This window comes from Mercenaria mercenaria, chromosome 10 (genome assembly GCF_021730395.1).
Source record: "Mercenaria mercenaria strain notata chromosome 10, MADL_Memer_1, whole genome shotgun sequence".
Lineage (NCBI taxonomy): Eukaryota > Metazoa > Mollusca > Bivalvia > Venerida > Veneridae > Mercenaria > Mercenaria mercenaria.
In genome coordinates, this window is record NC_069370.1 from 63,253,113 (window position 1) to 63,397,291 (window position 144,179).

A 144,179-nucleotide genomic window follows, 5' to 3' on the forward strand; every position below is an offset into this window, starting at 1 on the left:
TTCTACCTGTCATCAGAAACACATTATATACAGAAGCAAATCATGTTTAGCTTCCAATAAAATGTACATATACATACATTCAAAGCAAATCAGTCACTTTAAAATGCTGTTTTTCAGCTTTTAGCTGTAAGTTTATTGTTTTTATCATCGCAAGAGGAAGAGGGAATACAGTCGTTTATAGTGTGTGATAATGACCTTGGTAAATTTGAAATGGCCCTCCGTTAATTGAATCAAGGGGTGGAAAGTATTTTGCATTTTCCTGCTTTTTTAGGCGAGAAAAATGCTGTTTGCAGTTCAATAGGCGTTATTTGTTTACTTTTTGACCAAACAGGGGAAACATTTTTCAGTAGTAAGTAGTTTATGATATAAAAATTTTCAAACGATAACGTCCAGTCGGTAGCCATTTAATTTATCTTTCACTCAGCTTTCGGTATTATATGTTTATCGTTGTTTGTTAAAAAATATCGAAGGGGACAGTGGCAGTTTAAGTGACGAAAAAATCGTAGCCGTGCGTGAAATGTAATTTCTGTACAAAACGTTTCACTTTTTCGGGATGTTAATTGATTTGCACATAAACATAAATTTATACAGTAATTTAAGAGTTTTAACTTCTAAAACATCCCATTGCAAAAATATTTTGGTAAAAACAACATTTCGTTGTTTGATGTTATATACACGACGATTTTGTTGTTTGATTCTTCTACCGAGATGCCCTCTTGAACTTTTCAATCCAATATAAAGATTGGCAACTAGAAATATTTAAAAGTGAATATATATATACCAGAAATAATTTTATTAATCACTCCTTTCTTAATAATTATTCTTTTTCTAGTAATGAATATGCATGAGTCCAAGATGGGCCCGGGGCCCTACTGGGAAATTTAGATGTCTTTGATGATACCCTTGTATCCATTACCTGCTCAGTCAATTGAGACATGTTCACCATAATTGTTCCTTCCCTTGAGAAGGGACAATAAAAATACGACAAAAAATTTATAAAATGGGATATACAAAAAATTACCAATATCAGCAACTTTTAGCAACAAAATAGAAATGTTAAAATCTCATTGAAAAAAAAAAAGAAAATAGGTAACACCTACATACAAGAAAATATATATTAAATTCTAATGTATTTATTTTGCTATATTTAGACACACTGATAGCCATTCACGCGAACTACTTGTGACTTTTCAATCAAAATTTAAGAAAATCTTAGCGGGGGTGTGAAAAAACTAGAAATAAAATTTGTTAAAAATAGAAACAAGATGAATAGCGCAGACAGTATGTGACTATAAAAACAATATAATAAAACAAAAGAACAAAAATAGTTATTAAGAAAGAAGTGATCTCAATAAACGTATTAAATCAAAAATCGAAAATATTAGAAAAAAAAATTTGACGTAAATATGCAAGAATTTTATACAAGCTAAACGTTTATATGAATATTTTAATTATTGTGCGACACGGGGTTTTGACGAACATCTGATTGATAAAAAAGGATCTCTCTGGGACACCGCAGTAAAGTTATGAGCTAAAAGTGCAGACACGCCTCGATGATCTATATTATATGCAGGGGCTCGCTGTGTTAATCACTTAACATACGGATGAAACACTCTTACGCTAGAATGTGTCACGTTAACGTACGGGGACGTCAATGGTTTAAAGAGCGCTACTATATTTTTCTAGTGTTTTTATATTTAAAGGCAATATAGCATTGGGAAAAAGTTCATGCCAAAGCCGTATTTAACACTATTTTTACACTCGGTGGGCCCTCGTGAAATTATTACGCCAGAGTACGCCCACGTGCATAAATACACCATTTGCTATAAATTATTTCTTAAATCAGATCGAGTCATGTTAGAATGAGTGGTCCATTTAAAGATTTCATCTTTGGACATCAAAGTCGTTCATTAGGATAGTCTTACAAATCTGACGCGATCTTAGGGTATTGGAGGGTTCTTTTTTGTACAGGGCAAAAGATCCACATTTCCCGTCAGGGAATAATATTATGTGTCATTTATTTGGCATGAAACAAGCGCATATGTATTTATTAGCCAAACATTTTTATTTTAACATAGAAGAAGCATTTTTAAAGATGTTCTATTCATTAGGAGGATGTGACCTTTTCAGAGAAAGCATTAAGATTGTATATAGAAAGCAAACCCACAGATATTCGATAATACTTGTAGCTGAAAAAAATAAACATTTTTTAAATGATAAAACTTTCTAAAATTGTAGATTTTATTAAAACTTCTTTTCAACGTTTTGAATTAATGATATATAAATTGGAATATATGGCCAACTTAAATGTATATTTCTATGTGCTTTTTTTAAATGTTATGAAAATATACGACTAAATTCATGTAAAATTTTATAACATAATTTTGGAATCATTTCATTTTTCAACATTTAACATTTACACTGTTACATAAAAGTGACAATTACAATTATTATACACATGAAAACCAATAATTCATACATAGATTTTTTATCATTATTACAGGTCTAGGCTATATTTTATGTTATTCAGAACAAGGAAGTTACTTTATAATTTTCGGTAAAAAATTGTGCAAAAACTAGTGCTTAAAATTGTTCATTTGCATATACCCATACCTTTTTAACTGAATTAAAGGCACATTTATAAAAAAAAATGCAATTTTACAACGGTACCCAGGCATTGTCTTGTAATTGAAAATGTGTCCCAAAAAATTATAATTGATTAGCAATGGATTTAACTAGCTAGGACTACGTCAATAAAAATGTATAAAACAACAACCAGATAAATAATGAATAAATGAAATTTAATACATGTTTTATTTTAAAATCACGTTCACATTCTTTTCGGTCACTTTTGGAAAAGGGGCCCAGAAAGTCAAAAAAACGGGTACAATAAAACAAATTTGTCATATTCAAATGTGTTTTCACTAAAAAAGTATCACAAAGATTACAAATATATAATTACACGCTTTTACCAATTTTTGCCTTGAGTTTTTTTTAACTTTCCTTATATGGAACTTCTCTGGTCAAATAATGCTCCACGGGAAAATTTTTTAAAGACTTGCACATGGCATATTGTCATGCAACATTTGTCACAACATGAATTTGCTGCTTTTAGCTCCGCTAGTTATCACAGGGTACTTGTTTATTTCAAGGGCAAACACCGCAGACTCCATCTGTAGTAAATGCCATACAAGCATACATAAGTATATAAACAGACAGACAGGCAGAAAAACAAAGACAGATACATAACTGACAGACCAAACGACACACAAAACGACACCCAATGTATAGATAAATATAGAGAGAGCATTTTAAGACATGGCCTATTCTCAACTGATCAGAAACTCAAGTCTACGTCATTTACATTTTTTTTTGGAAATAGAACTCATTAATAATAATTGCGATTTGGGGGGTTATTTATTTCTACCAGTAGTGTGAAAATGTAAAAGAAAAAGGGATCAAAAATGGCCAAGGAAGGGTCGAAATGGCCAAGGAACCCCCGTAAGTTGGGGTTGAAATGTATCGGGGTGGAATTTACGGTCTCCTAGAAATGTCTTTCAAACGTTTGCGCAAGTCAAACCGGAAGACGAAATTACGATATAAAATATCGTGTTTTCGCGTTATGCATAAAAAACATCGTGTTTTCGCCTTTGTGTGAAAACGCGAAAAAACGATACTTTCACACGAAAACACGAAGCAAAAATATCGCTTTTTTCGCGCTATCAATATCGTGTTTTCGCGTTTTCGTCCTATTACCCCGAAAGGGGAAAACACGAAAAGACGACGGCAATTTAGGGCGAAAACGCGAAAATACGATAATTAAGAACGCGAAACGCGATATCTTTTTGTTTCGGGTTTTCGCTTTATAGCTTCGTGTTTTCGCGTGAAGTATCGCGTTTTCGCGTTAAAAATCGCGTTTTCGCGATTTCGCCCCTAGGACGACAACGCGAAACTGCGATGGCCCCAACGGAACACCGTAAAAAACAGTGAATTTCTCTCAGCTGTAGTGCAATGCACAATACTACTCAATAGACACCAGACTATACACCTATATTCTAATAGCCCAATCAATCTGAACTTTTATTCTCAGCATCTATGTGTGTGTTTCTATGTAGCAATGTAAAAGAAATGGGAAATAAGATAATACTATTAAAACTGAAGAGCCAGGACAATAAAAGTGATCTGTGCAATACACATGGTTAGGTACTTAACCATGCATTCTTAACAAAAGCATCTTCTAGGGGTAACTAAGGTAGATCTACTTTACAATATAATGTTTTATTCCAGAAAAATAAAAGTGATTTGCTTTATACTACATAAAAAACAACAACAAAAACAATAGTCAATTTAGTAAGTTCCTCGCACATGATAGATAGGCGAATTAGTACGCGCAAAGTTACCTCCCTTAGATTAAATTTTGCCATTTGTAAGGAAACGCGGATCTGACTGCATGGTGTTTACACTGTTTATTTTAGAAACTAAATGACGTGCGCGGTTAAATTCTTGATGACAAGTTGATTCATTAGCAGGTCGACCAGTTCAGTGTAGTTATCCTCTATGAGCTCGAGGATGAACATGTATACAACAGTATATTACATGTGCATAGCCAGTGTATTTTCTGGAAAGGGGTGCGAATACGAGCCAGTTAAAAAAGGCGAGTGAGGGTAGATGGGGAGAGGGGCTTTCCCTTCGGCAGATGTAGGTATGTGGGCCTCTCTTCTACAATTTTGTATTCTGAAGATGATGCAAATGACAGTTTTGTGACGGTGGGTGAAAATTCTACAGAATTATATTCTGAACGGCATTCAGATTTTATTTCAGACTTTAGTTTGAGTGGTAAGTCAGATCTTTTTTCAGATTTAAGTTCGAGTGGTAGATCTAACTTGAATAGTTTGAGTGGAAATTCTTCTTGTTCATTTGAATTTAGCAATACACGGGTAAGCAGGGTTTTCCCTCGGGTTTTTTATTTGGGAGTCCATGGACTCCCATGGCTGCTAATTTAAGGGTCCCTAATAATTTTTAGGGGTCCACAAATTATTGATCTTGAAAATGGACATTATAACTAAAAAAAAATTATCCTAAAACCGAATGAACTTGTATCTTTTTAATTTAGATAGCAGCTGATTCAGTATTTCGGAATGGTATCTTTCAAAATGGCATGAGCTTCTCAATTCAGACTGATAACAAAAGGTGTGACAGTCTTTTTGTTATGATCAAATAGCCAGTAATTACCGGCAATTAAGTGTCAACTCGTGTCAATTATGTTGTTCACAGTTTGATCTTAGTTAAAGATAATACTCGATCCTTAATTAGTATCATAATTTTTGTGATTTATTAATATTTTTTCATCAAAATACTTTAAATTTATATGAAATTAATTTTGTTTAATAGAAAAATAAACCATTCGATCTTTTACGGAACGTAACGGCAATCTTAGATTTTAGCGGTGTCAGTTAGCGCGGAGAGTAGTTTCCCTTTACCAGAATGGCGAACATCGGTAACAAAACTTGTTTTGAAGTTGGAAAATCGTCTATACCTGTGTATAATGAGCACCCACGATTCGGGGATGGTCCCAGTGGTAAAAAACTGTGCATTTTACATGGGTATCTGCGCAAAGGAAGCTTCAGTGCAAAGGAGTTTCGTGACCGATTTTGCGGGTCCAGTGGACGCAGAGGCACTACAAAATGCGAGTCCAAAGCAGTCAAAGCGCGTCAGGGACGCAGAAAACCTGCGTCCGGGAAAACCCTGGGTAAGTGAACTCAGTCTTTATTATACGAATGCAGATTATCTGTTAAATAAAATCGATGAACTGGAGATACTGGTTTCCTTGAATAATTTTGACATTGTTGTGGTAACTGAGGTTTTCCTGAAAAACGTAAAACCAACCATCATTGACTATCATGAATATGCTTTGAAAAATTATCAGTGTTTCATTTCGAACATTCACGAGGGTAGTCGTGGAGTAGTAATTTATATCAAAGACAGTATCCCTGCTGAGTATTGTAAGGTTCTGCAAGGAAATGATTTTTCTGAATCAGTATGGTGTGTAGTAAGAATGTCAAATTCACAAAAACTGTTTGGAGGAATTTACAAATTTCCGTCTTCTGATATTGAAAATCATCGGAAACTGAACATGTTATAAAATCAGCAAGGTATCTTCATTGAAATATGATCATTTAGTAATTGCAGGAGACTTTAACTTTCCAGAGATAGACTGGAGTATGTGGTCTGTAAATAGAACTAAAACACATCCGGCTTTCTTATTTGTAGAATGTTTGAGGGACAATTTTCTTATGCAGCATGTAAATTCATATACAAGGTATAGGGAGGGTCAAGACCCCAGTTGTTTGAACTTAATATTAACTGACAGTATGACAAATATTGATAAAATGAAGATAATTGGTAATTTAGGTGCCTCTGATCATATGGGTATTTTATTTGAATTTCTCAGCCCTGTTGAAGAAAATTGTGAAAAAGTTCCAATCTTGACCTAAATTTTACAAAGGAAATTATGATAATATAAGAAATTACTTGTACAAAGTTTCATGGGAAGTTATAAATGATTTGGATGTTCAAGAAGCATGGAATTTCATGTTGAAGTATATAAGACACTGTATAGAAACTTACATACCAAAAACTAGTGACAGTAAGTCTAAAGTTTAAGAAACCAAAGTGGATGGGCTCGTACTGTGTTAGGAAAGTAAAAAAGAAGTATCATGCATGGAAACATTTCACGTTTAGCCATAGTTACCGGGACTATCAGGCATTCGCAAACACCGTAATATTGCGACAAGTGCTATACGTCCATTCTACAGATAGAGGAGCAACTCCAATCTAAACATGTCGGTGCAGTTCAACTTTTTATACTGTTTGGTATTATCATTATTTTGCTTTCAAAATGAAGGAGGCATGTTTTATACTGTCTAAAATCACACTGAAATGTCACTAGAGATAACTAATTTTCGAAATCAGACGTTAAATACATGCACATGAGATCAAAAATCTGTCGGCGATCTAGGGTTAAATTAAATTGCATGGTACTGAAATTTAAATATCGGGACTATTTCTAAACTGTTATGCTCAAATGATTAGTTAATGATACATATCTTGAACAAAATATCGCCTTTTTCAGTATGTGTCAATCATGTGTACATTGACCGCGTACCTTTTGTGTCGGCAATTTGGACAACAGATACGTTACAACATCTATTCACTTTAAACACTCAGGTGCATAATGCATGTTCTGGAACGACTATTGACAGTTTGAATGTTTAATGATATGATTATCAAAATAACATTTATTTATTAATGAAATAAATATATTGTAGAAAATAAAATAAGATGATGTTCAACTGCCACTGTGTTTCAATTTGTTTTTAACAGATACGTTACCAAGTGTTTCATTCAGCATACATTTATATTGCATTTATCTAGAAAAGTTACTGGACAGTATAGTAGAACACGTGTTTAACTTTGTATCCGAGTTAAAGTGTTTATCTTTTAGTCCAGATTTCATATTTTTCACTTGAGAAAACATACTAAAAACAGATACGTTACAAACAACAGATACGTTATACGACTTTGCTATAAAAGTGTAAAAATGTTTGAATTGTTTCAATAATCATCACCTTAACTATCATAAATATTGAATAAAACAGATACGTTACAATTTCTATTTTTTATGTTAGATGTTCAAATTAAAGTTTTTCTATACAATCTGATTATATTTGGGAACATCAGATGTGGGGACATTTTTGCTGTCCAAGTTGCTCCTCTATCTGTAGAATGGACGTATACGTTTTGCTAAAAAGAAATATCAAAAAGGAGTAGCTGAAAATTCTAAAACTTCTCCTAAGTCCTTTTGGAGCTTTGTAAGGTCTGAAACCAAAAGCAAGGATGGGATTGCAGACTTAGTAGATGAAAATGGTAACACTGTAACAGATATTTTTGGGAAAGCAAATACACTTAAATAATTTTTTGCATCAGTTTTTACTGAGGAAGGACAAGCTGATTTGCCAGATTTTGAGGAGAAAATTGATAGAGATAGTTTTATTTCTGAAATTGTAATTTCACCTGAAAGTGTGTTTAAACATTTGAAAAATTTGAATGTATCAAAGGCTTGTGGCCCAGATGATTGTCACCCTATGTTTTTAAGACAATGTGCAGAGCAGTTGTATAAACCTTTTAAGTGATTTTTTTCAAAAATCTGTATCTACAGGGGTGTTACCTGAAGACTGGAAGGTTGCAAATGTTACTTGCATTTTTAAGAAGGGGGATAAATCTTCACCAGGAAATTATAGACCGGTATCTTTAACATCAATTGTTTGTAAAATTCTTGAAAAGCTTATAAGAGAAGTAATACGAAATCATCTGACAGAACACAACTTGAAATCTGATTGTCAGTTTGGCTTTAGGAAAAATTGTAATACTTTTTAGCTCACCTGTCACAAAGTGTCAAGGTGAGCTTTTGTGATCGCGCAGCGTCCGTCGTCCGTCCGTCAGTCCGTGCGTAAACTTTTGCTTGTGGCCACTCTAGAGGTCACATTTTTCATGGGGTCTTTATGAAAATTGGTCAGAATGTTCATCTTGATGATATCTAGGTCAAGTTCGAAACTGGGTCACGTGCGGTCAAAAACTAGGTCAGTAGGTCTAAAAATAGAAAAACATTGTGACCTCTCTAGAGGCCATATATTTCACAAGATCTTCATGAAAATTGGTCAGAATGTTCATCTTGATGATATTTAGGTCAAGTTCGAATCTGGGTTACGTATCATCAAAAACTAGGTCAGTAGGTCAAATAATAGAAAAACTTTATGACCACTCCAGAGGTCACATTTTTCATGGGGTCTTTATGAAAATTGGTCAGAACATTCACCTTGATGATATCTAGGTCAAGTTCGAAACTGGGTCACGTGCGGTCAAAACCTAGGTCAGTAGGTCTAAAAATAGAAAAACCTTGTGACCTCTCTAGAGGTCATATATTTCAAAAGATCTTCATGAAAATTGGTCAGAATGTTCATGTTGCTGATATCTAGGTCAAGTTTGAAACTGAGTCATGTGCCTTCAAAAACTAGGTCAGTAGGTCAAATTAAAAAAAAACCTTGTGACCTCTCTAGAGGCCATACTTTTCATGGGATCTGTATGAAAGTTGGTCTGAATGTTCATCTTGATGATATCTATTCAAGTTTGAAACTGGGTCAACTGCGGTCAAAAACTAGGTCAATAGGTCTAAAATTAGAAAAATCTTTTGACCTCTCTAGAGGCCATATTTTTCAATAGATCTTCATGAAAATTAGTCTGAATGTTCACCTTGATGGTATCTAGGTAAGTTTCGAAACTGGGTCACATGCGGTCAAAAACTAGGCCAGTAGGTATAAAAATAGAAAAACCTTGTGACCTCTCTAGAGGTCATATTTTTCATGAAATCTTCATGAAAATTAGTGAGAATGTTCACCTTGATGATCTCTAGGTCAAGTTCAAAAACAGGGTCACGTACTGTTGAAAATGAGGTCAATAGGTCAAATAATAGAAAAACCTTGTGACCTCTCTAGAGGCCATATTTTTCCATGGATCTTCATGAAAATTGGTCAGATTTTTTATCTTGATGATATCTAGATCAGATTCAAAACTGGGTCACATGAGCTCAAAAACTAGGTCACTATGTCAAATAATAGAAAAAAGGACGTCATACTCAAAACTGGGTCATGTGGGAACAGGTGAGCGATTCAGGACCATCATGGTCCTCTTGTTTACAACTGTTATCTGTATATGAAGATTGGACGGAGGCTGTAGATAATGATACTCAGGTTGACACAATATACTTAGACTTCCGAAAAGCATTTGACAGTGTTCCCCATCGTCGTTTACTTAAAAAGGTGGAAGCTTATGGTATAACCCTTACAGAAGAAAAAGGCCTGCTGCGTACTCTTGCTGTGTACATACAGCGTATATGATGCGTACATGATGTGTACTGAAATCAAGGGCTTTAAATAGTACGCAGGATATACACCGCACATACACCGATAGTACGTTTGTAGTACACTTTTGACATGCAAATGAGCTCTGCCGCGTACTACTTGCTGCGTACATGCTGTGGACTACATAGTACACAGGATGTACGCTGGAGGAATTTAGTATGCGGGAAATAGTACGCAGCATGTACGCGGCACATACACTTTTCACATGCAAATGAGCCTGCGGTGTACTACCCCTGCGGCGTACATGCTGTGTACTCCTGCGGCATACATGCTGTGTACTCCTGTGGCGTACATTCTGTGTACTCCTGGCCCGAGTCCTGCGGCGTACATGCTGTGTACTCCTGCTGCATACATGCTGTGTACTCTTGTGGCGAAACTGCTGTGATAATGTAAATTCCTTACCCCACCAACTTTCTTATGCAAATGCTGATCATTTGGACAGAAAAAAAAAGAAAAAAGATTAGTGACATGCATCAATAAGTATTTACCCTTACCAAAATAATGTAGATTGATGTTATCAAATAAATTAGTATGCTTTTCTTCATCCACTTTTCAATGAAATAAATCAATTTTTGTAGCATGTAATTTGGTAAACATCTGAAGAAAGTGGCGTAACTGCATCAAGGGGAAACAACTTTAATGCAACTAAATATAAGTGTTATAAATTTCGAAGTATCTGCGGTGTACATGCAGTGTACTATTTTCTTGTACAAGTCCCTCCTGCATACATGCAGTGTACTCCTTAAATTTTCAGAGTCTGTGCTGCGTACTTGAAGTGTACTAGTGACCTCCTGCGTACATGCTGTGTACTCGTCGAAATAGTACGCGGCATGTACGCGGCATGCGGTGTATGTAAAATGTACTCCTCTGGCGTACTACTGTGTTCGCGGCATATACACAGCAAATACGCAGCATGTACGCCACAGAGGCTTGCTTCTGTAAGGGAACAGGTAACATTTTGAACTGGCTTAAAGTTTTTTAGAATGGTCGAAGACAATGAGTAGTATTAAATGGACATAATTCTAATTGGAACTCAGTAGTATCTGGTATTCCACAGAGATCCATATTAGGGCCAATTTTGGTTATTATATTTGTGAATGATCTGCCAGATGTAGTTGGATCTGTATGTAAGATGTTTGCAGATGACTGTGAATTATATCGTAACATAATGTCAAGGCAAGATCAGCTAGACCTGCAAGATGATATTGCAAATTTATGTGCCTGGAGTAAAGACTGGTTATTAAAATTCAATATTCAAAAATATAAAATCGTTTCATATGGAAATGAAAAAATTTGAAATGACTATACTATGCCTGATGCAACTGGAGTAGAGCATAAACTGACAAGAAATAATTTTGTGAAGGATTTGGGAGTATTGTTTACCAGTAAACTGAACTTCGAGCAACATATAAACAGTTTAGTGAATAAAGGGAAAAAAATACTTGGTCTTGTGAAAAAGAAATTTACGTACATGGATAAATCATTGTTTTTGACATTGTATAAGGCGTAAGTTCACTCCCATATTGATTATGGTAACCTAGTGTATTATCCAGTTAGAAAAAATGTAAACAGCTGGTTGAAAATCTACAAAGACGGGCAACAGCACTAGTTCCTGACATTAGACATCTTTCTTATTGTGAGAGGTTAAAGGAATTAAATCTTCCTTCTTTGGACTATCGGTAGAAATAGATTTGATATGATCCAGGTATTTAAAATAATACACATGTCAAGATAGATGATGTAAACACGAACACTTTCTTCAGTTTTGCTGGAAATAGCGGTACAAGAGGTCATAATTTGAAACTCTACAGACCAAAAGCCAAAAAATCAATACAGTGAAACTCCTTTGGACATGGCACTATAACAGTATGGAATAACTTACCAAAGGGATTAGTCAACAGTGACACTGTAACTTCATTCAAATTAAAACTGGATAAATACTGGATATCTAAACGATACAATATTTCTCAAGTTTATTAGGTTTAGACTAGACCGGAGGCGGAGAACAGTTTTTATGACGTAGTTCAAGGCGGCTTATTTTAGTTAAAGGGTTATGGAGTGTCCCCAGAAGGCAAAAGGTAGTGTGAGAACTTACTTGATTAGGGTAGTCATTGCCATGTTGCTTGCATGAAACCAGTTTTGACAGAATCTTTAACAGCATTAAATTTCAAATATATTTCTCAGATGCAGCAGATCATCTGTGAAATGAGCTCTACTTAATTAAGTGAGTGATGTTTGCTTCATAAAAGTCCCACAATTGTTCCTAATAAAGAATCATCTTTGAATAGAAATCAATTTTAGTGTATATCTAGTCTAAATAATGAGACCTTGTGTAGACCGATTTTACATTCTGATATATCATGTTGTCTACCTAGAGGGGGATATCGACCAGTCAAAAAAATATCATGATATTCAAGTCTTGAGTACAGTTATTTGGACTAAGTATATATCTTTCTAGTTGTCAATGTTTTAAATGTTGTCACGACTCGTGAAATGGATAAAGTAATAGCTGCAAGGGCGTAGCGCCCATTACGCACGGTACGCATGTGCGTAATGTAAAAACTTCCAGGTAGATCTATATTAAATTTTGTTGCCAAAACAAAAGTTGCTAAATATATAAAGCATCTTTAATTCAAGCCGGCATTTTATGCTGAGCTTGAAATGTGGAGGTACCAAAATAGGAAACGGAGCTGTCTTTGAAAAGCTTGTAGAGGCTGTTGATGCCAGCTATCATTTGCATCCGAACATCTATGCAGTACTTTAAAGTGCTTTTAACCATGCCGGTATCAGCAGCAGCCAGTTTATTATGTGGATAAGGTTCTTGAAGATAGCCCCTCATCATTCTGCAAAGATATTTGTACTGAAGTGAAACAACTTGCTGAGCGCCAACGCTGTATATATGATATGTAAATGAATGTGGCAATGTGTATGTTATTCTGAGCAAGAAGTTTAAAATATTTGAGTATATGTATCTTGTATTGTACAGGACAATATTATATAATCATTGCTTCTCTCAGTAAAAAGGAAAAAAAGCTATCACCATCATAAGCTGACCCTGTACAGCAAGAAACATAACTCCATCCTGCTTTTTGCAAGATTTATGGCCCCTTTTGGACTTAGAAAATATCAGATTTCTTGGTTAAGTTTTATGTTTAGGTCAATTTTTTCTCTTAAACTATCAAAGCTATTGCTTTGAAACTTGCAGCACTTGTTCACCATCATAAGCTGACCCTGTACAGCAAGCAACATAACTCCATCCTGCTTTTTGCAATAATTATTGCCCCTTTTGGACTTAGAAAATCATTTTCTTGGTTGAATATTATGTTTAAGTCAACTTTTCTCATAAACTATCAAAGCTATTGCTTTAAAACTTGCAACAGTTTTTCACCATCATAAGCTGACACTATACATCAAGAAACATAACTCCATCCTGCTTTTTGCAAGAATGATGGCCCTTTTTAGACTTAGAAAATCATGGGTAGGACAATATTTCTATTATACAAAAAAAATCAGATGAGCTTCAGCACCCGCAAGGCGATGCTCTTGTTTATGATTTGTTATGACTGTAAAATCACAAACTTTTGTCTTTTTATAGTACAGAGATATAATTAAAGTACATGTGTGTGGTATATGTAAACAGTATTTAAAAAATATCCTATTGATTTACATTTGTTGATTAGAATAATTACTTGTTGTGCAGTTATTTACCCAACCTGATCACTACAGTATAACTTTGACTAGATTTTATCTTTGTACAATTTTGATACTCGCATATTATAATCTTGTACTGTATTTTACTAGAGCTGTTCTACTCCCCTCCGCATTTACTAGAGCTGTTCTACTCCCCTCCGCATCTACTTGAGCTGTTCATCTCTCCTCAGCATCTATTAGAGCTGTTCTACCCTCTGCATCTACTAGAGCTGTTCTACTCCCCTCCGCATCTACTAGAGCTGTTCTACTCCCCTCCGCATCTACTAGAGCTGTTCTACTCCCCTCCGCATCTACTAGAGCTGTTCTACTCCCCTCCGCATCTACTAGAGCTGTTCTACTCCCCTTCACATCTACTAGAGCTGTTCTACTCCCCTTCGCATCTACTAGAGCTGTTCTACTCCCCTCCGCATCTACTAGAGCTGTTCATCTCTCCTCAGCATCTATTAGAGCTGTTCTACCCTCTGCATCTACTAGAGCTGTTCTACTCCCCTCCGCATCTACTAGAGCTGTTCTACTCCCCTTCGCATCTACTAGAGCTGTTCTACTCCCCTCCGCATCTACTAGAGCCGTTCTACTCCCCTCTGCATTAGCGTCACACCTTACAACTACTTTCTACAATGCTTTCTGGTGATGAACTTTAAGTTACTGAAATGACCAAAGTTTATAGCTCTTGAATTTAGTGTACATTATGGCCATTTCGACTATACCTTGATAGTTAAGTTGAAACAGAAGCCTGTAACTTAAAAACATGCTTGATCATGTTTAAAAATTCACTGGCAAATTAATTTTTTAAATAACGTTTTAAAGGATCAACAATTATTTCTTTGGATTAACTTAACATTTTGAAAATGTCACTTCTTTTATAGTGAAATCTGACAAGTAACAGAACAGCAGAATGACTATAGACCATGAACGTCAGACGTACAGAGATGCAAGTGTTTGTTTTAAGAGGAAGCATGGTGTGCAAGATGGACTGAGAAAGTTAATTTGCAGTTGGCCAGTCTGACAGGTATAATGTAAGAGCCTGTACTCTAAAAGTAGAACATCTATCTTGTCAGATGGAACTGTAACTGGCTTTTAAGATGAAAAATGTCTCAAAAGCAATGTTAGGTCATGAATTTTTTAATATATGATCAAATGGTGACAATAACAAAAAAAAAAAACAATAAGTAAACGTATCTGTTTTTATGCCCCCGAAGGGAGGCATATAGTTTTTGAACCGTCTGTCTGTCTGTCGGTCTGTCAGTCTGTCGGTCTGTCCGCAATTTTCGTGTCCGGTCCATATCTTTGTCATCGATGGATGGATTTTCAAATAACTTGGCATGAATGTGTACCACAGTAAGACGACGTGCAGTGCGCAAGACTCAGATCCGTAGCTCAAAGATCAAGGTCACACTTAGACGTTAAAGGGTAGTGCATTGATGGGCGTGTCCGGTCCATATCTTTGTCATCGATGGATGGATTTTCAAATAACTTGGCATGAATGTGTACCACAGTAAGACGACGTGCAGTGCGCAAGACCCAGGTCCCTAGCTCAAAGGTTAAGGTCACACTTAGACGTTAAAGGATAGTGCATTGATGGGCGTGTCCGGTCCATATCTTTGTCATCGATGGATGGATTTTCAAATAACTTGGCATGAATGTGTACCACAGTAAGACGACGTGCAGTGCGCAAGACCCAGGTCCGTAGCTCAAAGGTCAAGGTCACACTTAGACGTTAAAGGATAGTGCATTGATGGGCGTGTCCGGTCCATATCTTTGTCATCGATGGATGGATTTTCAAATAACTTGGCATGAATGTGTACCACAGTAAGACGACGTGCAGTGCGCAAGACCCAGGTCCGTAGCTCAAAGGTCAAGGTCACACTTAGACGTTAAAGATCATTTTTCATGATAGTGCATTGATGGGCATGTCCAGTCCTTATCTTTGTCATTCATGCATGGATTTTAAAATAACAATGCATGAATGTGTGACACAGTAAGACGATGTGTCGCGCGCAAGACCCAGCTCCGTAGGTCAAAGGTCCTAAACTCTAACATTGGCCATAACTATTCATTCAAAGTGCCATCGGGGGCATGTGTCATCCTACGGAGACAGCTCTTGTTCGAATAATTTTCCACAAATCTAGATTGTCGGTGCAGGTTTAATATTAGAAACATTTTGATATCAGTTGAAGGGAGGTAACTCAATGTGAGAAAATGAACCCTAAATGCCCTTGCTTAGTACTATTTTGATACCTGTATAGGTTCCTTACTGAAATATTCACTTATATTTTTAAAGAGACTGACAATTACCTTACCTTACAAGCAGAAATGTATTTAACTTTTAACCTGCTGCAGGCTGATCATGGTCTGCATTGTTTGCTACTCAGTCAGTAATTTTTTGTGAACACCTCTTTTAGATAGTAAATAGTATCGGGAACTGCCCAAATTGGAAGGACCAGTCCATTGTAGAAATTTAGCAGGCTCAAGGTTAACATCACTTGATCCACTTGTCTTTTATTTAGGGTTCTGTTTTTATGCCCCCACTTTGGGGGTGGGTGGGGGGGCATATAGATTTGCCCTTGTCCGTCCGTCCTTCCGAGAATGTTGTGTCGTGCCTGGCTCTAAAAGTATTTGACGTAGAGTCACAAAACATTACAGGAATGTTGGTCAGCATGTAGTTGTGCACCTGGGGTTTTGCGTCCGGATTCATTCAGTCATGTGCGAGTTATGGCCCCTGACTTTGTAAAAATTGGTCATTTTAGTGTTGTGTCGCGCCTAGCTCCAAAAGTATTTGACGTAGATTCAACAAAGTTTACAGGAATGTTGGTCAGTATGTGCAGTTGTGCATCTGGGGTTTCGCGTCCGGATTCATTCAGGTGCGTAGGAGTTATGGCCCCTGACTTAGTTAAAAATTGGTCATTTTAATGTTGTGTTGCGCGTAGCTCCAAAAGTATTTGACTTAGAGTCACCAAAGTTTACAGGAATCTTGGTCAGCATGTGCAGTTGTGCATCTGGGGTTTCACGTCCGGATTCATTCAGTATTGTAGGAGTTATGGCCCTGACCTAGGAAAAATTTGTCATTTTAATGTTTTCTTTCGCGTATTGTTTTCCCAAAGTTAATCTGTGTCCTTTGTCATGTAGTGGGGGCATCTGTATCCCATGGACACATTTCTAGTTTTCCCATAATTATATGCTTGTGTTGTGACTATCTGTAAGAATATCACTTTTTTAATCTGGTCAACATTTAATAAGGCAGTTTTCTTAAATTATTACTGTGTGTTAAATGAGATTATGTAGTATTATGTTTACGGAATTAACTGCGTAACCATGGAAACATTTGTCTGTTGTTATATATTATGTCTTAAAAAAAACATTGTTTGAAGAACTCTTTTCAGTGGTGCATTTTTTAAAATTTTTACATGTAATGGTAAATGCTGAAAGTGTTCTACAATAACTTAGCAAAAACGTCATTGTTGTCTCATTGAAGCATATATTGCAACTCAATTGTAACCATAGCAACATAAATATATTGTATTATTTATGAATAATGATCTTCACAAACAAATCACATATGTTATTTTTCTTAAAGAATAGCCTAAATTGGTTTTATTCCATAAAAATCAGACATAGCAAATATTCTCATTTTTATCTCCGTTTCCATGGCAACCATATATTTTTTTGCCTCAAATTATAGGCGTTGCTTAGGGTTATATCTTAGCATATCTGAATGTTAATTATACGTTCTGATGTAATTGTTATAAGAGATTTTCGTGTTTCCATAAAGAAAATCAATCGGTTGCCATGGCAACAGCACAATTTCAAATGAATTAAAATATGAGATTTTGCATTCTGAGTTGTTGATCATTCATTATAATAATATTTCAACAACATTTGATGTTGTGCCATTTTAACCTATAAGTGAACCAAGCCCTTTGCAGTACATTCATGGATTCAAATAACAGTGTTTACAATGACAAGGGGACAGAAGTAAACAATTTTAGGTATTTTTTTCCTGAATCTTAAACTTTTTGTATACTTGGAAGTTGGAGAGACATTGCATAAAACTTCACTATAAAAAATAAGAAATATTCCAGTCCTCTCTAGTTCAAAGAGGTGAAACATTGCAGCTGATTTTTATTAATTTCTATAAAAAACATTTTAAATATGCATCTAGAACTTTTGTGGATATACTAGACATTGTGAAAAATGTGTCTTCTTATGTAGAGAAATCTATGAAGTTACAGAATGGCTATAAACACAAAGTTCAGAAGTGAAGAGGCACAAGTCTTTGGTGTGTGATGGGAACTCAAATGGTGATGGATGTTTGGATGTTATGGCAGTTACAGAAAATATTTAATAAGTAAACAGATCATTTGTATTTAGAATCATTTTCTACAGAATATATTTAATAAGTAAACAGATCATTTGTATTTAGAAACATTTTCTACAGAAAATATTCAATAAGTAAACAGATCATTTGTATTTAGAAACATTTTCTTCTAATCAAGTTTAGAAGAGTAAACAATATTTGCGTTTTTTATTATTTATGTATAAACTAGTATTTAACATTTGAGATAACTCGGTTTGAAAAAGAACACTAGAAAATCCTTGTTTTATAGCTTACCTGAGCAGGAATTGCTTGGGGTGAGCTATTGTGACCACTCACTTCTGGTTGTCCAACCATTCTTCGTCTGTCAGCATTTTCCCTTGAAACATAAGAAAGACTTTTAAAGTCTGCTTCATCAAAACAGCAAGTTTGTTATTTAACATTATCTAGTGGTTCCTTATCTTTATACAAACATGTCCCTTTGGTCCAAATTGGCCCAACCCAGGCATTCACTTGTTTTACATTGACTTACATTGGAAAATTTCAGAAAACCTTCATTTAAAACTGTAATGTCTTGAGCTGAAATAATTGGCAGGTAGCAGATTTTTTGAAATCAGCCCATAAAACCACAAGGCCTTGAGCTTAGCTATTTAGCATGTAGCTTTGTATAGTGACCTTTTACCATTGTTGTCAACATTGGCTCCACATGTAGGTTACTTTTTTATATAAGAAAAACTTTAAAAATCTTCTTCTTCTTCTTAGGTATTTGGCATGACGCATTGTGTAGTGGTTCTCTACTGATTTTGTTCAAATCATGCCTCTGTGGCTAGCATTGGCTCTCATTTAGTTTTTACATAGAAAAACATGAAAAATCTTCTTGTCTCAATCTGCAAGACCCAGAGCTTAAACATTTGGTATGTAGCATCCTTCAACTGGTAGTTCTCTTCCAAGTTAGATCAAACTGTGCCCAGTGACCAAAATTGACCTTGCCCAAGGGGGGATCGCTTGCTTTATTTAGTCTTCTATAAGAAACACTTAAACGTCTAAAACCTCAGGGCATGGAGCTTAGAAGTTTAGCAAATAGAATTCTGTAGAGGTCCTATACCAAGAAATCATTTACCCATTCTGAGTAATGTGAGTGATATAGGGCCAATATGGTTCATTTACCCATTTGAGTAATGTGAGTGATATAGGGCCAATATGGTCCTATTGTTTTATTTTTGTAAACTACAGTTTCTTTTACAGAAATATTCATGTAAGGTAGTGAAACAGTGATGACACTCGGCAAGTCAGGTCACCACACAACTATAAATAATCAAACCATTATTTTTACTGTATATTTACACTTCTGTTTCTCTATATATAGTAAACCTGATAAAGGTTTAAAACAATGTCTCAGCCCACCTGCTTAGCTCAATAGAGAGAGCGTTGCTCTACAGGTCGCGGGGTCGCAAGTTTGAAACCTGGGCGGGACGTATGTACTCTGTGACGATTTGATAAAAGACATTGTGTCTGAAATCATTTGTTCTCCATCTCTGATAATTCATGTAGGGAAGTTGGCAGTTACATGCGGAGAACAGGTTTGTACTGGTACAGAATCCAGGAACACTGGTTAGGTTAACTGCCTGTCGTTACATGACTGAAATACGACTGAAAAACGGCATTAAACCTAAAACAAAACAAAAACAAAAAATGTATCTTCATTTCTAGAGAAGTAACAGGCAAAGCAGAATGGCTACAGTGAAGGTCATGAACTTCAGAAATAAAGAGATGCAGGTCTTTGTTCTACATGGTGTACGAGGGAAATGTAATGGATGACAGCTGTAGAAAACATATAAAAAGTAAACAGATCATTTGTATTGTAGAAACATTTTTAAACTGCTCTAAGAGTTATAGAAATGCTGAATAATATGCTAACAAAATCAAAATTTATGAAATTTTTACAGCTCAAGGGAGGTAACTTAATTTAATAAAAGAACACTATAATGCCCTTGTTCATACTTAAGGAGGTAGGTTACCTTCATATTTGTATGTGCGCATGTCCAACCGGAAGCTAACGTGACGATTTACGACGACGTTTACGACAAACTAAATGTGTTTGTATATTCATTCTTCTGAAAACAAGTCATGAACCTGTCTTCGATCTGATGCTTTATGGTTTAATAATGCAGAAATAATGAATAAATTGGCACAGAAACGCTTCAAAACAATGTTGCCTTAAAATGACGTCATTGACGTCATGACGTTACGTGTCAGTTACCGCGCAAAATTAATAGCTTTTATCTTGAAAGTACGTAATTCTGTGCATTTTCTTTATTTTAACTATTTTCAAATAACCATTATTTGCTTAAATATTTTTTATGAGTCTTTTGCTCTGAATAATAATCAATATTTTGCTTCTTTTATGTAGTTATATTGAAATGTTATGCGGAATGTAAGAAAATGGGTGATGATAAGTAATTTATTTGGAATATAGTTGGGTGAAAGGTTACTTGTTACGGCCATTTTCAAATAGAAAATCTAGCAGTTTGATTTGTAATACCTATTTTTAAGGTTCCGTTGATAATTTGTTACTTATGTACTAAAACTAAGATCTAAACTTGTTCAAATTTCAGTAGAAAATTGTGGTTTCTTGAATTGAATTGATGTTACCATGGAAACGAAGCCCGTGACCTATGTATCTAAATGTAAAATTTAAAAGCGTTGACACTGGTCTATTTAAGAAACACAGCTTCGGCTTTTTATTTTCATTTCAACAATATCCATGAGAATAATAGCAGCATGCTGAACGATTTTTCCATGAAAAATTCCAGACGAGGGGTACTGCTGTAAGTATATTAAGCTGTGAAATTTGTTTGAATAAATGCAAATAACACGAAAATATAACTTACGTTAGAAATAATATGTTTTAAAGCTACATCAACTAGAAAGATAATCTTATTCAATACTTTTTATAAGAAATTACGACAAAAAGCAAGATATAAGCTATTTTAAACATCTCTGTTGCCATGGTTACTTTAAACTTTAAGAAAAATAGGGTACCATGTAAAGTGCTTGGTATTTTGCTAATAATATTACCCAAACATTCCATGTTGGTCATTATCAGAATGGCACTGAAGCCGTCGAAAACCCCTATTTTTATGCATAGTTGTTTAAAAATGAGAGAAAATGCGTTACCACGGAAACACTAGCCCCGCGACATATACATTTTAAGCTTATATTAGAAAGCTAACGTGCATATTAGTAAAATTATCAATTATGCAGACTTCTACGGATATCAATGAAATCAAAATACATTGAAAAGTGTTAAATATCCGTATTTTCCTTCTTCTTTCAATAGGAAATACCTTTGGAGGGTCATGTTCTTCAAACCTGGATAAAAAATGAACTTGAAGGGACAGAGACAAACGAAATTGAGATTGTAGCAGTTAAAACTTCATATTACACGAAATACAAAAGAATGCTACGGTTCAACTAATTTGAATTTACCCTTGTAACAAGGTAACCTACCTCCTTAATGATTTCCTATACAGATATGTCTACTTAAACATTTATTTCAGAAACAAACTACAGTTCTGATTTGAATATGAACTACATCAGCAAGATTTACAACTGTAAAGAAACAAACAAACTGTTATTCATGCAATAAAATTCATACTGGTAGTTCTTTCTGTCAGCCTTTTATCTTCCGATCAACATGTCAGATTATAGAATTTTTTAAATGATTATCATTTAATTGTTTGATAACTTCTGATATGTCTATCTAGTATTCCTGTGTGTTTTCTAAACATTTTAAATTGACTTCTTTTTATAGTATGAAGTAACAGTAAAGAAGAATGGCTACAGACCTTGAAGAGCTTCAGGTTTTTGATCTACATGGTGTATTGGGGAAACAGTGGATATCATTTGATAAGTAAATGTATCATTTGAATGTGTTTTCTGTTGTTGTTTTTTTCCATTAATTATGTTGGATCATTGGAGACTGCATGCCACAATACTGATCATGAACACAGCAGTGTGTTTCATTCCATTGATTTACTATATATACCTTATATTTCTATCAGGGATTTAATTGGAAAATCTGAAAACTCCATCCGTCCAAGATGAAATCATGTTGTATTGCACTTCATTTGGCACTACCACACCCACCATGTTTATACAAAGTACTACATTCATAAAATACAGTTACAAAATATTAGTTTACCCCTATTATGCTTAACACGATTGATTCTGCCATTGCAACCAGTGCAGATCACGATCAGCCTGCACATCTGGTGCTGCATTTGGAGTCTTTTATTATAAACAGCTTCATAGGCTCTACATTTGGAGTCTTTTATTATAAACAGCTTCATAGGCTCTACATTTGGAGTCTGTTATTATAAACAGCTTCATAGGCGCTACATTTGGAGTCTTTTATTATAAACAGCTTCATAGGCGCTACATTTGGAGTCCTGTATTATAAACAGCTTCATAGGCGCTACATTTGGAGTCTGTTATTATAAACAGCTTCATAGGCGCTACATTTGGAGTCTTTTATTATAAACAGCTTCATAGGCGCTACATTTGGAGTCTTTTATTATAAACAGCTTCATAGGCTCTACATTTGGAGTCTGTTATTAGTCCCCTACTGGTTGAAAACCAGTTTCGGGGACTATAGGAATGCGCTTTTCCGTCATTCCGTCATTCTGTCATTCCGTCATTCTGTCATTCCGTCCGTCCGCAATTTCGTGTCCGGTCCATAACTCTTTTATCCATGAAGGGATTTTAATATTACTTGGCACAAATGTTCCCCATGATGAGACGACGTGTCATGCGCAAAACCCGGACCCCTAGCTTAAAGGTCAAGGTCACAATTGGAGGTCAAAGGTCAACAGGGCTTTTTTCCTGTCCGGTCCATAACTCTCCCATCCATGAAGGGATTTTAATATCACATGGCACAATTGTACCTCATAATAAGATGATGTGTCATGCACAACTTTCAGACCCCTAGCTCAAAGGTCAAGGTCACACTTAGCAGTCAAATGTTAACATGGCATGAACAGGGTCTGTTTCGTGTCCGGTCCATAACTCTTTCATCCATGAAGGGATTTTATTATTACTTGGCAAAAATGTTCCCCATGATGAGGCGATGTGTCGTGCGCAAAACCCGCACCCCTAGCTCAAAGGTCAAGGTCACAATTTGAGGTCAAAGGTCAACAGGGCTTTTTTCCTGTCCGGTCCATAACTCTCCCATCTATGAAGGGAATTTAATATCAGTTGGCATAATTGAACCTCATAATAAGATGATGTGTCGTGCACAACTTTCAGACCCCTAGCTCAAAGGTCAAGGTCACACTTAGCAGTCAAATGTTAACATGGCATGAACAGGGTCTGTTTCCTGTCCGGTCTATAACTCTGTCATCCATGAAGGGATTTTGATATTACTTGGCACAAATGTTCCCCATTATGAGGCAACATGTCATGTGCAAAACCCGGACCCCTAGCTCAAAGGTCAAGGTAACAATTGGAGGCCAAAGGTCAATAGGGTTTTTTTCCTGTCCGCTCCAGAACTTTGTCATCCATCAAAGGATTACAATATTACTTGGCATAAATGTTCCCCATGATGAGACGACGTGTCATGCGCAACACCCAGAACCCTAGCTTAAAGGTCAAGGTCACACTTTGAGATCAAAGGTCAATAAGATTTTTTTCCTGTCCGGTCTATAACTTTGTCATGCAAAACAGGATTTAAATATCAGTTGGCACAAACATTTCCCTGGATGAGACAACATGTTGTGCGCAAAGCCCCGGCTCTAGGTCTAAGGTCAAGGTCATACTTAGAGGTCAAAGGTCAAATTCAAGAATGACTTTGTCTAGAGCATTTCTTCTTTATGCATTGAGGGATTGTAATGTAACTTGGCACAAATGTTCACCACCATGAGACGAATTGTCGCACGCCAGAACCAGGTCCCTAGGTCTAAGGTCAAGGTCATACTTAGAGGTTAAAGGTCAAATTCAAGAATGAGTTTGTCCAGAGCATTTCTTCTTCATGCATGGAGGGATTTTGATGTAACTTGGTAGAAATGTTCACCACTATGAGGCACACTTTTTTTAGAATTATGTCCCTTTGTTGTTACTATAAATAGATTATATTGTAACTTTTTTATTACTGGCCGTAGGGAAAAATTGAGACCACTTTTCTGTGGTACAACATGCACGGTACATCCAAATTTTAGGTGTATTTTGATCTATCTGTACCTGGTAAAGAGTTTCTTGTGGATTTAAATTTTATAGATTTTTTTTTTTTTTTTTTAGGGTTTATTTCACTTTGTTGTTACTATAAATAACTTTTATGATAATTTTTTGTATAATCGACCAAAAAAAAAATCCAAATGAAAACAACTGTACGTTTTTATATACGCTAATTTTAATCCAAGTGCTTTGTTATATTATATTGTATATATAATACAATATTGTTTATACATCATTGACAGATATCAGTTCATTATGTTATACTGCAGTAGAGAAAATTAGGTGCCTTCCAGTAGGGGACTTTGTATTGCATGGCAATACTTCATTCACTTGTTATAAATAGCTTCATAGGCTCTACATTTGGAGTCTTTTATTATAAACAGCTTCATAGGCGCTACATTTGGAGTCTGTTATTATAAACAGCTTCATAGGCTCTACATTTGGAGTCTTTTATTATAAACAGCTTCATAGGCTCTACATTTGGAGTCTGTTATTATAAACAGCTTCATAGGCGCTACATTTGGAGTCTGCTTCATAGGCGCTACATTTGGAGTCTTTTATGATAAACAGCTTCATAGGCGCTACATTTGGAGTCTGTTATTATAAACAGCTTCATAGGCTCTACATTTGGAGTCTTTTATTATAAACAGCTTCATAGGCGCTACATTTGGAGTCTTTTATGATAAACAGCTTCATAGGCTCTACATTTGGAGTCTTTTATGATAAACAGCTTCATAGGCGCTACATTTGGAGTTTTTATTATAAACAGCTTCATAGGCTCTACATTTGGAGCTTTTATTATAAGCAGCTAAATTATGATTGTTTATACCACATTTTGAATGAAGATTGTTCATTTCAATAAAATAAAACAGAAAAAAAACACTGAAGAAAGGTTAAAGTCCCAATTGCTTTTATTCTAGCATGTAAGTATTTCTAACTTTAATTATTTATGATGTTGATTGTCCACAGCTGTATGGAAAGGACATCGATGGCAGCCATAGACCTCCCGCTAGGACAGCTACAGCATTTGATGATGAATCGGTTAAATGTGACCAAAGGAACAAGGATATTCTGAAAGCAGTAAAAGCAAGAGGTCCAGTTACTTCTTCCAAGAGTGGCAAGCAATGGATGGTCTATTCTGCTTTTCAGGGTCCTTGGGAACAGGTAACACATTCACGCTATAGGTAGAGAAATTATGTCTCCCCTCCCCTCTCCCCACTCCCTATAGGTGAGAGACATATTGTTTTTGCCTTCGCTCTCCGTCCATCCACATTAAGTTGGCGGGCTTTCACAGGTCGAACTACTGGCCAAATTTCAAAGAAACTACACAGGAGTGATCAGTACCAAGCTTTGTGCATATCACCGGCACATTCTGCTAAAATGCACCAAATGGCCGCCAGAGCTAAAAATAGAAAAATCTTGTCCAGCTTTCACTGGTCAAACTGCTTGCTGGATGTCTACAAAACTTCACTGGAATGATCAATACCAAGCAAAGTTATGCATATCACCGGCATGTTGTGCTTCGCAGCACCAAATGGTCGCCAGTGCTAAAGATAGAAAAATCTTGTCAGGCTTTCGCAGGTCAAACTATTGGCTAGATTTTGACGAAATTTCACAGGAGCGGTCAGCACCAAGCCTAGTTGTGCATATCATTGGCACGTTCTGCTTCGATGCACAAAATGTCCGACATAGCTGAAAGTAAAATCTTGTTCGGCTTTCACAGGTCAAACTGCTGGCTGGATTTTGAAGACACATCACAGGAGTGATCAGTACCAAGCCTAGTTGTGCATAATGTCAGCATGTTACACTTTGCTTTACAAAATGGCGGCCAGAGCTAAAATTAGAAAAATCTTCTCCAGCTTTCACAGGTTAAACTGCTGGCTGGATTTCGACGAAACGTCACAGGAGTGATCAGTACCAATCCTAGTTATGCATATTGCCGGCATGTTCAGCTTTCTGCACAAAATGTCTGCCAGAGCTAAAAATATAAAAATCTTGTCTGGCTTTCACAGGTCAAACAGCTTGCTTGATTTGGACAAATGTCACAGGAGTGATCAGTATTAAAGTTGCACATACCGCCGACATGTTCCGCTTAGCTTCACAAAATGGCCACCAGAGCTAAAAGTAGAAAAATCTTCTCCGGCTTTCACAAGTCAGACTGGACAGATTTTGACAAAACTTCACAGGAGTGATTAGTGCTAAACCTAGTTGTGTATATCACTGACATGTTCCGCTTCACTGCACAAAATGGCCACCAGAGCTAAAGGTAGACATAGGGGTGAGACATGTGTTTTTGTGACAAAAAAATCTTCTAGTTTAAGCTGTCCTTTTGTTTTGGCCACTCAGGCAATGTCTGCTTTTGAATTAATTTCTTTTTAGCTCACCTGTCACATAGTGACAAGGTGAGCTTTTGTGATCACCCTTCGTCCGTCGTCCGTTGTCAGTCCCTGCGTCCGTCTGTGCGCGCGTGCGAGCATCAACAATTTCATGTCTGCACGATAGTGGTTTCATTTATGATTTTATTTTAACCAAACTTGCACACAACTTGTATCACCATAAGATCACGGTTCCTTTCTTGAACTGGCCAGATCCCATTATGGGTTCCAGAGTTATGGCCCCTGGAAGGGCCAAAATTAGCTATTTTGACCTTGTCTGCACAATAGCAGCTTTATTTATGATTTGATTTTTACCAAACTGGCACACAACTTGTATCACCATAAGATCTTGGTTCCTTGAACTGGCCAGATTCCAATATGGGTCCAGAGTTATGGCCCCTGAAAGGGCCAAAATTAGCTATTTTGACCTTGTCTGCACAATAGCAGCTTTATTTATGATTTGATTTTTACCAAACTGGCACACAACTTGTATCACTATAAGATCTTAGTTCCTTTCTTGAACTGGCCAGATTCCAATATGGGTTCCAGAGTTATGGCCCCTGAAAGGACCAGAATTAGCTATTTTGACCTTGTCTGCACAATAGCAGCTTCATTTATGATTTTATTTTAACCAAACTTGCACACAACTTGTATCACCATCAGATCTCGGTTCCTTTCTTGAAATGGTGAGATTCCATTATGAGTTCCAGAGTGATGGCCCCTGAAAGGGCCAGAATTAGCTATTTTGACCTTGTCTGCACAATAGCAGCTTCATTTATGATTTGAATTTAATCAAGCTTGCACAAAACTTGTGTCACCATAAGATCTCGATTCCTTACTTGAACCTGCCAGATCCCATAATGGGTTCCAGAGTTATGGCCCCTGAAAGGGCCAAAATTATGTATTTTTGGCCTTGTCTGCACAATAGCAGCTTCATTTATGATTTGATTTTAGCCAAACTTGCACACAACTTGTATCACCACAAGATCTTGGTCCCTTTCTTGAACTGGCCAGATTCCTTCATGGGTTCCAGAGATATGGCCCCTTAAAGGTCCAAAATTGGCTATTTTGGCTTTTGCAGCTATATAGAGACTTCTTTTATGGTTTTATTTGATACAAACTTCCAAAATATCTTCAACAACAATAATCCTTGGATTCCATGACAAATCAGATCCAATCGTAGGTTCCAGAGTTATTTTATATCTGATTACCTCCCCTGATTGTAATCAAAATGGATTTATATCAGTAAGTACTTACATTTCATTATTGTTATTAGTTGGACTGAGACAATCAGGGTAGATAACTATGGACTGATTTTATGTCAAATTACCTCCCTTTATTTCAAATAAAATTGTTATATCTCCATAACTAATGAAGATACTGATCTGAAATTTCATTTATGTCAACAGATTTATTTGGCAGATCCTACTTTTGTCCACTTACAATATATTTTTTTTTAATTACTTCCCTTTTACGTTACTATAAATAGCTTATTTTTAGCAACTTTTTTATTATTGGCCATAGGGAAAACACGAGACCAGTTTTCTGTGGTACAACATGGACGTTACATCCAATATTTAGGTATATTTTAACATATCTATACCTTGTAAGTTTTTTTTTCTTTTTGGTTAAATTTCTTCCCTTTGTTGTTCCTGTCCTTTGGACTTAGAAATTTTTAGGACCTTCTTGTCCTCAAGTGCAATGATAACGGGTGAGCGATATAGGGCCATCATGGCCATCTTGTTTTGTATTTTTAGCTCACTTGAGCACAAAGTGCTCAAAGTTCAGCTTTTGTGATCGCCCTGTGTCTGTCGTCCGTCAGCAGCGGTGGCGGCGTTAACAATTTGACTGTTAACACTCTAGAGGTCACAATTTTGGCCCAATCTTAATGAAATTTGGTCAGAATGTTACTCTCAATAAAATCTTGGACAAGTTCGATATTGGGTCATCTGGGGTCAAAAACTAGGTCACCAGGTCAAACCAAAGGAAAAGCTTGTTAAAACTCTAGAGGTCAAAATTTTGGCCCAATCTTAATGAAACTTGGTCAGAATGTTACCCTCAATAAAATCTTGGACGAGTTTGATATTGGGTCATCTGGGGTCAAAAACTAGGTCACCAGGTCAAATCAAAGGAAAAGCTTGTTAACACTCTAGAGGTCACAATTTTGGCCCAATCATAATGAAAATTGGATAGATTGTTACCTTCAATAAAATCTTGGATGAGAATGATATTTGGTCATCTGGGGTCAAAAACCAGATCACCAGGTCAAATCAAAGGAAAACCTTGTTAACACTCTTAGAGGTCACAATTTGGGCCCAATCTTCATGAAACTTGGTCAGAATGTTACCCTCAATAAAATCTGGGGCGAGTTTGATATTGATCATCTGGGGTCAAAAACTAGGTCACCAGGTCAGATCAAAGGAAAAGCTTTTTAACACTGTAGAGGCCACATTTATGACTGTATCCTCATGAAACTTGGTCAGAATATTAATCTTGATGATGTTTAGGTCAGGTTCAAATCTGGGTCATGTAGGATCAAAAACTAGGTCACCAGGTCAAATGAAAGGAAAAACTAGTTAACACTCTGTAAGCCACATTTACAACCTTATCTTAATGAAACTATGTCAGAATGTAAATCTTGATGATCTTTAGGTCAGATTTAAATCTGGGTCATGTGGGGTTAAAAACTAGGTCGCCAGGTCAAATCAAATGTAAAGCTTGTTAAAACTCTAGAAACCACATTTATGGTAATATCTCTATGAAACTTGGTCAGAATGTTAATCGTGATGATCTTTAGGTCAGATTCAAATCTAGGTCAAGTGGGGTCAGAAACTAGGTCACCAGGTCAAATCAAAGGTAAAGCTTGTTAACACTCTACAGGCCACATTTATGACTTCATCTTAATGAAACTTGGTCAGAATGTTAACCTTGTTGATCTTTAGGTCAGGTTCAAATCTGGGTCAGGTGGGGTCAAAAACTAGGTCACCAGGTCAAATGAAAGGAAAAGCTAGTTAACACTCTATAAGCCACATTTATGACCTTATCTTAATGAAACTTGGTCAGAATGTTAATCTTGATGATCTTTAGGTCAAATTTTAATCTGGGTCAGGTGGGTTGAAAAACTAGGTCACTAGGTCAAATCAAAGGAAAAGCTTGTTAGCACTCTAGAGGCCACATTTATGACTATATCTTCATGAAACTTAGTCAGAATGTTAATCTTGATGATCTTTAGGTCAAGTTTGAATCTGGGTCATGTGGGGTCAAAAACTAGGTCACCGGGTCAAAACAAATGAAAAGCTAGTTAACACTTTAGAGGCCACATTTATGACCATATCTTAATGTAACTTGGTCAGAATGTTTATCTTTATGATCTTTAGGTCAATAGGTCAGGTGAGCGATACAGGGCCTTCATGGCCCTCTTGTTATAACACTTTTTTAGCTCACCTGAGCACAAAGTGCTCAAAGGTGAGCTTTTGTGATTGCCCTGTGTCCGTCGTCGTCGTCCGTCTGTCTTCAGTCGTCCGTCATCAACAATTTGACTGTTAACACTCTAGAGAACACAATTTTACCCCAAACTTAATGAAACTTGGTCAGAATGTTACCCTCAATAAATTCTTGGACGAGTTTGATATTTGGTCATCTGGGGTCAAAAACTAGGTCACCAGGTCAAATCAAAGGAAAAGCTTGTTAACACTCTAGAGGTCCAAATTTGGTCCAATCTTAATGAAACTTGGTCAGAATGTTACTCTCAATAAAATCTTGGACGAGTATGATATTGGGTCAACCAGGGTCAAAAACTAGGTCACCAGGTCAAATCAAAGGAAAAGCTTTTTAACACTATAGAGGCCAGATTTATGACTGTATCTTCATGAAACTTGGTAAGAATGTTAATCTTGATGATCTATAGGTCAAGTTCAAATCTGAGTCAGGTGGGGTAAAAAACTAGGTCACTAGGTCAAATCAAAGGGAAAGCTTGTTAACACTCCAGAGGCCACATTTATGACCGTATCTTCATGAAACTTAGTGATAATGTTAATCTTAATGATCTCAAGGTCCAGTTTGAATCTGGATCATGTAGGGTAAAAAACTAGGTCACCAGGTCAAATCAAAGGAGAAGCAAGTTTACACTGTAGAGGCCACATTTATGACGATATGTTAATGAAACTTGGTCTGTATGTTAATCTTGATAATCTATAAGTCAAGTAATCTAGGTCAGGTGGGGTCAAAAACTAAGGAAAAGCTTGTTAACACTCTAGAGGCCACATTTATGACTGTATATTCATGAAACATAGTCAGAATGTTAATCTTGATGATCTTTAGGTCAAGTTCGAATCTGGGTCATGTAGGGTCAAAAACTAGGTCACCAGGTCAAATCAAAGGAAAAACTATTAACACTTCAGAGGCCACATTTATGACCATATCTTAATGAAACTTGGCCAGAATGTTAATCTTAATGATCTTTAGGTCAATAGGTCAGGTGAGCGATACAGGGCCTTCATGGCCCTCTTGTTTCTCATACTTATGTTACAGATGTCAGTTAATTTTATTTATGTTCCAGGATTTGTTTCCAGTATTAACAGTATGTAATCATGTGTTTGAGACACAAGTTACTACCCTTTCGTTATTTAGAGATTATTAACCGTAAATGTTGTGAATTAAGTGAAAGTAAGTAACAGTTAAAGGACAAATATGAGTGCATTATAGCAAATATCATGGCATTGGGTGCAGTCAGTGGTTTTCCTGCTGAGGTAGTAATTGAGGTCTTTGACTGTGAAGAATGTTACCATGTATACCACAATGATAAGATCAATGCAATAACTTGAACCACTTTTTACTCATAAAGCATTGCTACAATGTATATCAAAAGGCAGTTGGTGCAGTTATTAGATCCAGTGAATGATATCAAATATAGATTAGACTGTTCCTCAGCATTTTAAAATTGCTACAGGTCATTGAGGATACCAATCGTGTGAATTTTATTTTGAAATAATATCTCAGAATCTGTGTGTCACTTTGTTCCTAGTCTAGTTAGGTCATCTGTCTGTCTGTCACAAAATTGTGTCTCTTCCATACCATCTTTTTAAACCCAAGAAAATGTTCAAATAATGTCACACAGATGTCAACTATAATGACATGACCTTCAAAATGCAATGTGTCATGTTCATCTCTTTACTGTAGCTATATTTGATATTGTGAAAAAACACAACTCATTGCATTTATAATTTTGTTATTTCTTTGTAATCAAATGTCAGTAACACTATCTACCATATTTACAGTTAGGATGCAGCATGGTGTTTAACAGAGGAGGAAATTACAGTGACAGTTTTGAAGAGTTTGGGCTTGTAACAAAACAGAATCCGTCTTGTGCCTAGAAATTGAACTTACATATTATGGACAAGGGGTGAGATCTTTCCTACAACCATGCTGTATGTACTGTGGAGATAAAGAACACCTGCTTGAGGATACAGATCTGACCTACCACCATGCTGTATGTACTGTGGAGATAAAGAACACCTGCTTGAGGATACAGATCCGTATATTACAAAATTTAATGAGAACTTTTCATGCGTATGACCTCTGTGTACAATATGTCGAGCAAATGGTCAAGAAAACTTGGGGTCATAAATATTTCAAGAAACAAAAAAGGTGTTAATTATGAGATATGTGGGAATTGTTCACTAAATTCATGAATGTTGTGCAAACACATGCGGGACCTCCGTGGCCGAATGGTTAAGGTCCCTGACTTCAAATCACTTGCCCCTCATTGATGTGGGTTCGAGCCTCACTTGGGGCATTGAATTCTTCATGTGAGGAAGCCATCCAGCTGGCTTACGGAAGGTCGGTGGTTCTACCCAGGTGCCCGCTCGTGATGAAATAATGCACTGAGGGGCACCTGGGGTCTTCCTCCACCATCAAAAGCTGGAAAGTCGCCTTATTACCTATAATTGTGTCGGTGCGATGTTAAACCCAACAAAAAATAAATAAATAAAAAATGCCCTAGTATGCTTAATTCACATTCTGACATAGCTTACATTTTTGATGTTGTGGAAAATTCATAAACTCTCATTGTATATTAGTAAGTGTATAAATTTCTTAAAAATATTAACACACATATTGATTGGTATGTTGCATGATTTGCATAAGTTTTGTGACATAAAACATTTGAATGAAATCCGTCGTTGATTTTATTACCTCGACTATTAAAAGAATAGTCAGCAGCTATACTACTCACCCTGGCGTCGGCGTCACACCTTGGTTAAAGTTTTGCATGCAAATACATATAGCTATCATTTAAAGTCATATAGCTTTGAAACTTATTTTTTCTTTTTCTAGGTCAATTACCAACATCACTGGGTCAAGTCCCATAACTCTGACATGTATTTTGGCCAAATTATGCCCCCCTTTTGACTTAAATATCCTGGTTAAAGTTTTACATGCAAGTTACTATCTCCAGAACTAATGGAGATATTGAATTAAAACTTCACATGTGTCTTCGGGGTCATTAAACTAGGTGATAGCATCAAGAGCCATAACTCTGACATGCATTTTGGCCAAATTATGCCCCATTATGGACTTAGAAAATTGTGGTTAAAGTTTTGCGTGCAAATACATATAGCTATCATTTAAAAGCATACAGCTTTGAAACTTCTTTTTTTCTTTTTTTAGGTCAATTACCAACCTCATTGGGTCAAGTCCCATAACTCTGACATGTATTTTGGCCAAATTATGCCCCCTTTTGGACTTAGAAAATCCTGGTTAAAGTTTTACCTGCAAGTTATTATCTCCAAAACTAATGCAGATATTGAATGGAAACTTCACTTGTGTCTTCGGAGTCATAAAACTAGGTGATAGTATCAAGTCCCAGAACTCTGACCTGCATTTTGGCCAAATTATGCCCCCTTTTGGACTTAGAAAGTCTTGGTTAAAGTTTTGCATTCAAGTACATATAGCTATTACTTAAAGGCATATAGCTCTGTAACTTATTGTTTCTTTTCTAGGTCAATTACCAACCTCACTGGGTCAAGTCCATAACTCTAACATGTATTTTTGGCAGTTAATGCCCCCCTCTGGACTAAGTTAAAGTTGTGCATGCAAGTTACTGTCTCCAAATCAAATGCAGATATTGAATTTAAACTTTACTGTATCTTCAGGGTTATAAAACTAGTTTATAGTATCAAGTCCCATAACTCTGACATGCATTTTGGCCATATTATGTCCCCTGTGAACTTAAAACTTCTTGTTGAAGTTTTGCCTCCAAAACTAATGCAGATACTGGATTGAAACTCTATAGATACTCTCACATTAAGGGTAATATTCCTGCTTCTGGGACAACAATTCGAATAGTCGAGCATTTGCTGTCTTACGGACAGCTCTTGTTCTAATTTGAATTATTGTTGAGATATAAAATTTTCAAACTAGTTTTTTGTCAGTTTTTCAGTTAAGTTTGTTTTATCTAGAGCCAAAGTTTTGAGTTATTGTTGAGATATAAAATTTTCAAACTAATTTTTATGTCAGTTTTTCAGTTCAGTTTGTTTTATCTAGAACAAAAGTGTTAGCCATGCATTTTAGCTCACCTGAGCCAAATGCTCAGGGTGAGCTTTTGTGATCGCTTACCCTCCGTAGTCCATCCATCCATTCACGCTTTCCTTTAAACAACATCTCTTAAACCATCAGGTCAATTTTCATAAAACTTCACAGGGATGTTCAAAGAATTGAATTCCATATAGAACTCTCGTTGACATGGCAACCAAAAGGAAAAACTTTAAAAATCTTCTTGTCCAAAACCACAGGTCATAGGGCTTTTATATTTAATATGTAGCATCTTCTAGTGGTCCTCTACCAAGGTTGTTCAAATTATTCCCCTAGGGTCAAATATGGCCCCGCCCTGGGGGTCACATGGTTTACATAGACTTATACAGGGAAAACTTTGAAAATTTTCTTGTCCAAAACCTCAAGGCATAGAGCCTCAATATTTGGCGTGTGACATCATCTAATGGACATCTGGGGTGAAAAGAGGCCCAGTCCCGGGGGTCCAAGGTTTTACATAGACGTATATAGGAAAAAAACTTAAAAAATCTTCTTGTCTGAAACCAAAAGACCTAGGCCTTTGATCTTTGTTATGTAGCGTTGCCTTTTGGTTTCCTACCAAAATTTTTCAAATTATGCCCCTGGGGTGAAAAGAGGCCCCACACCGGGTGTCCCAAGTTTTACATAGACTTATATAGGAATTTTTTTTTAAAATCTTCTTGTCTGAAACTGCAGTGCCTAGGCTTTTGATTTTTGGTATGTTTCTATTGCCTAGTGGTGCTTTACCAAGATTGTTCAAATTACGCCTCTGGGGTAAAAAAAAGGTCCTGCCCTGGGGGTCCCAAGTTTTACATAGACTTACATAGGAAAAAACATTAAAAAGTTTTCTTGACTGAATGTTCAAGGCCTAATAATATTATTATTGTAACCTCAATTTTCCCGGTCTCCATTTTAATTGCATGTTTTGACTAAGAAGTAAATAAAAAAAAATCAACAACATACCTACCCAACTCTAAAACTCTGGGTCAGTGGAAGCACAGCAAGCAAATATTTTTAAGGATGGCCATATCTGGATCATTCTTTGTTTGTCTGGTATCATTTTTGCTTGAACTGAACCTCTATCACAAAAACTTGAGCCAGTCTAATTTGTTAAAATATTATGTCCCATGGGATTTGGGCTTTTATTTCTATGTCCCAACTCTGGTCTCATAGGTCGAGTGGTTAAAGAGTTGAATTACTTTCCCTTAACCTCTGTAGGTTTGAGTTGCATTCGGTATATAAGATGTCCATAAATCAAAGCTGTCTGTGTGGGTTTGAGAATGTCTGTGGTTCTATACTGAAGCCCGTCTTATCCTAAATATGGTTGTGTACCAAAGCCCGTCTTACCCAGAATATGGTTCTTTACTGAAGCCCGTCTTATCACAAATATGGTTCTGTACCGATGCCCATCTTATCCTAAGTATGGTTTTATACCGAAGCCTGTCTTATTCTAAATATGGAGGAACGTGAGGAAGCCATCCAGCTGGCTTATGGAAGGTCAGTGGTTCTACCCAGGTGCCCGCTCGTGATGAAAGTATGCACGGAGGGGCACCTGGGGTCTTCCGTCACCATTAAAGCTGGAAAGTGGCCATATGACCTAAAATTGTGTCGGTGCGACGTTAAACCTAACAAAAAAAAAATAATAATAATGGTTCTGTACAGATGCTCGTCTTATCCTAAATATGGTTCTATACTGATGCTGTCTTATTCTTAATATGGTTCTATACTGAAGCCACTCTTATCCTAAATATGGTTCTATACCGATGCCCCTTTTACCCAAAATATGGCTCTATACTGAAGCCACTCTTATCCTAAATATGCTTCTGTACCGATGACTGTCTTACCCAAAATATGGTTCTATACAAAAGCCACTCTTACTCTAAATATGGTTCTATACCGAAGCCTGTCTTATCCTAAATATGGCTCTATACCAAAGCCACTCTTATCCTAAATATGGTTCTATACCGAAGCCCGTCTTATCGTAAATATGGTTCTATACCGAAGCCCGTCTTATCGTAAATATGGTTCTATACCAAAGCCTGTCTTATCCTAAATATGGTTCTATACCGAAGCCCATCTTATCCTTAATATGGTTCTATACTGAAGCCCATCTTCTTCTAAATATGGTTCTATACCAGTGCCCATCTTATCCTCAATATGGTTCTATACCGAAGCCACACTTGTCCTAAATTTGGTTCTATACCGATGCCCGTCTTATCCTAAATATGGTTCTATACCGAAGCCCGTCTTATCCTAAATATGGTTCTATACCGAAGCCACTCTTATCCTAAATATGGTTCTATACGGATGCCCGTCTTGCCAAAAATATGGTTTTATGCCGAAGACACTCTTATCCAAAATATGGTTCTATACCGATGCCCATCTTACCCAAAATATTGTTCTATACCAAAGCCACTCTTACCTTAAATATGGTTCTATACCGAAGCCACTCTTATCCTAAATATGGTTCAGTACCGATGCCCATCTTACCCAAAATATGGTTCTATACCGAAGCCTGTCTTATACTAAATATTCCTCATCCTCTGCTGTTAAAGAGGCATACCCTCAGATTAATGTACAAAAATCGTTGTATATGAAAAAAACAGTGATTGAATTAGTTGCATGAAGGATTTATTTATAAAAACACTCCAGTAGTTGTCTAATCTGTTGAAAAAAAACTAATCACACAGTTAAATTTTGGTTACTATGTTATTTTTATAGAAATGTTCATTTTATGTAATATCATGCCAAGTTGAGGAAAAACATGCTCAATTTATGTAAAATTTAACAGCCTCTAAAAAGTGTTATTTTAGAAAAAAATAAACAAAAACTTTTGCTTGCTTGATCTACCTAAAATAAGTTATCATTATTTTATTACTCAAAATAAAAACCAATTATCTCATACAACACTCTTTATTCATCAAGAATATGCATTGATACTTACAACGATAGTTAAACATACGCATAATACATTTTGTAATAATTTAATTAAATTCAGTAAAAGTATATTGACAATATTGGGAGTTGATTGGCCGCTCATGACTCAACAAGGGTCTCACCGTGTAGAGTCGTTAAAAGCACAGCAAAATCCGTCGACCGAGAGGAGAACAGACGCACCAACCCAAGGCTTGCAAAAACAACGCAACTGCGCAATAAATCGAACTTCGAATTGTGAATCCAACCCAGCCCGGGTGTCACCGGGATGCGGTCAAATGCACAACCCTAGCCAATGTAAAGCGAGGCAATATAACACAACGGACCACAAGGCAAAGCAATGCAAGACACTTTGTACTTTGTAACAGGTATCACTCAAACAACGCAAAGTAACGCAAGACACTTTGTACTTTGTAACAGGTGTCACTCAAAGGCAAAGCAACACAAGACACTTTGCACTTTATAACAGGTATCACTCAAATGCAAACACACAACAATTTCAATTGAACATCGAGCTACCATTCCACCCATTTCGGGTTTCACCGAGAATGAGCGAAACCGCAACACGAGTCAATGAAAGGCAAGGCAAGGCAAGGCAAAGTGACACCACTGAGAGCAACGCAACATACGCAACACACGCAACACTAGGAATTGCCAAGTACTAGGGCAAAACCTTTTACTATCCAGTTAACACAAACTGGTAAACATATGATACCCCAAAGTACGCAACTTGAATGCAAACATACAGACACTGTATCCGCTCACCTCACGGCCGACAGAACTTTACCGCCAACATACTATGAGCGACAATATCCATCAAGCCAGTATTATAAATAAACACCTTTTACTTATAGTATTATGACAAGATGAAGAAAAACTAATATTAAGGTCTATCAAATGTCACAGTTAAAAAGCCAGTGTCCTACATAATAATTGTTACCACAAATAATAGCAGAATTTTCTTAGTGATATCCAACTGTGATCACAAAGTTTTTAAGTTCACATGAAATAATATTTACGACAGTCAATACTTCCTATAATTATTTTCCTGTCCTTGAATTTCATGTCAATACGACACATTTAACTTAAAAAGTGAAACTTATTCTAATAATTTTATTACTTCACTATTGTCTTCTTGTACATTTAGTTTATATATTTTAATACTAGAAATACGTATATTAATATCAATCAACTATCCCGTGCCTTTTTAAAGAAGTATAAAACTTTTCAAATTATACTGGAGAGTCTTATACAAATATAGTCACGCCCATGCTGAACCGTTTTCTTAAATAACAAAATTTATATACACTGCATCAAAATGTCTCAGTTTTTTCTTCATAACACGGTATGAACATCTCGCATTTGGAAGTCCTTGGTCACTTAACAAGATGACATCTAGCCCCGTCATACATTTTGATGGCTGGATGTGTTATCTCCTGCAGTGTTATTGCTCTCCGGTATATCACCCTCATCAATTTACTTTGGCACGGTTTAACCCTGCAATTGTAAGTAAAAAGACGGCAGTACCTAACAACTCAGTCGTCAAGACCGGGTGGACAATAACAATTAACTTGAACTAGAACATCAACGTTAGCTATTGTTAAATAGATGGACTTTATGCAAATTTCCTTTACAACTTTGAACCAATTTCATAAAACATTCCACAGATGATGTAAGATCAACATAAATAGATCAGTAAAGTGTATATAAAATACTGACAAAGTATTCTAGCAAGTTGTTAAAACTACAATACTAGCCCGAAATTAAAGATGCAAAACTCTATGTTTCGAAAGTTTCCTATAAATACAGGGTGTGGCGGGCAGGTAGTTTTGACGTTACCGACGGTGTAGCTAGCAAAATGTGAGAGAACTGCACGAGATATTGGTATTTATATTATATCGACTGGGTACCAGTATCAATAGGAACCAGTTCAGATCAGCCAAGTGTAACAATATCGATGACACGTTTATCTACGAAAACAGACGACAATTTAATAAACTAGCAGACGGTAATTAACGAGCAACAATTTGAGAAAAAATAAATTAAATTATTTTAATTCTAAAATAATTTCCATTATAATGCACATACAATTTATTGTACCATGCATCAAGATAAAATAGCAGTACAGTAAGTTGATATATGTTTTGTATTAGGCAAAAATGAACAGTGATATATGTTAGTATTTTAATATCCAGCAAATTGATATATGTTAAGTTTTTTTAGATGGACACTGATGTGTGTTGGTTTTATAGTGTCAGGCAAAAAATAGATAATGATGTTTTTGGTATTGAAATATCAGACAGTTAATAGAGAATAATATTTGTTGGTACAAATGTATTGTAATATCAGACAAGAAACGGAGAATGGTTGTTTTTGGTAGTATCAGACAAAACATTTACAATGATATAATTATGATGTTATTCTAATATCGGGCAATAAATAGAGAATGATATTGATTAGTTGTTGAGTTTTGACATGTACATTATGTATGATATTTAACAGTAACAGAGTAATTTTGTAATGCTGTGTTATTTAAGTCCTGTGTTTTATGTTACATAGGTTTATTTGATTATGTTAAGCTGTTCAAAAGTTTTTATCATATTGAAGTGATGTGTGTTCTAAACTGAGAGTCAGTTTTTATCTGTCTGTGGATTTGAATTTTGCAAGTTTAAATACACTTCTTCTTGTAAGGTAAGGTAATTGCCAGTTTATAACCATTTTAAACATGCCCAAGTATTTCATACTGAAACTGTTAAACTGTGGTTTTCTTTTTAGGTCTCCTGAGCCAAATTTAGGTCAGGGTGAGCTATTGTGATTGCTCACCGTCCGTCCAGTGTCCACCGTCCACACTTTCCTTTAAACAACATTTCCTCCTAAACCACCTGGCCAGTTTTGATGAAACTTAACAGGAATGTTCCTTGGATGGTCTTTAAAATTGTTCAAAGAATTGAATTCCATACAGAACTCTGGTTGCCATGGCAACTGAAAGGAAAAACTTTAAAAATCTTCTTGTCCAAAACCAGAGGTCTTAGGGCTTTAATATTTGGCATGTAGCTACATCAAGTGGTCCTCTACCAAGATTGTTCAAATTACCCCCTGGGGTCAAATATGGCCCCATCCTGGGGGGTCGCATGGTTTACATTGACTTATATAGGGAAAATCTTTTGTCCAAAACCACAAAGCATAGAGCCTCAATATTTGGCATGTGACATCATCTAATGGTTCTCTATAAAGTTTGTTCAAATTATGACCCTGGGGTGAAAAGAGGCCCTGCCCCCGGGGTCCCAAGTTTTACATAGATTCATACAGGGCAAAAATATTTAAAATCTCCTTTTCTGAAACCAAAAGATCTAGGCCTTTGATGTTTGGTATGTAGCATTGCCTTGTGGTCCTGAGACTACCAAGATTGTTCAAATTATGCCCCTGGGGTGAAAAGAGGCCCCGCCCTGGGGTCCCATGTTTTAAACCGACATATATAGGGAAAAAAATAAAAACCTTGTCTGAAACTGCAAGGCCTAGGCTTTGGATATTTGGTATGTTGCATTGCCTAGTGGTCCTCTACCAAGACTGTTCAAATTGTGCCTTTAGGATAAAAAGAGGCCCGCCCTAGGGGTCCCAACTTTTGCATAGACTAATTTTATTGGAAAAAAACTCTAAAATCTTCTTGACTGAACGTTCAAGGCATAGGCTTTTGGTATTTGGTATGTAGCATTGCCTAGTGGTTCTCTTGCAAGATTGTTCAAATTATGCCCCTGGGGTGAAAAGAGGCCCTGCCCCGAGGGTGGCTTAGTTTTTATAGGAGTTATGTAGGAAAAAATACTTCAAAAATTATCTGATATTTCCTATACTGTTTGGTTATAATTACTTGATGACTCCAAGTAATTAGGGGTCACTGTGACCTTGTCTTACAGACCTACTTCTTGTTTTTTTAAGATACAACCTTGAAATTTGAATGACCTACTCAGTTTTGCACACCAATGTTAGAACTGACTTTTAGTGACCATGAATGTCACCTACTTACCTACTTTCTTAATACATGTATTTTAGTATCAGTTTGACATTTGAAATATGTTGCTCATATTACTCAGGAGAGTGATCCAGGGTCATCATGACCCTCTTGTGCATTAAAAGTATAAGTGAACATTTCAGTAAAGAACTTACATTGGTATCAAACTACCACTAAGCAAGGGCATTTAGGGTTCTTTTTTTTAGCTCACCTGTCACAAAGTGACAAAGTGAGCTTTTGTGATCGCGCGGTGTCCGTCCGTGCGTGCGTCCGTAAACTTTTGCTTGTGACCACACTAGAGGTCACATTTTTCATGGGATCTTTATGAAAGTTGGTCAGAATGTTCATCTTGATGATATCTAGGTCAAGTTCGAAACTGGGTCACATGCCATCAAAAACTAGGTCAGTAGGTCTAAAAATAGAAAAACCTTGTGACCTCTCTAGAGGCCATATATTTCATAAGATCTTCATGAAAATTGGTCAGAACATTCACCTTGATGATATCTAGGTCAGATTCGAAACTGGGTCACGTGCCGTCAAAAACTAGGTCAGTAGGTCAAATAATAGAAAAACCTTGTGACCTCTCTAAAGGCCATATTTTTCATGGGATCTGTATGAAAGTTGGTCTGAATGTTCATCATGATGATATCTAGGTCAAGTTTTAAACTGGGTCACGTGCGGTCAAAAACTAGGTCAGTAGGTCTAAAAATAGAAAAACTTTGTTACCTCTCTGGAGGCCATATTTTTCATGAGATCTTCATGAAAATTTGTCAGAACATTCACCTTGATGATATCTAGGTCAAGTTCGAAACTGGGTCACGTGCCTTCAAAAACTAGGTCAGTAGGTCAAATAATAGAAAAACCTTGTGACCTCTCTAGAGGCCATATTTTTCATGGGATCTGTATGAAAGTTGGTCTGAACGTTCGTCTTGATGATATCTAGGTCAAGTTTGAAAGTGGGTCACGTGCCATCAAAAACTAGGTCAGTAGGTCAAATAATGGAAAAACCTTGTGACCTCTCTAAAGGCCATATTTTTCATGGGATCTGTATGAAAATTGGTCTGAATGTTCATCTTGATGATATCTAGATCAAGTTCGAAACAGGGTTATGTACGGGCAAAAATAAAGTCAGTAGGTCTAAAAATAGAAAAACCTTGTGACCTCTCTAGAGGCCATACTTTTGAATGGATCTCCATAAAAATTGGTCAGAATGTTCACCTTGATGATATCTAGGTCAAGTTTGAAACTGGGTCACGTGCCATAAAAAACTAGGTCAGTAGGTCAAATAATAAAAAAACCTTGTGACCTCTCTAGAGGCCATACTTTTCATGGGATCTGTATGAAAGTTGGTCTGAATGTTCATCTTGATGATATCTAGGTCAAGTTTGAAACTGGGTCAACTGCAATCAAAAACTAGGTCAGTAGGTCTAAAATTATTAAAATCTTTTGACCTCTCTAGAGGCCATATTTTTCAATGGATCTTCATGAAAATTGATCTGAATGTTCACCTTGATGATATCTAGGTCAGTTTCGAAACTGGGTCATGTGCGGTCAAAAACTAGGCCAGTAGGTATAAAAATAGAAAAACCTTGTGACCTCTCTAGAGGCCATATTTTTCATGAGATCTTCATGAAAATTAGTGAGAATGTTCACTTGATGATATCTAGGTAAATTTCAAAACAGGGTCATGTACCTTCGAAAACTAGGTCAATAGGTCAAATAATAGAAAAACCTTGTGACCTCTCTAGAGACCATATTTTTCAATGGCTCTTCATGAAAATTGGTCAGAATTTTTATCTTGATAATATCTAGGCCAAATTCAAAACTGGGTCACATGAGCTGAAAAACTAGGTCACTATGTCAAATAATAGAAAAAACGACGTCATACTCAAAACTGGGTCATTTGGGAAGAGGTGAGCGATTCAGGACCATGATGGTCCTCTTGTTTAGAAGAGTTACCTCCCTTCAACTGATAACAAAATGTCTGCACTGACACTCAAGATTTGTGGAAAATTATTCGAAATACAAATATGTTTACTAATTATAAAATAAAGTGGGGGAGACATACCGGTTTTGCCATTGCTGTCTGTCTGTCTGTCTGTCCATCCAAGCAACTTAAAAGAAAGAGAAGGCTATCTTACTGTAAAGAACACGAAAGAGAACAATAGCTTCAGTCTGTTAACAATAGATAATATGGCCGGGGCCCCCTATACAACAAAAGAAATGGGTCTTCCTTCATTTCCGTGGCACTTCTGCCCGTCAGTCCGCATTAAGCTTGTCCGGCTTTCACAGGTCAAATTGCTGGCCGGATTTCAACGAAACTTCTCAGGAGTGATCAGCACCAACCCTAGTTATGCATGTCACCGTCACATTCCTCTTCGCTGCACAGAATGGCTGCTAGAGCTAAAAATAGAAAAATCTTGTCTGGCTTTCACAGGTCAAACTGCTGGCTGCATTTCAACAAAACTTCACAGGAGTGATCAGTACCAAACGTAATTGTGCATATCGCTGGCACGTTCCACTTTGCTGCACAAAATGGCCACCAGAGCTTAAAATGGAAAAATCTTGTCCCGCTTTCACAGGTCAAACCGCAAGGCTTGATTTTGACAAAACTTCACCTGAGTGATCAGTACCAAGCCTAGCTATGCATATCACCAGCATGTTCCAATTCACTGCCAAAATGGCCGCTAGAGCTAAATATAGAAAATCTTGTCTGGCTTTTGCAGGTCAAACTGCTTGCTGGATTTCGATGAAACTTCACAGGAGTGATCAGTACCAAGCCTAGTTGTGCATAGCGCTGGTATGTTCTGCTTCACTGCACAAAATTGCCACCAGAGCTAAAAAAATCGAAAAATCTTGTCCAGCTTTCACAAGTCAAGCTGCTGGACAGATTTCAACAAAACTTCACAAGAATGATCAGTACCAAGCCTAGTTTTGCATAGATTGTTCTAGATATGAATGTGTTGTGGTCATTGCTTCCATTGATTTTTATTGTTTGTCAGGATAAACTGTATTGTTTGTAAACATAATTTGCAAAAATAAAAACTGGATGATTTATAATATGTTGTCTTATCTTTAAAAAGCCAGTTGATTAAACAATATGAATTTCTGCCTTACTTTAGAACAATCGGAAAGCATGTGACAGGACTATAGATTGACAAATTGATGCCTTAGATCATTTTGAAAGAGAAAAGTAGAATTTTGGAATTGATTAAAGTTATAACCTTGTATTTGCTCAAGCCATATGACTGAAGTAGTTGTGTTTTTTGAGGTATAAAACTGGAAATATGGGATCACCTACTGCAACAGGAACCGTATTCTTACTGTAAGAGTTCTTATTATATCCAATGTTTACCAAACTTCATTATTAAAATGGTAATAATATCTCGGCCAAGTTTGATCAGCTGGATAATCTGTCTCTATAGAGTTATTGCACTTGAATTACTCAAAATTGCAAAACATTACAGTGTCCCCTTAATAAATCAACACTTCTTTCATTGAATGTTCACAAAACTGAGTCAGATCTTTATAAGCATTTCATTATACCCTCAAATACGAAAAATGTTTAAGCTGTGTTGGAGTAATGCATGTCTGTCCTTCCTCCACTCCACTCCATATCTTCTAAACCACCTGAAGGATTTTCATACGACTAGCCTCAAATATTGACCTCACCAAGAGGGTGTGCAGCGCATGCAACCCAGGTCAATAGGTCCAAGGTCAAGGTCACATTTAGAGGTCGAAGATCAAATAGTTCGACTGTCTGTATGACAGCTCCATTTCTTCTTGACCACATGAATGATTTTCATAAAGCTAGCATTAATTGTGAACCTGCAGATCCCACAACCCAGGTTACTAGGTTCAAGGTCAAGGTCAAGGTCACATTAAGAAGTCAAAGATAAAGTAGCTTAATTTGTGTCCACTTCATATCTTGTAAACCACTGACATGAAATGCATGAATTAATACAATCTGAACAACAGTACAGTACACAAACCAGGTCATCAGGAAGGTCAAGGTCACACTTAAAAGATTACGATCATAACGTTCTACCTTCCTTGTATCAGAGTGGCGTCAGGGGTTATTACTCACCTTTAGTAATAGCTCTAGTATTGGCACGAACCAGCAAGATAGTCTGTGTTGCTTTAGAGTTAGACAATTAAATCAGAAGATACAGAGAAACATGTCTGGTCAATAAGTGCAGTTTAAAAGTAAAGAGTTACTTGCTGTGATGACCGTATGTTTTTACAGTACAGCACTTTTGTTTACCACTGACTCAGTTGCTGTATTCAGGCATGGTTGTGCCTACTGAAAACAACTGCTGTATTCAGGCATTGCTTTAACTGATGACACAAATACTGTATTCATGCATTGATGTAGCTACTGAACAGATTGCTGCGTTTAGGTATTGCTATATCTACTCAACTGATCATTGTATTCAGGAGAGCCTCACTCGCAATGTTGAATTCTTCATGTGAGGAAGCCATCCAGCTGGCTTGCGGAGGTCGGTGGTTCTACCCAGATGTCCGTTCATGATGAAATAATGCACGAAATGGGCACCTGGGGTCTTCCTTCATCATCAAAGCTGGAAAGTCGCCATATGATCTATAATTGTGTAGGTGCGGCGTTAAACCCAACAAAATCAAATAAACGGTATTCAGGCATCGCTGTAGCTACCGAACCGATTGCTTGTATTCAGGCATTGTAGCTACTAACTCAGTTGCTGTATTTAGGCATGGTTTTACCTACTGAGACAACTGCCTTATTCAGGAACTGGCTTTTTGCGCGTGGTCGCAAAAAGGCGTGTTCACGAGCAGTTTTCAAATTTGACAGGGAGCGGACAGGGACCAGGCGGCGCCCATACAGACTATAAGGAAACTGGACGGACACGTTTTAAGTCTTGCGACGCAGGTCGTATACAAGGCGGTGACCGGCGATTATATTTAGGGCTTCCGCAAAGTCGGCGTCTTTTATGCATTACGCGAGCCGTCCCGGGAGTCTAGACTGGAAGAGAAAATGTTTAGGATGCTGTGGTGGAACAACTTGTCGTCTTCTCTGTTGATCAGATGAAGAATGAAGCAAAATGTACATGTGTTAAACTTATACTGTAAATGCATTTATTTTCGTGGGGTTTTGGTCAAAACGGCAATTTCGTTGGGCTATGAATTCACGGATTTCAACTTTGGAATATAAAATGAATGGGAATTTTAGTTGTTCGTTGGGATTAAATTTCGTGGATTGACTCAACCACGAAATCCATAAAAATTAGACCCCAACGAATATTAATAATTTCACAGTATAGTGAAGTTATATGGTGCACCAAAGTGTGCTGTCCGGGTGCAGGCGGAAAGAATTCACTCCGCGCGGCAAAAGTCAACGCCGTCCCGGGCGATGACCCGAAACTTATCATGGCACCGTCCAATTTCACCTTGCAGGAGGTTTAGCCCGATTGTTCATCAAAAACTCGCAGTCCGGCGGCAGTTTGCCATTTAGTTTAAACAGTATTTATTTTGCTACTAAACATTACAGAAAAAAGCATTGTAACAGATGCAGCTAAGATAAGGGAAAAAGTTAAAAAGTAACTTAAATTATCTGAATCCTTTTCCTAAAACATTTATATCCATTGTTATGACAGATTGCTAAATGATTATAGGACTGTTAATAAAATTAGAAGTTCGCCATTTGTGGCTGTGGCTTACCATTAAGACGACTACATGAAATGTCCCGGCATGGGTCAGTCGCGGCGTCCATGTTCAGCAGATGAAATTTTTTAAAGACCCGGTTGTTTAACAAGTGTTGCGTAAGAAGGCATATCACATGTTTGACGTCGCGGGAGTGTTAATAAAGCCATTACATAAAATGATAATTACATTAATGTAATAAAGATTTGAAAAAGTATGGGAGGCGTTGGTCAAATTTACTTGTTTATAATGGTCAAAGAAAGTAGTTCGGAGGTTTCGACAGAAAAAGCTGACATATGATAACAAGAATATTACATTTGTGACTTTCCACATTGAATTTATTAAAACTCGTTGAATAAAATTGATAAATGCCCGAGCCTCGCATTTTATTATTTTATTCGACTCATTTAATAAATTCAATACACGTGTAATATCCTCTATATGTTTATGTGCAATGTATACAACAATAACCGGTTTCGGACTTCACAATCCATTCACCACATTTTGACGTATTCATAAGTGCCTTGTATGGAAAGATTAGCGGTTTACATTCTTTCAACACCCGTAAAATGCGTGCAAAATGTCGTATTCACCAACGTGTATCTGTTACGCGAAATATATTTGATCCACGTGTCTACACTATGAACATCCGCATCACCCCACTTCTTTTTGCACTATCTATGCTGTGCAGTTTGAAATATTTCAGCATGTATATAGTTTATTTTATTTTATATGTATATATAATGATATACTCTCTCGTATACACGCATGTATGTACAGTGTATGTGACGATGAACTTTTATGTTCAAGGCAAGTTGTCAATAAAATTTCTGTTCTGTTCTGTTCTGTTCTGTTCTATGCTGTTAAATATGGTTAAGCACAGCAGTTCTTTTTCCGTGACTTATCAACATAGCAACGCAATCTCTTGTCTGTCCAACAAACATCAGTCTGTTCAATCACATCCCGATTGAATTTTAATTATTAACCGGCACGTAAATATAATGTTTGTTTTTATTCACTTTTTTGAAAACATTAACTAGTAAAACAAATTAATTTCTTGGTCATTGGATTTTTTTCCAAAAAAAAAAAGGAGTGGGCGAGCGACATAAAAATAAAAATATTTTTATTTGGATTTCACCTATTTTTGGAGCGGGCGAGGAGCGATTTGAAGGAAAAAGAACCTTGTCACAAGACTCAACACCCATTGCGAAAACATATCAAAAAGGCTTGAAAATACATAAAAGAACCAAAGATCCTTAGATATTGAAGGTTAAATGACAAACTGCATCGAAAATACATGGCAGCCACTCGACACCCGACTTCTATATATCTTTATGTTTACCAGTACGCTTTACATTGCCAAGGCGAATACAAGAAAATCTGGCAGTTTAGGGTGAAATGCGCCTAAGTTCTTGGGTTTCGTTTCGAAATTTTGTTCAACATAAAATTCAGCATATTCTTCATAAAATGTGTATTACAGTTTTGATATTTCTGTAACCTTTTTCTCTACAAACCTTCAAACATGACCATTGACGTCCATTTTTGATGAACCATGATTTCACGTCCGTCAGATTGTTTTCTAAAATCGTTTTATCCTGACAACAAGTATCGATTTGCTTGTTTCTCATCATATTTTTATTTAAAAATATCTTTGAAATGGTGTATGATTTCTCATCTTCAGTTTCTTTTTGATAAATATATCTGATGATACCCAGTAAACAAATCAGAAAAAAATCTATAAACGGTAACGTAATATTTTTGTATTTCAACTCTACAGTACTCGAAAAATAAAAAAGTAAGCATTTAGTGCATGTTTTCTTGGACTAAGAATTTGTAAGCTCCATGATTCCTTTGCCCTAATTAAGTTCCATCCGCTGGAAAATGTGTTCATAAAATATAGCTGATAGAAGCAATGTACCATTCCTTATCAGCAATACTTTATTTATTTCAAGTTATGAGGGTAAACAGCAGGACAAGCATAAAATATCTTATGCCTCTTTCTCAATCGATGAATGTGCGGATGTCAAAGGCTTGAACCCTAAATACACTCTAAAACATGTATTTTTAAAAATGTCAGAGTGTAACACACAAACACATGAATGTAATTCCACTTCCCTTATTATATTTGTCCTATGATGCGCAAACAGACTAAGCAATAGGCTTATTCATTTTTTACCGCATGTTTTACCCATTTTTGGTCTTAAGGTAAGGTCTGCACATCATGGATTCATGGACAGGGTAGGTAAAAGAACTGAATTTTTCCCATGTGTACAAAAAGTATTAAAATTGCCGAAATGGGAATTCACTCGAGACCAGTAATAATTTTGATGGGCAATATGATGAACAATTTAGAATGGACAAATCATGTGAGAATATTAAGAAACTGTATTAGATACGAGTCTTTTTTACAACTAAGAGATTTAGCGAAATTTGCAGTTTAGGGATAATACCTACTGTCCTCTTACTGAAGATCTAACTGGATCATGTGAAATCAACAAATTTCTGATGATGGAATCGTTACTACCATAGCTGCCTTAAACAATTACTGATATATCACACATACAGTGATGTAAAACTGGATGTGTAGCCCAAATTGAATTATACCGCCTGTTCATTATTTAACTGCTACCCAGTTATTGTTGATATGTGTGTACAATTTTAAGGTTCGCAGCAAAACTGCTACCCAGTTATTGTTGATATGTGTGTACAATTTTAAGGTTCGCAGCAAAACTTTTGTTCTTATCACCAATTATTATTAGACGACACTGTTTTAAATAATGAGATATTGATGTTCATCTTGTGCGAAAACGCTCCAAGATTTTTTACGCAATCTATCTGTCATATCGGCTGTTAACTTTGCGTACTGGTGCAATGCAGAACCTGAAACATGTTCTCCTGGTGTTTTAATGGACAAAAATGATTAAAAGTATTAAATTTTATGAATTCCTGTCGCTTCACAGTGAAAAAGGTCCCTTAAAAGTGAAAAAAGGCTCGCTCTGAAATTTTAAAATCGTTCTACAAAAACAAAAGCGAGGGGAAGCTGATTTTCAAAACAGATTTTTTGTTTTTTGATTCTGAGAAAAAAATGGAGCAGGAAATCCTTTCACCAAGCATGTATATATGTTTTGGGACAAGGCGACAATTCGACAATTATTGCATAGTCGCGTGTTGGTGAGGTGAGAATTAAAGTGGCACGAACAGGATTCCGTTACAACTTTCCCGTATCTCGCAAGGCTATGCTACTGTAATCGTAAATGTATTAGCCAGCAATCCAAAATAGTCGTAAATATATTAGCCGATAAATCTATTTACAGTTTAACATGTTTATCATTGTTTCCGCATGCAGAAGTTTTGTTTCATTTTCATTTGATTACTTTTTGTACAACAAAAAGTCCCGCGGTCGAACGCATTTATAAAATATTCACGTTTCCCAACGCTACTATATTCCAGTCCCTGCTTTCTTTCATGCCTAAAAAGTCTTTACCATAATTTTGTTTAGCATTTTTAATCTTGCTTTGCACGATATTTTCATGATTAAACGCCAATGTATAGTATTTAAAACTTGCATTACAACAGTGTTACAAGCGTTCTACTTGTGGCAAGGATTTGACACCAGAAAATTTTTTCTTACTATTATATCGCGGGAAAATTCTCTACGTAGGGAAAATTCAGAGAGAGTCTCGACAAGAAGTTGTGGAAGAACTGAACAACAGCCAAACAATTCGAGAGTTTTAAGGGATTCGGAGTGGACAGCCTCTTCTGCAACAAAATAGGTAAAGCGTTATTCATTCTTGTCGTTCAAAAACATTTCTAACAAGAAACAAATTTGAGTTTAACTTTTCTGTATTAGACATGGTTGACAAATAGAGAAACTGTGTCGTATCGAGACGCTGCCGCTAAAGCCCTTTAATTTGTGAAAGAGGTCAGTGTAAGAATGACCAGATGGCCGATAGTTCCGACTCTGGCTGGGCTACCATTACCAGGTCTAGGATTTCGCCCTTTTTACAAATACCCTATAAATATATGGACATTCCATAAATTTAATGATTTTTTCAGTCTACAAATTTACAGACTGGGTATATTAAATTTGTTAAAATCACAATTTTGTATTCTGTTTATTGTTGTATTTTTTGTGAATAATTGATTTACCCACGAGTTAAAGTGAGTAATGGTCGATAACCTGGGTTATTGGGTTTTTTTTTAAATTTAATACTGACTGTCTGTTATTTCATAGAGGTTACCCACAGACAAACCATAAAGGAGGCCATGTAAAATTATCAAAATTCAGAGACCGGGACACATGCGCGGATCCAGCCAATTTTGTCAGAGGGGGTCCGCGAACTATGCTTAATGTGTTTTTATTGTAGAGGTTAGCCATTTACAAGTACATGGTTGTTAATAATTTTTTGTTGAAGAGACTGAAAAAAAAAAAAACAACAATTAGCCGCCCAGCTAGGGGAGTCCGGGGGCATACCCCCCTGAAAAATTTTGAAATTCAGTGCTTCATTTCCTGCATTCTGGGCCATTTTAGAAGCATTTAAGGACACCTTTTCCACTGCAGTTTTATATGTTATATACCCCTTATTTTCACATTTTTATGAGCTAACCTGTTAAATTTTGGAAAAATAATAATATCAAGTTTTCTTAACGGTAATATTCTTAGTTTCTTTGAGATAATTAACAAAAATATGAATTATGTCGGGGTCGTATCAAACAGCTACTTTGGTCGTAGTATACTTCTTTGGTCGTATGTAGTAGCAGTCACATACACTTTAAATGCGGTCCTATAATGTTGCCTTACCGAAAAGCCATTTCCTTTCCCTTTTTTTTTTATTTTCCATAGGGGGTCCGGACCCCCGGACCCTCACCCCTCTGGATCCGCTCGAGCCGGGACAGACCATTTCCATGGGTCTTAAAAAACCCTGACACCATACAAGTGGCATTTAGAGTGCTTAACAAATAGTCGGGTTTCACAATCGGGTTTCACAATTTCGTTCTGAGAAAATAAACGGTGTTCAATAAACAAATGAAACAATTATCTCAAAAGAAACAAAGAAACTGATTGAAACAAGATGCATGGACACATGTCATATATGGTCTCAACAACTAAGAGTGCGCGTAGCAGCTTTGGATTAAGCAGGAAGGTCTAATACGTATCAGTTGTTCCAGGATTAAGTAATCTCTATCATTCAGGTGACCTTGGGTCAATTTCTTCCCGCAAAAACCTTGTAATCTGATTGGTTTAGCCATCTTCCGCAAAAACCTTGTAATCTGATTGGTTTAGGCACCTCCCGCAAAAACCTTGTAATCTGATTGGTTTAGGCATCTCCCGCAGAAAATCTTGTATTCTGATTGGTTTAGGCTTCCAATGACCAATATCTCACTACCTGGAAAGTTTTCATACTGTGTACATGTTGTCTAAGTCATTTTAGATTTTTTTTGAATTTAATGGATGGATTTATTAGTCAGCGGTTAGTTCATTTATTTTTTAAGGTACCAATTAGTTTTGCTTCTCATATAAAGTGATAATGATTTTAACCTTTACAGTTTTAGGACTTTTCTGATTTAGACAAAAGAAGTATAAAATATTTTTTCATAGCTCTTTGTTAAGGCAGATTATTGTATTTTGAGTAAAGTTTGTTTCTTAAATGGCAGATTGCCTCATTCTTTAATTTACAATTTTAACGATATATTTTATCATTTGCAGACCCTTTAACCTGCGTCGATGCTTCAGAGCGGGCGCTGTAGAAGATCGCCGTTGTGCTGCTGTGGATGCTTGGTGTTGTTCATGCATTTTTAGAAGTCCACAACTCGGTAAGCTTGACTATGTTTGTAATGTATAGGCATAGGAAATAGAGATCAATATAATTTCACCTTTATTAATCCTACCTGTTCTGTATGACAAAAGTGCTTCTATTATGACATTTTGATACAAGCGCAACTGTATTTTCTGCATAATTGAGTACTTACTGGTATTTCATTTTATTATACTTTGGTTATTTTTAAGGTTAAAGATTTTCAGCAACCTTTGTTTTTCTCTCATATCTTTGTTACAATTGCTTATATTTTACTGTAAATTCAAATAAACATTATCCAGCAAACAAACATAGTATCTGCAGAGGCTGTGTCCATTACACCCAAAGTCAAGGTCACCAATTTGTTATACTATGAATTATTTTCGGACATTAAAGGAATCTGACACACCGTAATGCGTTGCAACTACGTCCGCCACCCACTGGGTTGGAATCATTTTTGGTCAATGAATGATGTTTGATAGTGTCATACTTATGTATACGCTGTAATTCAAACTTAATCAAGGGCCGTTTTGTATATAATATCTACAACTTTGATCTAAATTCTATAAAATCAGCACGGTATGCCTATAAAACTGTACAGGCGTGTTTACATGAATGGTAAACTGTACCTTGTATACTCATATTGATGATGGATATCAAATTGCATTTGAATTGGATAGAAGCCGTAACAGAAGTTGATAGAGTTGGGATTTCATGTCAGTCCGTTAAAAAGCTCGTAGTCTGCAAGACTTAAAATTATTAAAACTTATCTGATCTTATTTAATGTCAGTTTTTTGTGTTTTCCATTTCTTTTGGCTATATACTTAATACTATCAAGCATTTTCAAAGAAATTTAACTAAGACTCAGCGTATCGATATTATACTTCTCAGCAACTAGCGCTCATGATAGGAACATTAGTTCGCGCAAAGTTACGTCCCTTACATTGAATTCGATCATTTGTAATGAAAAAAAGTGGATCTTGTACTAAATAGGTAAATTTGGTAAACAGTCAAAGCATTCAAGAAGCACTTCCGGGATAAAGAAAAAATTCTCATTTTTTTGCCAGTTAATCTGGCAATCTTATGTAAGCCAGTTACTGTTTTATTGTGGAGCTATACTGACATTTTATATACATGTATCTTCGTTAAGTGCTTAACTCCCCTTTCGGGTATTATTAGCAGATGCGCAGTCAGTGCAAGAGAAATGTTTGTACGAAAGTATTGACAGTGAGCTGTAAAAGTGGGAAAGTGAGACTGGAAAAAGTTCAAAATGTTAGATTTACAGACAAGAGTAGTAAAATCAGGTTAAAACACACTTATTAATGTCAAAACAACTGCACTTATTTTCTGGTGATTTAAACCTGTGTATGTACTGTACACGATTAATGTTTACTGACCGTCTACACGACAATATGCGCAAGAGATAAAACCAGTAACTTTCATCATGACTGTACTGTTATTCATCTTCCATTATTTTGGTCCTTCAAAGTTTTGATGTAGATTGCTCATCACAAGTATAAAACAATCTGAATGTCAAATTATTTTGATTAAACTTAAAGCATGTAAAGCATTGGCAGCGATGAAAATTTCATCGGAAAATTTCCTCCACTATTTTGGTCTTTTGAGTGTTTGACAGAAGTGGAGATATTGCCCATATGAAAAAATTATCTCAATATTTCTTAGGATCAAGTCAAATTAGTTGACTAAAAATGTACTTTGCTACAACTACATACTGCATGTATGTTGGCATATTGCTAGTTGCAATGCAGACCGATTTCACAGATTGACATTTACCATATATCTGCCTCTACATCTGAAGTAGTTTGGATCAAAACTGTGGTGGAAATTGATGCAATCGATTTAAACTTCTATGATTTATAGTTTTACATACACATCAAGCGAGTGAGATTTGAAAATGAACCAGTCGATACACACATGGCTTTACATGACTGAGGTAGAAATTTAATGGTGATAGCGGAAAACATGCTGACATACATGGAGTTTTAAAGACTTAGTGTTTTGCCTATATAACTGAGGTTTTCTAATTAATTAGGACATATAGAGATTGTATTTGGAATGAGCTTTCCAGACATGTAATTTTTAGTATGGAAAATTAGGTTTAAATAATTTATCTGAAGCCTCTAAAGTTAGCGATGCAATTTGCTCCACAGGTTATATACCCATAGAAGGAAAAACTTTCTGCATTGTTTTGAGTGGTAAATGAGTTGTGCGCTGAGGACATTGTAGTCTCTATATATCAAAGAGCCTTGTGCGCACAATTATTTTGGCTAGCATACTGCCTGATTGAAATATTTAAGCCTAGGCAGGAGAACAATTTCAGATGAGAGGTTATTCCATAAGACCAGAGTAGCAATAAAATTGACTAGATTCTATTTTGCTGCAGTTTTGATATTTGCATATTATAATCTGGCATTAGAAATAAGTCATTTAGACCATTTTGGGCTATCATCCAAGCACAGGTTGACTTCTCATTAAATCTTTTTCTCTTACATGTGTATTTATATTGGATTTTTAGCTCACCTATTTGATATTCTTCTCACCTGGACAGCACCATGCCTTGCAATAAACTATAAAGCTGTATATCTCAGTATCCCAGTTATAACTAAATGTATAGGACTGAAACTTTCCACAATGCTTCCCAGTCATGAACCTACTGAAGTAACCAAGTTGTAATTTAATGTAAATCATAACCTCTGTAGTCATAACTTGATAGTGCAGCAGTTACTGAACCTTAAGCCTTAACTTAAAAACATGCCAGATCATTTAAAAAAAAATCATGTACAAATTTATTTGTTTGATAACTTTTCTCTGGATTTTCTCTGGGTTAACTTTTGAAAATTATCTCTTTTCTAGTGAAATGACACGGCAAAGTAACAGAACAGCAAAATGACTAAAGAGATGCAAGTGTTTGTTCTATGAGGAAGCATGGTATACAATATGGACTTAAAAAGTTAATTTGCAGCTGGACAGTCTGACAGGTACTACGTATGATGTAAGAGCCTGTACGCTAAAAGCTATACATTTATCTTGGTGGAATTATGACTCATTTAAGATGATAAATGTCCCAAAAGCTATATGATTTTTCCTTCATTGTTCATTACTGTTAGTATTTGACAGCAAGTGGTGACTGTCACAAAAATGCTTTAAAGTTACTAATTTTAAAGTAAACTTATCATTTGTATTAAGAATAATTTCCATGACTCTGGCAGAGAAGAAAAAGTTTTATATAAAAACATTTGGTCTTCAGTTAAAGGGAGGTAACTCTGTGTAAAAAATGAACACTAAAATGCCCTTGGTTAGTGGTAGTTTGATACTGGTATAGTTTCCATACTGCAATGTTCATTTTATACATTTAATGTAAGAGAAAACCCACATGTCAACAATTCCAATATGAACTATATGAGCATCTTTAGAATGTTTAGAATCTGACAATTACCAAATAATACAGAAGAGTATTTCAAACCACTAGATAATACAGAAGAGTATTTCAAACCACTAGATAATACAGAAGAGTATTTCAAACTACTAGATAATACAGAAGAGTATTTCAAACCACTAGATAATACAGAAGAGTATTTCAAACCACTAGATAATACAGAAGAGTATTTCAAACTACTAGATAATACAGAAGAGTATTTCAAACCACTAGGTAAAAAGAAGAGTATTTCAAACCACTAGATAATACAGAAGAGTATTTTAAACCACTAGGTAAAAAGAAGAGTATTTCAAACCACTAGATAATACAGAAGAGTATTTCAAACTACTAGATAATACAAAAGTGTATTTCAAACCACTAGGTAAAAAGAAGAGTATTTCAAACCACTAGATAATACAGAAGAGTATTTCAAACCACTAGGTAAAAAGAAGAGTATTTCAAACCACTAGATAATACAGAAGAGTATTTCAAACCACTAGCTAATACAGAAGAGTATTTCAAACCACTAGATAATACAGAAGAGTATTTCAAACCACTTGATAATACAGAAGAGTATTTCAAACCACTAGGTAAAAAGAAGAGTATTTCAAACCACTAGATAATAAAGAAGAGTATTTCAAACCACTAGCTAATACAGAAGAGTATTTCAAACTACTAGATAATACAGAAGAGTATTTCAAACCACAAGATAATACAGAAGTGTATTTCAAACCACTAGATAATACAGAATAATACAGAAGAGTATTTCAAACCACCAGATAATACAGAAGAGTTTTTGAAACCACTAGATAATACAGAAGAGTATTTCAAAGGGGCATAATTCTGTCAAAAATATGATTTGAGTTATGGGGATTGTAAACACAAATGCAGATGATGATTGTAAAGAAATGTTTTTAATTTCAAGTTATTATCTTTTAAAGTTCCAAAGGTATATCTATAAACGAAGCTTTTGAAAAATTATCATGAAAATAATTCCAAGTATAACACCTTGGTGACCTTGACCTTGGGGGTAATGGGCCCAGCCCCTGCACATACTTTGTATGCTGGACAATGTTAATGTGAAGTTACAGTAAGATAATATAAGCAATAGTGACAAAGATATGACAGAAAAACAAAGGTTGCTGACAAATTTTATCCTTATAATTAACCTAAGTATAACACCATGGTGACCTTGACCTTGGTTATTATGGGCCCAGCCCCTGCACACACTTTGTTTGTATGCTGGAAAATGTTTATATGAACTTACAGTAAGATATAAGCAATAGTAACAAAGATATGACAGAAAAACAAATGCTGCAGAAAAACTTTAATCTTAAAATAACCTAAGAACAACACATTGATGACCTTGACCTTGAATTTTTGCTAGACTGATTTGAAAAATTTAGATGTCACACAATCTTTCATAATGGTAGTCTATGGGAAAATCATAACTTTCATAACATTTTCCTAAATAGGAATTTTTCTACAATGTAGATTTTAATGCAACTTTCCACAGTAGTAACTTAACATATTATGGCTTATAATGTGGTGAAATAAAATGTATAGGTCCACATATTTATTTTTGAGATATTTGAGAAAGTAAAGTGAACCACACATTTCACACTAATTTTAAGACATTATGTGACATAATGTGACATAATGACATAATTTAAGACATTATGTGGTTTGAACCTGTGATGAAACTCTGTAATTTCTGTTGATCTTTGTATTCTAGTTGGGTATTTCTTTGGTTGTATGGGAGCTGAACGCTCAACACGCACATAAATAAGAACAGAAAATGCTGAAATTGCATACAGTGAATAATTACCTTCCACTTTCTTAAAAATTTTGTTTAAAAAGACAAATCACAGATTTAAGTTTTTGTTCAAGTATGAACTACATCAGCATGAGTTGAGGCTTATGGTTACATACAACTGTTAACAATCAAACCATAATTTTTATAATATATTTACAGTTTTGTTGTTTCTCTTTAAATAATTAGCCAGCTAAAGGTTTGAAAAATTTTCTTCTTTTGTAGTGTGAAGTAACAATAAGGTAGAGTGGTTTCTGTACTGGCCTTGAACTTCAGAATTGGGGAGATGCAGATGATTGTTCTACATGGCGCATGAAGGAAATCTAGTGGATGGCAGTTATAGAAAACATATAATAAGTAAACAGATCATTTGCATTGTAGAAACATTTTCAAACTGCTCTAAGAGTTATAGAAATGCTGAATAATATGTTAACAAAATAAAAAAAATAAGCAATTTTTACAGTTCAAGGGAAGTAACTTAATTTAAAAAGAACACTAAAATGCCCTTGCTCATACTTAATATTTCCTTTATAGAAGTGTCTACTTAAACATTTATTTCAGAAAAAAATCACTGTTTTGATTTGAATATGAACTGCATCAGCATACAAGGGGCATTCAATACGTAATGTTACTCCGTATGTAGTTCTGTAACCACCTGTTATTTTTAGATGCGGTTTTTGGCACACTATAGAGCAATTTATTGGCAACACAATGTTATATAAATTATGAATATTAGTAGATTCAAAGTAAAAATATAATCATTTGAGTGAGGTGTACTCGGGTATACTGGACAATTTTATGTCCAAAATATTGAGATTGTAATATGCAATTCCTTCATTCTACTATTCAACAACTAGAACTATAGTTCAATTTTCAGTTTAAACAGATAAAACAAATCATGATCTTCACAAAAACATATGAAAACTAAAATAAGAAAGTTTATACCAGTTTTAAATTGAGTGCGTATGTCTTTACTCCAAAAATGATAAGGTGAGTACAATAAGCCTCTGCAACTTTGTCAGGCTCGATTATCATCGTTTAAAAAATTCTTGTATTTTAAGTTGATACCAGTATCTTAATTCTCGATTGCGAAACTAGTTCTTACAACTTTGATTAATCACTCTCAACACCCATTTCAAATGGAATCAACCTCTAGTTTATATTTTTTAGTTGTGTTGTAAAATTAAAAATGCAATAAATAGTTTAAAACAAACGCAAACGCATCACAAATTGCTGTACCTCATAGAAAAATGATAGAATTTTGTGATTTTACAAATTATTCTATTTTTGTAAGACTGGATGCCCAGGACAAACCTAAATTATAATTATGTTCCAGTATACCTGAGTACACCTCACTAAAATGATTATATTTTTACTTTGAACCTGCCGATTTTTATAATTTATATAGCATTGTGTTTCCAATAAATTGCTCTATAATGTGCCGAAAACTGCATCTAAAAATAAGCAGCGGTTACGGAACTACATATGGAGTAACATTACAAATTGAACGCCCCTCGTAATTAAAATCAGTTGAGGCTTATGGCCTCCATAAAACTGTTAACAATCAAATCAATAATTTTTAGCTCACCTGTCACAAAGTGACAAGGTGAGCTTTTGTGATCGTGCAGCGTCCGTCGTCCGTGTGTGCGTCCGTCTGTCCGTAAACTTTTGCTTGTGACCACTCTAGAGGTCACATTTTTCATGGGGTCTTTATGAAAATTGGTCAGAATGTTCATCTTGATGATATCTAGGTCAAGTTTGAAACTGGGTCACGTGCGGTCAAAAACTAGGTCAGTAGGTCTAAAAATAGAAAAACCTTGTGACTTCTCTAGAGGCCATACTTGTTAATGGATCTTCATGAAAATTGGTCAGAATGTTTACCTTGATGATATCTAAGTCAAGTTTGAAAGTGGATTACGTGCCGTGAAAAACTAGGTCAGTAGGTCAAATAATAGAACAACCTTGTGACCTCTCTAGAGGCCATATTTTTCATGGGATCTGTATGAAAATTAGTCTGAATGTTCATTTTGATGATATCTAGGTCAAGTTTGAAACTGGGTCACGTGCGGTCAAAAACTAGGTCAGAGGTCTAAAAATAGAAAAACCTTGTGACCTCTCTAGAGGCCATACTTGTGAATGGATTTTCATAAAAATTAGTCAGAATGTTTACCTTGATGATATCTAGGTCAAGTTCGAAACTGGGTCACGTGCCTTTAAAAACTAGGTCAGTAGGTCAAATAATAGAAAAACCTTGTGACCTCTCTAGAGGCCATATTTTTCATGGGATCTGTATGAAAGTTGGTGTGAATGTTCATCTTGATGATATCTAGGTCAAGTTCGAAACTGGGTCAGCTGCGGTCAAAAACTAGGTCATTAGGTCTAAAAATAGAAAAACCTTGTTACTTCTCTAGAGGTCATACTCTTGAATGGATCTTCATGAAAATTGGTCAGAATGTTCACCTTGATGATATCTAGGTCAAGTTTGAAACTAGGTCACGTGCCATCAATAACTAGGTCAGTAGGTCAAATAATAAAAAAACCTTGTGACCTCCCTAGAAGCCATATTTTTCATGGGAACTGTATGAAGGTTGGTCTGAATGTTCATCTTGATGATATCTAGGCCAAGTTCGAAACTGGGTCAACTGTGGTTAAAAACTAGGTCAGTAGGTCTAAAAAAAAAAAAAACCTTGTGACCTCTGTAGAGGCCATATTTTTCACAAGATCTTCATGAAAATTGGTCAGAATGTTCACCTTGATGATATCTAGGTCAAGTTTGAAACTGGGTCATGTGCCCTCAAAAACTAGGTCAGTAGGTCAAATAATAGAAAAACCTTGTGACCTCTCTAGAGGCCATATATTTCATGGGATCTGTATGAAAGTTGGTCTGAATGTTCATCTTGATGATATCTAGATCAGTTTTGAATCTGGGTCAGCTGCGGTCAAAAACTAGGTCATCAGGTCTAAAAATAGAAAAAGCTTGTGACCTCTCTAGAGGCCATACTTTTGAATGGATCTTCATGAAAATTGGTCAGAATGTTCATCTTGATGATATCTAGGTCAAGTTTGAAACTGGGTCACGTGCCATCAATAACTAGGTCAGTAGGTCAAATAATGAAAAAACCTTGTGACCTCTCTAGAGGCCATATTTTTCATGGGATCTGTATGGAAGTTTGTCTGAATGTTCATCTTGATGATATCTAGGTCAGGTTCAAATCTGGGTCACATGAGCTCAAAAACTAGGTCAAATAATAGAAAAAAAACGACGTCATACTCAGTTCAAAACTGGGTCATGTTGGGACAGGTGAGCGATTCAGGACCATTATGGTCCTCTTGTTTTTCTCTTGTCAGAACACACACTAGACAGGAAAGTGTTTTAGCTCACCTGTCACATAGCGACTAAGTGAGCTTTTGTGATTGCCCATCATCTGTCCACACTTTCTTGAGAACATGATAGAGACCACATTTTGCAATCAATTTTAATCAGACTTGCACACAACTTGTATTGGCATAATATCTCAGTTACTTTCGAAAACTGGCCAGATCCCATTCTGGGTTTCAGAGTTATTGCCCCTTAAAGGGTCAAAATTGCTATTTTGGCTTTTGCAGCCATATAGAGACTTTCATGTATGGTTTGATTTAATAAAAACCTGCAAAATATCTTTAACAACAATAGATCTTGGTTTCCATGATGAATTTGTCAGATCCAATCTTAGTTACGGCCCCTGATTGGCCTCCGAAAGAGCCAAAATTTGTTAATTTTTTGTAGTGTACAAGATGGAAGTTACACTATACATTTGATTATAGCCACACTTACACACAACTGAAGTCACAGTAAGATCTCGATTCCTTTTAAAAACCGGCTAGATTCCATCATGGGTTCTAGAGTTACTGCACCTGAAAGAGGTAAAAGTTTCTATTTTGGCCCTTTCAGCCATATAGAGGTTTCATTTATGCTTTGGATTTGATACAAACTTGCACAGAATGTTTATCTTGATGATAACTAGACCAAGTTTGAAACTGGATCATGAGGAGTCAAAAACTAGGTCACCAGGTCAAATGAAAGGGAAAGTTTGCTAACACCCTAGAGGCCACATTTATGACTCTATTTCATGAAACTTGGTCAGAATGTTTATCTTGATGATTCCTAGGCTTTTTTTCCAGCTGGCTTACGGTAGGTCGGTGGTTCTACCCAGGTGCCCGCTCGTGATGAAATAATGCACGGAGGGGCACCTGGGGTCTTCCTCCACCATCAAAGCTGGAACGTCGCCATATGACCTATTTTTTTGTCGGTGCGACGTTAAACCCAACAAAATAAAATAAATAAACAATAGTTATGCATGCAGTTTCACCCTCCAACCCCGTAGTTATGCATGCAATTTACTGTGACCCTGCTGCCCAATAGTTACGCATGCAACGTTACCCTCCCTCCTAATAGTTATGCATGCAGTGTCACCCTTCCACCCCGTAGTTATGCATGCAATGTACTGTGACCCTGCCACCCAATAGTTATGCATGCAGTGTCACCCTCCCACCCAATAGTTAGCATGCAGTGTCACCCTCCCACCCAATAGTTTTGCATGCAGTGTCACCCTCCCACCCAGTAGTTATGCATGCAGTGTCACCCTCCCACCCAGTAGTTATGCATGCAGTGTCACCCTCCCACCCAATAGTTATGCATGCAATGTCGTCATCCCACCCAATAGTTATGCATGCAATGTCGCCCTCCCACCCAATAGTTATGCATGCAATGCCACCCAATAGTTATGCATGCAATGTACTGTGACCCTCCCACCCAATAGTTATGCATACAATGTCGCCCTCCCACCAAATAGTTATGCATGCAGTGTCACCCTCCCACCCATTAGTTATACATGCAGTGTCATCCACCCAATAGTTATGCATGCAGTGTCACCCTCCTACCCAATAATTATGCATGCAGTGTCACCCTCCCACCCAATAGTTATGCATGCAATGTCACCCTCCAACCCAATAGTTATGCATGCAATGTCACCCTCCCACCCGATAGTTATGCATGCAGTGTCACCCTCCCACCCAACAGTTATGCATGCAATGTCACCCTCCCACCCAGTAGTTATACATGCAGTGTTGCCCTCCCAGCCCGTAGTTATGCATGCAATGTACTGTGACCCTCACCTCCCACCCAATAGTTATGCATGCAATGTCACTCTCCCACCCAATAGTTATGCATGTAGTGTCGCCCTCCCACCCCGTAGTTATGCATGCAATGTATTGTGACCCTCCCACCCAATAGTTATGCATGCAATTTCACCCTCCCACCCAATAGTTATGTATGCAGTTTCACCCTCCAACCCCGTAGTTATGCATGCAGTGTACTGTGACCCTGCTGCCCAATAGTTACACATGCAATGTTACCCTCCCACCTAATAGTTATGCATGCAGTGTCACCCTCCCACCCCGTAGTTATGCATGCAATGTACTGTGACCCTGCCACCCAATAGTTATACATGCAGTGTCACCCTCCCACCCAATAGTTAGCATGCAGTGTCACCCTCCCACCCAATAGTTATGCATGCATTGTCACCCTCCCACCCAATAGTTATGCATGCAGTGTCACCCTCCCACCCAGTAGTTATGCATGCAGTGTCACCCTCCCACCCAATAGTTATGCATGCAATGTCGTCCTCCCACCCAATAGTTATGCATGCAGTGTCACCCTCCCACCCAGTAGTTATGCATGCAGTGTCACCCTCCCACCCAATAGTTATGCATGCAATGTCGTCCTCCCACCCAATAGTTATGCATGCAGTGTCGCCCTCCCACCCCGTAGTTATGCATGCAATGTACTGTGACCCTCCCACCCAATAGTTATGTATGCAATGTCACCCTCCCACACAATAGTTATGCATGCTGTGTCACCTTCCCACCCCGTAGTTATGCATGCAATGTACTGTGACCCTGCCATCCCATAGTTATGCATCCAATGTCACCCTCCCACCCAATAGTTATGCATGCAGTGTCACCCTCCCACCTTGTAGTTATGCATGCAATGTACTGTGACCCTGCCACCCCATAGTTATGCATGCAATGTACTATGACAAGGCATCTCATCTTTGATACAATTGCTTTGAGAGCTTGTGAACTGACATACTTGCTTGTTGTTAGTTAGTAGGTGGATGAGAACTGTAAAATACATTTTTACAAAGAGAAAGCTGTTCCATACATTTCCATCTTTTTCTTTCCATAACAATTATGTCTCCCCCCCTCTGGGGGAGACATATTGTTTTTGCCCTGTCCGTCCGCCCGTCTGTACGTCACACCTCATTTCCGAGCAATAACTGGAGAACCATTTGACCTAGAACCTCAAACTTTATAGGGTTGTAGGGCTGCTGGAGTAGACGACCCCTATTGTTTTTGAGGTCACTCCATCAAAGGTCAAGGTCACAGGGGCATTGAAAACCATTTCCGATCAATAAATAGTGAACCACTTGACCCAGAATGTTGAAACTTCATAGGATGATTGCTCATGAAGAGTAGATGACCCCTATTGATTTTGGGGTCACTCCTTCAAAGGTCAAGGTTACAGGGGCCTGAACATTGAAAACCATTTCCGATCAATAACTAGTGAACCACTTGACCCAGAATGTTGAAACTTCATAAGATGATTGTTCATGAAGAGTAGATGACCCCTATATATTTTGGGGTCACTCCGTCAAAGGTCAAGGTCACAGGGGCCTGAACATTGAAAACCATTTCTGATCAATAACTAGAGAACCACTTGACCCAGAGTGTTGAAACTTCATAGGATGATTGTACATGCAAAGTAGATGACCCCTATCGATTTTGGGATCATTCCATTAAAGGTCAAGGTCACAGGGGCCTGAACATTGAAAACCATTTCTGGTCAATTACTTTAGAACCACTTGACCCAGAATGGTGAAACTTAATAGGATGATTGTACATGCAAAATAGATGACCCCTATCGATTTTGGGGTCATTCCGTTAAAGGTAAAGGTCACAGGGGCCTGAACATTGAAAACCATTTCTGGTCAATAACTTGAGGACCACTTGACCCAGAATGTTGAAACTTCATAGGATGATTGGTCATGCAGAGTAGATGACCCCTAATGATTTTGGGATCACTCTGTTAAAGGTCAAGGTCACAGGGGCCTGAACATGGAAAACCATTTCCAATCAATAACTTGAGAACCTCTCAACCCAGAATGTTGAAACTTCATAGGATGATTGTTCATGCAGATTAAATGACCCCTATTGTTTTTGGGGTCACTCTGTTAAAGGTCAAGGTCACAGGGGCCTGAACATCGATAACCATTTCCAATCAATAACTTGAGAACGTCTTGATCCAGAATGTTGAAACTTCATAGGATGATTGAACATTTAGAGTAGATGACCCCTATCGATTTTGGGGTCACTCTGTTAAAGGTGAAGGTCTCAGGAGCCTGAACCTGGAAAACAATTTTCGATCAATAACTTGAGAACCACTTGACCCAGAATGTTAAAACTTCATAGGATGATTGAACATGCAGAGTAGATGACCCCTATTGATTTTGGGGTCAGTCTATTAAAGGTCAAGGTCACAGGGGCCTGGTCATGTAAAATCATTTCTGGAAAATAACTTGAGAACCACTTGACCTAGAATGTTGAAACTTAATAGGATGATTGGACATGCTGAGCAGATGACCCCTATTTATTTTGAGGTCACTTGATCAAAGGTCAAGGTCACAGGAGCCTGAACAGTGACTTGAGAACCACTAGGCCAAGAGCGTGGAAATTTAGCGGGATGACTGGACATGCCAAGTAGATGATCCCTATTGCAGCCAACCATCAGTGTCTCTTTGACTTTCGCTCCTGACCCCTATTGATTTCTTGCCTATAGGGCTTTGCATTGGGGGAGACATACGCTTTTTTACAAAAGCAATTTCTAGTTATTCCCTATTATTAATGTACATCATTAATACAGTGGGACAAGAACCATTACAAATAAGGTGTTTCAAATACAAACAGTTAAACACCATTAATGCCTTAGAATACACTTAAGTCGTAATTGTTAAAGCAGAAATGTTAGTGAGGATTAATTTTCACTATATTCGAGAGGTTCCTTACCTTGTGAACATCAGTCCTGGTAAAATATTAACAATTTGTATGATGCAAATTAAGAATATCTTGTCATTACAAAAACCTTCCTCAACATTTCAAATTTAAATGGCGATAATTAAAAAAATTAGATGTGATCTGTGTTTGCCATTACTGCTATGGACTGGTATTATCTTATGATGAATAGAACAAACTATCTAAGATCAAATGTTTCATTGTTTTAAAGGTGGACAAAAGTTCTTGATTTGTAGTTTGACTATACAAAGTATGTGGAAAGCTATCCTACTTGTCTGTCCGCGTCCACATCTTGGTTAAAATTTTAATGCAAAAAACATGGCTGCCAGGAGACGTGGTCACTTTTCTATATACGTATATAATGAAAATTGGAAAAAAAAAATTGTGAAACTGCTAGCCTGATTTTAAAATAATTTTGCACAAATGGTCCTTGCATTACCCTCTACCAAGTTTGTTCAAATTTTGATGCATGGAAAAACATGGCCGCCAGAGGGCGTGGTCATTTTTCTCTATAAGTATATAGTGGAAACTTTATAAATCTTCTTGTATGAAACTGCTGGTCCTTGCATGACCCTCTACCAAGATTGTTCAAATTATTTTGATTCATCAAAAAACATGGCCACCAGAGGGCGTGGTCACTTTTCTCTATATGTATATAGTGGAAACTTTATAAATCTTCTTGTGTGAAACTGCTGGTCCTTGCATGACCCTCTACCAAGATTGTTCAAATTATTTTGATTCATCAAAAAACATGGCCACCAAGGGGCGTGGTCACTTTCACCTTATCTTTGTTATATCTTAGTATCTTAATGATTTTGTTTCAAACTTAAAATAGCCTTTCCACATGCTTGGTCCTCATCAAATATTTAGTGACTTATGTCCCCTTATTGCTTTTTCACTTTATCTCTGTTTTTACTATAAAATGGATTTTATTAAAAACAGTTGTTCCCCCTGATCACCAACATTATATGACACAATGTGCATGATACTGGCACCAACATGCTATGAGTTATGCCCCCTTTTTAACAGAGTATCTTGTTCAAGTTGTGATGCACTTCTGTTCCATCTCATTTATTTGATTCAAACTTCAAATAGTTGCTCCACATTATTAGTCACATGATATGACACAATGTCATGGGGCATTACTTTTGCAGAATTTTTCTTGAATTATGTTCTTTTTATACTTATTTAATGTTTTGATACACTTCTCTGTCTCTGTCTATGCTAAATATATTTGACAAATACTTAAGCTATTGTCCAATATCTTATCCACATTGGAGTAAACACTGCAGTGACAGCTCAAGCTTCCTCAAATGTGCCCAGTTTCACTATACAGCATCGAAATAGTCAAGCGTTGCTGTCTCCTGTGACATTCTTGGTTGAAAAGGCTGCCAAATAGTCAAGCGTTGCTGTCCTCTGACAGCTTTTGTTATTCACTAAATATATGATGCATGTATGTACTATACAAATTCTTTTTGTACCCCCCGACAACAAAGTTGTAAGGGGGGGTATACTGGTTTCAGGTTGTCTGTCTGTCTGTCTGTTCGTCTGTCCGTAGACGCAATCTTGTGCGCACCATCTCTCCTTATCCCCTTGACAGAATTTAATGAAACTTCACACAGGTGATCAGTACCAACAGTAGTTGTGCATGGGGCATGTTAGGTTCTTTTAGAAAAAAAATTTGCAGAGTTATGGGACTTTGTTTTTTTGTTACTATACTATATACATAGACACAATCTTGTGCGCACCATCTCTCCTCATCCCCTTGACACAATTTAATGAAACTTCACACAAGTGATCAGTACCAACATTAGTTGTGCATGGGGCATGTTAGGTTCTTTTAGAAAAAAAATTTGCAGAGTTATGGGACTTTGTTTTTTTGTTACTATACTATATACATAGAAACAATCTTGTGCGCACCATCTCTCCTCATCCCCTTGACACAATTTAATGAAACTTCACACAAGTGATCAGTACCAACAGTAGTTGTGCATGGGGCATGTTAGGTTCTTTTAGAAAAAAAATTTGCAGAGTTATGGGACTTTGTTTTTTTGTTACTATGCTATATACATAGACACAATCTTGTGCACACCATCTCTCCTCATCCCCTTGACACAATTTAATGAAACTTCACACAAGTGATCAGTAACAACAGTAGTTGTGCATGGGGCATGTTAGGTTCTTTCAGAAAAAAAATTGCAGAGTTATGGGACTTTGTTTTTTTTTGTTACTATACTATATACATAGACACAATCTTGTGCGCACCATATCTCCTCATCCCCTTGACACAATTTAATGAAACTTCACACAAGTGATCAGTACCAACAGTAGTTGTGCATAGTGCATGTTACATTCTTTTAGATAAATATTCTGCATAGTTATGGGACTTTGTTTTTTGTTACTATACTGTATACATACATTCTATATACATACAGTCCACATAATTATGCAATCTTGTGTGCATCAAATTGCATTGTACTGTGTCAGTGCATGCGGGGGGTACATTCATCACCTTTAGTGATAGCTCTAGTTTCAATTTGAGTAAGTTTATTTTGATATAATGCCATGTTTAAAAAAAAGCTCTCACAAACTAATCAATAGTAAAATTTCAACCCAGCAAAAATGTATGCTTTTAGATTAGATAGAATGTAGATGAGAAATTTTCACAAAAACTCAGATAAATTAGTTAATTGCTCGGAAAAGAATATGAAGGCAATAGTTATGGCTTTTGAATAAGTAAAAAAAGAAACTACTACATATCGCAACAAAGTTTTTTGAGCCGTTTGATATACTCAATGAAATAATAATCTCAGAATAATTATTGTAATATATGTTTGCAACAAAATGATGAGAAAAAGGGGCAGATAAAGATATGCCATTGTATAGTAAGCCATTTCTTTTATCTTTCCAAATACTAGATTCAAGATGATTCCTTTCAGCAATGATTTTTTTAATTGCAGGGTTTGAAGGGTCGTGTGTTGAATGTTTTGTACGAAGGTGGTATGGAGGAAAGGGAAGCTAATGCCACTCGACAGAGACAGCCTTTATATATGGAACAAAGGATCAGGAACAGAATTTGGAACTGCAAGTTACACAGTACAGCAAAAACTTGTGTAGGGACACAAACAAAATCCAGTAATTGTCCATTAATGTGACATGGAAATGTGACTTTGAAAAAAAGAAAAAGTGGATTGAAATTTTAAGAATAGTGAAAGCAATTGAACAGATAATAAACATAAATGCACTTCCTTCTAGTAGATGTCATCACTGCCACATTTGCCTATGAACATTCACAAGCTCCCTCAGCCTTATTCTCTTCAGACATGACTTCTCAGTTGAAAAAAACCTTCTTCTCAACAGTCAGTATCAAGTGATCCTGCAACCCATGTAACTGACTTGGATGCATCTCCATGTCTATCTCTTCTGCTGACTACCGCATGAACTTTGCCTGTTGATCCATTGATTCCTGCTACCGTTGTTTCAGATATGAAAATGAATCCAGGTGTTACATCTTCCACTGTTGATCACGGCTTGGTTGCGCCCATTTCCCTTTGAGCTGTCGCAGCTTCAGTTGGTATTGTTTCATCTATGCCCATTTGTTTTCCAGAAAGCGCTTATGATGCAGATATAAAGACCAGTGTTTCAGATGGTACTACATCCTGTTATGTGTCAAATGGTTCCGAGTCTACGCTACCTAAAACCGTTTGAGAATTCAGTCAGTCTGAATCTCAATCTGGAATTGGTTGTACCACAACCATGTCTGGTATGTCTTTGCAGCAACATCATCACCGTACATTGACATATGTTTACAGACCCCTGAATGTTTCTATTCAGTTTTGATCAGTCCATACAATGTCAACACAATGTAGTGCAGGAACCAGTTTTTCCATGCCTGTGTCTGGTACCAGTTTTTCCATGCCACCAGTTTTTCCATGCCTGTGTCTGGCACCAGTTTTTCCACGCCTGTGTCTTGTACCCATTTTTCCATGCCTATGTCTGGTACCAGTTTTTCCACTCCTGTGTCTGGTACCAGTTTTTCCATGCCTGCGTCTTTTACCAGTTTTTCCATGCCTGTGTCTGGTACCAATTTTTCCAAGCCTCTGTCTGGTACCAGTTTTTCCACGGCTATGTCTGGTAAGCCTTTGCAGCCACGTCATTACACTGTAATGCCGTATGTTTTTCAATCCCTGAATGTTGATTTTCTGTCTCGTTCTATCCATTCTGAAAGTCTGGCTTTGGTATCATCTCTATCTACTGAGGGTGCAGCAGATTTAAGTTTTTCCACGCCAAGGACTGGTATAACTTGGCATCCACATCATCACAGTCGAGCTTTGATGTCAGCACCATCAGCAGGTTCCAGTTTTACCCAGTCTGTGTCTGATATGTCTTGGTAGTCACATTGTCACAGTATAATGCCACATTTTGCTCAGACAGTGAAAGTTTCTTTTCAGTCTCTATCCACCCATACTGGAAATGCTGTGCAATCCTCTCCTGGACAAGGCACTTGTGATGTCCCAGTACCGGCACTACTGTCTGAATCTCCTAGTTGGTCTTCTTCACTTTCTACCAAGTTTTCAGCAAGACAGCCTCTTCAGACATCCACAGTATTAAACAGGTCTTACGTAGAGGTTTCTTCTTCTGCAGATGTTGCTGCTGTACATCCAATTCTTAACCTCAAGTTACATAAAAATGTCACTACTTCCCTTCTTATGAACTATTCCCAGGCACCTTCTCTCTTTGCTAGGAAATCGGCCCAAACTTTTTTTTACTGAGAATGAATTGTATGAGAGAAATTTTTATGCGCAAGGCAAAGTATGTCTTCCACGTTTGATAGAAGAAACATATGAACATTTCCCCAGGGAGCTTGAAAGTGGGAGTAAATGACATAAACAGTGGAATTAGGGGTTAACAGAGAAAAAGAATAAGTAACCTTGGTGTAGGAAATTTGATAAAGTACACAACTTTTGTAACTTGACCCTTGCAGATTATTTGTGTCTTCTCCTAAATTACTGCTCTGTTTTTATTTAGGTATACTCTTCCTTGTGAATATTATATTATTTTGTCAGTCATTTTATGTAACTTAAACTGTGCATTTAAAGCAAAATACTTTTTTTCATAAACTACATTTTATTCTTACCAATATTTCACATCTTGAGATAAAACCCCCTTCACAAAAAATAGTGAAAAAAATACTAAATTTAAATGTTGAACACTACTATATCATTGCCCCATAATTTTTCTTAAGTCTTACATGTTTTTTATAAGATTTTAATCCTTTCAGCTTTGAAGACAAAATATGATTTTTTTGTTTAATAAATCAACTTTCTCAGAATCTTGATGAATGTCTATATATAGCGCCCTCGTAGTTCAATTCCTACGCATCTGAACTCTGAACCGTGGTAAATCAGACGATAAACACCTTGAAGGCCTTGATTATTTGTTAAATAAAATGACTTCACATGCCTTTCCAACAGTATTTAATTATAAAAATACAAACTAGTTTCGCCTATCGGCTCAACAGTGTATATACAATGTAACGTGATGTTACTATGGTAACAGGGCACTAGACAACTTTTGGGGACAGGTACCCATACCCTCAGGAAGGGGAATTTTTCAACATTTTAAGACGAAAAGGGGAAGTTTAAGTCATGTATATGTAACTACTTTTCACACTTATTAATACTGTTTTCAATCATTTCTGACTGATGTGACTATATTGCAACAGTAATCTTCCTAAGAGGCACTATATAATATTAAAAGAAAGAGTTAATATCTATTTGTGTCAAACAACCTATCATCAGGGGAATTTTCTTCTGAGAAAGGGGAAAAAAACATATTATTTTAAGAGGGGAATGGTACCCATATTCGGCCCCAAAAATGGCCAAACGAGTGCCCTGGGTAATGACGCGACGTCAGTTTAAGGGACGTAATTCTGACGTTATTTTCTCAAAGGGGCATAATAAACATTGTTATTTAATTATTGAGAATTTAACTGTTACTGTAGTCTGTTAAATTTTGGTTTAAAGCATTTTATAAAATAATTTTCTTTCGCTAACCTAGCTGAAGTACTATCTACTTTCATTTTAAACAAGGCAGTCTGAAAGACAGCTAAATCCACCGCCAATGCTATGGATAGTGAAAGGATAAACATTTGACCTTTAGCTGTGACCTTGACCTTGAACTGACAGCTGAGTCATGAATTCTGCACAACGTCTTGATGAGGTGATCATTTGACCCAAGTTTCATGAAAATCCTTCAAGGGGTTTAGGAGATACAGAGCTCAAACCTTCGACCTTGAGTTGTAATCTTGACCTTGAGTTGACATGGCTGACTCAAGAGTTCTTGATGCAGTGATCATTTGACCCAAGTTTGATGAAAATCCTTCAAGGGGTTTAGAAGATAGAGTGGACACAAAATGGAAGGCTCAAACCTTTCACCCTAAGTTGTGACCTTGACCTTGAGCTGGCATGGCTTACTCATAAGTTCTGCACATCGTTTTGATGAGGTGATCTTTGACCAAAGTTTTATAAAATTCCTTCAAGGGGTTTAGGAGATATAGAGCGGACACAAAATGGAAGGCTCAAACCTTTGACCTTGAGTTGTGACCTTGACCTTGAGCTGACAAGGCTGACTCATGAGTTCTGCACATCGTCTTGATGAGGTGATCATTTGACCCAAGTTTCATAAAAATCCTTCAAGGGGTTTAGGAGATATGGAGCAGACACGAGTGTTACGGACAGACGGACGGAGACCATTCCTATAACCCCCCACCACTTGCGGTGGGGGATAAAAATGGGAATATTTGAAACTTTGGATCTTTATTACTGCAAATTTCTATATGATTACTTAGTGGAATTTGTCTAGTTGAAGGGTCTCTTATTTGTAGTGCGTGGATAGTTCTTCTTGTTCTTAATTTATCGCCAGTTTGACCAGTATAATATTCTTCGCATCCGTTGCAGGTGATTACATACAGTACATTTTTTACATCACATGACATATTTTCATTTACGTAAATGTTTTGCCGTTAAAGTTGTAGTAATTGCTTTCTTTTATATGTTTGCATAAACTACAGTTGGGTCTTTTTCATTTTGTAACGGTGAAATTTCCGCTTTTATCAGACTTTATTGTGAATCTAGCTTTTGTCAATAATTTTTTAAGGTTTGATGGTTGCCGTTTGCTTTTGATAAATTTTGAGTTTGTGAGTACCTCTTTCATTTTAGTGTCTGACATTATTATAGATAAATTATTTGTGATAATTGTATATAGTTCAGGGTTTTTAGGGTTGAATGTAGATACGTAAGGAATTGTGTCTTTATGTGGTTTGATTTGTATTTTAAGGAGTGTCTCTCTTGGAATTTTAAGTGCTTTGCTGATTCCATTTTGGATGATAGTTTTAGGATAATTTCTTAAGCCATTAGGTTTACCTGTATGTGTTAGTGTTTACTAGCGAATATTGTGCAGTTGAAAAGATTTTACTTTCTACGAACATATTCTAAAAATATATTTTTTGCTGAAATTTGTCCCCTGTGCACCTTCTCAGTACAGTATAAAGGATATATTAATTTTACTATTCCATTTTACCATGCATGACATTTTGTCATTTTATACTTTGAATAAGCAGTGCATGTTAACTATGTGATTCCAATGTGTTAGTTATGTTTAAAGTCACTTATTTTCCATTGAAAGCATTACATGCTGTTGATTTTTCTTTTTTTGATGTCAAAATTTTCAGTTGTGTAGTTTGAAGAATACACTAATTATTTGATAGGATTTGTCTTAAGTTGATCACCAATAGTCTTTTTATGAACAGAAAACTAATAATGAATTAATATAACACTGATTTTCAATAGTGTCCCCTGTGCACCTGTAGAATAACTCAATTTTGAATTACTGGGTATTCTTGAAATTTGGCATGTGGTTTATAAACATGCCAAGTGCCAGAAAAAAAAAAAAGTTTTATAATAATATGTTAATTATCTTTTACATTCAGTAAAAACTTTTTTGTTTTATTTTCTTTTCAGATTTGTGCAGAAAAGGTGATTTTAAAAACCAGTGTCCACAAATATTTGATCAAATCAGTTTAAGACCATACCCGTACAGCTATTACCTATCATATATATAGAAAAAAAATGCTGTTATACAGATTTTCTTGTCATAAAACAGTACAACATTTATCACACATCTTACTGGAAATTCACTGAATTTTAGAATTAAAGGTTGAGATATTTTCTGATTGGTATTTCTCAAGGCGTGCCCAAAGTTATTTCCGTGAAATTTAAAGTATCTGTTATATAAAATAGGTGGCCACCATAAGAAATAGGTTTGAATGTTCAACCCCTATGTCACACTTTTGCTTCTTTATTTTGAAACCCACCCACTAAGTTACTAATAATGTGTTTAAATTATTGTAACAAAAAAAAGTTTTGATAATATATTTCCCTCTGTAAACATCAGCTATTTTGGAAAACAGAAAGTTCTAAAATTTAATTAAATTATGACTGTCTTGTTTAAGTCCATGTAAAAAGTTTGTAAAGTTTTTGAAATTAATTTTTAGATTTTCAATGATAAGAATAATAACAGTGATCCAGTCTCCAACACAACATTTTCAGTTGTCAATGATTGACCTGTATTAGTGACCCTAAATTCAGGCAAGGTTCCTTTGTCTGGAAAATCGAAGCTCTTAAGAAGGTCGTCCCTCCATCAATTAATATTTGAACTGTTTGATTAGTCTGAACATGTACTACTATTATGTACTTCTGATCCAATTGTCCTATATGCATAAACAGTTATTTTAATCATTTATGAAATATAAATTATTTCAAGTTATTTTACTTTTGTTGTATGTTTATAGCTAACCAGAATCAAAGGTTCAAGGAGAGTTGTTAGTTTTGATGTTTCTTCTTTGTCCAGGCTTCATCAATTTTTATGCTCCCCTGGATATTCATGAAATTTGATCAGAATGATTTTCATGATGAAATCTAGTTCAAGTTTGAATCTGGGTCATCTTGGATCAAAAACTAGGTCACCTGGTCAAATCAAAGAAAAACCTTGTGTATGCATTTTCATTTAAAGTGCATGAAACTTGGTCAGAATGTTTATCTTGGATGAATTTTTAACTAGGTCAGCAGGTTAAATCAAGGTCTTGTTTACCCTCTAGGGGCCACATTTTTTATTCTATCTTCATAAAACTTGGTCTGAATGTTTGTTACCATGAAATATCAGACGATTTCGAATCTGAGTCAGGTTGGGTCAAAATCTAGGTCACTATGACAGGAAAAGCTTGTTTACACTATAGAGGTCACTTTTTTGCTCTAATCTTCCCAAAACTGTCAGAATGTTTGTTTTCATGAAATCTTGGACGAGTTCTATCTTGGTCAAAAACTAGTCACTAGGTCAAATCAAAGAAAATTCTTGTTTACACTCGAGAGGCCACATTTGTGGTCCAATCTTAATGAAAATTGGTCAGAATATTTGTCTCCATGAACTAGGTCAAACATGTTTACACAGTTATGGTATATTACGCAGGTGAGCAACCTAGGGCCTTATTGGCCCTATTGTTTTTAATTATCTCCCTTTTTATGTCCCAGAAGGGAGGCATATTAGTTTTCAACTGTCCGTCCATTAGTTCGTTCGTTAGTCACAACGTTAACTTTTTGCATGAAGGCACTTTACTCGCGAACCACTGCACCCAGGACCTTCAAACTTCACTTGCTAATAGTACTTTTTGAGTACACCACCCTACTGACTTTGGGGTCACCAGGTCAAAGGTCAAGGTCACAGGGGCCAACGTTAACTTTTTGCATGAATGCACTTAACTCGCGAACCACTGCACCCAAGACTTTCAAACTTCACAAGCTGATAGTACTTATTGAGTACACCAACCCTACTGACTGTGGGGTCACCAGGTCATGGTCACAGGGGCCAACGTTAACTTTTTGCATGAAGGCACTTTACTCGCGAACCACTGCACCCAGGACCTTCAAACTTCACAAGCTGATAGTACTTATTGCGTACACCACCCCTACTGACTTTGGTGTCACCAGGTCAAAGGTCACAGGGGCCAACATTAACTTTTTGCATGAAGGCACTTTACTCGCGAACCACTGCACCCAGGACCTTCAAACTTCACTTGCTCTTCACTTGCTGATAGTACTTATTGAGTATACCACCCCTACTGACTTTGGGGTCACCAGGTCAAAGGTCAAGGTCACAGGGGCCAACGTTAACTTTTTGCATGAAGGCACTTTACTCGCGAACCACTGCACCCAGGACCTTCAAACTTCACATGCTGATAGTACTTATTGAGTACACCACCCCTACTGACTTTGTGGTCACCAGGTCAAAGGTCAAGGTCACAGTCGCCAATGTTAACTTTTTGCATGAAGACACTTTACTCGCAAACCACTGCACCCAGGACCTTCAAACTTCACATGCTGATAGTATTATTGAGTACACCACTCCCACCAGGTCAAGGTCACAGTGGCAAATGTTTTTCCATGAAGGCAACTTTTCAGCAATTTGAATGGTTAAAACAATTTTTTTTTTCTATACCACTTTTTTCACCAAATGTATGTTTCTTTATGTTTCAGAATAACTAGTACAGCCGATTAAGTAGAAAAAGGTGGGAACCAGAACATCTGAGCTAATACATTCTGTACTGCAGAACAAAGAATGCAGTATACATTACATAACTGGACAACACTTGTTATTTTGTTTACATAAGAAAAAACGAGTTGCAATAAAATTTATACAAAGTTTAATTGTGATAACACATGAAGATGTTCATTTAAAATACCTATGAGTAAACAGTAAAACCTCATAACTCTGTGCAAACATACTCAGATATTACTGAATTAGAAAATTCTAAAGGTCTATTTATATGTATAAATACATATTGGATATAAACTACCATAAAAAATGGTACTAGCAGATTCATCGCTTTCCACAGTTCAGGTCACTTGATGACATATTACTGCATACAATGAATTGCAAATTTCTGTAAATAATTTCACCTCATAGAATAAATCTTGTTTATTTATCATCTTTGTGATAATAAATATTAAATTATGCAAGAAGAAAAAAAGGTTCAAGATGTGAATTCTTCCATGGAGCAGGTGCCCAAAATCCAAATCTCACTTTCAATAACCAGTCGCTTACCAATTGTTCAATACAGTCACAAAACAGATATGATTCTTCCTAACGGGATCTCTAAGTTTCAGTACTCTCTATCACTGCTGGTAATGTCAACTTAATCCCATAATTTTGTTTTTGTTTGGAATAATTCTACACCCAAAGGAAGATTTTGATCTGCAGCGATGAAGGTGATACAAAGTCGTTGACCTTAACCACTCTGCAACTGAGGCTCAACTTAATCACTCAAATACTCCAATTAGTTTTGTTCTCGCAAACATAAGAAAGTTTACATGATCTGCAAGAAAAGACAACACATAAATATTTGATGCAAGATAGTGAAATAAAGTATTTCAAACTAGAGGAAACAAAACAGTTCATGCGTGTTTGAACTGCAGGCCTTTCCCCAGGAATTTTTTAAGGCGCTGGGGTAACTTGTTGCGTGGCTGGATAAGGGGTGGGTGCAGGAGGGTTGTCCCCTCCCGTGATCGATTTTTTTTTTAAATTTGAACCCAAATGGTGCTTTTTTCAGTATATCATATGTAAAAAACATAACAACATGTATTTCAATACTTTTATTTTTTAAATTTCATTTGTTTAAGCGCATATACACTTTTTTCACATATATTTCTTTTGTAATAACAAGGCTTTTTTTTCACTTAAGACATTTCTTTTGTATTAACAGATATTAGACATAATATAAATTATTTCCTTAAAATAATTTCATTTATTCCTCGAGACTTAAAATGTTTGTTAGTTGCTAAGGATTCGGGATTAATCGGCCTTTATTATTCAGTTGAACTGGTTCTCGTTTTATTAATACAGTACTGATGTGCATGTTCAGCGAGCCGAGAACACAGCCAGTTGTTCGATATAAAAGCAAAAAGCCCGTGCAGATTTCTCACATTGCGTCTGAAAGGGCGAATAGACCGTTATTATACACTGACAGAATCTACAGTTCTTCTACATGTCGTTCAGTAAAGATAAACTTAAAGTAATCTTAAATTGAGATGCCGCATGAACGTGTTAGACCTAAACGACAAGGCCGGGAAAGGAAGGACGAAGGTCACAGGCAAAATGTAAGAGCAAAATCGTCAACAACAGGAATATCACCATAGGACGAGAAGAGAGAAACAAAAGGCCGGCCAGGAACGAGGTGCGGAATCAGATACCTCCACATGACCTTGGAACACGAGGGACCGGTAATTGTGCAAACGATATCGAGAAGGAAGAAACAGACAGTTACAAGATAATGCTGGTGGGTGTATTAATAATATTATTGATTTTTAAGTATTTTATATGGTTCGGGTATTTCACAAGACTATGTCATGGTTAGAGGTAAAATTTCAAGGAGGGTGTGGCGGTGTAAGTGTATAGGTCATCTATACTAGGCTCGTCTGTATGGTCAGCATGTCTAATATTGAACAAAAAGTTACAGTCTGTAGGAAGATGCGCAAATTAAATCATACCTTCTGTTAGTCTTACCAGTGTCTTATTGGCGGCACATCTGCTTTCCTCCCTTGAACAGATTTTCAGAGACGAATATATCAATTTGGCATTATTGCCGGTCAAAGGGGGCATTTAGTTATCAAAACGTTTTTTGTAAGAAAGACATTTTAGACTGTCTACCGACGGTCAGGCTGAAAACACTCGGGCAGAATTATTCTATATGCAGTGGTCGTAAGCGTTCATTATTTATGCGGCGACATATCTAACCAATCAGTGATAAAGTTCAGAAAATGCTTTGTTACATGTACAAGTTTTAGCATGGCGTGTGCTCGGTGGGCAGTTTCAGTTGCGTCGGGTGATATCGCCCGCATCCTGGTCTTAAAACATAACAGACTTGTGGTGGCGATGTGTGCAGGTTAATGACGCAGCGGAAAAGGTTCGGGCGAGTACACGTCACTGCATGTGCAATTACTTCATTAATATTCAAATTTTCCATAAAAAGCACATACTTCGCTCCACATTCGGGAGTGTCCTGCAGTCAGTATAACTTTTCAGTGAAGTATCAAAACCACATCCGGGATAATTTGCAAGTAGAACATTTCAGAGACATTTTAGGGGTCAAGATTGGGGTCGCGCCCGGAGATGAAGTTCAAATGAAATTTCGTCTCAGAGCTCAAAAAAAAAGAAATATCGATATAGTTAACTTAGCAAATTCACGGTCAAAGTAGACTATATCGACCCAAAATAACAGCTGTTAAATTTCTAAAATAGGTCAAGATCTAGGTCAAGGGACTTGTCATCAAAAAACGCAAACGCATACCGTCTAGTACGTTTAATAGTCTTCTCTGCTAACACAAACACTGGACTGACACAGAAAGTTTTTATTTTGATACAACACTTCCTTTTGAGGAATGGATAACATTGCAAAATTTGCTAGGATTTAAAGATACGCCACAAAATACCTGTATTCTTTTGTATTTCCACGACGGTAGTTTTACATGATTTGCATGAAAAGATTGAAATATACAAGTATTTAGTAACAAGTTGACGGTGACATAGATTAGGCCAAAACAAGGCGTTTAATGACTTAATACTATATTTAATCAATGTAACAATATGTACAGAAATTAGTGTATTTAGTTAAATTTCGAACACATTTGGTTTCCTCAATGTAAAGTAGTCATTCTATGCTATGCTCTTAAAACTATGATGATAAGAGATTGATTGAATAAGTTTTTGCATACGAAGCTGTAAAACTCATTTATTTAAGGAAGGGCCTTGATTATCCATCATGGCTGTATATTACTTGTAATTTAAGAATGATTTTCATGAAGTTTCCGTGGTTAAAAAGAAAAGGTTACTAGGTCGTGGTGGGCATTTAAGAATTTTGTGTTGAAATCAAACATGAAATCAGGCAAACAGCAGAACTATCTAGACGATTTTACTGGAGGTGGTTTTGCGGCTTTAAATGTATTTAAGGATTTGATAGCAGTTGGCAAACGAAAAAACAAAGCAATAATGATTGAAATTTTGGGGTTCAGAGCCTGATTTGTAGACCTACAGATGGTGATCCGAATTCTGACCACTACACTTCAGAAAGTAAATTAAAAAAAAAACAAACAAAAAAACGATTGTTTCACAGAATAATTTTTATTCAGGACTGCAGATGTATGTGGATTGTTTCGTCTCTGCTTCATCCGGCTCATTCTGTTGATTTAGCAAGCCTATCACCACATAAGGGTTGAGATTTATTTAGATTTAACAATACTAGGATTCTTGCGATATTACAGTCGGTATACCCGTTTTTTTTAGGACTATTTTTGGATTACCAATCAGGGTAAACAGTTGTTTTTTCTGCAAATGCTTGGGGTGAAGGTTTGGATTAAAGGTCATTGGTGTCACGCAAACTGTTGCCTGACACGTGGCATAAATGTGGCATAACTTCCGATAGAATTGTTCTAGAACTATTATATTATTCCCCATTTATCTGGGGTACCGACTTGTCGAATAAAGAAATCAAATTCAGTGGCGATTATGTTTGGGTGCCTTCATATAAATATTTTATTCAAAACCAATCACGTGCCTGGTCGTTTTAATGGCATTTGAAATGGCCTGCTTCGCCTTCAAATTGAAAAGTTCAAGACATTCTTTATTTAGAACAAAGAAGTATAAAATACACATTTTATTTCATTGGTCGGAAATCTCTACCGATTCTCTGATAATGTGTAGCACTGCTTTTAAAAGCATTTGAAATATTTCGACAATTATAACCGGTTAAAAGTATAGCCTATACTTAGTGAATACGTCATCATGTTTATTCATGACGTATGGTTTAGTGTAGGGTTCTCATTCAAAGTTTATCATACCTTACGAGCATTATTTTCATTAGTTTTTATATGAGAGTGTTTTAAAGTAATCTATTACCGGTTGTCATACGGAATCAAATTCATTTTTGCGGCGGTAGACATAAACCTGTTTTATTGCAGATTTATTATAACTACGAATAATAGGATGTTTACAGTTGTTTTCATATTAGCCTATTTTGGCAGGCCCCTATTCAGATTAATTAAGTGTACTGGTAGATTGAAGCGTCGGTGGGATCCGGTATTTAGAGAAGAGGCTGACCTGTCTTTTACGGACAGTATTTGGTTATACGTTTTAATAAATTCTAAGACAAATCAGAAAGTGGATTTTATTTTGTTGAAAATACAAAACGAAACCAGTGTAGCTTGCCCATAATTCCATTAATTTAACGCGATTCTATGAAATATTAAGATACTATTTTCTTATGGGCAATATCCCCCGAGTCAAACATTCAAAAGACCAAATAGTTCAAGCAGTTTCTGAGAAAATGTTTATCGCTACCGACGCTTTACATGCTAGAGGTTTAAATTTATGACAATTATTTCACAATTTGGACACAAATTCAAATAAAAACTTGTGTGCCAAAAGTTGATACAATTCTTCATTGATTTAGGTAAACTATTAAACAATATCCGAAATTACGAATTTTTGGTGATTTGAAACTATGTATGTACTTTTACAATGTATACACGCAAAATAAAACAAATAATTTTTCATGACTACTTACTGTGATTCAGAAGTTCTGACGTCACAAATAACCTAACATCGAATTATTTTGTTAAGATCTAGTTTGCCAAGATTTTTTACGGTTTAACCAAATCCACTATAATGTGTTATGCCACAGCAACTTTTTTCCGGTAAAATGTTGTTCAGATTTATGCTATTAGGGATAAGTGCATCAATACGCTTAATTAGTTTTTCCTGTACGTACTGATCATTCGTATTAGAAATATTACAGTATCTTTCGGTAACACCGCGTGATATTTTCGACTCCAGCGGTTGGCTTGCCGTGTGGATTGAATGTTTACCTATATTTTATGCGTTCGCTATAATTTCTTTCGCGCGGATTCATTGCATTTTACTTGAGATTTGCCGCGGTCACAGAGATGCTTTAATAGAAAATTGTAAATGTTTAATATTTCTTTGTGTTGATTTTTTTGGGGGATAAATTTTTGCAAAATTTATTGTGGCGGAAAAAATCAATAAATCGAGAGGAGACGGGACGCATGGTGTTTGTTAAACAGCTTTCTAGCACTGAGTGTTTGGTAGCAGCTCTTGACTTGCTTCGTGGCATCGTTTTGGTGCGGAGCCGTGGTGAGCTGAGGTCTGCTGTCATACATTCGGGTGTGGTCCGTGTGCTGGGTGCCGTCTGCGGTTTTTAGGGGTCATCGCATCGCGTGTTGTCTCATGCTTGCGCCTGGTCTCCTCTCGCTTGAAGATAGAGCGGCCAAAAACATGCCAACTTAACTTTTCAATGTTTTTCTCAGATCTATTGATGCATTTACCTTAGCAGATGTAGAATATATTAATTTAGAAATCAAGTATTTTAAGTCATTTGTTCGTCATAATGTGTTATATGATCTTTAAAACATTTAACAGTATAACAATGAGATAAATAAAAGACAAAGAATGGTACATGTTCTTATTTTATGTCGAGTAATATGGATTAATATAAATTATTTCCTTAAAATAATTTCATTTATTCCTCGAGACTTAAAATGTTTGTTAGTTGCTAAGGATTCGGGATTAATCGGCCTTTATTATTCAGTTGAACTGGTTCTCGTTTTATTAATACAGTACTGATGTGCATGTTCAGCGAGCCGAGAACACAGCCAGTTGTTCGATATAAAAGCAAAAAGCCCGTGCAGATTTTCTCACATTGCGTCTGAAAGGGCGAATAGACCGTTATTATTACACTGACAGAATCTACAGTTCTTCTACATGTCGTTCAGTAAAGATAAACTTACCCTCCCGCCACACCCCTAAGGTTGCTAATGCAGTAGTTTTTTATGGTTAACTTAGTTTTTTTGGTGAAAGACCTGACATTCTGGAGAAATTTGTGTCAGATTTGCTGCGTTTTGTATTATACTTTCAGGGTACAGATTTCTTATATGGCGTTTATTGAAGATGTCAGTGAGCTGTTAGTGCAACGTACACTGTGAAGTCTCCGATATCCCAATTATAATCATACTCAAAGAAGTTACGAATGAATGTTCTGTGATAGAAGCCAAGTCGAAGGAACTTCAAAGTACCGTAGATAGATAATTCTGGAAATTAACTTTTGGATAGTTCCCGATTTATGGAATTCAGGTGTATTGTGTTGATAAATAACAGCATTCGTTAGAATGTTTTTAACTGGAGCTGTCTGCTTTTTTAGGATATCGGAAATTAAATTAATGTTTAAGACATTTTCTGTAAAAGAATATATAGGAAAGAAATTACATGAACTTGTGTATTACTTTAGCTTAGGTATTTTCATTTATATCTTAGCTTCTAGATAAAAGATAAGGCTCACTGGCAGTTATTTATGTGTTTTGTAATTTTTATGAATCGGTAATTATACCTTAAATGTTAGGACTGTCGCTCAAATAATGTTGAATTGAGGGGATCAGGCGAGATATCGAGTTAATTAGATTGCTAAACAATAACCGGTTGGGTGTTTGTTTTGTGGCGATTTATTACGGTAGACGCCGAACTAGAGATATATCTATGCGTTTGGTGTGATGAATTTTATTCGGAACAGTTCAGTGTAATTTGCGTTGTCGTCTGTCAGTTATGGACACGGTCCGCTCAGTTTGGTGAAGCTATGTTTGCCTTTATCGGGCCTATCACAAGGGCATTATTGTCTTAAACAGTGCACCAAAGGTTTTTCATTGCAAAAGATGCACCTTGCTATTTAAGGTTGGTTGACCTGAAGTTGCTTCGGGTCACTAGGATTTCGTCCTTATATGTACTGGCGAGTCCTAGATTGCATTGCGTTGCGTTGCGTTGCTTGCTTGTGAAGTGGTTGTAGTGCACCACTATAGGTTCTGGTGATGCCTAGGTTGCTTTGCTTTTTTGCGTAGTGAAGCTTCTATAGTGAATAATTACAGTATTGGCGAAACCTATGTTGTGTCTGTAATGTATCACTATGGTACTGGTGAGGCCCAAGTTGCATTCCGTTGTCCGTAGTGCTTCACTATAGTGTTGGTAATGCCTATGTTGCGTTGTTTCTTGCGATATGAAGTGTCTGTAATGCATCACAATGGTACTGGTGAGGCCCTGGTTGCATTCCGTTGTCTGTAATGCTTCACTATAATGTTGTGTGGTGCCTATGTTGCGTTGCTTCTTGCAAGGTGAAGTGTGTCTGGGGTGCATCAGTTGGTGTTTTGTGTGGTAGGCCCGGTCAGTCCGTATTTTAGTTTTACTAGCTGAAGAATTGGGCTGTCTCATGAATATTTAACGCGTGCCGTTTTCGTGGACAATAATGCCAATATTGTCGTTCTTGTTTTAGCACAGACATATATCAGACAGCTTTCTAGCACTGAGTGTTTGGTAGCAGCTCTTGACTTGCTTCGTGGCATCGTTTTGGTGCGGAGCCGTGGTGAGCTGAGGTCTGCTGTCATACATTCGGGTGTGGTCCGTGTGCTGGGTGCCGTCTGCGGTTTTTAGGGGTCATCGCATCGCGTGTTGTCTCATGCTTGCGCCTGGTCTCCTCTCGCTTGAAGATAGAGCGGCCAAAAACATGCCAACTTAACTTTTCAATGTTTTTCTCAGATCTATTGATGCATTTACCTTAGCAGATGTAGAATATATTAATTTAGAAATCAAGTATTTTAAGTCATTTGTTCGTCATAATGTGTTATATGATCTTAAAACATTTAACAGTATAACAATGAGATAAATAAAAGACAAAGAATGGTACATGTTCTTATTTTATGTCGAGTAATATGGAATAATCATAGTTCAGATTGTCTGCACACATCACATTCTTTAAATTAAGACACCATTATTATAGTTCTGATCTTCTGTCCTTAGTATTGTGCCATTCTTTTACTGCATTGTGGAAATCAAAGTTCTGTAATTCTGGTCCCTGCATGGACACTTTCAGCAACGCATTCAAAACTTTCATGCTGAGTGATGCACGGTGTGTTGTATTCACTCGATTCAATGTGCTGAAACCTCTTTCACAATCTGAAAATACAAACTAGAGCTATCACTAAAGAAGATGAATGTACCCCCGCATGCACTGACAGAGTACATTGCAATTTGATGCACACAAGATTGCATAAAGATGTGGACTGTATGTATATAGACTGTATGTATACAGTATAGTAACAAAAAACAAAGTCCCATAACAATGCAGAATATTTATCTTAAAGAGCGTAACATGCACCATGCACAACAAGGGTTGGTACTGATCACTTATGTGAAGTTTCATTAAATTGTGTGCAAGGGTTCGAAAGATTAGGCGCACACAAGATTGCATATGCAGACTGTATGTACATAGTATGTTAACAAGAAACAAAGTCCTATTACTCTGCCATTTTGTTGTTGGAAGAACCTAACATTCCCCATGCACAACTACTGTTGTTACTGTTCACTTGTGTGAAGTTTCATTTAATTGTGTCAAGGGGATGAGGAGAGATGGTGCGCACAAGATTGTGTCTATGTATATAGAATAGCAACAAAAAACAAAGTCCCGTAACTCTGCAATTTTTTTTTCTGAAAGAACCTAACATGTTCCATGCACAACTACTGTTAATACTGATCACTTGTGTGAAGTTTCATTAAATTCTGTCAAGGGGATAAGGAGAGATGGTGCGCACAAGATTGTGTCTATGTATATAGTATAGTAACAAAAAACAAAGTCCCGTAACTCTGCAGGTTTTTTTTCTGAAAGAACCTAACATGCCCCGAGCACAACTACTGTTGTTACTGATCACTTGTGTGAAGTTTCATTAAACTCTGTCAAGGGGATGAGGAGAGATGGTGGGCACAAGATTGTGTCTACGGACAGACAGACGGACGACCTGAAACCAGTATACCCCCCCTTACAACTTTGTTGTCGGGGAGTACAAAAAGGACAATGTATTTGTTGTTTTTTCCAGAGCAAGGGTAAGTAAGGATGGATTTATATTGTACAAGTTTCTAAGATTTTACATGTATCTTCTGTTCTTCTGCACAATTAATTGCAACAATATTTCTGTTAAATATTAGAGTGTGAATTAAAAACAGCATTGCAGGCTTTTTTCCACACAGAAGCAGGCTCTGTATTTTACTTCAAGCAGCAAATTTCAGAAACAACATGTATACATACCAGCTGTAGAGGTTGGTAAAAGCAGTCCCAATGTAGCTACTTTGCTCAGGTTTGGATGGGACTCCACAAGACTACCAGCAATCCACTCCATGGTACTCACAGCATTCATACTGGCCATTTCTGGTGTGGTAAGGGTGGCTTTCACCTGTGTCCACTCAATTACTGCACGATCTTCATCAAGTGAGAAGTGTGATGAAAGAGCCTGAAATGAAACAGAAGTTTCCATGACTTGACAAAATGAATCAAAACGTTTTTACTGTTGATAAGTTTTGGCTTTTTTTCTTTTGAATACTTTGGACCATACATGATGCTGTAATTATATTAAGTAAATAAATAATCAGCTGTTTATCTTGCATAAAAAATATTGACTTCCTTGAAGATAATTCATTCATTCCTTCTACTGACTAGGATTCTTTATGCGAGTAAGTAGGCTGTTGCTTATAGACTGTGCAGTCTTTAGAAGTTTTCTTTCCTTGAAACAATGGTTAGGTCATCTTCCCTTAATAACATTAAAGTAAAGTTCTTTAAATAAAAAAGAAAAGAAATTATATATACCTTGATTTCATCATTGCCGTATGTTGCATCGTCACAAGGAATATCTCTTGCCATCAGGATATCAAACTGCTCAATTATGGGCAGGTCTAGAAACCGACTAGGTTGTCAATGAGTTTCTCAAGAAAGGGACGATATATCTGAAATATTTTGAATTTTTACTCAATTTTCAATCAATATTAGTTTCAGTCTCGGTAGAACAGTTTTAAAAAAAATAATGCATATGGAAGGAAAAGATGTAAAAAGCTTTTTAATGATAAATATTAAACATCTATTCTAATTACATAACTTCTAATGTTTGTGGTCTTTGGGTTCTAATACAGGTATAAAAACTAAACAGAGAATAGTTATCAGTTACCTGCTCAGAGAAATCATCTAACTGCTTTTCTGTTGGCTGTCTGATAGTAAGGTTCTGCTCAGAGTGATGTAATCAGAGCTGGGGCCTTTTTCATGTTTTCAACTGGTTCTTCTCGGAGCTGTCTGAGTAACGATAGGGTACTATGGACCAATGGTTTCACAGTGGTGAAGATTGCATCTTTTGCCTGTTAAAAAAAATGTGTATAATTTCATAAAATTTGCATTTCTAAATGTCTTAAAATTTACAATTATAGTAAGTATTATGTAAGTTTATACAGATTTATTTTAGCTCAATTGTGAAGAAAGCTTGTAGTTTTTTTCGAATCCCAAACCAGTATTGATGTCTCTGTGTAGATGTGGATCTCGTGGTTTTATAAATCTTATTAAAAGGCAATCATAATTGGTAATTTTTTTTTTTTTAAATTCGTAATTTATTTAAACAATTTATAAAGGTATTTTTTAACAGATAAAATGACGGTATTTTAATAGATCTACATACCTGCATAGCTTTCGACAGAGCAGACATGTGTGGCAGAATGTCACACATCATGCTGAGTGTGAGCAGAAACTTGTACGTCTGTACGAACACAGCCAGGCCCATAGCTTGGGAGTCGTTTCTTTCCTTTGCTTCCCTTTCAAGACTTGCGATGACAGACGGGAGACACAGCTTCAAGGTCTGGGTTGCTTTGTCGTGTGACAGCCACCTGACGTCTTTGGCTTGGCTCAGTTTCAAGACTGGGTCGTTCTGAAGATCTTGTATCTGGCGCAGACCGTCCATTCTCACAGCACTGTTAGCGTAGAACCTGTGTAGTTGACCCAAAATATCCTTGAACTTCTGAAGATAGGGAACACCCTTGGATGCCTGTCCAACTGCTAGAGCTAATCTATGTGCAACACAATGGTTAGAAAGTAGATGTGGTACCTGTCTTCTTAGTTGTGTAGATACCCCATTCTGCCGGCCGACCATCACTGCTGCACCATCACTACCAATCGCACACATCTTCTCAAGTGGGAGGTCAATTTCTCTCAAGAAGTTGGTTAGGCTCTCTAGTATGGCATCTGCTGTACCAGATGACAGGTGTAGTACGGTCATAAACTCTGTGCAGCTCTTGCCGTCTTTCAAAGACCTGAAAATATTCCAAGAAAAAAAAACATTTCATAACATATACAGATTTGCTTCAAGTCAATACTTAGGGTTCCTTTACAGTATAGTGGTCTAATAAATAAGCCTTGGAATTGAAACTCAAATCACTGGTTCAAATCTTGTCAGGTGAATTTGACTGTACCAGCTGAAGTTAAATGATCATGTTTGAAATGAAAACCAATGATTGGCTGGTTAAACTATGTTGTTTTCTAGAATGTCTGTGTTCTGCTTAGAAACTTAAAGGCAGTATTTATTTCATGAATTAATTAATTTTAATTTACAAATATGTACCTTGCATAGACAATCAAGTCTTTGACCACAGCCACATCGGTTGTCTCATCTACCATAATGGAATACCAAGGTGAAGCTCGAAGATCATTCAGTAACGGCCGCTGGACCAGATTACCCATTGTCAAGACGGCTTCCTGTATGAATCGCTGCGACTCTCCTTTGTCGTTGTCACCTTTGTGCAGATTATTCAAAACCTGTTCTTTACCTAAAATTTACAAAACATGTAACTTGATGTTTCTTGGTGCTCTTAATTCAGCTAATATACAGCTATACTAAGAGTTTTAAGGTGAACAATTCAGGCCCTTCTTGAATAAACATGTTTTCACAACCATTACAACTTTACCTGCAAATTTATTTCAGTTGGTCTTTTTTTCAGCATAGTTCTAAGAATATAAAATAATAACTATCTTATACATAGAAACAAAATGTGATTGAAATTTACCTAAATACACTGATTTATGTACATATTGCTACATTAATTCAATAAAATTTTAATACATTAAACAAATTATCTTGGCCTAATATTTGTGTGGCCTGTTTGAAACTAAAATTCTTGTAATGTAAATTTCATATATTTCATGCAAACATACAACATCAACACAATTTAAGTTTAAAATGACTACTTACACAGATCTAGTATGGACTTGTAGTTGGTAGTGTGTGGTATTTCGTTCTTCATTAGCCAGTACAAACACCTGAAAGCAGCTGCCCTAGCTTGCTGGTTTAAAGTGACGCCTTTTTCAGTTGAAGAATGAATCGACTGCGTAGGTTTGGCCTGACTCGCCTCAAATGCCATGGCCTCGTTGTGGGACTCACTCCTGCTGTGTCTTTTTACGGAATCTTTCGTAAGCCATGTACAAGGAACGTCTACAAAGGCAGCCTTCCCAATCTTGACTTTTTTCGGTCGTCACTGACAAGGTAAGTTTAAAGATGAATCCATGAACTTTTTGCAAGCTGGGCAAGTGCATTTAACCTCTTCGGTCTTGCACGCTGGGCATGCTTATTTAAAACCTTCTCGGTTTTGCACGCTGGGCATGCACAGGAGAACAAATCTTTTTTTAGGTCTGCACGGCAGAACACGCTGAATGCTGAGCATGTGCAATGACTACTTCTCATTTCTGCACGTGTTTCTAATTGTGCAACACAGTTCATATTATGCTGTCAACACTGGTGTTGCTTCCTTTTTCACCCAAAGTTGGAGAAAAAACAAGCAGGTGCCGCTGTACATAGACCATGATCGGAAGCAAGTGTTCAAAGCCATATATAAAACGGTTTAGACAAAATATGGAACAAAACTTAAACTAATTTCTATGTCAAACAAGAGCACCACCTTGCGGGTACAGACCCTCATCTGATTTTTTTGTCTCTGTATATTATAATAGAAATATTGTCCTACCTGTGTGTTTTTATGATATTTTCTAAGTACAAAATGGGACATAATTCTTGCAAAAAGCAATGTAGAGTTATGGTACTTGCTGTTCTGAGTCAGCTTTTAATGGCGAATAGCTGCACTAAATTTTAAAGCAATAGCTTTGACTGTTAAGGAGAAAAATTGACCTAAATGCAAAACTTAACCAAGAAATCTAAAAGGGGCCATAATTCTTGCAAAAAGCAGGATGGAGTTATTTTTCTTGCTGTGCAGAGTCAGCTATTGATGGTGAACAAGTGTTACAAGTTTTAAACCCAGCTTTGACCTAAACATAAAACTTAACCGTTATAAAGTGGTTCCAATCAGCTTGAAACTTTCTTCACAATCAAGCTAAAACAAATTAGTATAAACTAAGCAGTTCAGACAAAATATGAACTAGTATGAAAAACTCAACTGATATACAAGTCCAAAAAGGGCCAATATTCAGCCAAATACTGCTATGAACATTGTTTTTGTGTATTACAAAATTATCGGGCGTTTTGTGTTCATTTCATTGTAAAACTTTTTCAACTAGAACCTCGTGATCCATATTTTGTCCCAGTTTTATCACCATTTTCACGAATATTGCTGCATGACAAACTGTATTTCCGATGTTGTTAAATCAAGTAATGTCTTGGATTCATTTTAAAACCAATATCAGCTTTTAACTTGTGATTATTGAGTACTATAGCTACCATTATTACTCAATGAGTTTCGATTACATAAAATGAACAATGGGTTGATAGTCTGATTTACTGATTTAAACTGTATATAAAACAGCAGTTTTTTCTTCTACATCAGTTCTGTTGATCGGATCAGTGACAGGTCTTTTTCTTACTGAAAAGATAAATGACAGTATAGTTTAGTTTTAAACAACATATGAGCCACACCATGAGAAAACCAACACAGTGTATTTGCGACCAGCATGGATCCAGACCAACCTGCACATCCGCACAGTCTGGTCTGAATCCATGCTGTTTGTTAACGGTTTCTCTAATTGCAATAGGCTTATTTAAAGTGAACAGCATGGATCCTGACCAGACTGCGTGAATGCGCAGGCTGGTCTGGATCCATGCTGGTAACAAATGCACTATGTTGGTTTTCTCATGGTATGGCTCAATTATATTTTTTTTAGATTAATAGAAGTTTTTTAAAATTTATACATTTATATATTATAGATTTATAAGTTCAGACAATTTAATATAAAACTAAAATGGACGAGTATTTGCATATCTATGATTTTGGAGGCAGTGCCTGAAGCAATGTCTCATTCAAAGAAAATGACAATACTAGTATAAATGAGAATAGTTCTGTTTGCTCGCCCAACCCTGCCACACAACAGGTTGAAAATGAACACTTTGGAATAAGAGACTTTAAATTATATGGAAAGCCAAATGTCTCAAGTTAATATACAATATATAACTTGTCTGGGTAATACTTTTCAAAATGTAAACAAGGCAGTCTGAAAGACAGCTAAATCCCCCGCCACTGCTATGGATAGTGAAAGGGTAAACCTATGACCTTAAGCTGTGACCTTGACCTTGAACTGACATGACTGACTCATGAATTTTGCACATGTTCTTGATGAGGTGATCATTTGACCCAAGTGTCATGAAAATCTTTCAAGGGGTTAAGGAGATACAGAACTCAAACCTTTGACCCTGAGTTGTGACCTTGACCTTGAGCTGACATGGCTGACTCATCAGTTCTGCACATCATCTTGATGAGGTGATCATTTGACCCATGTTTCATGAAAATCCTTCGGGATTTAGGGGGTATGGACCAGATGCGAAAGTGTTACGGATGGACAGACGGATGGACAGACGGAAGGACGGACAGAGACCATTCCTATAACCCCCTCCACTCGTGAATTACAAATAATACAATAAATCAATGCAGAAACCTTACTATGTACTGTAAAGTCTAAATTGTCTGAGACAGATCCTGACCCAGAAATACGATTTAATCATCATGTAACAAGGGCCACCATCAGTTGTGAAACACAAAATGATTCTTGTAATTACTTAAGAAATGGGGCAGAAAATAATAACTGTGTCTGAAATGGTCAAAATATTCAACAGTCTGTTCATGAAATGGTACCCACATATCAGACTTTGTCCACAGCCTGACCCATAAACAACCTAAATATGAGACCCCAAACTTCTATTGGTGATGAAGATTTGCAAGTTTTTTTTTTGCCCAGTTTCAAATAACAACAGAAATAAACGGATGGGACTATGCTCAGAAATCATTATATTTGGCAAGTAGTCTAACAGGTAGGGCTCTGTCACTTTTAAGTGAAATGAATGAATGCAGGATGCACAATTTTTGTTTGCTAGAAGAAAAACTAAAAGCATGGTTTTGTTCAGAAAATAAGGCTGAAGTATTTCACACTCAGACAAAAAGTTGTGTTCGTTGAAAAGGGAAAACCATTCCAGAAATGGCTCAATCAATTAGAAAACTGACTAGGCTAGCATATCAGACTGGCAGTCAAGATGTTATCCAGGCATTATCCCTTGATAATTCTATACAAAATTTATAGATGCCTAAAATGACTTTGATATAAGGTTAAGACTGTGAGAAATAGCTCCAAAAACTATTTCGGAAGCAGAGAAAATAGCAGTAAGGATAGTCATATAAATTAGCTGACAGAAACAAATACATGTAACTTAATAAGCTTGTCTGTACTGTATATAAAGTAGATAGTTAAAAAGAAAATATTGCAAGCTGGTCTCATGTAGAACAAGTAGAAAATAGTACAGGACAAGAAAGAGTAGGCAATAAAACTAGGCAAGCAAACTTGCCATAATAACAATGGCAGTAGAAATCAGATCTTGAACCAAATCGATCTAGAAATAGGAACAAAAATGAAAACAGATCAAAATATCAGAGACATGGCAATTATTACAGTCGCTATGATAACCATAGACCTTGTAATAAGGGGTTTTACTGCTAAAAAAAACAGTGGTGCACAAAACAATGATTGGTCTCACCAATATATAGATCAGCATAGGTTTAACAGACATATTCAAGAAAATGTACAGTCAAAAATTTACACTCAGAACAGATCATACAAGTCTGAAATGGTTAACGAACTTCAAATATCTTGAAGGTCAGTTATGTAGGTGCAACATACTCCTGAAGGTATGACCTTTGACCCCGAAGTACAACATTGATTTTGTAGGTAGCCATCTAGAACATGCGCTCTGCACATTGTCTAGATTTGGTGAACATTTATACCAAGTTCCTTTACAATCCTTCAAGCAGTTCAAAAAGTTACAGAGCAGACAAAAAACATATGACCCCGAAGTGTGACCTTGACACGAGCCATCCAGAACATGCGCTCTGCATATCGTCCCTATGTGGTAAACATTTGTGCAAGTTTCTTTGAAATCCTTCAAGGGATTCAAGAGTTACAGAGTGGACACAAAATTGCTAACAGACAGACAGACAAACACCAAGGGTATGACATAATACATCCCTTCAGGCATATAAAAACTATGACTATGAAATTGAACACAGACATGGAACGGTTCATGATAATGTGGATGCACTCAACAGGAGGCCATGTTATGAGAACTGTATAGACTGTGATAGAGTAGTTAACAGATCTGTTCATCCTTCAGTTGCTGGATTAGTTCTTAACTAGGGATGGGAACGAATATTCGAATATTCGAATATTCGGAAATCGGTCGAATATTCGAATATGAAAATCAAATTCGAATATTCGTAAATTTTTGTATTTTTTTTTTCAAAATAAGTATCATTGATTTTGGGCAATATGAGCATGCTAATTCTACAGAATAAAACCATGTCATGTTTGTTTATCGAGTATCAAAAGGTGTCCAATTAACAAGAAAATAGCAATGCATAATTGGCAGGGGCAATCGTTACGGATTAACAGTTTGCAACAGGCGTCAATGTGTCAGATGAATGTCAAAAGATGTCCAATTAACAAGAAAACTGCAATGCATAATTACCTGGGGTCATCGCTAAGGATTAACAGTTTGTATTAGGCGTAAATGCGATATCTTTTTATCTTTTGTTCATTTTTATTGGCGCCTGTTTTATGTAATTGTAGATTTTTTTTTTCGAAAACAATACCAAACTTGTAGATATTGCCGATCTTTTCACAATATTTTGTACGACGTTTCAAACCATCCGCAGAATCGGTTTTCATTCGCAATCGGCCGTATTCGAATTAAATTTTGAAGTACTTTATAAGAAGATCAAGAAATAACAATGATTGATGCATACGTTCATGCTGAAGGAGGTTTATGTCTGCCTTACTTGCTTTTTACACGCCGATTGAAAATTTTCAAAATGGCGGCGGTAATACAACAGCGCGTCACGTGTTTAAATGGGACGACCTGCTATTTTTAGATAAAATTGCGACGGTCTAAATTATAATCGTTTTGATTTTTTGTATCATTTTGAAGCTAAAACACTGAATTAGTTAAATATATTCATGGTTATACTGACAGAATCGTGAAATAAAACGCTAGGATCGGCGGGGTTAGCTAGGTAGGATCGGGTTACCTGAAACAAATATTTTTGGCCTTATTACTTACGATGATCCGCTTTAAACAAATGAATACGTTGTGTATATGCCAATCACTTAATAAGAATTTAAAGTTTCCATTAAAACAAACCGAATATTCGAATATATTCGAATATGGCAAACCGAATATTCGAATATTGATTTCAGTATTCGTTCCCATCCCTATTCTTAACCCTTACCGTGCTAAATTTATATAATGAACTTGTCTATCTTCCAATTTGAAGAGTACCATTAACTGTTAAAAGGGGTGCTTACCAATAAGATACTGGATGAATACAGAATAGTGCAGATCATGATCAGACTGCACATGTGTGCAGGCTGATCATGATCTAAACTGGTCGCAAAGGCAAAACCAATCGTGTCCAGCATGGTAAGAGTTAAGCACAATGAAAAGGTAGAGCAACCTGTGAGTCAGAACAAAGTGAAAATTTAACCAGAAGTATGTACATGTAATACAGTTTCTATAGAAATTGAGAAGTCCGAGTCTGCTTGTCTTGAATTACCTTTACTTTCAATACTGGTAATTCTTGGGCTAATAGTTATAAAGATACCTTTAATACTTGTGGTGTTCTTACTGTATACTCTGTTCAAAATGTCCTGTAAAAAATTCTGTGTCAGGAGAGAAATAAGTCATTCCTGTAGAGAACTGTTTGGGAAGGAAAGTTGTAATTGCTAACCAAATAAAGAGGTCTGAAGATATCTGTCTTAGTAAAACCAGAAACAGTAAAGAAGTGTCTAATCAAGATGTGGTAGTGGTCAGAACTTTGAATTCTGATAAAGCATCTAGATCTGATAAAGGCAAACACCCATCTTCTACCGGGGTAAATTCTAAAGTGACTAATTGGGACAAGGTAAAGTTCACAAATTTAAGTAGTTCTTTGGACTCTTAAGAGGTTAGATCAATGTCTGACAAGAATCCTAAAGATAGAGTGTGTTTACCTGTACTGTCAAGTAGAGGTAGTAGAACTTGTATTCACACAGAGGTTAACAGCAGATCAAATATTAGCAAAGACAAGGAAATGATAGAAGTACTAGTAGATACTGTGAAATCATTTTTATTCGCGTATTTCGCGCTAGGACCGATGCGCGAATTTAAGACCGCGCTATTATTATTTTTTTATTTTATTTCTTCATTTCTAAAATTGAGAATGCGCAAATTTAAGCCCGCGCGAAACAGCCCTTTTTCACGTCTGCGCGAAATTTCATGCCAGCGAATTTAAATGATTTCACAGTAGCAAACCAAATAGAAACTAGAGCTGCTTTTGAGAAAAGCACATGTCTCCAACAACTGCAATTCCCAATCAGACTTTCAGTGCTTTGATTTTCAAAAACAAGAGCACCGCCTTGCGGGTGCTGACGCTCATCTGATTTTTTTGTGTAACAGAAAAATTGTCCTACCAATGATTTTCTAAGTCCAAATAGGGCCATAATTCTTGCAATGATGGTGAACAAGTGTTGCAAGTTTCAAAGCAATAGCTTTGATAGTTTAGGAGAAAAGTTGACCTAAACATAAAACTTAAAATTTCTGCTAAACCAAGAAATCTGATACAAGTTTCAAAGCAATAGCTTTGATAGTTTAGGAGAAAAATTGACCTAAACATAAAACTTTACCAATAAATCTGATATTTTCTAAGTCTAAAAGAGGCCATAATTCTTGCAAAAAGCAGGACAGAGTTATGTTTCTTGCTGTAAAGGGTCAGCTATTGATGGTGAACAAGTGTTGCAAGTTTCAAAGCAATACCTTGGATAGTTTAGGAGAAAAGCTGACCTAAACATTAAACTTAACCAGGCAACGCTGACGCCGACACCGATCAAGTGACGACAATAACTCATCTTTTTTTTTCAAAAAATCAGATTACAATCAGCTAACAATGTTTGAAGGGCCATAATTCCGAAGTGCCTGGGCCGATTTGGCTAGTTATTACACTTGGCAGAGGACTTATTGGCAAACACATTTTGTTAATGTTTCGTGAAGATTGAATGAGAACTATTTGACTTAAGAGCGTGGACAATATTAGTGACAGACGAATGGATGGAAGGACACACACACAAAGGAGTACATCAATATATCTCCCACCAAAGTAGTGTGGGAGACATAATTATGAGAGCTTAGGGCATAATGCAGAAGTACAAACTGAAGTAGATGTAGAAAATTTAGATTTAGAGTATGTAGCCGAGTTGCAGAAGTCAGACCCAATAATCAAATGTGTGTTGAACTGATTTGAAGTAAATGAGAAACCAGAATGGAATATTTTTTCTAAATTTTGTGTAGTGCTAAAATATTTCTGGTATAGGTGAGAATCTCTTGTTGTAAAAGAGAATGATGTTGAAAATTCAGTTGAGTTCCAACTTGTATTACTAAAGTGCTTTACTGGGTGTGTTGGCACAGTTACATGATACTGTGATCAGGGGTCATTTAGGGGTTAAGAAAACTTTAAGAAGAGTCAGGCAAAGATCTTTTTGTACGGTCAAAGAAAGGATGTAGAGACATGGGGTAAAAAATATATAGTATTTGCTTCTAAAAAAAATGCCAAACAAGAAATTCAAAGCACCAATGAGAAAATTCAATTGCAGGGAAAGATGGGAAGAACTGCAATAGATTTTGTTGGTTTGTAAGGAAAACAGAAAACAACAACTGATACTTGATGGTTGTTTCTGATTATTTCATGAAGTGGACAGAGGCCATTCCCCTCCCGAACACTCGAACTGCTTCTACTGCAAATGCACTATTTGAGCACATTATATCAAAATTTGGTGTACCAATCTCCATTCATACAGACCAGGGTTCCCAATCTGAGTCCAAGTTATTTCAAGAACTTTGTAAGTTATTAGGTATCCAAAAGGCTAGAAATACTGCCTTCCATCTGCAAGGTGGAGGTTTTATTGAAAGAGCAAACAGAAGTATTCTTAATATGCTAACAGCCTTTGTGTCTGAACATAGAAATGATTGGGACAAATTTGTACCTTTCTGCTGGATGGCTTATCGTTCATCTATGCATGAGTCTACTGGTGTGACACCTACAACAATGGTATTTGGTTCTGAAATTAAATTGCTATTTGATTTAGTCTTTGGTAAACCTGAAATGATAAAAAATCATGAGTCAGATTATGTTACTCAACTAGAATCTAAACTCGCATAAGTACATGAATTTGCTCAAACCAAGCTTACACTTTCCAGTGATGCAATGAAAAAAGAAATATGATATTAATAGTCATTCTATACAGTATGCCGAGGGTGACCATGTCTGGTATTACAATCCTCAACGTACAGTTGGTCTTAGTGGTAAACTAGTCTGACCATGGAAAGGTCATTATTAAGTTTATACTAATTTATTTTAGCTAGACTTTGATGAAAGCTTAAAGCTAATTTGAACTACTGTCGAGTCTGTTTCCTGGAAAAACCTGCACTGGTGCTATATAAAAAGTCATGGTCTTGACCCCAACAGGGCTCAAACCCAAAACCCCTGGGTTGAGCGGCTGACACCTTAACCACTAGCTTGTAGAACATGAAATGCGCCCCCAGCCGATGAATTCAGTAGTTGCACTTTAAGGAACAGAAAGTATTTGGTCACAATGCACTGGCTGTTTGACAAACTGACCTCAAATCAATAGTTATGGGACATTTACCAGTCATAAGTGACCTCCGTATGAAATCTGATCTTCGCCCAAAGCATTTTCTAGTTATTTGGCAAAAAAAGTTATACTGTTCTCGGTCAATGTGACCTTGAACTTTAACCTAGTGACCTCAAAATCAATAGTGGTAATCTGCTGGTCATGATCAACCTCCCTATCAAGTTTCATGATCCTAGGCCTAAGCATTCTCAAGTTATCATCCTAAAACTGATCAACTGTTCTGGGCCACTGTGACCTTGACCTTTGACCTACTGATCTCAAAATCAATAGGAGTCATCTGCTGCTTATTATCATTCCTATTAAGTTTTGTGATCCAAGGCCCAAGCATTTTTAAGTTATCGTCCAGAAACTGTTTAACTGTTCACAGCTCAGTTGACTAATTTTAGTAGAGTCACACAAGAAAAATACAATGTACCTGTGAAATCAGTTTAAAATTTTGCCAGCATTTTCTGACAGGAAGATTTTTAAGGTTTCCACTTTATACATGAAGGAACCATATATACGTGTCCTTATAGCCTCATAAGAGCATATTTAGCCCCTAGAAGCAACAGAATGAATAGATGTTCTGTTTCCACTAGGCCACATATGTACATATGTGTAAGCATGGATGGGTAAAGACTATTATCATATCACCTTCCCCACATTTTCATGTCCCCATTTGACTCATCTTAAATAAGTGTGGATGTGATTTGTTAGCAGAAGACTAGTCAAACAGGAACATACATGCTTTTTAGGAGAGGTCTCAACCGAGTCAAATGGGAACATGATTTGTTAGCAGCGGACCTCTGCAAAATGTTTTATGCCCAATACATAGGCCATGACATTTAAGACATGAAGATTTTTATAATGTTTCTTACAAAAGTCTATGTAAAACAAGTGACCTCAATGGGCAGAGCCAATTTTGACCAAAGGGTCAAAATCTATAGAAGCTTTGTAGAGGATCATTAGATAATGCTGCTATTATGCAGACAATACTACACTCACATACCAAATGTCTTGATGTGGGAAATAAAAGTTTGCTTTTTTTTTTAAACTATATGCTTGCGACTCAATTTTTCAATCCTGTGACACCATTTTTGTGGGGTTTGAAAAGATCTAGCCTGTTTATTCTACACGTTCTTTTATAGTTTGCTTGGAAGCAGTGATCTAGCAGTTTACTAGTAGTAAATTATTACATCAGAATTACTGACACTTCGCCTTAACAGAAATATAAATTAATTACCAATAATTACTTAAGTACTAAAAGATGAAAAGTCTAAAATAATTGCTGTTAAACAATAGGACTGAAGTTACTTAATTAAAGAAAATTACTTACTTATTAAGAGAAAAGTCACAGTGAATTTAGTAAAACTCTTAGGTAAAATATATAGCCAAAAACAAGAGCTGTCACTATTAATGACAAATGGCCCCTGAAGTGTGCCCAAGAATGCTACAGTTGTCTGTGCAAAATATGCCAAAATAGTTTAGGTACAAATCATTTTGTGACCTTGACCCTGACCTGAGAGACTCGGGTCATAAGCACGACACACCTTCTCAATATGGTTAACATTTATATCAAATTATTTTCTAATCCCATGATAAAAGGCAGAGTTATGGACCAGACAAGAAACAGACCATGTTAACTTTGACTTCTAAGTGTGACCTTGACCTTTGAGCTGGGTCTTGCGCACGACACTTTGTCTCATTATGGTAAATATTTATGCCAAGATATTTCAAAATCCCTTCATGGATGGCAGAGTTATGGACCTGACACGAAACAGACCCTGTTAACATTTGACATCTAAGTGTGACCTTGACCTTGAAGCTATGGGTCTAGATCTTGCACAAAACATGTCACCTCATTATTGTGAACATTTATACAAAGTTGTTTCAAAATCCCTTTATGGATGGCAGAGTTACAGCCCGGTCAAGACGCACACACTCAATCACAGACGGACAGTGCGATTTTAATATTCTGGGGCATAAAAAAAAAAAATAATTATTGATTATTAAATCCTAAGAGAATGTTTTAGATGTTGTAAGTCAAAAATATTCCTTACAGCGTGAAGAAATAGCTAAAAAATTCTGGGAGGTAAACTCTCCCAAAATGCATTCAACCATATAGAATGTAAGGTACATTCTGATTGGTCAGCATCTTTTTGATAAGCCATTCAACATTTATCTTACAAATCAGCTATGACCTTTACAATGTTCATGTAGCTGATCACTACCAATGTAAGCCTCCGCAGGTCTAGTCACAAGTAGTCCAAATTTAAATAGTACTCTTTTTCCTTTCCTAGTGCATTTTCTCAGCAGCAACGTGCTTCCTTTTACCCTACCGGGTTTCAGTACGTATCACTTTGCATTCTATTGAAATTGGCATGTTCCTATCACATGCTAGGTAAAAATGATGGCGTAAGAATTTAATGTCTCGAAAAGAGAAACTGAAAGAAGCGAAAAGTAGTAAATTCAGCGGGTTGCATTTAACGAACTGTAGTTTTCTTATATAAAAGTTAACACCCCCTTTTCTTTTTGTTTTTCTAAAGTAGCGATCTAGTTGTTTATGGGAATACATGTATTATAAAGTCTCTGAAAATCTGATATGCTAGAAAATGTCGAAAAACCATTATGAAGTAAGTGGATTTTATATGAAATAAAGAACAGCTGGATTTAGTGGTGTTCAGCCTGTAAAATCTTTGTCCCTAAACTAAAAATAGCTTAAAGTTCTTTTACAATAGGTCATAATGAGTCACTAGCTGATGAAAATAAAATGGAAATATGCAATGATTTAAAATGCAATTTGTAACAATTAAGATAAACTGAAAGTACTGACGTCTATGAGGTATATAAGCAATAATGAAGTATCATCAATGAATATACTGAACCAGTACTGAACTATGTAACAAGAGCTGTCTGATGACAGCGCGCTCAACTATTCGAAGAATTGATTGAAGAATGGGGTCAAAATATTTCCATAGATTTTCAGACAAAAGAAAAAATGGATTAAACAAAAAATGTTCCTGTATTTGTGGATTTTGATTAGTCTTGCACTAAATGGCAATGAGTGACCATGATGGCAAATATGTTAAGTTATATGTTAGACAAAATATGGACTTGTATGAAAAATTTAACTAATTTCCAAGTCCAAACAGGGCCATAATTCAGTCAAAATAGTTGACAGAGTTATGTACTCTTGCCTAGAGATGGAAATCATGTTGATAAACTAGTGTTAAAAGTTTCAAAGCCACAGTTCAAATAGTTTTGACAAAAGGCTGACTTGTAAGAAAAACTGAACAAATTTCAAGTCCAAAAAGGGCCATAATTCAGCCAAAATAGTTGTCAGAGTTATGTACTCTTGCCTACAGATGGAAATCATAATGATAAACAAGTGTTTAAAGTTTAAAAGCTATATGTCAAATAGTCATGACAAAACATGGGACATATACAAAACAGAACCAATTTCCAAGTTCAAAAAGGGCCATAATCCAGCCAAAAAAGACGACAGAGTTATGTACTCTTGCCTATTGATAGAGACTATTATACTGAACAAGTTATAAAAGTTTCAAAGCCATAGTCAAACACTTTACACAAAATATAAACTGGTACGAAAATCTTAACCAAGATTTCTAAGTCAAAAGGGGCCATAATTCATGCAAAATGCTTGACTGAGTTATGTACTCTTGCCTACAACTGGACATGGTGATGGTAAACAAGTGTTGAAAGTTTCATAGCTTTATCTCAAAAGACTTTGTCAAAATGTAGACTGGTACGAAAAACTTAACCAAGATTTCTAAGTCAAAAAGGGGCCATAATTCAACCAAAATGCTTGATGGAGTTATGTACTCTTGCCTACAACTGGAAATGGTGATGGTAAACAAGTGTTGAAAGTTTCAAAGCTTTATCTCAGAAGACTTTGTCAAAATGTGAACTGGTACAAAAAACTTAACAAAGATTTCTAAGTCAAAAAGGGCCATAATTCAGTCAAAATGCTTGACAGAGTTATGTACTCTTGTCTATAACTGAAAATGGTGATGGTAAACAAGTGTTGAAAGTTTCAAAGCTTTATCTCAAAAGACTTTGTCAAAATGTGGACTGGTACGAAAAACTTAACCAGGGTGTGCCGCCGACGTGAGTAGGATAGGTCTACTTATTCTTCGAATAGTCGAGCTAAAAAATCTATACAGATAAATCAGCAGTCTTAATGCATAAAAAAATGTTTGTTTCCCGTATCCCGACCTACCCTAAATTTTGGCCTGACCCTGAATGTTTTTATGGCCTTGGAGAACTTTTTTTTCAACTTTTTAACAAAAAGTGTTGCAAAACTGCACTTTTATGCTTTAAACATGGCCAGTGATGCTAGAAATCAACTTACTGATGCTCTAAAGGCATAACCCCCTTATTTGTATTGAATTTCATTTTTTGACACAAAAATAATTTCCGAAAAGTCTCGTTACTAAAAAAAAAATTTCCAAAAAATATAAATTTTTCCAACCTTCCTATTTAATAATTTTTTTTAGCATGTCACCGGAAACAAAGAATTCTTTTTTTAGGCCTAAAGCCCTTAATAGACTAGCTAAATGTCTATACTTTCTAAACTTAAATACATGTACTATTCTATTTGATTTAAATACAAACATTTATGAAAAATATTAGACTGTGAGATTATATTATGCAATACTTAAACCATGTACATGTATTTTATAACTTTATGCTGTAAAAATCTAACTTTACAATTAAGTCTTACAGCTTCTAAAAATAATATTTTTAAACCTGTCTTATAACAGGGGACAATTTTAATGACTGACAATGGATACTAGACCATCCACCTATACTAATAGCTTACCTTTAACAAAGTTCAGGTGTGCTAATAATTAAAACAGATGCATCAATACTTGCAATGCCTGAAAAGTAGCAGTGCAAAAAAATTAAACTGAGTTACCTCCCTTCACTCGTAAAATTTAATTTTTATTTTCTATTTTCTTGCTGCCTATGTATAAACAATAATCAAATAGGAACTTTCAAGGTAACTAACTCTTATCTAACACAAAAATATAAAAATTACTGCTCAAATCTACAAATTAAATGTTCTTTATACATCATTTACAGCACAAGAGTCATCTTACACCCCAGGCTGGAGTTTTCTGACACTAATCCCTATCTGTAATGCAAGAATTTTAACTGGAAAATAAGAAGGCCATAATGATATTATTATTATTATTATCATACCAGATTTATATGGCGCCCTTTTCCTGATAAACATATTCAAAGGTGACTTACATAAAATAAGCGTAGCCATACAGGGCGTAAAATTCAACCTCTACTAGTACAGACACAGGGCGATCTGACCAGAGGGACAGAGTAAGATAAAGCCCCCAGAACAGACAGAGAGAAACCCTTTTTAGATACAGGCCTGGCCCGATAACTTAGCCTAGCTCTTTGCAAATAGACAGTCTGGTTCTTTCAAGTGTCAGGTGTATAGCACCTATACACGTGAATCTGTCTTTCTTGGGAAGATCCAGTACAGGCTTTTTAGTTAGTAGGGAGACACAAAAGAAATTTCCAGTGCCTGGACCAGGATTCGAACACCGTAATTCTGGACTGACAGTCAAGTATGTTACCGCTAGACTACCAGCCCACCTATATGATGACATAGTAATCTAAGACACAAATAACTTTGCCATATAGGAAAAAGAAGCCCAACCCTAAGGCAGCCATATCTAAATAAAGAACAAGAGCTGTCTCCATAAGATGACACATGCCCCCGATGGCACTTTGAATGAATAGTTATGGCTGATGTTAGAGTTTAGGACCTTTGACCTACGGACCTGGGTTTTGCGCGCGACACTTCGTCTTACTGTGGTACACATTCATGCCCAATAATTTTAAAATCCATGCATGAATGACAAAGATATGGACCGGACACGCCCATCAATGCACTATCATGAAATATGACCTTTAACGTCTAAGTGTGACCTTGACCTTTGAGCTACGGACCTGGGTCTTGCGTGCGACATGTCGTCTTACTGTGGTACACATTCATGCGAAGTTATTTGAAAATCCATCGATGGATGACAAAGATATGGACCGGACACGAATGCACTATCATGAAAAATGACCTTTAACGTCTAAGTGTGACCTTGACCTTTGAGCTACGGACCTGGGTCTTTCGCGCGACACGTCGTCTTACTGTGGTACACATTCATGCCAAGTTATTTGAAAATCCATCCATGGATGACAAAGATATGGACCGGACACGAATGCACATCATGAAAAATGACCTTTAACGTCTAAGTGTGACCTTGACCTTTGAGCTACGGACCTTGGTCTTTCGCGCGACACGTCGTCTTACTGTGGTTCACATTCATGCCAATTTATTTGAAAATCCATCCATGGATGACAAAGATATGGACCGGACACGAAAATTGCGGACACACCGACAGACAGACCGACAGACGGACAGACGGTTCAAAAACTATATGCCTCCCTTCTGGGGCATAAAAATGATTTTAAGATATCTGGTAGATAGTTTTTTAAGGAAAATTTCTATACAATTTCTATACAATTATTTCTGAACTCTACCAGGAGTTTCTGAGAAAAAGATTGTTAAAACATTTTCCTTCAGGTTGCAACGGCAATCAGAATTCTGCATGGGTGACCTAGATATGAAGGAATCATCAAAAGAATATTTCTGTGAGGTATGGATGACACTGGTTTAGTTGTTTAGAAGGAGAATGTGTTTTTAAAGACCCTGTGGTCCATGGACAACAAACAGATGAAAAGTCACACATTCAATAATTGTCCTTAGTTGAATATTTTGTATTATTTTCATGAAAATCAAAGTTACTTTGATACTTTGTGAAGTCAAAGACCATAAAACTACTGATTCCTCTGTCTACAGCAGTTTTATCATCAAGTATACCTCAGTCTTAAGCTGGTATAATCCTTTCCCTGTTTCTATGACAATCCATTCAAAGCCATAAACAAGTCTAACTAGTGTGCACACAACAATCTGAGCTTCTTGGTTTGTCAATAGCATGCTGCAGCAAGATCTATCTCACAGATTTCTCTGCAAAATAGAAGATATTTCCTCATATGATATATATATATATATACATGTATAAAGAATATAAATCGCTATTTACCGTCCAAATTTGTTTACAAACCTGCATCACTTATATTTCAAATGTCAAAAACATCATCGGTTAATAATTTCTGTATAACTTTTATTTTTTAACTACAAAACATTAAATAGCAACACAATAAGAACCTTTTATTTTTATTTCTAAGGTAACAAATTTACAGTTTTAACTTTTGTAAAGTAAAAATCCTCACATAGAAGAGATACAGACTGGGCATGAAAAATGTCCTTAATCTGACCTTGACCTTCAAGACATGGGTCTGAACTTTGTACACAACACATTGTCTGATACTGGCAAATGTTTTGCCATGCTAACTGAACATCAATTTATACATAAAAAGACAGACATGATGGCCCTAGATAGCTCAACTGAACTTCACAGCTCAGTTGAACAATTTTAGTAGAGAGCCACACAAGAAAAATACATGTAAAATCAGTTTGAAAATTTGCCAGCATTTTCTGACAGGAAGATTTTTAAGGTTTCTTTTTTATACATGTAGGAACCACACATAGAGGAAAATGTTCTGACAACTGGAATAGTTTGAACAAACCGGTACAGGGTCATCGAAGAAATCTGTGGAATTATTCCAAAATTAGGCAAGCAATGACTATTGAAGAACTTTCTATTTATAGGTCAGGTGGTCATGTTTCAATGTTTGCAAATTTTCTTCTTCAGCTTGGGTATACTTTGAAGTCCCCATCTGGTATGGAAGGAATAACTTACTCTATGGAAAAGATTCCACTAAAGCCCATGCTACCTGGCATAACAAGAACACATAACAGACTGGGCACATCTCCCTATCCAAGTAAATAGCCTCGTTCAGTGCAAAAGTGGAGCATACCTTCATACTGGAAGTGAAACAGAATTATAGAACAGGAGTATTTCATGCCAGATCATCACATTAAACAAGTGTGTCTTAAGTTTAAATGAGCTTACATACAAAACTAAATCTGGACGGGGACACAGACAAGGACAGCTGAACATGGACATGAACTAAAGGAAGAGTGCATTAGTTTTACTTAACCCATCTATATGGTAGACAAGCGTAAAACTAGTTTATCAAGATAAAATGTAGCCACAGCTTTTTTTGTGTTCTTTTTTTTAAACTGAGTTACCTCCCTCTAACTGTAAAATCTGTTTTACATAAAATTCAGATTTTTTTAAGAAACTGATTGCATATATTCAGTATTTATCTTAAGTACAGCTTGATTAGTTAATAAATGATTCTAAACACAAATTATCTTCTTACTTTTTAAATGTTTTCTATGACTGCCATACACATGTTTCACTCATACACCATGTAGAACAAAGACATGCATCTCTTCACATCTGATCTTCATCGTCTGTAGCTATTCTGCACAAATTTCACTACAAAAAAAACAGGCATTTTTCACAATGTTTAATGAAGCCAAAGGCATTCTAGATGCACATTTAAACAGTTTTTGCACCATTCATACAGACTGCCAGACATTCAGTCAGAGTAAAACTGTGTAAAAGATCAATAATAAGCACCCTGTATGACATTTTATACTTAAGGTTGCAAATCTGTAACTAGTTAGATACCTGAAATAAATCAAAGGTTCTATGACAGTAATAAAATCACTGAAGTATCTCTACAATGAGAATATAAGGGCAGGTAATATGTTGAATGGAGTCTGAGAAACAACTACATGTAATATCTTCTTCTGCCAAGTCTGTATTTCAGTATCCCCCATGGACAGACTCAATTCAATCTAGTTTGCTATTATGTTGCTTGGTTATGTTCTATGCTTCCGAAGTACCTTTTCACAGATTTTATTGATATATATGCTGCTTTCACATGGATACAAACCTCATATGGTTACCTAGGCACATGTATCAATGATCCACCTGTCCTGACCCCAAAACTATATTATCTGGTCCTTTCGGATTATGTAGTCCATTCCATGCTTGCAAATATTCTTCTTCAGCTTGGGTAATAATTATGCTTTAAAGTCCCCACCTGGAATAGAAAGAATAACTTATTCTGTGGAAAATATTCCACTAAAGCTCATGCTACCTGGCATAACAAGAACACATAACAGACTGGGCACATCTCCCTATCCAAGTAAATAGCCTCGTTCAGTGCAAAAATGGAGCATACCTTCATACTGGAAGTGAAACAGAATTATAGAACAGGAGTATTTCATGCCAGATCATCACATTAAACAAGTGTGTCTTAAGTTTAAATGAGCTTACATACAAAACTAAATCTGGACGGGGACACAGACAAGGACAGCTGAACATGGACATGAACTAAAGGAAGAGTGCATTAGTTTTACTTAACCCATCTATATGGTAGACAAGCGTAAAACTAGTTTATCAAGATAAAATGTAGCCACAGCTTTTTTTGTGTTCTTTTTTTTTAAACTGAGTTACCTCCCTCTAACTGTAAAATCTGTTTTACATAAAATTCAGATTTTTTTAAGAAACTGATTGCATATATTCAGTATTTATCTTAAGTTCAGCTTGATTAGTTAATAAATGATTCTAAACACAAATTATCTTCTTACTTTTTAAATGTTTTCTATGACTGCCATACACATGTTTCACTCATACACCATGTAGAACAAAGACATGCATCTCTTCACATCTGATCTTCATCGTCTGTAGCTATTCTGCACAAATTTCACTACAAAAAAAACAGGCATTTTTCACAATGTTTAATGAAGCCAAAGGCATTCTAGATGCACATTTAAACAGTTTTTGCACCATTCATACAGACTGCCAGACATTCAGTCAGAGTAAAACTGTGTAAAAGATCAATAATAAGCACCCTGTATGACATTTTATACTTAAGGTTGCAAATCTGTAACTAGTTAGATACCTGAAATAAATCAAAGGTTCTATGACAGTAATAAAATCACTGAAGTATCTCTACAATGAGAATATAAGGGCAGGTAATATGTTGAATGGAGTCTGAGAAACAACTACATGTAATATCTTCTTCTGCCAAGTCTGTATTTCAGTATCCCCCATGGACAGACTCAATTCAATCTAGTTTGCTATTATGTTGCTTGGTTATGTTCTATGCTTCCGAAGTACCTTTTCACAGATTTTATTGATATATATGCTGCTTTCACATGGATACAAACCTCATATGGTTACCTAGGCACATGTATCAATGATCCACCTGTCCTGACCCCAAAACTATATTATCTGGTCCTTTCGGATTATGTAGTCCATTCCATGCTTGCAAATATTCTTCTTCAGCTTGGGTAATAATTATGCTTTAAAGTCCCCACCTGGAATAGAAAGAATAACTTATTCTGTGGAAAATATTCCACTAAAGCTCATGCTACCTGGCATAACAAGAACACATAACAGACTGGGCACATCTCCCTATCCAAGTAAATAGCCTCGTTCAGTGCAAAAATGGAGCATACCTTCATACTGGAAGTGAAACAGAATTATAGAACAGGAGTATTTCATGCCAGATCATCACATTAAACAAGTGTGTCTTAAGTTTAAATGAGCTTACATACAAAACTAAATCTGGACGGGGACACAGACAAGGACAGCTGAACATGGACATGAACTAAAGGGAAAATGCATCAGTTTTATTTAACCCAATTATATGGTAGTCTAGACATGCTTAAAACTAGTTTATTAAGAAAAAATGTAGCCACAGCTTTTTTGTGCTCTTTTTTTTAAACTGAGTTACCTCCATCTAACTGTAAAATCTGTTTTACATAAAATTAAGATTTTTTAAGAAACTGCATAGATATGCATACGATTACATATATAACAGGTGTGCCGTGGAGCATCTGATATTGGGGTGGTGCTCAACTAAGGCACAACTGCACTCTTTAACAATGTTTGAGTATAGACAATTAGATCGAAAAGTTTACACTTTTGCCCGAGCAGCCAAAGTTTACATTTTTGCTCGAGCGGCCGCCACACCACCAAAAAGATAAGCCCCCAATTAACTTCTTGGTGATTCTGCTAATTGACAATACAGATGTCCCTAAACGCTCTATCGATTTGTTTTATATTGTGACAGTCAAACTGTAACTGCGGTGGCTGCAAAAGTCAGAAATTAAAAAGCCGCCACTCAGCAACAGTAAGCTTGTCTATCTGAAATGGGTCTAGCTATGTTTGATAGCTCTTTAAAAAAATGTCAGGCAACAATATTTACTGCAGTGCGACTCTTCTGGCTCTTTGGTATAAGGGTACACTTCGAATTTTGGCCCCCGTCAATATTTGTAATAATTAGAACTTTGTGATTTTGGATGTCTGTAAATTAAGGTGAGATATAATGATTGTTAATTCTTTAGAAAATTTATACAGCCGGTACATGTAAAATTCTGATGTAAGTTGTAAAACTAACTGCTGCTAGCTTTGTATGAATCAATGAGACACCTTTTCGCGGAAAAATTCAGATCACGGAAGGGTTCTGTGCTTGTTGGTTGGTACTCAGGAACATTTCCGCTATTTTGTGAAAAAACGAGCTGTATGGGCCCCCATTCCGTTTATATCCTGAAGTTCAGTAAGAACTATTAAATCAAGAAATTCAATAAAAGCTGGCATTGTTCTTGCAGCGGGATCATTGCAGGCTGTTCAAAAGGTGCAAAACTGACGATTCTGGCATGCTATTTTTAATGGATGGTGTAAAACTTTTGTTTTGATAACTTTCTTTATTCTTGTATGAGAATCCTGATCTTGCCACTAATTAAAAGCATAAAACATGCACGCAATTTATAAAAAAAAGCCACCCTGGTTCTGCTCATAAGGGAAGTGCAAAATTGCAACTTGCTACATGTAAGACCGCCGTGCCAAAAATTTTCGAATCTAAGTGTACCCTGCTACCTTTATTTTGACATTACAATTTCATGAGCGTCTACCTACAGAGACTAATTTTCGACTTCAAAATAGCAAAATGCATATAAAAACATTAATATATACCTATATTAAAATAGTCCTTACAAACTCCTTAATAAAATCGAAAATTGCATGATACCTATTATCAAAAATAAACTTGAAAAAGTTGGTAGAAGCTACGTCCTTTTTCTTGCAACATCTGTGCAAATGGCGGAGACGTAAAAAGGGGAGGTAATTATCACATAAATCAACTATCAAGGTAAGGTATGTATCCGTCACAGGATGCAATAAACTTAGTTACAAGAAAAGAAGAATGAATATTATGTACAACACTGCGTCAAAGCACAGTAAATTGCATTTTTATAAGTATAAGTAAACACTCTAGATCTATTTTCAGCTCAGTTTTTCAACTGGTGGTGTTCCCTTCCCTAGCCCACTTGCCTTTCTGTTTGCAGGTAACTGATAATATTCTGAAGGAGATGAAAGAAACGCCTACACAAGTCCCCAAGTTCAGACAGAGTTATAAATTTTCCTATCAGAGAGTTTAGACTCTAACCTTAGTTTTCATTTCATAACTTTTGATTAAACATGAACCGGGTGTATTAATATTTCCAACTGTTTTTTGAATGGAAGATGGGCTAACAACACTTTTTGTTAGGACTCCAGTTCACTTTCAATTTCTGGGAAATAAATGTCTCTGATGTACGATAGCTCAGAACAATTCCAAATTTTCATTTCCGTCATAACACAATCTACAGGTTGGATCGACTTCATTTTATAAAATGCTACTCCGTACGTACGTGCCGTTCAGCAGTTTTAGTTTGACCGAAATTCTATTCACTCTTCTCGCAGAATTATCAGGAATTCGAAATAGTCATTGCGGTTTTCCCGGAGTATTTGTACAATTCAATAACTTTAAGCATTTGCAGAACGATGCACGCGTAAGAAAACTTTGAATCAGTTATTCTTTGACTTTTATAAGAAGTTGGCGTTTCCGAGCAGGAAGAATAACTGGCGCAATCAACGTACATTCAACTTCAGACAGGCAGTATTTGTAGAGAATCTTTTTATAGAAACGAACCAGCTATCACTTTCTATTCAACTTTTGGCGGGCTGATGGCGAGATAACCTTTTTTTCAACAGAATCGATTTAAACATATTTTATTCCTTCCTTTTTGTGACAATATATACAATGTACATATACAGAAAATATACAAAACATTCTAAGAAAGGTAAAAGGGTTGGACCACAAGTTCATATAACATTAGTAGTTCGGTCCGTCCCCGAAGGTATATTTAAAGGAAAATTTTATATTATAGATTGCATTGTATTCTTATAAAAATGACAAAATGTAATTGGAAGAGAACAAAGTTAAGCGAAATGAATAACAACAATGTTGGAGAAGAAGTAGAATGATTTAACTGTAGAAATTAAAAGAAAGCTAGATAGATGGTAATATAAGAAGAGAGAGAGTCCAGAGTGTTCCAAGGGTCGTAACTTGATGTATGGGGTACAACTGCGTTAAGTTTATATACTAAAGTAATACGGCAGCAATCAGATTTCTTAATGAAAACGATTTGTATGTTTGATATTTTTTGTACTTCTAAAAATATTAGTGAATTTTCTTCTTCAGTATAATTTTCATCTCCAGACAAAAGAGTGGATGAAAGATACGTGTGGCGTTAAAAAGTTGTATTCTTTGTAAAGCATAATGTCTACATTTAAAGAGAAAATGTTCGGCATCTTCAGTATCGTGACCACAATCACATACAGCATTGTCTCTCAAATGATTTGTATACAAATCAGCATTTAAATTACTGCATTTATTACGCATTTGAGCATGGTAAACCGAGTACAGCCTTTCGCCAATACAAAAATATGTAGGTACAGATGAAGGTTTGTATTTTAGTTTAAGTTTTGATTTAAAAATATGAATTGTGGATGACTCTCTGATATCGGATTCTAAATCGTTCAATAAAGAAGAAGCTGGGGAAATAAACGAGTTAGCAAATATTTGCGTACGACGGGCAACTGTTATATAATCATTCCTGTTTCTTAGAATCCTCGGACTTTAAGTAAATACTATAGAACATGTTCAAGACTGGTGTAGTGCCACCTCGGCAGGTAATAGACCAGAGATAAGTATAAGAATCTCTCACTAGCAGCGGGTAAAGATGGAATATCCGGCACTCGGGTAACTGTTTAGGCAGTATTACGAGGCTCCTGTCGAGTCACCGCCTAAACCGGATATTCCCATCTTTACCAACTGCCAGTCATTGATTCTTTTTCTTGCATGTCTTATTATTCATTTTTTAAAAGATATAAAGAAAAACGAAGGTTTTATTTTGTTATAGCAGCGTGAGGGTGTAAGATGATTTTTTCCAGCACTGGAAAAGCACGGGAAAATCCTGTCCGGCATGCAAGAAAGACAACAGCATCACTTGTATTATTGGGAAGGGATGGAATTTGCTATTAAGTCTTTTTTGGAAGCGTTTGAGACTTCTTTAACATGATATTTTCAGTCCATATAAAAATATGGGGATTACATATGTGTTCAGTATGACAAAATAATGCAGTGATGGGATCTCATTTGTATGCAAGAAGACTGTATAACGTTTTGTGCGATTTTTCTATATTATGATCTATTTGTGTGTAACCAATATTGACTAGAGTGGTTGCAAACTCCAACACAGTGTTACTTCCACTTATCAGTACAGTAGATTGTTTGACAATATTCCTCAGTGCACGGATGTTGGAGTGTTAATTCAGTTTACAACGTAATCCTATGGGTGTTTGCTTTTTAGCATGTTTGTGCACATTTCCAAGATGACAACAGATACTGGTATTATTTTTGGTAATTTTAAGTTCATAGTAACTGAAAAATTAGATTAGACACTAGAACACATTTTCGTGATGATACCAATCACAGGGACCCGTCACATGCCATGGTATAGCGATTTTTTCTTGATTCTCTATATATGGTTTATATGTGATTTTTATCTTTAATTTCATTAAAAAAAAAACATTTAAAAGAAAGTTTACCCCTCTATCATAGCATCTGACGGATCTCTGTGATATCTATCAATACAGGTAGGCAAGTAAGAAACAGAACAGTTCTTGCGTTGCTTTTTAGACGATATTTGAGAAAACCCGAAAAATCGTATGAAAATACGCCTGCTTTGTCTTAAGAAGTAGCTACTTGAATATAAGGTGTTTCCATAATTTCTCGATCCCCAAAAGCATTGTATATAATGCCAGAAAAAAAACAAACTGACAAAACTTTCCTTTACTCGTTTGACTGTATACGCTGGGAGCTTGCGTTAGGTTCAGACGATATTTGCGAAAACCTGACTAAGATAAAAAATGCATGCTTAGTCTTATGAAGTATCTCTTTGAATATGAAGTGTTTCAATATATAATACCAAAACTGACAAAACTTTTCTTCACTCTGTGGGCAGGACTGTACACTCGAGGCTGCGTTGCGTTAGCATGGTTAGGTTCAGTTTCGGACGATATTATTTAACAGGAACTGTAAAACTGGCCAATAAAGTGTATATGTCACGTGTATCTGAGCGATAGGTTGTTGTACATTGAACATGCGGATAGCATTTGAGAAAGAATGAACAATCCACGCCACTAGAAGGAGACATCCTATCCCTACCCAGTATTACCTACATGGAGTCCAACTTGAATCGGTCAGCTCCGCTAAATACCTAGGCGTGGATATCTCAAATGACCTATCATGGGACAATCACATAAATAGGTCAACCAAAAAAGCTAACCAAACCCTAGGGTTCTTACGAAGAAACATTAAGGTCAAATCCCAACCCATTAAGACCATTGCTTACCAGACTCTAGTCCGACCCCAGCTTGAATATGCCTCCGAGGTATGGTCGCCCCACACCCAAACCCAGATAGACCAAATTGAAAGCGTCCAAAGGAAAGCCGCCCGTTGGATCAAGACTGACTACTGCCGTACTTCTTTCTAGTGTAACAGATATGCTACACTCCCTAAACCTTCGTCGACTGGACTTAAGGCGTATAGATTCTAGGTTATCACTCTTCTATAAGATTCATCATGATCTGGTTGCTATCCCAATCGTAGATTACCTTACCCCAATGACCCGATGTGTCCGCTATGGCCATTCCCTAAGTTATAGGTTAATTACTGCAACCACTGACTATTACAAGTTTTCTTATTTTCCGAGAATTGTGTACCACTGAAACCAACTTCCCCCCAGTATCGCCCACCTCCCTACCCTAGAGCAGTTCAGTGCCGCAGTTTGCAGCCTTGAACATGTCTCGCCCTAGTTAACCTGCAAACTCAAGTTTTAACCTTTTATTTCACCAAAGTTATTTTTTTAGTTTCATCCACTCTAAATTTTTATCACTATATTCTTCCTCCTTATGATTTTGACGCGCAAAACGTCTACGTCCCCGCAAGGGGTTCGACGGTTATGGAAGATAGATAGACAATACTATAGAGCTTTGACGACGAGCATTGGTCGCTATTCTTATTTATTTTTCTGTGTCTGTCTATTAAATGACTATAAAAACAGCGCGAGTTGATGTCAATTATTGTCAGTGTACATGTGTTATTCCCAATGTCCATGATTTAATTGAACAACCTTCATGCTTTCAAAAAAAGGTGAGAACGGATTAACTGGTCTTTGATGAAACGTGCTATCACGTGACCTTGTTGCTCACGTTTAGGCGTTGCCGCCATATTGAATTAAGAAAGAGACAAAGAAAACACTGTGCTGCCAGAAGAGAAATACGAATGACAGAGTTGTAGACCTGGTGAATACTTTAAACGTCAGGTATATAGATTTTCTCTAGTTTTTCCCCTATATTGGTCAAATCAGTGGGATGATACATGTACGTAGTTGAGCAATGAGAAGAAATTACCTCCCCCGCCAGGGCATGTGCCTATCTTTATAGACTTTATTTTATATGATAATGCAAGAAAATGATTAAAACGTTATAACTTGGTAAAGTATTGAAAAATCCATAGCATTGTATGGAATAAGCTTGATCTGGCAATATAACAAATTCAGTGTTGTACAGGGGCGGATACAGGATTAGGTGTTAGAGGAACCCCCCTACTTGCTTTACACTACAAATATTTTACGCCCCGGAAAATTTGTAAAACAATGGATCCATCTTATGCGTTCTGGGCGATCTGAGGTCACATTTTATGAACTTGCGCAAGTACCTCTGATTCTTAGCCTGATTTCTGAATTTTTTTATTGGGAGGTTTAACCTAGGACTATTTAACATAAAAATTGTAAACAGGCTGGGCACATCTCCCAATTGGGGTAAATTACCTCGTTCGGGGTAATATACCCCGATCAGGGTACAACTAGAACAATAGAAAAGCACAAAAATTTTGATATTTCTTTTTTCTTTAAAGTGCTAACACAAATATTTTTACTAAAGCTTTATATCATCATTACAAACATGCCTATGTACCATTTTATCAATTTTGCATATGTTAAAATGGTGAAATTCTGAAATTTTTACAACAAAAAGCTGTTAAAAAATTATCATATTGTCAACTGTTTATATCATACGAAGTTTGACTAGAAAATATGAGCATTAGCACTTCATTAATAAAAAAGTTATCAAAAATTTTGTACTTTTCTATTGTTCTTGTTTTACCCCGATCAGGGTTTATTACCCTGAACGAGGTAATTTACCCTGATTGGGAGATGTGCCCAGCCTTGTAAAGAGCTTTATAGGAGCTCATGCAAACTTTGCCAGCTTTTAAATGTGCGAGCAGAGTGAGTGAGACAACAATGCATATTTTTTCACCAGAAACAAAAGACAAATTATTTGTGCGATACAGAAAAAAATGCATATTCTATATTTTTTATTCAGCACAGAAGACAAATTACGTATTTGAACATTGCAAGTGAGACATAAAATACGTTTTTCACCCAGAACAAAAGATAAATTATAAATGCAAGCATAGTGAGTGAAAAAAAATGCATATTTTATATTTGTCAGTCAGAACAAAAAGCAAAATATGTGTACGTGAGCATAGAGAGCGAGATAAAAACGTATATTTTGCACTTATTACCTGTGCTCCGGCAATTTTAGAGGGGGTGTGCCCCCCCCGCAAATCCACTACTATTGTAGGATCTCTAGAGCTGGAGTCACAGCAACAACACATATATATTGGTTGCTGCTAAAGTAGGGCTGCAGATTTCTTTAGTATACAATATAATCAGTATGCAAAGTCAGTCCTGACTTTAGTCCTGACTGGGAATCAAACCCACAACCTCTCACACCCCATTGTATTCTACCCAAGTACCTTACTACATGCACCCCCTTCATTTTATAATTCGTCCTTGAATTCCAGGCGTTTGAACCTCTGTAGGACATTCCAAGGTGTCCATTCATATCTTCTTGTAAGTTATTTACATTACAGGGCCAAATGTAACGGGTTGAAAATACTTCAGCTGGCCCCTGACCAGAAATCAAATCACACCTAAGGAAGACACTCTACCACATCGCTATAAAGCTAGCTCAATAGCAAGGAAGTGTGAGTGCACGCTTATTACTACATGTACATGTTATAAAGGTTTCTTAGTTATAGATATGGTACAAGTAATACAAATTTTAATTAATACTAAGGAAAAAATTGGATTGAACATGGATTTTAAATAGATCGAAACAAGAAGTTTGTGTTGTTTTGATGTGATATTTCAATGTGTCATGAAAATTGTTTTCTCTTTTCAGGTATAAAGTGGAAGATCAGTCATGTCCAGTTGAAGTGAAGTGTAATCATACAAGATGTGTTTAAACTAACAGAACAAACAAGCAATGACATAAAAGTGAAGGCAAATACTGTCAATATTAGATGAATCAAAAATAGAGAAGTACATGGCATATAAACACATTAACACAAAGCAGTGGTCAAAGGGAAAACACTAAAGGGTAGAAGCGAAACATGAATACAAAGCAGTGGCCAAATAAAACCACAGGTTAGAAGTAAACACATATACACAAAGCAATGACAAAATCTGCACCCTATTAAAAGAAAGAAGAGATTTTTTAAAAGTTTCAGTAAAAGGTAAGTCTTCTTTCCTGCAGTTTGAAATATAAATGTTTGTTTTAGGATTGTGAAATAAATGTTCTTGCATGCTGGCGAGGATTTTCCTGTGTTTTGCCAGTGCTGGAAAAGCTAGTCTTACACACCCGGTTGTAATATGATTCACTTGCTGTAATTTATGAATGAATGTGTGAACAGCGTTTACTCCAGAACCCCACTTTGGAGAAATGGGAGATTTTTCAGAAACTAGGATGTCCCACAAAGACGTGCTGGATGTCATAATAGATATTAATACACTAACAAAACAAGCAAAGATTTGTTTTATGATGTTTTATTACAGGTGACAGCACTATTTGTCTCACAATTAAGTTATTTGTCATTTAAGAGAAGATTTTTCATTGCATTTTATTTTAAAAATCTACTAATCCTTCACTTGAATCCAACTCTCAGGATGAGCCTGAAACTTGAGTTTTGATGGCTTTGTCTGGGAAGTTTGGAAAAAGATCATTGATTCTCTTTCTTTTTGACATTACAGTTATTTGTTTAAGAATTTGTGTCTTTATATAGTACAACATGTGTTGGTAGTGTAGACAAAAACTGTCAAATTGAATTATTCACAATGCATCAGAAAAAAAGCTGACAGGCTGATAAAATAATTTCTCTTTCAACAATAGTAAAAAAAAAGCAATTAATATCTAATTATCTAATTAACAGATTTTAGCTACACTATTCGAAGAATAAGTAAAGCTGTAACGTCGGCATCATACCTTGGTTAAGATTTTCGTACTAGTCCACATTTTGACAAATCTTATATAGTCGTCTGCCCTTTCCCGCATTTCTTGTCCTGGATATTTCTCAGCAACCACTGGTTGGAATTTAGTGAAACTTATTAATGGGAAGCTTCACTATCAAGAGGAGATGCACATATTATCTTCATGTTCTATATATATAGGAGGGATCATGTTTGTATACAAATCCGATGTATTTTCTATTTTTAGAACTGATAAGACAGTGATTGGGTGGGCAAAGCCGACCATCCATGTTTTTTTGTAAACAGTAATGTTTTTCTAACGGTCTAACTTTCTTAAAACACAAATTATATCATAATTTTTTAATCAATGGAAAGGTTATAAAAAATGGATTAATTGTGGACGCTTAACTTACAGCATTTTTCTAAAAGTTTTGAACATCGATCACTATGCCGCTTTTAAAATTATATGTCATTTCAAACTGTTACTCATTGAAAAAAGATATTTGAATACGAAAATATGTAAATTGTAAGTATTTCAAAACTTTGAATTTTGAAAATCCATAAATGAGCAAAAAAGTTACTTGATATAAAAAATTTTGATCCCATGCAAAAATGATGTAAAACATTTGTTTTGCCCACCACCAGATAAACAAATGTAAATGGTGACATCATGACGATCTCTTTAATATATATAGGAAGCTTTACTAACAAGAGGAGATGCATATATTATTTTCATGTTTTGATTGGATGATTTTCACCGATTTATTTTCCTTTGATTATTCAACATTAGTAAACTAATATTTCTCAGCAACCACTGCCTGGAATTCAGCAAAAATTCATGGGACTCTCAAGAGGACTGGTGCACATATTTTCTTCATTATCCGTTGGAATGAGTTTTTATTGAGATGTTGCCCTTTAAACTATATGTACCCAGTAAGTAAATTCCACTTTTGTTCTTTAAGTATGCAAATTTCGGGGATCGTCTATCAGTTTACCAATATTTCTTGTTGCTTTGTTTGTAGATTTAAGTTTTATAAATGCGTGCCTACAGTCAAGGAGGCACTTAATTCTGTTGTACATTTGGTCCAGAAAGGTGTGAGATATTGAAGAAATAGTGTAATTCCTTCACCCACTTGTCTATTGTGTTTGGCTGTATAGGTTCCATAGCTTTGTATTGCATATTTTCAAAATGATGCCCCTTTTTAGCTCGACTTTTAAAAGAATAGTCCAAGCTATTCTACTCACCCTGGCGTTGGTATTGGCCTCGACGTCAGCGTCAAACCTTGGTTAAGTTTTGCATGCAAGTTTGTGTCGCTGTCATTTAAAGGCATACAGCTTTGAAACTTTTTTTTCCTTTCCTAGATCAATTATCAACCTCACTGGGTCAAATCCCATAACTCTTACATGTATTTTGGCCATATTATGTCCCGTTTTGGTCTTATAAATCCTGGTTAAAGCTTTGCATGCTAGAACATACAGCTATCATTTAAATGCATAAAGCTTTGGAACTTATTTTTTCTTTTTCTAGGCCAATAACCAATCTCACAGGATCAAGTTGCATAACTCTGACATGTATTTTTGGCAAATTACGCCACCTTTTTGACTTGGGAAATCCTGGGTAAAGTTTTTCTAGCAGGTCACTCCAAAACTGATGCAGATATTTATTTGAAACTTCAAATGTGTCTACTGGGTTATAAATCTAGGTGATAGCATCAAATCTCATAACTCTGACATGCATTTTGGCCAAATTATGTCCCCTTTTGGCCTTAGAAAATCCTGGTTCCAGGTTAAAGTTTTGCATGCAAGCATATATAGCTATTATTTAAAGGCATATAGCTTTGAAACTTTTTTTTTCTTTTTCTAGGTCAGTAACCAACCTCACAAGATCAAGTCTCATAACATTGACATGCATTTCGAGCAATTTTGACACTGTTACAATGTTTCCATAAATTAATTAATCTCAGTTTTTCCTTATTTCGTCTTGCCTTTTTCTTACTTCTAAAATATACTCCTTTCGATAGAAAGAAATTATATTAATTTCTTTACATCTCCCACGGAAACACAGACTTTAGGTTCATTTAAATGAGATTAAATTCTTATTCAGTTTTTGTACGAGGGGAATGGTTTGCTTAATTGGAAATAATTACTCTTAGTATAATTGGCTGAGCGCCCATGTGCTAATTGCAATCAGTTACTCAGCTTTTCTTGACACTTCCTAAATTTTAGAGTTTTGACAGGGCTTAGTGCAATTAGTTACTCAGTTTTCCATGACTCTTCTCAAGTTTAGAGATTGACACTTCCTTAGCAGTGGGTATAAAGCTTGTAGAATGGTCCTTCAAATCATTTTACCGGGCTTCTCTTACTATCATCACAGTAATCAACGATAAAAGGTCACAGTAGTCACAGATAAAAGGTAATTGTGTTACTTTTTCATTTTTCAAATAAGTTTATATGTTGTGTTTCTGCGGTTAATTGTCAACAGCAACCCAACGTACTATATTCTGCTAATTTTATTATATGATAGATAGTAATCAACAACAAGACTTAATTAACAAGTGTACATTTTCTTTGTTACGTATTGTATTTTTTTTCCTTTGATGCTAAAAATTTTTTATTTCAGAAAAGAGATCTTTATTCTTTTATATAGCCAAAACATTTAGAAATAAAAATTAAAATATTCCAAGTGTTGAGATATTTTATAAACGAAATGAGGAAAATTGAGAAAAATAGTATGAAAAAAACATGAAATTGAATAATTAAAAGAAACACTATAAAACACTATTTTAAACTGTCCAATATAACGTACATATCTATATGATGAATTTTTAGCTCGACTATTCAAAGAATAGTCTAGCTATTCTACTCACCCTGGCGTCGGCGTCGGCGTCACACCTTGGTTAAGTTTTTGCATGCAAGTACATACAGCTATCATTTAAAGGCATATAGCTTTGAAACTTATTTATTCTTTTTCTAGGTCAATTACCAACCTCACTGGGTCAAGTTCCATAACTCTAACATGTATTTTGAGCAAATTATGCCCCCTTTTGGACTTAGAAAATTCTGGTTAAAGTTTTACATGCAAGTTACTATCTCCAAAACTAATGCAGATATTGAATTGAAACTTCACATGTGTCTTCGGGGTTATAAAACTCGTTGATAGCACCAAGTCCCATAACTCTGACCTTCATTTTGGCCAAATTATGCCACCTTTTGTACTTAGAAAATTTTGGTTAAAGTTTTGCGTGCAAGTACATACAGCTATTAATAAAAGGCATATAGATTTGAAACTTATTTTTTCTTTTTCTAGATCAATTACCTACCTCACTGGGTCAAGTCCCATAACTCTGACATGTATTTTGGCCAAATTATGCCCCCTTTTGGACTTAGAAAATTCTGGTTAAAGTTTTGCGTGCAAGTACATACAGCTATTACTAAAAGGCATATTGATTTGAAACTTATTTTTTCTTTTTCTAGATCAATTACCTACCTCACTGGGCCAAGTCCCATAACTCTGACATGTATTTTGACCAAATTATGCCCCTTTTTGGACTTAGAAAATCCTGGTTAAAGTTTTACATGCAAGTTACTATCTCCAAAACTAATGCAGATATTAAATTGAAACTTCACATGTGTCTTCCGGGTTATATAACTAGTTGATAGAATCAAGTCCCATAACTCTGACATGTATTTTGGGCAAATTATACCCCCATTTGGACTTAGAAAATCCTGGTTAAAGTTTTGCGTGCAAGTACATAACAGCTATTACCAAAAGGCATATAGCTTTGAAACTTATTTATTCTTTTTCTAGGTCAGTTACCAACCTCACTTGGTCAAGTTCCATAACTCTTAACATGTATTTTGAGCAAATTATGCCCCCTTTTGGACTTAGAAAATTCTGGTTAAAGTTTTACATGCAAGTTACTATCTCCAAAACTAATGCAGATATGGAATTGAAACTTAACATGTTTCTTCGGGGTTATTAAACTAGTTGATAGCATCAAGTCCCATAACTCTGATATGCATTTTGGTCAAATTATGTCCAGTTTCAAACTTAAAACTCTTTTGGTATTTAACATTTTAGGTAATAATTTCCTGATTCTGTGACAATATTTCGAATAGTCGAGCTTGGCTGTCTTACGGACAGCTCTTGTTCATTAAAGTCCTTTGATTTCCGCAATTTTAGAATGTAAATTTCCATTGTTTTCTGTAAAATAAAGCTTGTTCTTAGTTCCAACTGCCATCTGTAGCTGTTGTCCTCTTTATTAGTGGAGGTCTGCATCTGACCCATTTTGATGCTCATTGTTGTTGTCATTATCATGTTGCTGGGAAGCTGGTGTTGCTAAACGATTTTGTTCACTTTCGTCCATTATCCGCTAGAACACGTCCTCATGCAATTGCAGGCTTTCAAGAATAGCCCACACCTTCTTTGGGCTGCACGCCTCCACATACTCTATCAGATGGAAATGTGAGTTGGTACTGTCCAAGATTTCTATCAACCTGTTGATAGTAATGAAAAACAGTCTAAAATCTCCTTGCACTGTCCACTTAATGTGCACCACGGCGCTGCTGAAGTTCTCTACCAGGTGGAACAGGTTGAGTTCCTCATTCCCATATGGAGCCACATGAGTCCGTGCCCACCTGTCATTCAATTGTTTCTCTATAAAGGGATACACATTGAAGTCAAAAATATACGTTCTAACTGACAGAGCTAAAAATGAAATGAAATAGTATGAAAAAAACATGAAATTGAGTAATTTAAAGAAACTCTATATAAAAGTTGTGTAATACTTACTGGGGAAGTTTAAGTCAGGTTGTATAATACAGTCCAACCTCCTGAGAGCAAACACCACTTGAAGGAAAATGTTTGTTGTGGAGAGGTTGTTGCTCTAGGGAGGTTCAGCTAATCTGACTTGTTGGTGTTGCTGGTTCGAGCAGTTTTCAAGCACAAACTGCTTTATAGGTGACTGATTTTATTCTGCCTTCATAATCCTATTCAATTACACAAGAGGAACAACAACCAATTGCTTTTTAATAATAGTTGGTTTAAAAAAAATGTCATGAATTAATTTCCACAAAATGACAGTACATTGTACATAATCGTGAAATGTTCAAAATATTTACAACAGTGAAGGTTGTTCTCTTGCTCTGGATTGTATATGTTTTGAATAAATCTATTTACTCAGAGCAGTTGGTTTATTTACCTGGATATTTCAGCTATATTGCTTAACCTTCATCAGCAGCTGACTGCACTGATTTCTGGTAGTGGGTGTTACTTGAGTTTGAATGGGTAAAAGAAGCCATACTTATCAAATAGCAGCGACCATCACTTAACCAGGACGAGGGGTTGGAGCTTCCAACGGTGTACATAATACCACTTGAAATAGTGAATAGCTGAAACACAATTTATACACAGCAATATGCACTTAAAATACTGAATTACATTTCTTGCTGAGATAAATATCAAATTTTCTTATACCATTTACATGTACTGTAACGTATGGAAATACTGTTCAACTTCACATGAACAGTTCAACTGTTCATACTGACTGAAAAAAGTCACGAATCTTGCTCTGAGCTGACATGCTCTGGATAGTCATCTCTGTTATTACTGGTATTCCATTCACATCCATCACAGAGTTAAGCAATTTAACATGTCCCTTACTGCAAGCAAAGTCCTTCAATTTAAGAATTAAGTCCCTTGCTTCACTTAATGAGCACACTGACAGTTTTATTTCTGCTTCACTTGCACTGTCATTATCATTCGTAACATAGAAGTTCAGTGCAGGCCTATTCCAGCCTACAGACTCAGTGTCACAAGTTGGAATTTCCTCATTTATAAGATTCTTCATTGTTCTTCCATATTTCAACTCTGTACGTGCCAGAACAGACAATGGAATGTCGTCATCCTCATCCTCATCATTACTACACATATCACTATAGTGTCTAACCCTGCTGCAGGCGCATTTTCTTAAACAAGCGACTAGTCATGACTTTTTAGCTCCACTTTTCGAAGAAAAAGTAGAGCTATTGCACTCGCCCCAGCGTCGGCGTCGGTGTCGCCGTTCGTTAAAGTTTTTAATAAAGTCAAATATCTCTGTTACTATCAAAGCTATTGACTTGAAACTTAAAATAGTTATTTACTATCAAAGTCTACACCAGGAGAAACAATCCCCATAACTCTATTTTGAATTTTGACACAATTATGCCCCTTTTTAACTTAGAAATTTTGGTTAAAGTTTTTGATCAAGTCAAATATCTCTGTTACTATCAAAGCTATTGACTTGAAACTTAAAATACTTCTTTACCATCAAAGTCTACACCAGGAGAAACAATCCCCATAACTCTGATTTGAATTTTGACAGAATTATACCCCTTTTTAACTTAGATTTTTTTTTTTAAATTTGATAAAGTCAAATACCTCTGTTACTATTAAAGCTTTTTATTTGAAACTCAAAATAGTTGTTTACAATCAAAGTATACCAGGAGACACAATTCCCATAATTTCCTGCTCTCGGGTAGCTGTTTACGCGGTTACTCTGCTGGAGCCTCCTAACCACCTAAACAGTTACCCTCAAGGCCTGAAATTCCCATCTTAACCTACAACCGGTGAAAGAATCTTATAATCTGAGGCTAGGAATGTAACTGATCAAGATGAGGCAAAAGGATACCATTTACTGTTCATTGTTGAGTACTTTTAATTAAGGAGTTTTAGGCTATAAGAAAATGACCAATTAAGGTTGATACTGGCTACCCTTTCTTTATTGTTAATTACCTTTTATTAAGGACACTAAGATTTAGATACCAAAAAAAATGTTTTTGTCATTTAATTCATAGCCATATTAAGGTTCAGGTGTATATCATCAAAACACATAAATATTTGATAAAGAACAACATTGTAACCAACAATCTATCTGTTCATTAAACGTTCTCCCATACTGTCCCATACAACTTGAACCTTAAAATATTCTCAAAGTTATCCACCTTTAAAAACGAAAGCCTTTGTAAAGAAATAAAAATAAACAATTGCTGAAAACATAGCACTGGAAAATGATGAGTTAAACTGCCTGAAAGTGTGGCCCCTCTTAATGCAGTCCTTTTCAGGAATTCAATGTATCCCATATAGCGGGTTTATTATAAGGGTGGGATAATTATGCATTTCTGCAGTCTCTCGGTTTAATTGCAAAAATATTTTCAGCAGAATATCTACCCAGCAAAAATTTAAACCACATTTTTTTTACACATTTTTTAATGACACTTTCACGTTATGTTACCCGAGGTTATCCGAAGTTAACATTGGGATGGTCTAATTATTGTACAGTCAGTACTACACTAATAAAACACAAACAACACCATATGCATGACCAGACGTGAGTGTTTATTAAGGCAATGTAAGCAGCCGGATAATTACAATACATCACAAAATGAAACATTTTTTTTTTTTTTTTTTTTTTTTGGTCACACAGATAATACCATACGTCTCTTGCCTTCAAAACTGGATGAAGAAACAAAACTAGTGCATAAAAATCATAGCCAATATCTGATTTAATCCGAAGGCATGCTGTCGCGAACTGACTCGCCCAGGAAAAACACAGAGATCAAAACATTTTTTTTTTTTTTTTTTTTTGAAATTTCTCTGAGAAACCTGTGTCCTTTTGTCAAATGTTAGATCACTGAATGTTGGACCCCATTCATAATGCGTATGTAGACATATGATATCATAATAATATTATAAATCAGTTAAAGTGAGATTTTACATCATTTGCTCAAATACTGAATTTATAGAATACTAGTAAAACAAAATAATAAATGTCAAGATGACTTCATGTATTAATATTTACTTCGTCATTAGATGACCTTGGAATAAGCAAACATGTCTTTGAAACGTATTTCATATTTGTAAAGATTTACACAATGCATTGAATATGAAAACTGAAACTGAATATAGATCAAAATGTAAAATATCAAGAAGACTTAATATACACATATTTTGACTTCGCTATTTAATAGATGACGTTGGAGTGTACAAAAATGTCTTTTGAAATGTACTTCGTATTTGAAAAGAAAGAAAAAATCACAATACATTGAATGAAAACTGAAACTTAATATAGATCAAATCAAACAAAGTCATATTTTCTTTGCAAAGTACATAAGCCTTTATTCTACGGAAAATGATGTTTTAAAAAATATGCAAAAATTTTGCCGCCATGTATTTTAATAACTAACATTAGATCTTCCCCCTTAAATTTTTGAAACAAATTTAACTTGTTTGGAGTCGTCTGCTAGAATGACCAGTATCTGATTACACATCTATTTATATGTACATACATGTACGCTTCACTGAAAAACCCCGTGCAAAATCCATACTGACCAATATCAATTATCACCCTTTGTAAAGCGTTCCGCGTTCAGACAAATATTTCACGCTATACTTCGAAACGCGTGAAATAAAAAGTCTGTACTACACTAATAAAACACAAACAACACCATATGCATGACCAGACTTGAGTGTAGAATTCGAAATGAGCGGGCTGGTGTTGTTATAAAAATAACTGTTTAGAAACTGCGAGTCTACTCTCTAAAGAATCAGCGACATATCCGTCCTTACTGTTTTCGCTTTTCCACCTACCGTGTCTTTTCCAACAGCGTTCATTTACACCGGAATTTGCAGCTGCTGAAGGGCCACCTGCACGAAGTGAATGCAAACTTAAATTTAAATCTCCAGCAGCTGTGTTTTCTTTAAGTCTAGAAACTATAGTTTCCCTGGCCCTTGTATAACTCAGAGGTTTGTTTTTATATATGAGACGGCTTTTGCCATGTGATCTGAAACAAGGTCTAAACAAAAACTGTTCACTATCAGAAGTTTAACCAGACACATCTAAATAACGCTGAAGCATTGCAAACGGACATGCTGAGGTAGAACCTTTTGAAACGACAACTTCGTTACCGAAACGATATTGGTCAGTTTTGCTTTTGCGAATAAATAAACTGAAATGATCTTCATGAAACTTTACATCATTACAATGAAGATTCCTGATTTCGTCGTACCTTAAAAAGGCTGAAAAACCTAAAAGAATCATGCACAAATCTCTGAGAACAAGAACATCTCTCGTATTTACATGTTTGCTACAAAGCTCTATCAACAACTGTGAAGAAACAGGATCCTTTTTATTTACAGTTCTGTGAGAAATACATTTCGCAGAATCTAATAAATTCTTCACAAATAAATTGTCTGTTGGATCAGTAAGATTTCTCAATGAATGTGCCCACTTAATGCTATATACTGTCGATGAAATAACATTATCTGAAAATTTTTTATCCAAAAGATCTGTCAAATATAGACAGTAACACACAATAATTGGAGAGGCAGGTATAGACTGACCTCCTTTTGAACTTGCGAAATGTTCCCATTTTTGAAAATAATGAAAGTACTTCTTAACTGTATTGTCACTCTTAGAGTTCACTAAAAATCCGGCCATTTTATGGGTAAGGTCATCAAAAGATCTGTCTGATAATCCAGTCTTCTCGACTTCACTGGCAATGCATTGCTGCAAGCTCAAACCTGAAGGATAAAAACAATTTCTGTTTCACAAGTTATTCAATTCTTACAGCAACAAAGCCAAACAATAATTGTCTGCCGTCAAAAATCCCGTTTCTACCTTTTCCTCTTTTTGTCAACTTTCCAGGCTGAAAATAAACACAGTCTTTAATAAATATAGCTTGACTTCCGCCCGGAAATAATTCTGGCCAGTATGGCGCAGACTTTCACTGAGGAACTACAATTGTACAGTGACATCTGTCGGCTAATATCTTACGAATACACTTCAAAATCAATCTAGGCGGAGGAACAATCCAGTTGTTCTCTTCAGACCAAATTTGCTTAAATGCATCGACGCCCGTTTTGCCAGGACACCATTACCTAGAATTAAAATTACTGCATTTTGCGTTGTAATGACAAGCGAAACGATCTACAGAGTGTGGTCCCCATTTTTCGTCTAACGCCCTGAAAATAGAATCTAAAATGGACCAGTTGTCAGTGTCTGAACATCGACTAAGGTAATCTGCCTCAGAGTTATCTGCCCTTGGCAACCACCTAGGAAATAAAGAAATGTTATTTTCTGAACAGAATTCGTTCACTTTTAATGAAACATCTTGCAAATACGGCTTATTACTGCCGATTCGTAAAACTGAGGTTGCATTTTTGTTATCTGTATGTACAATTACTTTTTTATCCTGCAAATTTGTAACATGACTTTTCATCACGCGGTAAACAGACTCTAATTCTCTCCATGTGGAACTCAAAATACTTTCGGAACCTAACGAACTTCCGGTTACTTCGCTATTCTCGCTTTCTTCGATAAAACCACCAAATCCAGCTCCACTGGCGTCAACAAAGACGTTAGCATATTCTACATATCTAGCTTCACTGGCGTCAACAGTGACGTATGCCCGATTAACAGATTTTGTTTCTAAATCATTCATGTTCAGTTTTCTCAAATTATCTTTCCAAAACATTATTTCACGTAAGGCGGTAGAACTAACCTGAACTGGGGCGTTCCAGCCTGATCTGGAAGCTACACAATCATACAGTGACCTTGAACGTAACCTAACCGTATCACCGATAGCACTCTGCATAGAAATGAGCTGGCCAATCAAACAAGCTATTTTTCTCACGGGCACAAGAACTGAACCGTTACCAGTTTGGTTAATCAAGTCATCAAGCAACTTTTCAGTACGACAGATTCTATCTTCGGTCACTTTTAGGATACCATCCGACATGTACCATTCATAGCCCAACCAAACCGCATATAAACACGGTAACCAGTGACATTTGTCTTCTGCTAATAAAAACCCGAAATTAAGTAAATCTTGCCTTATGAATTTTGCAGTAGTGAAGGCTGTTTCAAAAGTACTTGCTCCTCCCAAACCATCGTCTAGGAATAATACTATTTTGAACCCAATTTCCCTCCATTTTTTAACACAGGTTCTTAAAAGTTTTGTAAATATAAATCCGGCAGTAGAAATTCCAAATGGTAAAACTTGAAAAACGTAATAATGTTTCACACCGTTTTCCAGCCAAGCAAATCCGAGGTACGTCATATGCTCGGGGAAAATCATTATATGATGATAAGCCCCCTTTATGTCAAAACTGAATAAATAGTCTCCTTTTGAAAATATGTCTCTGGCTACCGAATGATTTTCAAAACAACATTTATACTTATACTTAAACAAATCTAAATTCAAGTGCCTACAGTCCAAAGCGAGCATTTTCTTGCCTGAACGATTGATTGCTACAGTAAGTGGATTTATCACCTTCGGCGGTGCTGATACTTCTCGAATACAGCCTTTTGATAATAAACTTTGAATTTCTTTTGAAACGAATGATGCATTATCACGGGCTGATTTATTATTGTTTAATTCTATAGAACTGGACACCTTCTGGAAAGGTAACTTGTAACCGTTCTGAACTATGTCTAAAATATACTCCCCTGCACCGGCATCTTGCCAGTGTTTGAAAGAAGACTTCAGTCTACCAACAGGAGATTCTGCATTTTTCGTCTGCGCTAACTCAGACTTACAATTTTTGTTTAATATTTTGGTATTTTCAGACAATTTTGAACTTAGCAGAAAATCATTTTCTCTCTCCCCGGACTTCAAATCTTTAGAGCTAAAAGAACTAACAAAAGTACTTATCTGTACATTCTTGTCCGACTGAGACTCAGTCTGCGCCACACGACAATCAACCCCCCAGTGGCCTGGCTTGCCGCACCGGAAACAAGAACCTGGTTTCCTGTTTGCCGACTGCGTCTGTGGTCTCGTTGATATGGACGCTGTACCGCTGGACTGGTTACCGCGGTTTGTGTAGGGAACGTAACGTCTGCTCCTCGTACGTCTCTCCCGCTGAACTTTACGTTCTGCCTGCATTGTGGCTCTGTATATCTTTTTCTCGTCATCGGAATCATCTGCCAGTGGGTGAGCTTCGTATTCGTGTACTACTTTCCAACTGTGTTCCGATGAATCAGCGAGCTTAATACATTTTTGACGATGCTGAAGAATATCAATACCTTCGGTAATTTTGCTGATGGCATTATCTGCGGCCTCGTTTGAAGAATCTCTGCTCGCCTCTTTTACAAAACCCTCTGCTCTACGCAATTTGTCTATAACTTGCGAATTAACTTTGTACTGTTGTTCATGTCCCTTTTTCTTAAATACGTAATTATCATGAAGATTTTCTTGAATCACTGAAATCTGTGACTGTGATAATTCCTTCTGGTTATCACTAATCCTTTTCTCAAAAGCCTCAAATTTGCTGTTTATCATTGTCTCTAAGCGCGAAAGCATGGCATTTTCCTCCTCCATTTTATCCGGCTACCACGTGTTATCTAACAAATTTAACTTGTTCGGAGTCGTCTGGTAGAATGACTAGTATCTGATTACACATCTATTTATATGTACATACATGTACGCTTCACTGAAAAACCCCGTGCAAAATCCATACTGACCAATATCAGTTATCACCCTTTGTAAAGCGTTCCGCGTTCAGACAAATATTTCACGCTATACTTCGAAACGCGTGAAATAAAAATTACCACTGTCATCTATCAGTTACTGATAATGGTATAATTGAGTGTGATGGTTAATCAAAGTAAATAACTGTTAATCCAAAAGATAATATTTGGTATAGCTGTTCATGATATAATTTTCATAGTAATAACAGTCACTGGTTTCTGAAACTGCAGTTAAAATTTGGTTAATTGAAATATTTTATTAAAAGGAGTGCAGATACTGATTCTGTTGTAAAATATATGTAATAATCATGTAGGATGTTAGGAAAGGTGTCTGCATATAACGTTTTTGTCTCCAAATTGATACTACCTTATATTATAGAGACTTACCCTAAGTTACAATGGAAACTCTCTGTTTATAAAGTGAAATTATTGAATGATCCTTAGTCTAAATTCTATGTTATATCAGTGAAATGGAAAATATGTGTTAATAGCAGGATAACACAGTTATATAACAGACCTGAAATTGATTTCTTTGATTTTGTCATATTTCTAGATATTTTCCCATATTTTGACACATACTATATGGGTAACAGAGATTGTTATCTTTCCAGCAGTAACTTTTTCCAACATAATTGTAACCCCCGGACAACAAAGTTGTAAGGGGGGTATACTGGTTTCAAGTTGTCTGTCAGTCTGTCCATCCTGTCTGTCTGTCCTTAGACACAATCTTGTGTGCACCAACTCTCCTCATCGCTTTGACACAGTTTAATGAAACTTCTGACACTTGATCAGTAACAACAGCCGTTGTGCATGGTACATGTAAGGTTCTTTCAGAAAAAAAATTGCAGAGTTATGGGACTTTGATTTTTGTTACTATATTGTATAAACTAGTCTGCCCTAGTTGTGCATGGTACATGTTACATAGTCTACATATGCAAACTTGTTTGCACCTTATCTCCTGTACCATTGCGCACAATTTAATGAAACTTCACACAAGTGATCAGTACCAACCCTGGTTGCACATGGTGCATGTAACGTTCTTTTAGATACGTATTCCTTACTTGTGTATAGCGCATGTTAGGTTCTTTCAAAAAATATTTTGCATTCCGCATTCTATTAGATAAATATTCTGCAGAGATATGGGACTTTGTTTCTTGTTACTATACTATATGCATAGAGCCTGTATACATGCAGTCCACATGATTATACAATCTTGTGTGCATTAAATTGCAATGTACTGTGTCGTTGCATATTTGGGGTACATTCATCATCTAGTATACCTTGTGAAATGCTGTGGGTTTTGATGTTTAAAAAGTCTTTTTGTTGACAAATTTCACCAAAACAAATGTTGCACCTTTCCCAGGGCATTAATTGATTTGATGTTTACAAAGTATTCTTTTCAGACTGTTAACCCTTGTAGTAATTATGCAAGTTTTTTTCAGGCCTAGAGTTGAAAAGTGCATGGTTTGCATGAAGTACTAGGTCAATAGTCACATAAGCCTATAATAAAGTCTTAGCAGAGTTGTCTCCATTTTTTCGAAATATTTTACACAGGATCATTTTTTCAGCTGAAATAACCCCTTTTTAGAAAAAGATATTTGTGTTATTTTTTCAGGCTGTTTACTTTGATCCTGTTAATTACACATGTATGTGAAATAGGTAGTGCCTACTTGAAGTGTTTTTATTTCTAGTTTCACTGCCTACCATTCAACAATTGCAGCCAGGCCTGTTTACACAAAATCAAGAGCAAGCCAGTTAATATGATTGAGAACTGGTCTATATTGATAGGGATATGGTAGGATAAGGCAAAGAAATACTGGCTTTTGCTTTTAAAAAGACTACCATATCACTGCATTTTAAGGGCAATTTTGGCCAAGGGGTTCATGTATTTATAACTTAAATTCAGCAAGGTCTTTAAGTGGATTTAATTTGTAACACATAGTGTAAATCTTTATTTAAAAGTTGTATAGAGCTATGTTTCCACTAGAAATGTTACAAAAGCTGTAAAAAAGTAAAGTAATGTGTTTAAATCTTTTTTTCCAAATTCAATTGATTTACAATGTTATTTTTCCCAATTCTAAGTGTTTTGGTGACATTCCCAAAATGAGAAAATGATCCTAATTGGTAATTTCGTATTACTTAAACCTTAATGCTGCATTTACTTGGGAGATCCTCCACAATTATTTAATGAACATGGACATGAAAGGACATAAACTTAAATTTATCTTGCTCTAATATCAGTTGTTTCACACACACAAAAAAATCATAGTTTCTGAAGCCATGTTAATTGGTCAAAAATTGAGGCCTGTTAGGGAGAGGTAAGATTTCATTAAAGCTATGTAGGCGAGGTTACATAGAGTTACAGTGTTTCATATTATGTGAAATAGTAACTGTTATTCACCATATAATTATTCACGGTGATTCATATTGACAGACCCTGACTAATACTTAACTAATTAAAATTTTGTTGAAATGATACAAAAAGTAAAAGTTACAAAACTGTAGACTGTAGAAACTTAGTTTTCCAAAATTCCAAATTTTATTCTTCTAATTCCTGCCTATAAAGGTGCAGGAAACTTAAGTTGCCAAAAATTTAGATTTGATATTTTGAATAGTTACCATGGTTATGTTTTTGATGCTATCTACTCTTTGTTCATAATGATGCCAAAACATTTTCACAGTATTTATAATACAGTTGAAAATCCACAGAAGATAATTTTTATGTTCCATTATGATTTATAAAGCAAAGCAGTCATTTTGTAGCTCACATAAGTGTTGGGAGGCATAAAAATTGCACATACCAATAGAAAGCAGTTCAAGTGGTGAAAAAAGGATGATTTTCCTTATGGTCATGACTCTATATATTGTACAGCCTGTCTTGCTGAAGGGTTTGACTGTGCTTTCAATGTTGAGTTGTTCAAAAGCCTGTCTTGCTGAAGGGTTTGACTGTGCTTTCAATGTTGAGTTGTTCAAAAGCCTGTCTTGCTGAAGGGTTTGATTGTGCTTTTGGTGTTGAGTTGCTCATATGACCATTGACATGTGCCTTGCAAATACACACAGATGCACTGGTTGAGAGAGTAGGTCACTTTCCTTTTGAGTGTAGGCTCTAGGTGTGATTCCTTGCTACTCCCATTGCAGTGTAACCTCAGGCAAGGCACTTTATTATGATTGCAGTCCACTTAGCTGTAGATAGGTACCAGCAACTTGTTGGGTGTAAGGTAAAAAATTACCTTGATCAAAATGAATGATGATGCTACAGAAACTATTTTGCTTTGTAAATCTATAATGTACATATTCTACTGTAGGAACAAAATTCTAATGATGTCAGGTAAATTACTTGCAATATCATCAAAGGATGGTTAGCATTAACATAGCTTACTGACAGTAGTTATCAGAGTTTTTCTACAGTTGACATTTTTGAAAACTTTCTCAACATATTAAAGATATTGCACTAATGATGCACTGTCATACAAGTCAAAAACCAAACTGAGTGACAGACGGACAGACAGATGGATAGGCTGTCAGGCAGAGTAATTACTATGTTGACCAAATAACATGGCTTCCTAGAAACAAGAACATCAGTTGGAAAGTTTTAGGGACAACCTTCCAGGGGGTCAATATTTCTCAGAGGCTGGGGATGAGATTTTAGGGGCTAATATTTATTGGTATTCTGGTAATGGCCTAATTGGATTGAGGAAAATGTATTGTAAATCAAGGATTTTGGAAAAAAATGTTGAAATGTTTAAAAAGCACCCTTCAGGGATATATTTCTATTTCTGGGCATACATACATCTAGCAACTTGTGTAGTAGTAACTTTCGGATGATGTCTATACATCTGATGATTATTGAGGGGGTACCTCTTGATCAGTTAAGTTTTTTTTTTTACTTTTAAACAACTTTATTGTACTCAAGCTGTTTTACATTCTGCCAATTGTTTGGCCTATTCATTGGTTCCCTCCCCCCTCCCCTGCACCCCACCCTCTCAAAGATGATTTTTGTACATTTTTACGTTAATGCTAAACAGTGTATTACAGAATATGAAACCATATCAGTATATTCACTTAAAACCCTGCCTGTGATGAACTCCGAACATTTTTGCTAAATTACCAAAGAGACGGAAGTTATTAATGTAATGATAATAATGGCAGTTTTTTTAATGCTGATTTTAGGGACAAGGTTTTCTTTCTGCTCAGACATTCAGATTTTGCTGCCAGTTTTGAAAAATCCAGCCTGCTAAAGCCAAATTGGGAAAGCACAGATCTAAAGATCACACGGTGGTTAGTTTAATGTTCTCCATGATTTGGTCCAAAGTCATTAGTCCTCCACCTCTATCCATGTTGAGATATGGAAAATTGGTTAGCACTGGTATAGAATCCAGGAAAGTAATCCTTATGTTTACAGGAAAATATGGCTTGTATTATAGAGCTGATACTCTTAAATATGCATCCTAGTTTACTTCTTTTAGGCAGTGGAACTAAAACTACAAACTTCAAATAGGCACAAACTATTTGAGATACATGTGTAGCTAACTTCGTCAAAATACACAGTCTGAAAAAAATAATTGAAATATCATTTTTTGAAAAAGAGTTATTTGAGCTGAAAAAGACATGATCCTGGGTAAATTATTTGGGAAAATGGAGACAACTCCACAAAGACTTCATTATAGGCTTATGTGACTACTGACTTAGTTCCTCATGCCAACCATGTACTTTTTACCTCTAGTCATGAAAGAAGCATGCATAATTACTATAAGGATTAGCAGTTTGAAAAGAAAACTTTGTAAAGATCAAATCAGTTAATACCCCAAGTAAAGTGTGACATTCTTTTGTGGTGAAACTTGTCAACAAACAGACAATTCAAAACTCACAGAATTTCACAAGGTATTGTGTTGAAAAAGCTACTGCTGGAAAGAAAATAATCTCTGCTATCCATACATAGTTGTCAAAGTATTGGGGAAATATCTAGAAACTTTAGAAAATCAAAGAAAACAATTTCAGGACGGTGAGATGCATGACTGTGTTATCCTGTATAGCAGATAGCATAGATAGCTTACTTTTCCATTGCATTGATTCTCTCAATAATTATACCCCCACCAAACATGTTTGAGGGGGGTATATAGGAGTCAGTTTTGTCGCGTCCCGTCCCGTCGCGTCCCGAAATCTATTATCTCATTTATTACCAAATGGATTTGATTCAAACTTAAAATACATGTTCCACCTACCGGTAATCATCCACATCATTTGACACAAGGTGCATAACTCTTGACACCAAGTTTTCATGAATTATGTCCCCTTTTACTTAGAATTTAAGGTTAATTTTGTTGTATTTTCACTATATCTCAGTTATTACTAAATGGATTTGATTCAAACTTAAAATAGATGTTCCACCTCATCACCCACATCATGTGACACAAGGTGCATAACTCTGACACCAATTTTTTATGAATTATGCCCCTTTTTACTTAGAATTTAAGGTTGATTTTGATGTATTTTCACTATATCTCAGTTACTACTGAATGGATTTGATTCAAACTTAAAATAGATGTTCCACTTCATCACCCACATCATGTGCCCACATCATGTGACACAAGGTGCATAACTCTGACACCAAGTTTTCATGAATTATGTCCCCTTTTACTTAGAATTTAAGGTTAATTTTGTTGTATTTTCACTATATCTCAGTTATTACTAAATGGATTTGATTCAAACTTAAAATAGTTGTTCCACCTCATCACCCAGATCATGTGACATAAGCTGCTTAACTCTGACATAATTTTTTATGAATTATGTCCCCTCTTACTTTAAATTTAGGTTGATTTTGATGTATTTTCACTCTATCTCAGTTATTACAAAATGAATTTGATGCAAACTTAAAATATGTTCCACCTCATCACCCACATCATGTGACACAAGGTGCATAACTCTGACACCAATTTTTCATGAATTATGCCCCTTTTTACTTAGAATTTAAGGTAAATTTTGATGTATTTTCACTATATCTCAGTTACTACTGAATGGATTTGATTCAGACTTAAAATAGATGTTCCACCTCATCACCCACATCATGTGACACAAGGTGCATAACTCTGACACTATTTTTTCTTGAATTGTGTCCCCTTTTACATAGAATTAAAGGTTAATTTTGATGTATTTTCACTATATCTCATTCTGATTGGCTTAGAGCCAAAGGGAAGTAACCTTTTTTTAACTTTTGTACTGAGTTTCTTCCCCTTAAATTCCAGGAATTAGTCTATTTTTAGATTTTCAATATTTTAGGTATTTTATAACTTTTTTATTATAAGTCCTATGTAAAAAGTAAATACATTTTTCTGTGGTAACATGGGTCGGTAAGACACTTTTTTGTATTCACTTTTAGTGTATCTCTAATATTAGAGATTTAATATATTTACTAGTATTACTATACTAGTATTATACTAGTATTACTTATATGTGGAAGCCCAGGATGAAGTACTCCAAAGACTAAGTATTTTTAAGATTTCTTATGGTTGCCATTCTTCTGTGACAAGACCGTATGGTGGGGGTATGAGTCACTCCTGTGACAGTTCTAGTTTCACTCTATAAACAGATTGTATAAATGTTTAACAACACCTTTGGATGAACTACTTTATTGATCTTCAACAAAGCATCGGTATATGAAGCTCTCTCTAATTTGTTATAATAAATCACCAAAGCTAGAAAAAATTAAACAACTCCTTCTAATAAACCACATGATGGATTTTCAAAAAACTTGGTCTGTAGCTCATCTTTGTATAGTCCTCTCTAAAAACTGTTTAAGTGGTTTTACTTAGCTCCTTTTAGGGACCACTTGAGTTAAAATTAGAGAAACTTCTTTGCATGAACAACCATACGGGTATTAACCAAACTTGGTCTGTAGCATCCTTGTGTGGACCTTTCTCAAAGTTGTTCAGATTGTAAGTTTGATCCCCTTCATGGGTCACTGGAGCTAAAAATGAAGTACCCGTAATGCACCCGAAACTTGGTCTAAGGCAATATTTTCAGAATCTCTCTCTCTTGACTTTCTTCAGATTTTTTCCCTTAATGCATTTTAGATACCGCCAGAACTTAAAATAGAAATACCTTTAAATAGCTTTTTAGGTCCACTGTTAGAGAATAGTAGTGCTATTCTACTCGCCCCGGCTTGAGCTTTCTTGGTTCAAGTTTTTTGGCAACCATTGTTTTTTTTGTTACTATTGCTTATATCTTACTGTAACTTCACATTAAAATTGTTCAGCATGCAAACAAAGTATGTGCAAGGCCTGGTCAAGGTCACCAAGGTGTTATACTTTGTTTATTTTTAAGGTTAAATTTTTTTGGCTACCTTTGTTTTTCTGTCATTTCTTTGTTACTATTGCTTATATCTTACTGTAACTTCACATAAACATTGTCCAGCATACAAACAAAATATGTGCAGGGGCTGGGCCTATTGTACCCAAGGTCAAGGTCAACAAAGTGTTATACTTGGGTTATTTTTAAGGTTAATATTTTTCCGCAACCTTTATTTTACTGTCATATCTTTGTTACTATTGCTTATATCTTACTGTAACTTCACACAAACATTGTCCAGGTTACAAACAAAGTATGTGCAGGGGCTTGGCCCATTATACCCAAGGTCATTGTCACCAAGTTGTTATATTTTTATTTATTTTCATGTTGAATTTTTTCGAAAGCTTCGATTATGGACATATCTTTGGTACTTTAAAAGACAATGATTTGAAATTAGAAATATTTCTTTATGATCGTCATCTGCATAAATTCATTTTACTGTCAAATCGCCGATTAGTGGAGCGCGCTGTCTTACGGATAGTTCTTGTTTATAAACTGCTTGATGGATCTTCACCAAGTTTATTCTGTAGCACCATTGATAGGGCCTAATCCAAAGTATGTTCAAACAGTTGCCCATTACTGCATTTTAAGGCTGTCCCAGGAAAAACAAAAACAAAACTTTAAGCCAATGAAATGCTTACTGTAGCAACCCCAGCTAAATGATAAATTTTCAAGTTACCTGTTTATCAGTTTTAAATAAACCCAAAACAAAGAGCTTGTAAATACAAGCTCAGAACAGTTTGATTTTTTAAAACATTTTTATTAGAACAAAAGATATAGGATTTTGAAGTTGTGAATTTCCGACCAATTTCCAACTGCTTTTTCCACATTTTTTGTTGATTTTCGACAAATTTTCAGAAAAATGATGGCGCCGAAAACGCTTACTATTTTAGAAAAACTGCTGTAACATTTTTAAATTTGGAGATATTTTGATGAAACTTGGACACTTTATGCAATAATGAACTTATTGTGCTTTCCCCCCCCCCCCCCCCCCCCCCCCCCCACCCCATGAGTGGTGGGGGCATATAGATTTGGTCTTGTCCGTGCATCCGTCCGTCTGTGCGTCCGTATATAAATTGATGAAACCTTGCATGAGTCTTTATCATGATATGAACTTGCGCACCTCCCATTTTTCGTGTGGCTCCACCCCCTATTTTCAGAGTTATGGCCCCTTAAATAGTCAAAAATGCACATTTTACCTCGTGACACGCCTAGCTCAAAAAGTATTTGATATAGATTCATGAAACCTTGCATGAGTCTTAATCATGATATGAACTTGCGCACCTCCTATTTTTCATCTGGCACCGCCCCCATTTTTTAGAGTTATGGCCCCTGAAATAGTCAAAAATGAACTTTTTCACATTGTGACATCCCTAGCTCAAAATGTATTTGATATAAATTGATGAAACTTGCATGAGTCTTTATCATGATATGAACTTGCGCACCTCCTATTTTTCGTATGGCTCCGCCCCCTATTTTCAGAGTTATGGCCCCTGAAATAGTCAAAAATGCACATTTTACCTTGTGACACGCCTAGCTCAAAAAGTATTTGATATAGATTCATGAAACCTTGCATGAGTCTTAATCATGATATGAACTTGCGCACCTCCTTTTTTCATCTGGCACCGCCCCCTATTTTCAGAGTTATTGCCCCTGAAATAGTCAAAAATGCACATTTTCACCTTGTGACATGCCTAGCTCAAAAAGTATTTAATATAAATGGTTGAAAACTTGCATAAGTCTTTATCATGATATAAACTTGCACACCATTAATTCTTTGGCTGGCTCCACCCCCTATTTTTAAAGTTATGGCCCCTGAAATAGTAAAAAAATGTACTTTTTCACCTAATTATGTGCCTAGCTGAAAAAGTATTAGATGTAAATTCAGGAAACCTTGCTGGAGTCTTTAACGTGATGTGACCTGGCACACTTGGCCTTCTTCTTGAGAATCTAAGCTCTTATTACAAAGTTATGACCCTTGAAATAGCAAAAGTACTGGATTTTTTTTGTGATGCTCATAGCTCAAAAAGTATAGGGCCTAGAATAATGAATCCTTTTCATAAAATGTTTGTTGAGGCTATACCCCATTAAGATTGCAAACATTTGAATTATTTCCCCTTATTTGTGACAAATGTACCAGTGGGGGGCACACCCTGTGTCCTACAGACACATTCTAGTTTTTTTGTCTAAAACCTAGTACTGGTAAGTTAAATTTGAAAATTGTGAAGAAAATATTAGAAATATTTTTAATATCTTATTCACATGTCAAATAAATATCACCTTCATACTAGCATTAAAATACAAATGCATGTTGAAATAAATAATTGTACCACCACCTGTCAGTCAAAACAAAGAAGTATAAAATACACAGAATGGCAACTGGCTGTAATCTCGCGTAAGCACGTGTCAGAGCGTGATTCGGCGTTATCTTACTAAAAACAAACATCGGCGAGCATGCAGTTACAATTTGTACCTTTAAAACTACATTTAAAATACATGTTAGCTTCTAAAACAAATTAGTTTAATGAGAAATGGTCTTAAGACACGAAGTACAGGGGTTTTTTTGCTATCGAAAGAAGCGTGGTCATACGGTGATAATTATTTTACCGATGAATAATTGCTTTCGCATACAAAATGGCGCGTGGAGAAAGCGCCACTTCCGGTAACGAGATCTCGTTTTTTTGTCACGGGAGGTTGGCGAGATTTGCTCTATGTGCCTTTCAAGTTGCCAATCTATTTATTTTATAGCTCTTTGGTCAAAATGACTCTTTTTGCCCCTGGCCAATTAGAGATCCAGGTTTTCCAGTAGGTGAATGGTCGATTAAGTACATATGGTATTGTGTGTTTGCGTAATCTAATCAGCACGCGACAAACCACTCTGATTATGTCACAAATAATATCGATTTTAACACGGGGCATACGTAGGAGTTTTGAATTCACCCGTTAATCGCGATAATTGGATTAAATGATGATTGAAATTAGAATGTTTGCAGGACAGTCACAGGACTTGATTGTGTTGTTTTTCATAGCCGTTCCTGAATTAATTGAACAGTAATTGGCTCACATCTCACAAAATGGATGGGATACGAAATATATTCCCTTGGCTGGTATTGTTTGGTCATTTTAAGTATAGAATTTCCTTGTGCAAGATAAATATAAAAAATGGACAGACATTCGCAACTTTCTCACATAAAGATTTTGGTCAGCCCGGAGTAAGAACATATAGCCCTTTTCAAACTTCAGTCAAATAGTATTTGATATACAAATTGTGTTCGTTATACCAACGTCGGTTACAAGGAACTAGTTTGTTATATGGATATAAGGAACTTCGGTTTTAAGGAACAATTTTTAAAGGTCCCAAGCTGTTCATTATAAGCGAGGTTTACTGTAGTTATGGGACTTTGTTTTTTGTTACTATACTGTACAGTCTATATACATACATAGTCCACATAATTACTGTATGCAATCTTGTGTGCATCAGATTGCAATGTACTGTGTCAGTGCATACGGGGGTTGGGGGGGGGGGTGTACATTCATCCCCTTTAGCAATAGCTCTAGTTTAATGTAGTAATTCTATAGAGTCATTACACATTTAAACAAGAATACACATCCTTATTCTTTTTCTTCCAGCAAATAAGAACATGTTAAAGTATATACAAATAACAATAAGTTCATAACATAAATATCATAAATTTATATATGAGCATTGCATTGATGATCACAGTCTTTGTCTTTATCTACATTTTGGCCTACATTTTTGTACACCAAGAACATTATAGCTCTAGCACCATCTAAAAGTATATCTTTTTGTATTTTTCATACACCTAATGAATATCTGCATGGTCTCTCTTAGAAAAAAGGAAGGCAGTAAAATTGCAGTTTTTCAGTATTATATTTCAGGGCATTCAAAATGCAGTTTTTAGCAGTTATTGTCTTCAAATGCCTGCATTAACATATATAATAAAAAAGCAGCGAAAAACCGTTAAATTGGCTTAAATATGTAAATGAGCTAAGAAGTATAATGATGTCACAAAAAAATGCAACAAATCTGCAGAATCAGTTTTATGCAGTTAAATGTCATCATAAAATACTGCAAAAATACTACAATTCTTGCTTCAACCATTTAAATGACATCACAAAAAAAACTGCAGAACTTGCATCAACTTGTCCAAGGGGAGTAATTCATTCTATACTTTCTTTTGAATATCAAACTGTCTGCGATGATTTAACCAGCCATAAAATGTACAATGAGCTGACTTTCTATTTAAATACAAAACCTCAGATTCATTTATACAAGTTATGAACTGGTGTTTTCTTTATCTTGTAAATCCTTTGAATTAAGATATTGGCTAAGGCTCTTGATGTGACTGTGTAGCATGAGGTATGGGACTGCCCCTGATGTGACAAGATTCCAGTAGGGTCCTGTGATCTTGACATAAAACAGTCCAAAGCACTGGAGTAAGGTCCTAACCATGATCTCACACTGAAATACTGTTGAAAAACTTAAACCCAAAACAAACAAACAAACAAACACACTTTAGGTCAGCCTTAACAGAAATCAACTTCTTATTCTGCTGTTGTACATCAACCATGTCATTCCTCAGCTGACGTCTGAAACAAACCATTGAATCTGTTGTCTCTATAGTTTCCGATGACAGATTTCACACCATTTTCACTGCAATGTGCTTCCCATCTGTCTCGTAACCCAAGATGGTCTCCAGCTGGCCCAAACGTATCAGAAACTGTGCGAACAACACGCTCCACAACAGTGCTGCTTTTACGCCAGAACTTAAACTGTGGAAGGCTGTCTCGACCAAGTGGTCCATTCTGTTCGGCAAATTTATTTTCAACTTTCTTAATGTCATCACACGTGTATTTGTGGAATCCTAGTAAGACATGGGCCATACAGTGGAAATGATTGACTTTTACAGTGTCACTTTCTGGGCTCACATTTAGCACATTGTCTCAACATTCATCCAGTAACCTATCTGCAGATTTTTAGCTCACCTAAGCGCGATGTGCTCAAGGTGAGCTTTTGTGATCGCCCTTTGGCCATCGTCCGTCGTCAACAGTTTGACTGAGGTCACAATTTTGATCCAATCTTAATGAAACTTGGTCAGAATGTTACCCTCAATTAAATCTTGGACAAGTTTGATATTGGGTCATCTGGGGTTAAAAACTAGGTCACCAGGTCAAATCTCAAGAAAAGCTTGTTAACACTCTAGAGGTCATAATTTTGGCCCAATCTTAATGAACCTTGGTCAGAATGTTACCCTCAATAAAATCTTGGATGAGTTCAATATTAACTAATTAAAATAAACTTAAGACTGTTTCACATTTAGCACATTGTCTCTACATTCATCCAGTAACTTATCTGCAGCTTTTTAGCTCACCTGAGCACAAATCACAAGAAAAGCTTGTTAACCCTCTAGAGGTCATAATTTTGGCCCAATCTTAATGAATCTTGGTCAGAATATGTTACCCTCAATAAAATCTGGTACAAGTTTGATATTGGGTCTTCTGGGGTCAAAAACTAGGTCACCAGGTCAAATCAAAGGAAAACCTTGTTAACACTAGAGGTCACAATTTTGGCCCAATCTTAATGAAACTTGGTCAGAATGTTACCCTCTATAAAATCTTGAATGAGTTTGATATTGGGTCATCTGGGGTCAAAAACTAGGTCACCAGGTCAAATCAAAGGAAAAGCTTGTTAACACTCCAGAGGTCACAATTTTAGCCCAATCTTTATGAAACTTGGTCAGAATGTTACCCGCAATAAAATCTTGGACAAGTTGGATAAAGCTAGTTAACACTGTAGAATCCACATTTATGACTGTATCTTCATGAAACTTTGTCAGAATGTTAATTTAGGTGATCTCAAGGTCCAGTTTGAATCTAATTTATGTAGGATCAAAATCTAGGTCATCAGGTCAAATCAAAGGAAAAGCTAGTTAACACTGTAGAGGCCACATTTATGACCATATCTTAATGAAACTTGATCAGAATGGTAATCTTGATAATCTTTAGGTCAAATTCAGATCTGGGTCAGGTGGGGTCAAAAACTAGGTCACTACGTCAAATCAAAGGAAAAGCTTTTTAACACTCTAGAGGCCACATTTATGACTGTATCTTCATGAAACTTAGTCAGAATGTTAATCTTGATGATCTTTAGGTCATCTTTGAATCAGGGTTATGTTGGGTCAAAAACTAGGTCACTAGGTCAAATCAAAAGAAAAGCTAGTTAACACTTAACAGGCCACATTTATGACATATCTTTATGAAACTTGGTCAGAATCTTAATCTTGATGATCTTTAGGTCAACAGGTGAGTTGAGCAATACAGGGCCTTCATGGTCCTCTTGTATCATGCAGTGTCATCTCAGAAATACTGCACAGTAGAATTTTCTTTGTTTCACCACTAGACACCATAGACACA

At 36.1% G+C, this 144,179-nt stretch overlaps 1 protein-coding gene and 2 long non-coding RNA genes across 9 annotated transcripts; 2 read left to right on the plus strand and 1 right to left on the minus strand.

The window, feature by feature from the left end:
- The first annotated feature begins 19,713 nt into the window (after nt 1–19,713).
- Nucleotides 19,714–35,812, plus strand: LOC123561402 (uncharacterized). Of its 2 annotated transcripts, none has more exons than XR_008372827.1 (4): nt 19,714–19,841; nt 21,815–21,919; nt 25,201–25,395; nt 31,883–35,812. It is a non-coding gene; the product is annotated as an uncharacterized LOC123561402 (long non-coding RNA). The 2 variants fall into 2 exon arrangements; XR_008372826.1 differs by having other exon boundaries at nt 21,815–21,913.
- Nucleotides 35,813–55,458: 19,646 nt separating this feature from the next.
- LOC123560254 (uncharacterized) lies at nt 55,459–70,870 on the plus strand. The gene is made up of 3 exons (XR_008372828.1): nt 55,459–55,582; nt 58,058–58,189; nt 68,902–70,870. It is a non-coding gene; the product is annotated as an uncharacterized LOC123560254 (long non-coding RNA).
- A 13,954-nt stretch (nt 70,871–84,824) lies between these two features.
- On the minus strand, nt 84,825–110,312 carry LOC123561401 (zinc finger protein 862-like). 6 transcript variants are annotated; one of them, XM_053553230.1, is made up of 16 exons: nt 110,226–110,312; nt 108,361–108,510; nt 107,779–107,897; nt 107,079–107,228; nt 106,497–106,615; nt 105,971–106,095; nt 105,028–105,174; nt 97,461–97,574; nt 90,692–90,772; nt 89,155–89,437; nt 88,528–88,732; nt 87,592–88,219; nt 87,094–87,277; nt 86,739–86,875; nt 86,184–86,385; nt 84,825–85,057 (listed from the first exon to the last, which is right to left on the minus strand). In XM_053553230.1, exons 10-13 carry the CDS (start codon nt 89,321–89,323, stop codon nt 87,152–87,154), a joined length of 1,128 nt encoding a protein of 375 aa, XP_053409205.1. In that variant the 5' UTR covers nt 89,324–89,437; nt 90,692–90,772; nt 97,461–97,574; nt 105,028–105,174; nt 105,971–106,095; nt 106,497–106,615; nt 107,079–107,228; nt 107,779–107,897; nt 108,361–108,510; nt 110,226–110,312; the 3' UTR covers nt 84,825–85,057; nt 86,184–86,385; nt 86,739–86,875; nt 87,094–87,151. The 6 variants fall into 6 exon arrangements, with proteins under 6 accessions (XP_053409205.1, XP_053409208.1, XP_053409204.1 ...); XM_053553233.1 differs by having other exon boundaries at nt 89,155–90,772; nt 108,374–108,510; XM_053553229.1 differs by having other exon boundaries at nt 89,155–90,772; nt 97,461–97,535.
- Nucleotides 110,313–144,179: the final 33,867 nt, after the last annotated feature.

Bases quoted from the DNA above. Each gene is read 5' to 3' on its own strand.
- LOC123561401 (XM_053553233.1), bottom strand. From the start codon at position 89,323: ATGGCATTTGAGGCGAGTCAGGCCAAACCTACGCAGTCGATTCATTCT. The intron at 88,220-88,527 runs GTACATATTTGT...GAATATTTTCAG, and splicing joins GACTTGATTGTCTATGCAAG to GTCTTTGAAAGACGGCAAGA. The intron at 87,278-87,591 runs GTATGTAGATCT...TTTTTTTAACAG, and splicing joins CTCTGTCGAAAGCTATGCAG to GCAAAAGATGCAATCTTCAC.